This window comes from Vulpes vulpes, chromosome 15, assembly GCF_048418805.1.
Source record: "Vulpes vulpes isolate BD-2025 chromosome 15, VulVul3, whole genome shotgun sequence".
Classification (NCBI taxonomy): Eukaryota; Metazoa; Chordata; class Mammalia; order Carnivora; family Canidae; genus Vulpes; species Vulpes vulpes.
In genome coordinates, this window is record NC_132794.1 from 117,315,751 (window position 1) to 117,441,714 (window position 125,964).

At 54.7% G+C, this 125,964-nt stretch overlaps 2 protein-coding genes across 6 annotated transcripts; one reads left to right on the plus strand and one right to left on the minus strand.

Annotated features, from left to right (window-relative positions):
• Positions 1 to 55,946: 55,946 nt before the first annotated feature.
• On the plus strand, positions 55,947 to 100,985 carry PPP2R2D (protein phosphatase 2 regulatory subunit Bdelta). Of its 5 annotated transcripts, XM_072740435.1 has the most exons (12): positions 56,003 to 56,138; positions 56,223 to 56,315; positions 84,950 to 85,047; positions 85,312 to 85,376; positions 86,914 to 86,983; positions 88,796 to 88,961; positions 89,366 to 89,478; positions 92,679 to 92,856; positions 96,405 to 96,569; positions 97,640 to 97,809; positions 97,880 to 97,971; positions 100,188 to 100,985. In XM_072740435.1, exons 1-12 carry the CDS (start codon positions 56,132 to 56,134, stop codon positions 100,465 to 100,467), a joined length of 1,497 nt encoding a protein of 498 aa, XP_072596536.1. In that variant the 5' UTR covers positions 56,003 to 56,131; the 3' UTR covers positions 100,468 to 100,985. The 5 variants fall into 5 exon arrangements, with proteins under 5 accessions (XP_072596538.1, XP_072596539.1, XP_072596536.1 ...); XM_072740438.1 differs by lacking the exon at positions 85,312 to 85,376 and having other exon boundaries at positions 55,988 to 56,138; XM_072740436.1 differs by lacking the exons at positions 56,003 to 56,138; positions 56,223 to 56,315 and adding an exon at positions 78,269 to 78,395.
• Positions 100,986 to 106,581: 5,596 nt separating this feature from the next.
• BNIP3 (BCL2 interacting protein 3) lies at positions 106,582 to 119,932 on the minus strand. The gene is made up of 6 exons (XM_072740439.1): positions 119,631 to 119,932; positions 112,432 to 112,582; positions 111,893 to 111,977; positions 110,590 to 110,696; positions 110,370 to 110,519; positions 106,582 to 108,812 (listed from the first exon to the last, which is right to left on the minus strand). The coding sequence occupies exons 1-6, from the start codon at positions 119,674 to 119,676 to the stop codon at positions 108,767 to 108,769; spliced, it is 585 nt and encodes a 194-aa protein (XP_072596540.1). The 5' UTR covers positions 119,677 to 119,932; the 3' UTR covers positions 106,582 to 108,766.
• Between the last annotated feature and the right edge of the window lie 6,032 nt (positions 119,933 to 125,964).

The following is a 125,964-nucleotide window of genomic DNA, read 5'->3' on the forward strand; positions in this document are numbered from 1 at the left end:
GAAGCCCCGAGGCGCTCCATCACTCACCCCTCATATGGGCTGCCGCCGTCCTGTGCCCTGCCACGCCAGCCCCCCTCAGCCCCCTGCAGCTCCCCACCCCCAGCTCCCCACCCCCCAGCTCCCCAGCACCTCCCTTCCCCTCTAGCTCCCCAGCCACACGAATTACTCCAGCCCAAGGCCTTCATCATCGGGGTCAGTTTATGACTCCTGAGGACTGAAAGGCAGGTGCAGGGTTGTTCTGGGGACACCTGGGCAGGGGGCCCAGCAGGACCACCAGGCCGAGGAGATGAGGCTGGGGCTGGAGGACCCTCTGGGGACACATGGGCATGGGGGTGATGGGATAGGAAGTGGAGGGAAGGAGTGAGCCCCTCCCTCCACCTGCGGCAGCCCTCCCCACCTCGTGTGACCCCCCACACACACTGGCACAGGGAAAGGTGGCATCTGTGCCCCACCCAGCATCAGGAGCCCTGCTGCAGGATCTAGGCTGAGTGGCCCTAGTGGTTGTTACTCGTGACCTGTCACCTGTGTTGACACAGGAAGGTGGGCGCCCGGGCCTCCCTCACAGCTCAGAGGCCGCTGCCCCCAGGAGCAGGCCTCTCCGTGTGGCTGCAGTGAGCCCTGCGGTGACTCCCAGACCAGGCTCCTGAGCAAGGCCAGCTATGGACACTTGCCCCCGCAGCCTACCAGCCCCCCAGACCTGCCCCCCACGGCCCACCAGTCCCCCGGACCTGCCCCCTGTGGCCCACCAGCCCCCCGGACCTGCCCCCTGTGGCCCACCAGCCCCCCGGACCTGCCCCCTGTGGCCCACCAGACCCCCAGACCTACCCCCTGCAGCCCACCAGCCCTGCGGACCTGCCCTCCATACAGGCCCTGGAAGAGAGGAATCGAGGCCCTGCTGGCTCCTGCCCGTGACCCACCACCACCTGCACCCTGACTGCCCCACGCCACGAGTTTCAGTCAAGAAGTGACTCAGATCCATCTGGAGGATTTAAGCGTTTACCTTTGGAAAAGTTTGAATTATATATGATTTGAGAATGGCCATCTTTCCTAAATAAAATATTAATTTGATTCTTCTAAAACAAACAAAATCCAGGCAGGTGGTTGCTGGGAAAGGCCAGCCGAGGTGCAGACAGAGCTCCCAGGACGCGATCGGCCACGGCCGGAGCAGCCAGCGACCACGGCCATCGGCGTGGATTTCACGCACACAGACCACGCCTTACGCACCAGCTTCACGCCATCGGACGGTGGGAGCCATTGGTTCCCCCCTTTCTGAGATGGTTCCTTGAGCATCAAAACCAAACCATCAAAAGTACATGGAGTCAGTCCACGACTCGGAGCTGGACCCCCCGCGAGGACGGGCCCCCGTGCTGGCCCCTGGACCCCGTGACGGGAGACAGACCCCTGCGAGGACGGGCCCCCCATGCTGGCCCCCTGGGCCCCCGTGATGGGAGCTGGACCCCCCACAAGGACAGGCCCCCGTGCTGGCCCCTGGACCCCCTGACGGGAGACAGACCCCCGCGAGGACGGGCCCCCGTGCTGGCCCCCTGCCCCATGCAGGAGATGAATCAGAGGACATGCCCGAGGGAGAAACAGGAAGGGAGGCCGGGAGGCCGGGCACACGGACGGGGACAGGGCTGGCACTCAGGAGCCGGACCAGGGGAGGAAGGCGGCGGGGGCAGGAGCGTGAGACCCGGGGGTGCAGAGGAGCCCCGTGCCCACTGCGGCCCCCACGCCCTGGAGGGAGGGGAGGCGCCCCCGTGGGGAGGGCGGGGCAGGGAGGGTAGACAGCTCCTTTCCAGGGGCCTGACGGACACCAGCCGCCTCTCGTGCACCGAGCGCACCCCATTCGCACAGTTAACTCCTCAAAGCCCCTTGGGCGGGAGAAAGCACCCGAGGAGCCCGAGTCGCCTGGTCCTCGAGGGCTCTGCAGGCTGCAGCCGTCGGGCGGCCAGCAGGGACCTGCCGGGTCACTGCCGCGTGGGCGGCGGCCTCAGGGGCCCTCGCGGGACCAGCTGTGTGGACGTGGCGCGAGGGTCTCCCCGAGGCCCCGGGCGCCCTGTGAGGCCCACCCGCCTCCCCTCCTGCCCACACGGCCCCCGGGGAAGGCTGAGCAGACGGTGCTTCCAGCACCCCGAACGCCTCCCCCCACCTTTTCCAAAGCAGAGTCCTGAGGTCCACGCAGCGAGGCGGGAATCAGAAAACGGAGAGCAGCGGTGGGGGGGGGGGGGAGACATGCGGCAGCTCTGCCCCCCGCTCCCCGGCACCAGGCGGCCTCTGCACAGACGCATTCACGAGGCACCTCCAGGGCTTTGGGACAAAGACGGCAGAACCACCACGGGCCTCCACTGCCCAGAACCCCCCACCCCGGACGCCTCCGCGCCGGGGCACCACGTAGGGATTACGGGCTCCCGGGGCAGGCCTCTCGCTCAGGCGCTTCTGTCCCCCATTCCCAGCCAGCAGCCACCAGGAGATGACAGAGAAATGTGGGAGGAGGGGGCCGAGGAGCCGCGTCACCTCCCACGTCACCTCCCATGGGCCGTCCACCCCACAGCTGAGCCCCCGCCCCGTGACCCCCACACTCCTGGACCTGCTCAGCCGGGGTCCCTGTGACCTGGGGCGGGGGCGGGGGCCGGGGTGGCTTCTCGGAGCTCAGAAGGAACCGGGACCAGCGGCCTCCAGCGCAGGCGTCCACGCTTCTCTCAGCGGCAGCCGCCGACCTCATCGGCCTCGGCCCCCCGCAAGGGTGTGGACACGCGGGTGCCGTGACCTTGGGCACCCACCTGCACCGCTGAGTCTTGCTCTACAAGCGCGTGACTCGCATCGTACCCCACAAACCACTGAGTTCACGTTTAATGAGCACATCCATGGCACATCCGCGCCCGCGCTCCCCCACGAACCCCGAGCGAGCGTCCCCCTAACTCACTACCGCGGGGCCTCCGGGAACGGCCTCCCCGAGAGTGCAGGGCTGGGGTGTGCCGGGCCGTCCCCTGAGCCACCTGGAGACGGTGCCCGTGCCCTCCCCATGCCAGGTGAACACGCGGCTCCCCAGGGGCACCACAGGCCGGCCACGGCCCAACCTGCCCACCCGCGGAGAGGTGACGCCCAGGCATCGGGGCTCCCGCAGGCGCGGGTGCGGGGATGCCCCACACGTGGACACGCCGTCCACCCCGAGCGCTGCCAGCCCGGGACCAGGGGCGCTAACGGGCAGCTGCACGTTTTCCATGTGGCTCTGGGAGCTCGTCGGCTTCCGTCCTGCTCACTGCTCCCCTCAGAACGGAAGGACCCCAACACTCAGTGGGTGGAGCCCGGCGAACAGGGGCCGCAGCGTCAGCACAGGACACTGAAGAACGTCCATTCTGGAACTCCCTCGGTGGTCTGCGGCTGAACACAGTAAGCTCCGTTGTATTTGGGGCACGATTCTGTAAATTCGACAAACACGTGACAGTACGTCACCGACAGCACAGGATACAGGACGGGTCGACCATCCCCCAGAACGTCAGCCCCCGGGGCCTTCGGTCGACCCCATCTGCACACCAGCCCCCGCGTCACTCACCTGCTCTCCGTCCCTACGGTTTTGTCTTTTCTAGAATATGAAATAAATCAAATTTATTATCACAGATTATGTAGCTGCCACCTAGAGGGGTGCCTGTGGAGCCGTTCACGCGTGCGCCTCGGCGTTTCTCTCCGTGGCCATCGCGAGGAGGATCCCGCTGTCCGTTGTCCACTTGCCGGCCGCGGGATGGACACCTGTGTTGACCCCCGTTTGGAGCAGGTGTGAACCCCGCTGCTACAGACACCCACACGGGTATCTGTGTTCACGTGAGTTCTCCCGCCCTCGGGAAAATGCCCAAGTGGGATCATGGATCGGGTGAGCGTGTTTTGCTGCCCGAGCCCCCCCGCCCCCCGCGGGCTGGTTTCCAGGCGTCCGCCGGCAGGCCCGGGGCTTGTCCACTGGAGGTCGCCATCCCGACGGGAGAGGCGAGGTTCCCCCGGGGTGCACCTCGCGTGCCCCTGCTGCCCAGCGGGGCTGAGCGAGGCTTCCGCGCGGGCGAACGTGCCGTGGTGTCTGTTCTAGTTTCTCGCCCACTTCGTAAACTGGGTTTCCGTGTCCCTTACACATTCCGCCCACGGAGCCTTCGACGCGTGGATATGTGATTTGTATTCTCCTGGCACCCCGTTTGGGAGAGCCGACGCCTCAATTTTGATGAGACTTCGTTTATTAATTCCTGTGCCTCTTCGCTGTAGGATCACGTCGAAGACCCCTCGCCTACCCCAACCTCACAAAAATCCTCCCCGTCGCGCCCCGCCCGCCATCCCGCTGGCAGCGCGCGAGCTGCGGCTTCACATCTGGGTCTGCGGGGCCTTCGAGTAGACTCCGGTTGGTGTGTGTAGACCGAGTAGAGTTGTTGCGGTTTTCTTCCTTCTGGCGCCCACAGTCCCTGTGGGGATATCACTCCTGTCCGCTGTGACGGCCCTTGCCCCTAGAGGCACCGTTATTACCGAGCGACACGTTGTGCGCAAATGTTTTCAGCGCCTGGGACCGGTCAGAGCAAGTGCTCAGTACAACGCCCACCTCCTCGTGGCCCGGAAGTTTCCACGACCGGCGGGATGTGTCCCATCTCACAGGAGCTCGGGAAGCGTCACGCGTTTGCAGGAGGAGGAGGAAGACCTCGTCCACCTGGTCTTGACGCAGGACCAAGTCTGGGGGTACGCGGGGCGCCCCGAAGGGCTGCGGGGGGGTGCAAGGAGAGGTCAGCACGGGGTTTGTGCCCCCAGAGCCCCCTCCCTATGAGCACCCAGGGGGCCCTGCAACCCTCAGACCCCGTGGTTAGGACCCAGACAGCCACGTTTGGAGAATGTTTACTTGGAAAATGTTTATGAATAATTGATGGGGTGATCACTTCTCACTTTGCCCACTCAGGACGTTATTTGCTTGGTGTAGAGCACAATTGGTCTTATAAACAGAGCATATTTAAACATAATTTGACAACCGTGACAGTTTATTTGATGTTATCCTTTAAAATTATATTTATCAAGCCTCTATCTCTGGCGTGTGTAGCAGCCACACCGCACACAGTCACCGCGAGTCAGGCCCCGCGTCGCACCTCCGACGGCGGGGAGTTCAGTACGGGGGACTGTGGGCGGAAGACCGGTCCTGGCCGCGCACTCACCCTGTCCCGTCTGGCCCCGGGGTGGGCCCTGCACACCCGTGGGGGGACGGCCCGCCGCTCCCCAGTCACCCTGCGGCCGCGCAGGGGAGCAGGAGCCAGCAGCCCTGTTCCAGGGAAAGTGCCCGTCCGGACGGATGAGCCAAGCCGCTGTCCACTCCCGCATCCCCCCACCCCCCGGCTCCGAGGATGGGGCCCCAGGCTTCTCACCGCCTGCCCCGGGCTGCCCTGCACCTCATGCTCCCTGAACCCCCCGGCAGAAAGGCAGGGGCTCTCTCTGGTCCCAGTGGGCGCCCTGAGTACCCCCAGACTCCACACAGAACCCCATCACTGCCCTCAAACCCCCGCCTGGGCCACCAGCACTCAGGCCCCAGCTGCCTCTCCCACCACAGTCCACTCTCCACTGAGCGGCCCAAGCAAGTCTCCAAAAGCACAACCGGATTGAGTCCTAAATACGCTCCTCTTGCAACCACTTGCTGCCTGACCTCCACCGGCTCTTCCTCTCGGGCCTTGGCGAGCAGCAGCCTCCGCTGCCTCGGGGCCTTTGCACGAGCCTCCTCTGCCCGAGGATGCGTCCTGCCGTCACTGTGCCCCTGGCGCCTGACTTCAGATCGCGCCTTAAATCTCCCCTCCTGGAAAATTCTTCCCACCGCCTTATCTCATAGAGGAAGACGTTCCCTCTGGTTCCCTCTGGCACTTGTCACATCCTAAAACCATCTCCTGTATTCGTTTACTGGCAGACTGTAAGCTGCACGAGGGCAGGCGCCTGGTGGTGCCAGGTACAGGCTCGTCACCCAGTGGGCTGTCCGCAAACACAGCCAGGCAGCTGGGTGAAGCCCACTGCCCCGGGAGCCACAGCAACGACATTCAGATCTGTGTGTTTGCTTTGAATTCATAAAGCTCTTTCCCTTCCTCTCGCTAACGGATTTCTGTGGCTAAGGGACCTCATCTTCCCAAAAGGGCAGCAGCAGCTGAGCCCGGCTCTTTATGGCAGGACGTCCATCTTCACCCCGCTGGGGCCCTGGGTACAACTGTCCGGTTGCCGAGTGGCCCATGTCGGGCGGTCCCGGGAGCGCGGCTCTGCAGGTGCAGGGAGCGACCCACGAGGGTGCCCCGAGCTCGGGCGGCTGAAGAGGCCGTGCCGTGCAGAGCTTCTCAGGGCCCTGACTGCACGCTGCGGTCTCCTGGAGCGGAGCTGGCCCAGGTCCTCGGTGTGGGGCTCCGTGGGCTGTGAGGCCCACCGTCACTCACGTAACAGCTCGTGGGAAGAGCAGACAACCGCAGTGAGCAGGGCTGCAGGCCATCCGGTGACCCACGGCGTTGCCAGGGAGCTGAGACCCCCGAGCTAAAGCTGGGGACACCCAGGGCCGACCAGCACCCCAGCAGCAGCCCCTACGAGAACGTCGAAGAGCAGGGGGATGGGAGGGGGGCAGAGCTGGAATTTGCAGCATTTCCCAAAGAGGCACCAACCGTTTGAAGAGCACCCACAGGTGCCCACAGCACATTCCTCGGGAACTCAGGACACGCACGTCGGCCCATCCTAGGCCGGACCCAGGCCCCAAGGCCCCCGCCCAGCACGACGCTGACAAGCTTCTCCCTGAGCTCGTCCCGACCCGAGGCTGCTGGGGCCACACACCCTGTCACCTGCCGGGTGAGAGCTTTCCCGTGCGACGAGCCGAGGAGCCCGGGCCCGGGGGCGGCACACGGGGGCACGAGGCCGCACGTGCAGCCGCACAGGGTCCCCTGGCAGGTGCAAGCCTCGCGCCCTCGGGACATCTTCGCCGTCGTTAACCTTCCTGGGAGCCCAGACCGAGCCCGGCGGTCCCGATTGAACCATCCCCATTTTATTGAAAACACAAATCGCTGGGAAATCGGTGTGATGAGTCCGTTTAGCCCTCGTAAGAGATCAAAACTGGGTCGAGGAGAAAACACTCACGTGCATAATATTATGACCCAAGCATGAGGCAAAGTGCGAACATTTGGCCCGTTTTAATAACCGGAATATTTTAACGACTGAACGATCCTGGAGCTTCTGTGGGAAGAGGCCGTCCCATCGTGTCAGGGGACTGGGCTGAAGGCGCGGGCGCTGGGGACACAGAGCCCCAGCTGGGGGAAGGCCAGGCCGCTGCCGCGGGCGGGGAGACAGATGCCCCAAGGACCCGCGGAGTCTAAAATCTACCGGAGGCAAAGGACCTGACACCCGAAGCAATGCCGGAAATGAAGCGCAGAGCTCGAGGCCCGGCACGTTCCGCTTTCGGGACGTGACACCACACACGACCCAGGTGGGGTCACGCGGGCACGAGGGCGGGCACGTAGATCAACGGAACAGAGCAGACTCCCGAAAGAGCCCCACGCGTGTATGGGCCATTGAGCATCAAGAGAAAACCAAAGTCATTTAATGAGGGAAATATGACGTTTGCAATAAATGGCCCCGGCGCCGTGGGAGAGCCCTGGGCCGAAAACACGGTCCTCGCCCCGTATCGCGCGCCACACGCGAGACTCCCCTCTCCACGAGTCTCCATGAACCACAAAGCTCCTAGAAGGAAACACAGGGGATAAAATCCTTGTGCCCTTGGACTGACCAACGATTTCTCAGAAAAGACATAAAAAGCACAAACCGTCTAAGAATTAAGAGGATTTCATCCAAACTGAAACCTTCTGCTCTTTGAAAGATTCTGTTAAGGAAATAAACAGACAAGACAGACGGAGGCGAATATTTCCAAGACACACAACTGATGGAGGACTTACACCCGACACACTTAAAGAATTTTCATCAAAAATTAAAAAAAAAAAAAAAACCTTCCATCGGCTCAGTGTTAAGAAGATAAACAACGGGGTTTTTCCCGTGGGCAAAACCCTTGAACAGATAATTTATGAAAGAAAGACGTTGGAGGCAAACAGGCCCGTGAAAGATGCTGACACGAATCATAAGGGATACGACTCCGAAGCCACGACACGCTCCCGATAAACACGCGGCAACAGCCGAAGCGAAGCAGACTCCCCGCGCCCGCGGGGTGGAGAAGCACGTGTGGCAGCAGGCACCTCACACCTGGCCGGGCGTGCGAGGTGGCAGCCACCCTGGGAACGTCGCTAACTGAAGCCCCGGGAGGACAGGGGACCAGCGCGGCCGCGGTGATACAGCCAAGCGATGAGAACCCTGGAAGCCGTGTAGACGGATGCAGAGTCAGAGCCAAACCAGTTCCAACCCGGATAAGCCTGGCAAAGCTCACACCTAGACACGTGGCCGCGAGCAGACAAGGTCCCCAAGCGGAGAGAGAGAAGACCACGTGCCTCCGTCGGCGTCGGCAGCAGAAACAAAGCCCACGTGCTGTCCCGCCCGCCGGGGTCAAGGCCGAGCCATTCGCGAGGCCTCGTCCCCACCGGCCGTGTCCCCTCTGCTCCCGACGCGGGCACCGCCTCTGTACACCCTGGCCTCCCCCGGCCCCAGCCCTGTACCTGCCAAGCAGACTCCTCCGTGCCCCTCAAAGCCCTCTGAGGCTACAGCCCCCGTGACAAGCGAGTTCCCGCTGCCCCGCTGCCGTCTGCATCGCCGCGGAGCCCCCGTGTGTCCTCCGTTCCGGGCCGGCTTCGCCACCTTGGGCCTCAACACCGTGGGCGACTTCGGATCGAAGCTTATCTGCTCTCAGACAGGAGGGGCCTTGAGAACGGAGTCCTGTCCCCACAGAGTGGCATCTGCACAGCAGGCCCCGCGTGTGAATGCACAGCACTGAGCGGCAGGGCTCCACCAGGATAGGGCCACTCAAGCGTGTGTCCCCCCACCCGACTAAGGGCCAGGTGCTCACCCTCCCTATAGAAAAGGTGGGGCGCATCTCAGTCCCGGGTAGACAGAGGGACCAGCCCCCCGCAGCCCTGAGGACCCTGGGGGGTGACAATGCACAGGGCAGGCGAGCCCTGCAGGTGCACCCAGGGAAGCTGCTCCCCCCGACCTGGGGCCACCTGTGCGATGCCTCCTTGTCGCTCCCAGCAGGTGGGAGCTCCTCAGACCCATGAGATCCAAGCTCACTGGGGACATGTGGGGAGTCCCAGCACCAGCGAGGACCACAGCGTGAGCAACTCAGGTGAGACGGGGGAGCGTGGGGAGGCGTGCGGCTTGAACAGCCACGTTTCATCATTAGCAGCAAATACCGTCCGTCCTCGTGCAAGTGGCGAGGGCCCGCGCCGCGCTCATTCTGGAGGACACCCCCGCCAGAGGGGGAGCCTGAGTCGCTGGGGCTTGTCAGCCGTTCTTTCAAGAATAAAAGGCATCTCATGGAGAGAAAGGCAAGCCCGTGGCTCAGCCCCGCCCTCGCGGCACTGCACGTCCTCGGGCCCTGGTGCCGCATGTCCCACGGTGCCCACCACGCGGCAGAGCAGCTGCACGGTGGCGTGTCCCCAAGGCACAGACTAATCACACTTTCACCGCGTTGTCTGCAGAGAAGCCGCTGTGTCCGTTCTGTGGAGCCGAGGACCGCCACCGTCCCCAGCACGGCGGCCGCTTCGTGGTCCCCGCTGAGCCGCGCGTCCGCCCATCTGCGCAACAGGAACCCCCGAGACCGCAGACGGCACCCCAGGGTGGTTACGAACGGGGTTTTACGGTGCAGACCCGCCCGGGAGGACCTCAGGGCCCCACGGTCTGTGACCACGACCCCGTCCTCCGGGTGCTGGTCCCCAGCTGGCTGATCGAGGAGGCGGGTGTCCCCGGGGGAGGGGGGTCAGCACACACCACCTGCCCCGCGAAGAGGCCCACCTGCTTCGTGACTGCAAAGAAGGATGCTGGCCCCACCGGGCTCTGCGTCCGACCCCAGGGACACGTGCGCCCTGCGGGAAGCCAGAGCCCATGACCCACAGCTGGACCTGGGTGGGGGTCGGCGCTGGCCTCAGGGGCGTCCAGCCTCCCTCAGCCTGGGGCCGCGGGCGCCTCCTCTAGACGACACCTGCAGCCCAAGCAGCCCGCCCGGCCGGTTCGCCGCCCTCTGTCCCCGCTCGGCCGTGTGTGCCTTGCTCCAAACGCCCCCTGCGGCTGCGCTGCCAATCCCAGCTTCCCGCGGCCCCCGGGCACAGGTCCCCCGAGGCCCTCGGACGGCCCCCACGCCTGTGCTGCCTCGGAAGCACCCCGGAATCCCGACTACCCCGCGAGGGGCCCTAGGGTGCCGCTCGGGTGGCGCCAGGTCAGGAAGCAGCACGGCTGTCCCCAAAGAACGGCTCCCGGCCATGGCAGCCCGACGGCAGGAAAGCCCCGCCGGGCGCGGACTCCGTGCCCAAATTTACTCAGACTAACCCTGCATATGTGAAAACAGTAAAGGTCGCGAACGTTACTCCAAGGAAGGATCCGCCTCGTTTAAATGTGTCAGCGTGACAAGTCCGTGCGTCGGCAAGGTGGGGGCTTTGAAATCTGCGCTCCCGGCCCGGGACGCTGGACGGGTGTGGGGGAGAGCTTCACGCCCCATCCTTGGCCTGCCCCGAGGTGGGGGGCCCGTCAGAGCCAGCCTCCAGCCACTTGCTCTGTACCAGCTCAACCCCTTCCCAACTCATGCTGCCCCCAGATGAAAAGTGGGAGAAGTGGTAAGTGTGTGATGGCTCGCGGCTCCTGCAGCCCCCGGGGCGTCTCCTGTCCTCCCCTCTCCCTGGGTGCCCTGCACAGACTCAACCTCCTGCATAGCTGCGGACAGAGCGGCTTTCCTGGGCATTTGAACCACAGTAAAGACTGATTTTCTGAGCAGGATCAGTAAGCCCCTCTCATCCCTGTTTGGGCAAAGTTAGTGACAGGGGAGTTGACAGGTGTGTGAGCCCAGCAGGAGCCTTGCTGTTGGGACAGGAGGGGCCTCACGGGCTGGCCACTGCCCTGCCCCTTCCATCTGCCCATTCTCCCCCACGGCCCCAGCCCATGAAGATTCCACAGCAGCAGGGGTGACTGGGTGGAGAGGGCCCAGAGGGCGTTCCAGAGCAGGTGGGAGCCCTCAGGCCAGGTGACATCGTGTAAACACCTGCGTGGCGCAGGAGTGCTCCTTTGACTGACTCAAAAGGGATCACCATCAATGCCCTTATCATCAGCAAGATCACCGCTGCTGCTGCAAGAGGTTTGTCTGGGAAGACTGGTCATCCAGACACCTTGCAGCTCTGGTTTCCCACAATGGGTGTCCCCCCTGCTAAAGAGGAAGGCGTCCATGTGGCAGCTAGTGTGGGGATGGAGCGTCCTTCTGCAGTCGCACAGATGCACTGGGATCCAAGATCTGCCCCCTGCTAGTTGGGGATCTCCCTGCACCCCCATCACCTTTTCCATAAAATAGAGACAATAGCTATGCCATGGACATTTATGAAGGGCTCAGAGCAGTCCTGGCTCACAGGAGGCACTATTTATCTGCTGCTTAGATAGGTGCATGCTATCCTGGTCCAGCCCCTGGGCAGCTGAGTGCCAGTCTCCAGCCTGAGTCTGTGCCTGCAATCATCCTGACACCACAGCAGAGGACTCCGTCTACTTCCATAGACTGAGGGAGCCTGTGTCTGCTACTTTGGGCTCGTTCTCCCTCCACAGTGGTGGAACAAGCCAGGTCCAGAGCAGCAGGTGTATTCTCTACAGCCACGGCAGGTAAATAAGGGGAAGCCAGAGGTCCCCTCCTTTAGGTTATTTCTACTTCACAAGCGCAGAGATAAGCAAGAGGGGAAAGTCTCCAGCTACGAAGGTAAATAAGCCAACTGAGATTATGAACCAGAAGGCAGAGCCGCCCATAGTACTCTGCTAGACACACATCAGATGCCTGGAGAAACGTGGTCACAGACACAGATGGCCCACATCCATCCTAAAATCCAGGTAGTGCTTCCACTGCCTCATGAATTTCAGTGCAAAATCACCTTCTAGTAAACAGATCTGTGAATGCAAATCAAATGTCTGGCTGCGCCATTGCAAGTCTCTGGATGTATGGGGAGAAACAATGGACTTGTCACCTCCCACTCTGGAACCCTCTGCATCCAGGCCCCCAGCCCACTGTCATACACGGTCCCCAAGCCTGGTCATTAGCTCTGTGATGGGCCGTCCCCAGCAGATGGACAAGGCAGCAGACTGGCCATCTCAGGCGATGGTACGGGGCTTTTAGCCAGGTAGCTTTATTCTTTGCTTCTGTTTGTGCCCATCACACACTCCACCATATCTTCTCTGCCTCTGGGTCTTCTGAGCAGCAGACCCCAAGACAGAGCGGAGAATGTCTTAGAAAAAAATGCCAAGAGAGCAGGGAAGCTGAGTAAACTGTCAGACTGTGTGGGGCCTGACCCTCAAGAAAGAGGGAGAGGAGGAAAGAAGACCAGTGTTCAGATCTAGGAAGTTTGGACAAAGTCACCACCGGAGTCATCCACATCTCCAGGAATGCCCACCCTGCCTGCCTCGGCATCCCTGCCACACTCTGACACTGTTGTAGGAAGTGGAACCCCCATGCAGAGAGATGATGTGAAAATAAATAAGTAAGTTAAAATTAAATATAAATGAATGCTTAACCCAAAAGAAGGCAGAAAAATGGAAACAGACAAAATAAAAGCAGTGGAAAGAAACAACACAAATAATAAAATAGTAGAGCTAAATCCAATCATGTCAATAATTATAGTAAATGCAAATGGTCAAAAAATACAAATTAAAAGGCAGAGATTGTCAGAGTGGATTTCTTAAAAGATCTGAATATATACTATCTAAAAACCCCCTTCAAATATAATGATATGCATGAATTAAAATAGAAGGATGTTTCGATGGACACCGAGGCTCCTTCCACAGTTTGGCTATTGTGGACATTGCTGCTATAAACATCAGGGTGCAGGTGTCCCGGCATTTCATTGCATCTGGATCTTTGGGGTAAATCCCCAACAGTGCAATTGCTGGGTCGTAGGGCAGGTCTAAGACGAATGGATAAAGAAGATGTGGTCTATGTATACAATGGAATATTCCTCAGCCATTAGAAACTACAAAAACCCACCATTTGCTTCGACGTGGATGGAACTGGAGGGTATTATGCTGAGTGAAATAAGTCAATCGGAGAAGGACAAACATTATATGGTCTCATTCATTTGGGGAATATAAATAATAGTGAAAGGGAATAGAAGGGAAGGGAGAAGAAATGGGTAGGAAATATCAGAAAGGGAGACAGAGCATAAAGACTCCTAACTCCGGGAAACAAACTAGGGGTGGTGGAAGGGGAGGAGGGCAGGGGGTGGGGGTGAATGGGTGATGGGCACTGAAGGGGGCACTTGATGGGATGAGCACTGGGTGTTATTCTGTATGTTGGCAAATTGAACACCAATAAAAAATAAATTTATTATTAAAAAATAATAAAAAATAAAATAGAAGGATGGACTACACACACACACACAACTAAGACAAATCCAACAAAGGTTAAAGTGTCTACATCAATGACATACAAAAAAGAATTCAGAACAAGAAAAATTACCAAGCAAATAGGGGACATGACATGATTATAAAAGACTCACCAAGAACACATAACATCATAAACATATATGCGCCTGATAACAGTGTTATAAAAAATATGAGGCAAAAAACTGATTGAACTGAAAAGGAAAAAAAAAAAGACTATTATAGTTGGAGATTTCAACACTTCTCTCTCTGTGACCAATAAAAAATAAGTAAAGTCAGCAAAGATATAGAAAACCTAAGCTCTTCAAACAACTGGACAGAACTGATGTTTATAGAGCACTCCATTCCAAAGCAGCAGAAAGCACATTCTGTTAAAGTGCACAGGTGACATTTGCCAAGGCAAATAAGATCCATATCCTGGGTCATAAAATGAGCCCGCACCCATTTAAAAGAATAGAAAGCATAAAATGTATGTTCCTCGACAGGAATGGAATTAAACTAGAAATTGATATTTGGAAAATCTCTTTATAGTTAGAATTCATACAAAATAATTCTCTCTTTTTTAAAGAGATTATTTATTTATTCATGAGAGACAGAGAGAGAGAGAGAGAGGCAGAGACACAGGCAGAGGGAGAAGCAGGCTCCCTATGGGGAGACCGATGCAGGACTCGATCCCAGGATCCCAGGATCATGCCCTGAGGCAAAGGCAGATGCTCAACCGCTGAGCCACCCAGGTGTCCCATATACAAAATAATCCTAAGTACCCTATGGGTCAAAGAGGAAGTCTCAAAGAACATTAGAAAGCATTATAAAATTAAATGAAGTGAGAGGATGGGGTGACTGGGTGACGGGCACTGTGGGGGGCATTGGACAGGATGAGCACCGGGTGTTATAATATATGTTGGCAAATTGAACTCCAATAAAATAATTTACAAAAAAATAATAAATGAACATTAAAATAGACTAAAATTTATGGGATGGAGCTGAAGCAATGCTTACAGGAAATTTATGCCATTAAATGCATATATTTGAAAAGAAGAAAGCACTCAAATCAAGAATCAATGTTTCCACCTTAAGAAACTAGAAAAACAAAGAGCAAAATAAACACAGAGCAAGAAGACATAAGGAAAAAAATTCAGATAAGAGCAGAAATCAGTTATCTTGAAAACAGAAAAACAATACCAAAAATAACCCAAGGACACCAAAAGCTGCTCCTTTGAAAAGAGTTCAGTAAAATTGATAAATTTCTAGCCAGTATGACCAAGAGGGAAAAAAGACAAATATACAAAATACCATTATTAGGAAGGATGAGGAAATATTGCTATGGGTCTCACGGATATTATAGAATCATAAGGTAATGCTCAGCACAACTTTAAGCACACAAATCCAACAACTTACACGACATGGACCAATTCCTTCAAACACACAAATTACCAAAACTGACCCAAGGAGAAATAGATCATGTGAGTCCTCTTATTAAAGGAATTTGTTTGTAAGAAAGAGAAAGAGGTGGGGAGGGGCTTTCAGAAAAGTAACCTTCAGGACCATTTGACTTCACTGATGAATTGTACCAAACACCCAGAAGAAATAATATTATAATTCACAATCTTTCCAGAAAACAGGACAGTTAACCCTTCCCACCTTATTTTTATGAGACCAGCATTACCTTGATATCAAAACTAGACAAAACAGGGATCCCTGGGTGGCGCAGCGGTTTAGCGCCTGCCTTTGGCCCAGGGCGCGATCCTGGAGACCCAGGATTGAATCCCACGTCGGGCTCCCGGTGCATGGAGCCTGCTTCTCCCTCTGCCTATGTCTCTGCCTCTCTCTCTCTCTCTCTCTCTCTCTCTCTCTCTGTGACTATCATAAATAAATTTAAAAAAAAATTAAAAAAAAACTAGACAAAACAGTACAAGAAAACTACAGGTCAATATTACTCACAAAGACAAACACAAAATGTGCAACATAATATTGGCAAACTGGATCCAGCAATATATTAAAAGAACAACACATTGTAATCAACTGGGGTTTGTACTGCGAATGTCAAGTTGATGCAGAACTTGTAAATCAATTAATGGAACCCACTACACTAACAGACTAAAAAATAAAACCACATAACCCTATAGATTAAAGCAGAAAACACATTTGACAAAATACTCTCAGGAAAGAGAGAAAAGCACTTCCTTATCTTTGTTTTTAAGATTTTATTTATTTATTTGAGAGAGGGAGAGAGATCACAGAGGCAGAGGGGGAGAAGCAGATGCTTAACCAACTAAGCCCCCCAGGCGTCTACCTTATCTTGATAAAGCACATTGACCAAAGAAAAAACTATGCATAGCAGCTTATTTAATGTTGAAAGGCTAAATGCTTTTGCTATAATATTGGTAACAAGGCATCAATGTCTCCTCTTTCTTTTGCCATCTCTATCAACATTGTACTAGCGATAGCCAATGCAATAACACGAGAAAAAAATAAAAACACACACAGATGAAAGAGGAAAAACTAAAACTGTCTCTATACACAAATAATATGATTAGAAAATCCCAAGGAATCTACTCCCCGCAAAAAAGGTCCTAGAACCAATATACAAATTATACATCTTCTCACAAAATATAAGGTGAACATACGAAAATCAACTGTTTTTCTACACACTAGCAATGAATGGTTAGAAAAGAAAAATTTAAAAACAATTCCATTTACTTTAGCTCCAAAAAATGAAATATGTAGGCATGAATCTAACAAAGTAAGTGAAAGATCAACAGGCTAAAAACTACAAACTGCTGGTGAGAGGAATCAAAGAAGGAACGATAAGTGGAAAGACAAACCATGTTTCATGGATTGAAACATTCAGTCTAGTTAGGATGTCAATTTTCCCCAAAATGATCTATACCTTTAACACATTCCCAGACAAATTCTCAGTAGGATTTTTATAGATATGCAGATGCTTATTCTAGAATTCCTATGGAAAGGCAAAGAGATAAGTATTTTTTAAAAGAACAAAGTTGGAAGCCTCATGTCCCCAGGTTTTGACTTACTCTAAAGCCCTGGTGATTACGATAGTATAATATTGGTGAAAGAAGAGGCACATCTATCAGTGGAACAGAATCGAGAGTCCAGAATACACCCACTCAAATATGATCGATTGATCTTTGACAAAACTGTGAAAGTAATTCAATGGGGAAAGGGTTATCTTTTCAACAAATATTTCTGGAGCAATTGGACATCATATGTTAAAAAAATGAGTTTAACATATACCGTACACGTTATACAAAAATTGACACAAAATAGATCATAGGCTCAAATGTAACATGAAAAATTATAATAGTGTCTCTGCCTCTCTCTCTCTCTGTGTGTGTGACTATCATAAATAAATAAATAAAAATTAAAAATAAATAAAAATAAAAAAAATTATAATACTCCTGGGTGCCTGGGTGGCTCAGTCGGTTAAGCGACTGCCTTCATCTTGGGTCATGATCTCAGGTCCTGGGATCGAGCTCCGTGTCGGGCTCCCTGCTCAGTGTGGGGTCTGCTTCTCCCTCTCCCTTTGCCCCTCCCCCTGCTCATGTTCCTCCCTCAAATAAATAAATAATTTTTTAAGGTAAAAAGAAAAATCATAATACTCCTAAAAGTAAACACGGTAGAAAATATAACTCTTTGGATTAGGCAAAGTGTTCTTGAATGGGCGCCAAAGCCATGATCCACACAAAAAGTTAATAAATTGGACTTCATCAAAATTAAGAATAGCTACTCCTTGAAAGACACTGGTATGAGAAGAAAAGATAAGTCACAGAGAGGGGGGAAATATTTCCAATCATAATGTTAATCAAGGACTTGTATCTAGAATATATAAATAATTGTCTAACCATAAGAAATCTAAAAACTCAGGTTTTCTAACGGCAAAAGATTTGAACAGATACTTTTCCAAAGAAGATATGTAGATGACAAGCAGATGGGCAATGACAGTTTTCGTGCTCTCGCGCTGGAAACTGCTGTCCGGAGCCACGTGGCCCGTGGGTACCCGCACCGGTGCAGCCTGTCCGTGCCCTGGGTCCCCCAGCTTCCGTCTCTGCACAGCAGTGCTGGTCACGACGCTCCGGGCAGCGGTCATAAAGGGGGAGAATGACAGTCAAGCGTGTGGCACGCAAGCTAAGCAGACTCACTTAAATGACTGAAATGGCGTTTTCTTCCTTGGCCTTTTCTCAGATGACCTGGATTTATGAGCTTTGGGAAAGTGCATCTGCGAGAAGGCCAAGTTTGTAAAACACGGTCCTCCGGTTGAAGGACGCCGGCTGTCCGAACTCCTAGCTCTCCAGACTACACACTAATGCCTCTTTGCCTGCACACGCTGTAGGGGTCAAGGCACCCCTGGGGAACAGCCCCCCGAGGAGCCCCAGACCCCACACTCCCATCCGGGTGCAGCTTCCCCATGCGCCCCACCCCCCCGATCTCCCAGCTTCCAGCCTGCGGTGGCCTGATGGCCCAGGGACAACCTGCAGCAGACAAGAGGCCTAAATCATATTTGCGCCCAACACGGCATCACCCCGGCTCCAGGAAAGAAAACATCTACATTAGCAGACAGACTTGAGAACAGAGTCCCCCGCCAGGCAGGCGAGAACTACATTTCCCAGAAGCCCCTTCCCCCGTGCAGCTCCTGCGTTTGGCCGCAGGAGAAATACGTGTGAGTTATGGAAGGCACGAGTGGCCCAGGTGACGTCTGTCTTGACCCCTGGAACTCTCAAGCTTCACCTGGAGCCACCTCAGGCCGCCATCGTAAGCCCGGTCAGCCGGAGCAGCCCCGGTTTCCAGCCCTCCCAGGCCAGGCTCCAAGAGTGGGCGACCAGGCCTCTGGATGATTCCAGCGCCCAGCTGTCCCATCACCCCCAGCCTCCGAGCCTTCCCAGCTAAGGTCCCAGACGCTGTGGGTTAGAGACCAGCCATCCCCGCTGTGCCCTGTCCAGTCCGGGAGCATAATAAGATGACAGCTAAGTTCCAGGGCAATTTGTTACGCTGCAGCAGCACCTGGGACGCTGCCTGCGACAGCCCGCTTGACGTCGGCACCATGCGCAAGAGACCCGAAGCCCTGTGCGAGGCCGAGAAGTGCGGAGGAGTGATCCTACAAGGCCCGCTTTGCTTTCCTGTGCTCGTCAGGACATGGTTTGCTAGTCTGAGCCAAATGTTCCGTTTTCCCTTCTGCAAAAGGGAAGCGCCGATGGCACTTGCGGGGCTCCGGTGAGTGGCCATCCTGCTAGCCGAGCAGGCGAGCGGCCCTACGTAACCATCTCAGGTGACGGCTGTCAGGACTGTGATGGGTCGCAGGCTGCTGGGCGACCACGAAGCCCGTCCGTGGGTTTCCTCGCATTTCTGTCTCTGCCACCCTTGTGTCCTGCGGGAGCCTCGGCCGTTGTACAACGGCAGCCTGGGCTGCTCCTGAGCGTCACTCGGAGCTGCTTCGTGGCCGTACATGCTTCTTCCAGGGGTTTGACAGCCAATCTCTGGAGGCCATCGTCCCACATCATTTTTCTAGCAAGAACATGGTATTTATTCTTTGCCCTGGAAGGAGACGTACCTCCCTGGTAACGAGAGTCCTGATCTCGGGGGGCTCCTGCGCGGGAGTCACGGTTGGCGCCCGAAGCACCACCCCTGGGAGGGCGCCTGCACTGCCGGCTTGAGATTCACCGCAGCGAGGCTTCGGAACATCTGCGAAACTTGAGAGCCGCGTGTTTTTACAGCCTTAAGGCTACCAGCAATCCGATAAGCATAAGATATGGATAATTTAGATGTTTAAGCATTTAATTACAGGCAAATGGGAGATGTTTTGTTTTATGTTCTGTAGCTTATTATTTCATATGTTTTCCTGTAAGCATCCGAGAGCAGGAGCCAACTTTCTGTCGGCGAGCACGCACCACGCGGCCTGGGGAGCCCGGTCCACAGCAGGTGCGGCCCCCCGCTGCCGGCACCGCACCCCAGACCCGCTTCCTGGGGCCACAAGTGAGCGCCGGAGCAGCCCCGATGCAGCACGGGGAGCACCGCCAGGGTCCCACGGAGACCCAGGGCAGGGGGAGGACGGGACCCACCGTTCCCCGTCCACCGGGACATGACATTCTGACGGCAGGGAGCGTGTGGGGGACCCTGCGCACACAACCGCAGATGCACCCCCAACGCTGCCTGCAAGGCCGCGCTGCTTCCTCCCCACTCCCGCCCCATCAGCATCGGCTCTCCCGCCCCCCAGGAGCCCCGCGTGCTGAGAGCGTCCTAGGAACGCGTTTGCACTTTTCTCCTCGCACGTGCAGCCACGCAGGCAAGGATGCAGTTTTTCCAGGGGCTTTTGCTTTGTTTGTTCCACAAAAACAAGAACATGATACCCTCTGTGACTCCGCGATCCGCCTTTCTCTCCACACGAACTTGCACAAGGGCTACAGCTGCGCTTCCTTCTTGGTGTCAGCTGGCTCAGTCCTGCGCCCGGGCGTCCTGGGCCGGGGACCCTCGGGACTCAGCCTCCGTGAGCGAGGCTCCAGCCGTATCCCAGATGGCCAGTCCCTCTGGAATCACGGCTTCCTGGCCTGAGGCCGACTCTCCGAGGTGACGAGTATTCTAGAGCAGCTGTGAGGGACGAGCCCGCGTGCAAACCCCATCACCAGGTGGAGGCCGGAGCCCAGAACAGGGGCGGCCGCAGAGCCACTGCCCCGCACCCCGCCGGCCGCGCACTCAGCCTGACACTGATTCTCCGCATGGGCAGGGGGACAACGAAGGTCCCACACTCAGCCCTGGTGACAGGGTACGCGCCCTCGGTTACTCCAGAGCCAGCGTAGACCCACGAGCGCCAGCCAAGCCACCAGCAGCTTCCAATTCGGGCTCTTGCAATGTGTGGTCAGCTTCGCTGCCCCCCACGTGCACGCCAGCCACGTGGCTTCCCTCCCCTGCATCGACACCAAACCGGCTCTCCCAGCCTTGCTGGACAGAGAGGCCCCACGGGGCAGGCTCCCTCCGGCCCTGGCACACCTGGTCTCACTGGTCCCCTGGGGGACATCCCGCTGCACCAGCCACACCAGCCAGATGCTGGGCCTCAGGGAGGTCAGACCCAAACACGTCTGTCACACTCCAAGGGTGGAAAGGGGCCAACGATGGCCCTCGAAGAGAGGGGGACAGGCTGGGGGCAGGCTTCCCAGCGGAGGGCGAGAAGGGAGAGTAGACCATGTCCTGTGATGTCTCCAGATGTGGGGGGCGACCTGCATGTGAGAGGACTGGACAGAAGCAGCCCCGGGTGACTGGAGCTCAGATCAAAGAGACCGGGGCAGCGAACGTGGGGCCAGACCCAGCGAGACAGGGCCCCCGAGACGGCCAGGTGCCCCAGCCCTGAAGCAGGTGGCAAATCGCGGCATGGCCAGTGCACCGTCACGGCGTGGCCGGGCAGCAGCGGGCGGGCCCCAGGCCAGGGGCCACAGCACCTCCGCGGTCCCACCGGCCTGCGGGCTCGTGCAGCTCCCGCTTTATGTGCACGACTTCAAGCGCTGCGCTGACTTTAAATCTGGCCACCTCAGCAGAATGGCGGTGGGGAGGGAGCACGGATACTGAGCACCGAGGCCCCGCAGAGGCAGCGCTGGTGGGGCAGCCACGCCCCACATCTGAGTCCCCCCCCCCCCATCTCTGCGGCTTCATGTCAGAGAGTGGTTTCGGGTTATTTACAGCAACGCATAATCCTCCAAAAAAAAAAAACCCTGGAGAAGCAGCTAAGCAACAGATGATGGAGCAAATCCTCATGATGTAGGCCACGGGGGGAAAGGCTGGTCTTAATTCAGACCCCAGGTAATTGGCGCAGGACACTAACTGGAGGCCGATTCGCGGCACTTAGTAACACGGCCGGCTAAGCTGCTCATTAGCGGCATGAATAGGAAATGTGAAATCCCGCAGTTGTGCATAAATTCTTTTAAACACTGCAGTTTTGCTGGTACTGAACCACGGGAGGGCCTGGCAACGGCAGCGTCCAGAAGGCTCCTCCCAGTATGACCGGGCCCCGGGGGCCCCCCCTTGCCCAGGCCGTGCAAACAGCCCAGGGCGGCCAAGGGGAGCAGCCACCCGCAGCAGTGAGGCCCGGGGTGCAGCCGGCGAGTGCCCCCTGCCCGTGGCACCCCCACGGGTTCCCCATCACCCACCTCGCAGACACCCAGCCGCCTAAGCCACCCTCGCTGCAAGGTGCACACGGGGGCTGCCTGGTTTTTGACGGTTCGGCTTCCGTGCAGCATAAGGCATCGCCTGATCCCGCCCGAAGGTGCGTTCGGTGACTCTTTGGCAGCATCATGAAAACAGTCTTTTTTTCTTTTTTTTTTTTTTTTATGAAAACAGAGTCTTTCTGAATTAAAATCAAGAGTGTGAAGGCAGGAAAACCTGAGGGAAATATTTATCCCATCCAGGTGGCTGGTTCCCGCCAAAGCAGGAAAAACACCAAAGGTGGTATTTAGTTTGGATTGGGGATCGTAAGACAAAATCAATGGCTTCCCCTCATTTTATACCTCGTGCTATTCCCACCGTAACAAACCCCGTGCGAGCTGCAAAAGTAGCCCTAAATAATTAATGCCCAGGCGAGATGCCCGGGCCACCTGTGAAGACATTGCGTCTTTAGACGGGGGGTGTTGCGTGGATCCAACTACAATTCACCAGATCCGGAAACGACTGGGCAGTGGCGGGGGGGAGGGGTCCAGGCCTCTTCCAAAGCCGTCGGCCTCCGCAGGACAGGCAGGAGTGGCCCATTCCCCCCAGGCACCCACTGCAGCGCCAACCACTCCCCCAGATGCGCAGGGAAGCCAGGTGGAGAAAGGGGAACGGGGCAGATGGGAGGCTGCTGGGGCGCCCCAACCCCAGAACCAGCCCCACTGCAGCACGAGCCGGGCCCGCAGCTGTCCCCCCCACCCTGACTGGCCAGTACGGGGTCTGCGGACGATCTCATGAGGCTTGTGTGGTCCCCACAGCACAGGCAGGAAGCAGAGCCCCCAAGCCTGCCTGACCCCATCAGGCCCCTCTCTGTTCCCTAAAACACTCCTAAAAACCAAACACCCTAAAACCGCCGTGTGCCCCCTCCCCGGGGGCCTCTCCAGTCCTCTCTGCTCCCTGAGTTTCCAGGGCCAAGCCCGCGGGATGCATCTCCCCAAGGCCAACGCTCCCCTGGGTGCAAAAGGATGTAAGTCGTTTGCTTTCAAGCACATCCTCAGAAGTCCCAGAGGGCTGGGGAATTAGTCCCGCTGCCTCCTCCCCTGCTTTTAGGAGTGGGGTGCACACTGGTATGTGCGCAGTCGACTCCACGTCCCGCCTCAGGTGCAGGGAGGTAACCGTGGACCAAAGCAAGGTTGTCTTGCTGCACAGGGACTGGGTGGAGTTGAGGCGAGGGGGAGAAGGTCCACCCTCCCTGAGCCCCTGGGGACGGCGCACAGGGCCCCCTGGCCGTGTCCACCCCTCCTGGGGCAGCTGGCACCTTCCTTCCCCAGCTGGTGCCTGAGACGTTTTGGAGGCAGGTCTACTTAAAGCAGAAAATACAAGTCCCAGCATCAGGAGCACATGCTACACACAAATGCATGCATCCCCCAATAGGGCAGGATGGATTAGGGGCGTGCCTGGTGCTGAGAAGACAAGGTGGGGACAGGGGGTCGGGGAGTGTCGCTCTCGTTTCAAGATGAGTGACGGCAGGTACGGGGAAGAGGCGGGAGGCCGAGCCCAGCCGGCGCCCTGGCTCCCTTGTAGGGTCAGGCTGCTCAGCCCTCAGCCCCAGAGGTGGGGCTCGGGGTCAGGGCCCCAGAGCTGGGGCGGCAGGTGGGTCCACGGGAAGTCACACGGAGCCAGCTGCCCCTCTGCTGTGTGCCTGACCAGAGGCAGCGACAGGAGGTCCACCCAAGCCAGCTCACTGGTAAGGCCAAGGTCAAGCCCCTCTGCTGGTGGGGACTGCAGATCCCGAGCGGGTGGCTCCGGATGCAGGCAGCCTCGGGGACCCCAGAGCAGGGGCCTGGCACCCTCACCCCCCAAGAGCTGCCCGGCGGCCTCGGTCCCTTGGTCTCATTCCTACTCAGGTCTCTGCCCCCAGAGCTCCCGGCTAAGCAGCCAGTGCTCCCCGCTTCTGTCCCGTCGAAGCCATGAGATGGACAGTCCGGTTGACCAGCTAGCCTGCTGTCGCTGGGCCAGAGGCCAGACGGCGCTGGTCAGTCTGAGGCTGGCACCCACGTCCGAGCCCGAGGGACCCAGTGTGGCGGCCGTTCCCAGCAGGACCTGGGGGAGACGAGGGGGACCGATGGTTTCCTGAGCTCACCCGAGAAAGTGAAAGGAGAGGAAGTGGTCTTCCTGGGGCCCCTGAGCCGGGTGCCGTCTAGTGGGGCTGCACCCTCGCCGCTGCCCCCACACGGGGTCACGGGAACCATCCAGGGGGACCCTGGGGGCCCAGCAGGTGCCACCATCCACCCCTCCTCCCCTCCTCCTGCGCCGCGCACCCACAAACACCCACTGAGGACCCAGGAGAAGCCCAAGCCGGCTCCCGAAAGCCCGGCTGCTGCCCCCGAGGCCCCTGGGGTCTGGGGCCGGACTTCAGGACCCTCCAGAGTGGTCCGAGGGCCTTGAGGGTCGCACACGGTTCTGCAAGGCCAGAGCACAGAGGAAGATGAGCCCTTGACTCTACCGGCCCGGCTCTGAGCGCGGCGGCCCCTCTGGAGAGCGCAGCTCCGCCAACCCCAGAACAAAGGGAAACCAGAAGAAACGGAGAGGTGCCAAAGTGGAAAAGCTGCACCCCGCTGGGGTTGGGGGCCAGCAGGGCCATGATGGGGAGGTCCCCACACATCAGAACGGGAGCCCCAGCCCCCTGAAAGTGGAAGTCCGGGCGGTTTGTGCTGCCGCAGACCCGCAGAGCCCACACGGCCAGCCCAGCGCAGGACGGGGTGTCCTTCCCGGGAGACGTGCGGGCCCCACACCCCATGTGCTGGGACGCGGCAGCCGGGCTTGTGCCCCAGGCAGGAGGCCTGCAGACCCTCCGTGAGGACCCAGCCGTCCACCCACACACCGTTAGGGCCCTGCTCCCAGCAAGCCCCGGGCACGCGACTTCCGGTCCCTTGACACCTGCCTCATCCCCTGACCCGTGGGAACGGCCAAAGACCCAAGACAGGTGGGGAGAAGCCTCCGTCCTGAGGAGGGGGCGGGGGCTTGGAGAGGCAGATGACGGGGCGGGGGGCGGGGGGGGGGGCGGGGGGTGGAGCAAAAATGCAGGGCTCGGAAGAAACCTCTTAAAAACTATGGTTAATCACCAAATACTGATAAGAGATTTCCTCTATGGAGAAGGAGCAGGTTCCTATTTTTCAAAGTTAGAAAACAACTTAAATGTGAGAGCTGGGTCGGGGGATGAATGAGCAGGAAAGGGAGAAGGTGCCGGGGACAAGCTGTCCCGGACGCAGAGGAAAAGATGGGTACGTGGAGGACGGGAGAAATGGGAATGGGAGCTCGTGGGGAGGTCACGCTTAGGACTAGTGACCGTTCCAGAAATTGGAAGCAGAAAAAGAAAAAAAGAAGAGAGAAAGAGAGAGAGAGAGAGAAGGAGGAGGAGGAGGAGGAGGAGGAGGTCACCAAAGAAATACTGCAAGGAGGTTTCCCAGAGGGGGAGGTTCTAAATGGAATCAATCCACCGAGAGCCCGGCGAAGACCCGGAAACGGGCTTATTTCGAGAAGAACAGGGAGCGAAACCTTCCGGAAACAGCAGAAGGGGTGCAGGGAGCTGGAACGGCGCCGGGTCCTCAGAGCCAGCCGTGGCCTCGGACGGACAAAGAGCGAGCGCCTCCCAGTTCTGAGGGAAACCCCGCACACCTGCCGGGACGCTGTGGGGACACACTTGGTCAGGACCCAGGAGGGCGGCCTCGACCGGGTGGCTGCAGACCCCACCCCGACCTGCGCCCCGAGTGTGGAGCCCGAGCCCAAGCGGGTCGGGGCCGGGTGGGAGGCGCGGGAGGGGGGCCCACAGACGCCGCCCGACAGCCCCGGGGCGCTTGGGGGATGAGGCCGGCCTTGGGGTCGGGGTGTTGGCCGCCGCTTGGAACCGCGCATCTTCGTGCAGCTCTGATTACAACAGAAACTGTAGAAACCGCGGGCGGGTGTTCACGGGGCTCGCCACAGGCCAGGGTCGCGGGCAGCTTTCAAACGCGGCCCAAGTGTCCCGCACAGGGACGCCCCGCAGCCCCGCGGACGCCCCGCAGCCTGGGGCAGAGGAGGGGCCCCCAGAACCCCCGCGTCTGAAATCTCTATGTTGCCTGTGAGGTGGGTTCAGAGCCTTTAGGTCACGTGGGTGGAGGCCGGTCCTCGGAGGCCAGCAGGAGGCGACCCTTCCCGTCCCTCGTCCCCATCAGACCACCGGCTCCGCGCCGTCCCCGGGTGGCTTTCGTCCAGGCTGAGCAGCCGGGGCGGCATCCGTGTCCCTGCCCGTGGCCCGCAGGGAGACACCGGGTCGGGAAGATGCTCCCACAGGGGCCGCACACGGCCCATGAGTTCCAGGCCAGCCCGGGGCCACCTCTGCACACAGGTGCACCCAAGGCCCCCAGGAGGGAATATTGGGGTGGCTTTCCTGGAAGGCAGCTCTCCTGGCTTCTGGGGACCTCAGGGCTCTGGGACCGGCTTCCTGGGAACGGGGGAGGGAGCCATGATTAACACTTTTTTCAATTTTAAAAAAAAATTTTATTTATTAGAGACACAGAGAGAGAGAGATAGAGAGAGAAGCAGAGACCCAGGCAGAGGGAGAAGCAGGCTCCATGCAGGGAGCCCAACGTGGGACTTGATCCCAGGACCCCCGGGGTCACGCCCTGGGTCGGAGGCAGGCGCTAAACTGCTGAGCCCCCCGGGCTGCCCTTTTTTCACTATTTAATAAATGTACGTACAGTGCAGTTCACCCCGCGCACCCTTCTGCAGCCGCAGCACGGGGCCCTCCCGCCGCCCCAGAGTTCCCTCCCGACCCCTTCACCCCCGTCAGCGCCGGTGGGGGAGGCGCTCGCCGCTCCCCTAATCTCGCCTCTTCGGCAGCGTCATCCTGGCTCCGGCACCTGCAGCCTGGTTCTCGGAGCGCTCGGGGCGCCCACGATCCCACGCGCCCGGGCCCAGCCTGCTGCCCCCCAGTCCCCCACCGAAGGCATCGGCCAGTTCCCGCAGTTACGACAGAGCCGCTGCGAACGCTCGTGGGCGGGTTTTTAAGTGAACGATCCGTGGCTCCCGAGGGCGCCCCTGCAGACCCGGGGTTACTGCGTCTGCGTGTAAACGCCGTGGGCCGTGTCCTGGGCTCCCGCATGCCCTCCCCGCCCTCCAGCCCAGCACTGGTGCTCCTGCCCGGGGCGTGGCCCACGCGGCGCATCTTCTGGTTCCTCCTCCTGGTTTCTCGGCGGTTCCGACAGTGGGACCTCCTGGCAGCTCCCCGGGTTCCCGAGGGGGACCCCACACCCTGCCCGCCACCCGGGGTCTGTCCAGACCTCAGGCCCGCGTGTTAAACGGCGTCCTGTGCTCTCCCCCTCGGAATTTGATTCGTTTATATCTTCCCAAGACAAGTCTCTTCAGGAATGTGATTCGCCAGACGCCTGGGGGGCTCAGTGCTTGAGCGTCTGCCTTCAGCTCAGGGCGTGACCCCAGGGTCTCGGGTTCGAGTCCCGAGTCGGGCTCCCTGCATGGAGCCTGCTCCTCCCTCTGCCTGTGTCTCTGCCTCTCTCTCTGTGTGTGTCTCATGAACAAATAAATAAAATCTTAAAAAAAAAAAAAAAAAAAAGGAAAGTGATTTGCCCCGGCCTGTGCGTGGCTTCTCCCTAAACACCGTGTTCCAAGAGCGGCCTTCCGCGTGGGTGAGGCTCGCTTGCTCCGGGGTTGGCGATCTTGGTGTCCTACCTGAGAAGTCTTTACCAGGCCCGACTCACAAAGATCTTCTCCTGTTTTCAACCAGAAATTTCTGAAATTATTCCCACGGGCAATTTAAAGTTAAATTGGAGAGTTCGTCGGGATGAAGGGAGCTGCGACAGCCAGAACCGGGGAAAACCAATATTCACGTCAGATAGGAAACCGCTGCGTCCACAGCGCACCGTCCACAGCGCACCGGGCTTTGGCTTTAGGTACCGGGCGGCCGGGGAAGGCGCAAGAGAACCAAGAGAACCTCCCGCCCACCCGATGCCCACGGAGCCAAGCGGCCATGTAGGCCTGCGGAGCACCTGCCATCCACGTCGGGACACTGCCCTCTGCTGCCCACAGAGCAAATGGCGCTGCTGTCCCCACAGCCCGCAGGGGACATGGTTCCCGGAGCTCAGCACCCACCCCCAGACAGGACCTGCTGCACCCTCGCCCCCCCACCCCCCGCCCCCCGCTCGGCTCCCACATTGCCCCCCCCCACGTGGGAGCCCAGGGGCTGCCTCCCCCGTAAGGCCACACACCTGAGTCTGCAGAGGATGAGAAGTGACGCCCTCGGGGGAGCCCCTCCCCCAGGACCCATCACTGGAGAAGAGTTGAGCTTCACATTCAAACAAGATTTAAGAAACTGGCAACAACAGCCCTTGACCCATTTCTGGCACTTCTCATGGTGAAATCTAAAGAAGCAGCACTAAATATCTGCAACACTTCTGCAGAAAAATACTCCCCGTACTGCTGTGTGATGGGGGCACCGAGACGCAGCTCCAGGGCCCTCCCAAGCTGGGGGGGGGTGATTATTAGGCTGTCACTGGAAACAATGATATAAAAGATTTTTAAATAAGGGGAAAGCAGGATACAATGTTGTATCTATGATTTAATCAAAGTCTATGAAAATTACAGGTGAGCATAAGCTGACCTGATTATTGTAGCAGGTGGCAAGTGGCATCTTTCCTCTGGTCTCCCCACCGCTGTGGCGACCCATGTGTGCAGGCAAGTAATGGGGCTGCTAAGGAAATGCCTGCAAGACGTGTGGGCCCAGCCGGGTCACAGCCTGGACTGAGCCTGGACTGAGCCTGTCACCACAAGCCCAGGGGGCCTCACTTATTCCAGGGAGGGGCGGAGGGACCATCCTCCGTGTCCCCAAGAGACTGAGCCGCCTCTGAGTCCTGGAGGGTAGTGGTCGCTCAATGCACCCACACGAGACAGTCACTGTGACCCTGTGCCCTGAGGCTGGAAAGGACCCGGAGGCCATGCCCTGGCCCCGTGGATGTGGGTCAGGACGGTGCATGCAGCCAGCTCTGTGCCGCTGGCAGGACAAAGCTCTGGAGGCTTCCATGCAGCTGGCCCGGGCGCCCTGCCTGGGACCCCGGGTGGACGGAGAGGGGACCATGCCCCGCCAGCCCCTGCAGGCCACAGCTCACCTGCCAGGTGCAGAGGCCAGAGCAGAGGGAAGGCTCCCGGGCTGCAGGAGCTCCAGCCACATCCCGAGGGACTCGCCTGCAAACGGGCCGATGCGGGCGGGGAGGAGGACCGCGGGCTGCATTGGTCACCCCAACCCCACCCAAAGCACTGATGTGTGCTCATTCCTGCTCAACAGTCACCAGAAGCCGCTGATAAGATCCAGTCTTTTCAAAAATAAACTTCCTGATCGAAGCCGCCCCGTTGGAAAAGCACCCGGAGGTCTGGGCTGCTGTGAGCGCCTTCCGTGGGGACCCCCGCCCACCCCGCGGCTGGAACTGCTCCTGGCCCCCCGTGACTCGAGGGGGCTCCCTTCACCCTTGCTCTCTGGAGGAAAAGGCACCTGTTTTATCCTGGTGGAAATGACTCTACAGGCTTGCGGGGCGCGTGTGCAGGGACGGGAGCCTCCAGCTTGCGTCTTGGTGAGGCGGGCACTTGGTGGGAGGTGTCCAAGACGTCGTCGGAGGGACCCTGCATGGACAGGCAGGAGCAGTGTCCCTCCCTTAATGGCAGCAGCCTCGGGCCCTCCCTGTTGCCTCCTCAGCCACCGCCACTCCGAGGACGGGCAGCACGATCTGCGACGCAGCGAGGAGGGGCAGCCAGCCGAGGCGCCACTGTGGCACCTGCAAACGGGAACAGGGACTAACGTTCCCGGCCTTCGATCATCCCCAGACAACGGATGCAGGGTTTACACGGATGGACCAAGGAGGAGGAGGACAAAGTCGTCTCCACGGACAAGACACTGCTCGTCGTGACCTACGTCGGCTGCATGATGGGAGAAGACGCTGGGCCCAGCTCTCCTTCCCTGGGACTGACCACCCCACAGAATCAGAGGGGAAAAGCCACAAAACTCAGAGGGCGTTACTATGGCCATTCAAGGCAAGGAATAATGACCAATCTCTACATCGCAAATTTCTCTCTTTTTGTTTAAGATTTTATTTATTTATTCATGGGAGACAGAGAGGCAGAGACACAGGCAGAGGGAGAAGCAGGCTCCCTGCAGGGAGACCGATGCAAGACTCGATCCCAGGACCCCGGGGTCACGGCCTGAGCTGAAGGCAGACGCTCAACGGCTGAGCCACCAGGCGTCCCAACATCGCAAACTTCTTAAAACAATGTTTCTGAAGCGTGTGGACTCTGTGCAACAACCCAGGAGGGCTTACGGGAGGCACCACAGCTCTAACGCTGCGTCTGACACGCATGCGGAACCTACAGCTGCTCGGCGGGGCGGCCGTTCCAGGCGGGAGGAGCTGAGCAAGAACTCCAGGCTGCGCGCGGAGGGCCTCATGCACCAGCTGACTCGGGGGGCCGGGGGACCCCCTCAGGGGGGAGGCTGCAGCCGGGCGCTCCCCGGGAGAGCAGACCAGTGGGCCCTAAGGCGTTGGTGCCTTCCCGCCTTGAGACTGTGGGACATACTGGTCCAGGGTTGTCCAGAGAGGCAGAACCAGAAACAGGGCTCGAGGGACGTACATGTGGGTCATGTGCTCACATATATGTGCAGAGACACACAGATTTTAAGGGATTGACCCGTGCGGGACTGGAGGCCGGCAAGTCCAAAATCTATGCAGCGCACGGGCAGGTTGCAGACCCAGGAAGAGCCGGTGCTGCAGCTGGAGCTCAAAGGCCCTTCCTCAGAGGACGTCAGTCTTTTTTTTTTTTTTTAATTTATATATGATAGTCACACAGAGAGAGAGAGAGAGGCAGAGACACAGGCAGAGGGAGAAGCAGGCTCCACATACCGGGAGCCCGACGTGGGATTCGATCCCGGGTCTCCAGGATCGCGCCCTGGGCCAAAGGCAGGCGCCAAACCGCTGCACCACCCAGGGATCCTGACATCAGTCTTTCTTCGAGGCCTTCACCTGATTGGACGAGGCCCACCACGCGAGGGAAGGGAATCTGCTTTCCTCAAAGTCCACTGATTTAAACGTTAATCTCACCCAAGAAGCACCTTCACAGCAGCATCCAGAATAATGTGTCACCAAATGCTGGGTGCTGTGGCCCAGCCACACTGACCCACGACAGTGACCGCTGTGAAGGCCTGGAGAGAGATGGGCCCCCCCCAGAGGACCGAGCCACAGGGGAACGCACAGGGGAACAAACTCTTCCACCCAAAACCTGGGTATGTGCGGCTCCCAGGAAGGAGGAGGAGACAGGGAGGCCCAACTCCCTGCGAAAAAGACCCTCCGGCAGGCGGTGTGCACACGGCGAGCGGGACCTAGGAGGGCGGCACCGCGATCCTTGGGGAATTAGCTCACGTGGCTAAACACACCAACACTTTGAACCAGAGTCCTAAGGAGGCCTTGTCCGTTCTCCTCCCTGACATAAGCAAAACGGTGTCTGACTTCACGTGGAGATTAACCGTCTGTGAATAGTCAAGAACGTTCTTTAAACAGTGAGATGGGGGGACACCTGGGGGGCTCAGCGGTTGAGCATCTGCCTTCAGCCCAGGTCGTAACCCCGGGGTCCCGGGATCGAGTCCCGCATCGGGGTCCCTGCATGGAGCCTGCTTCTCCCTCTGCCTGTGTCTCTGCCTCTCTCTCTCTCTCTGTCTCTCATGGATGAATAAATAAAGTCTTTAAAAAAAAATAAAAACAGTGAGGTGGGGAGGACACCTGCCACATATGAAAGCCCACATCACCAGCAGGATCCTGACCACGTGGCCCCGGGCCCAGCGAGATGCAGGAAGGTCAAGCATCCGCCAGGGCGCCTGGAGCCGGTCACGTCCCGAGGGCACTGTGGGCACGTCGGTGACAGCGCGACATGGGTGGCGTGGGGTGCTGGCGTACTTGGCCGTGAAAAGAGAAATCCAGGACGCCGCGTGCATACGGTGCATAAAAATAAACTCCGCGCGCAGTGACGTGCGGATGGGAAGCATTTTAAAAGGTGCGAAAGCCGTCTGCATCCTTGGGAGGGGAGCGGCTCCCCCGCGGGGTGAGGAGTGCGCAAGCCGCAGGGAAGGAGAGCTGCGAGCCTCCTGTCCCCCAGGACGGCGCATGGCCCCGGGCCGAAGGGTCCCTACCCATTGACAGAGTGTACGACTGACACGGGGTTGTGAGGGGCCTGGGGACGGTCCTCTGCCTGCAGGCAGGCGGTGCCCGGGGCATGGAGGCCGCACACAAAGCCAGCCCAGGTGACCGGGGGGTTTCGGGGACGGGGGGCGGGGGGGGGGTCACTGAACAGAGACGAGACAGGTGGTCAGAGTCGGGGACCCCCAATGGAAGGGCTCCAGCAGCCCCCCGGACGGCACAGGACCTGTGGCCACCCTTGGGCTCTGCCCACTGGAGGGAACAGGCTGGGGACCAAAGGGGAAGTGTCCAGGTATGAGGTGTTCACTGCGAGGGGCCCGGGCCCAGGAGGGGGCTGTTCCTGGAACCCGTCGCCAAGACAGTCACGCCAAGAGAGGAAGAAGTTCCCCTGAAACGCCGGTGCCGAGGAGCCCGGGCCGCCCCGTCAGGCCTGCTGGCGGTGACAGCTGATGGCAGGCGGGCCTCTGCCCCACGACGGTCCCTCGGTCCTCTCCCCACGTGCAATCAGCCGTCCACCGTGGAAACGCTTCTGACCGGCGGTTCCAGCCCAAGAGCCCGGCCCGCTCCCAATATGGGCGGATTTTTTTTTTTTTTTTAAGCTAAACCAGAGGATGGAGCCAACACGGTCGACCCGACGATCTGCGACACGTCGTCTTTCCTGCCGGCAGATTCCTCCTCGTGTCCAATAGTCCCCGAACTCGGAGCAGCAAACTCTCCGTGGCTTCCTTCAAAACAAAGCCGCCTCCGCTTAATTATCAGATGTCCTTGTCAGAATCTTGATAAATGACATTTTACCCAATACCACGCTCACGAGGCCCCCGAGGAACACAGCTCGGCGGAGCGGCAGAGAGGAAGACAGACGGCGTTTGAGCAGCGATTCCTGAGGACGCTGCCTCCGGGCCGGCCCTCGCCCCCACCTGGCGAGCAGGACACGGGTGGCCCCGGGTGACACCTGGGTCGGGGGCCGTGTCGGGGACCAGCGCCCACGGGCACCACGAGCCCCGGCTTGAGTTTCCAAGACATTTTCGTCTCTGCCTTGAGCCCTCCTGTTGCCAACCTAAAAACCACTCATAACACGCTGGGTGCTTAATGTCCAATTAACGCATTTTGGGATAAGCAAACTTGAGGTGAAAATGTGATTTCAAGTCCCTCTTGTCACAAAGCGTCACCCTGTTTCATCCTGAGCACGAGCCTCAAGGACTGTCTCCATCTGGCCTCGCATCCCGCCAATCTGAGGTGGATCCGGGCCGAGCCCCGGGCACCCCCCATCCCAGTGACGCCCTGCGCGGAGGGAGCCTGGGTGGGGGGCTCGCCCGGAAACGGCCATCGCTGTGGAACAGGAGGGGGCCCTGCCCGCCGCAGCGCCAGGCGTCCGTCCTCACCACGGCCACACCTGGGGCGGCTCCGGGGGGCGACGAGGAGGGCAGGACCCCTGAACGCAGCTGACGTCCTCTGGAGCCATGGCCCCGGGTAGGGCTGTTTGCAGCCCAGCTGGGCCTGTGGGAGCCTGTGTCCCCTGCTCTTGTGCCCTGTCTGGAGCCTTCCAAGCCCAGTTGTCTTTTTTTTTTTTTTAAAGATTTATTTATTTGATAGAAAGAGAGAAAGTGCAGGGGGAGGGGCAGAAGGAGAGGGAGAGGAAGAGCAGCAGACTCCTCGCTGAGCAGGGAGCCCGACGCCGGGCTCGATCTCATGACCCTAAGATCATGACCTGAGCCGAAATCAAGAGTCAGGCGCTCACCCGACTTTTCCACCCAGTGGTCTGCTGGGTGTCTCACTGCGCCTCTGCCTTTGCTGCCGGGGTGGGGACGGTGGCCCTCTCCCCCGTCCCCGGTTGTTATTGGGGCTCTGCCTTAAGTACCCGGTTAAACCTCAAATGGCAGAGCCGTTCCCATGGTTCTTCAAGCTGCTTCGCTCAGCTGTGACGTGCCCCAGAAGCTGTCGTCAGGGCCCCTGGGACACGGGGACGGCTGTGCCCCCACGCTGCGCCCAAGTGAGCGGCAGGCTCAGGTGGGGCGGGGGCAGGCCCGTGAGCCCCGCGTGGCCTCCTCCTGCGCCGGCGCCCGGCCCCCCACCCCGGGCTGCACCCGTTGGCACAGGAGCTGTCAGATGCGGGGTTAGCATCCGCAAGTGTACGTCCTTCGGAAGATTTCCTAGAAGGCATTTCTAAGTCCTGTGGCCTGGAGCAGCCTGCAGGTTTCTGGCAGCGCCGTCTCCACGAGACCACACGTCCCCGTGACACGTGCTTGACCTCATCAAGGAGATCTCTGGGGGCCAAGGGCCTCCAGAGGCTGGGGACAGCACAGGAACCCCAAACTGGAGGCCGGGTTCGTGAATAAATGTCTAATATTCCCCAGGTGTGGACAGAGGGAAGCTTATTTAGGTGAGTCGGAGTGAAACATTGAGTGTTCAGCTTCCTCTTGGGGAACGCGGGGCCGCCATGGGGGTGGGAGCAAAGGGCAGGCAGGTCAAGGCACTCGATGCCCCGTCCGAGCTGGGGGTTGCTCCAGGCAAGAGGCGGGGGCCCCGCAGCAGGGCTGGCGTCAGAGCACCTGGACCCAGGCAGCCGGAGCTCAGCGTCGCCTCCACCTGCCTGAGCTCCTGGCTGTCTGCCTGCTGGGCCGGGACCTTCCGGGCCGGGGTCTGTCCCCAGCTGTGAGCACGGACCACCTTTGGGAACAGCTCGGGTCGGCACACACTCGCTGGCTGGGGTGAGGTCATGCCCCGTCCTTGGCTGCAGTTGTAGTTGGGAGCTCGGGACACACTCCAGGCCTACCTCCCGGGCCTTGGCCTGAGGCTGAGACATTGCTGTCCCCAGGCCCTGGGAGGGGACCCACCGTCAGCCCTGGGCTGGAAAGGACATGGCAACATGGCCGAGTAAACCCGACCAGTCCGTTTCAGGAGACCCAGGGACATGGGTGCCGGGGGAGACCCAAGCAGAGCCCGCAGCCCTGTCCCTCACTCTGGGGGTGGCCCGCGTGTCGCACTGGGTCCCGCAAGGCCTGGGGACCTGTGCAGCAGAGAGGGAGTGAGGAGAAGGGAGCCTGACCCCAGTCCTGGGCACCCGCCCCCAGGTGACGGGAAGGATCCTGAGGATCCAACAGGGTGCGCGGATGAGGATTTTGTAAACAGCCAAGAACTAAATAAATGTTGGGGTTATTATTATCATTATTATTATTATTATTATTATTATCAAATAATCACCCATATTCCGTGATTGCAAAGTGCTTCTGAGCAGAGCAGATCGGGACACCAGCGCTCATTAAAAATGCCGAGCGACTCCACCTCATTCTGCTGACCTTTGCATTAATTCTTGCCTTTTCTCTCCTCATTAAATCCTATTCCTGGAGCTGTCATTAGCTCCCGGTCTCTCCCCTGATGAGCTAATGACCCAGGATCACTCACGTCGGTGTTTCCCGTTCCCATTACACCCGCAGCCCGAGGCACCCCCACTTTGGAAGTGTCTGCTTTGCCGCTGGTGCTGACTGATGAGGCCGGCTCCGCTAAGTCGCCCCCTCTGTGTGCGCGGAGTGTGCCCCTCACACCAATTATTTGAAAGCTCGCGATTTTCGGGGCGGGGGGGATTTCACTTTTACAAATAATTAGGTTGGGACTTGATCTTCCCTGCAGTGAAAGGACACTAATGACTCCCGTTCTATCAGCCAAATTCTTATCGTGAGGCCTGAGGGCAGACGGGCAGCGACTCTCTGGCGGCAGATGGGAGGTCCCCCTCCCGGTGGCTCCGGTGACCGGGGAGGCCTCCCCTGAGCCTCTAGTGCAGCCTCAGCCCCGACCCCACACCGGGGCAGGGACCGCAGCGTAGACGGAACGAGACTTTGAAGTCCAAGGTGGGTCAGGAACGAGAAAATAAACAAACCGGTTCAAGCATGAGCCAAGCCAGGCCTCCAGCAGACACCCCTCCGCGACAGACAGACAAGCGGCCACTGAGCCCGTGGAAGGAGGTTCAGCACCACCGACGTCAGGGAAACGCACACCAAACCCGCAGTGAGAGCCCACCCGACGTCCACGAGGTTACTGTTACTAAAACCACACGACAACCAGAAAACCAGAGTTGGTGAGGACATGGGGACCCTGAAGCCGCGCGCCCTGCTGCGGGGGGACAACGGTCCAGCCACGAGCAGGAGCGTGCCGGTTCCTCCCAACACGAAACACAGTACCGTGCACACGCTCCCAGTCCCACGGCCGGCCCCCCGGGACAGGGCAGGGCTGCGTCACATGGGCCCAGGCGCCCAGAGGGGGTGGGGACCCGCGTGTCCCACACGGACAGACAGACAGACAGAGGAGCACGGCGGCTCCGGCCACACGGAGCATCTCAGCCGCGAGAGGAGGTGCGGACGCGCCCCGAGGGCACAAGGCCGAGGGAGAGAAGCCGGACGCGGAAGGACGCGCCGCGTGATGCCACCTGCACGAGGTCCCCGCGGGGTCGCCTTCCCAGAGACGGAGGTGCAGGGGGCACGGGGGCGGGGACAGAGCCTCAGCCTGGGGTGGGGGTGGGGGTGGGGGTGGGGGGCTGCTGCGCAGGGAACGTGCTGGGTGACACGGGGCTGGATGCATGAAATGGTTAACACGGGGGAGCCTGGGTGGCGCAGTGGGCTAAGTGTCCGCCTCCAGGTTCTGGCTCCGGTGGTGACCTCAGCCCCGGGATCAAGCCCCACATTGGACTCCACGCCCAGCGCCGCTTGTGCTTGAGATCTTCCCTCTCCCCCTGCCCTCTCCCTGCTCAGCCCGCACGGTCTCTCTCAAATAAATAAGCAAGTCTTCACAGCGGATAAAAGATCCGCGCGCAGGGGAATCCACTCCGCCATCAGGAAGGGCCAAGTCCTGCCATTCCCGACGGCAGGGGTGGAACTGGAGGGCGCGGCGCCGAGCCAAGTCAGCCAGAGAGAGACAACTCTCGGACGGTTTCCTCATATGTGGAATCGAAGAAACGAAACGGAGGATCATGGGGGGAGGGGAAAGTAAACCAAGATGAAACCAGAGGGAGACAAACATGAGAGACTCTGGATCACAGGAAACAAACGGGGGATTGATGGAGGGGAGGGGGCAGGGGCATGAAGGAGGCGCCTGCTGTCAGGAGCACCGGGTGTGCACACCACTGATGACTCACTGACCCCTCCCTTGAAAACTAGTGATTCGCTATATGTTAATTAACTGATTTTAAATAAAATAAAATGGTTAACAAAGGAGGTTTTTTTTTTTAAGATTTTATTTATTTATTCCTGAGAGACACAGAGAGAGGCAGAGACACAGGCAGAGGGAGAAGCAGGCTCCGTGCAGGGAGCCCGACGTGGGACTCGATCCCGGGACCCCGGGGTCACACCCAAAAAGGCAGGCACTAAACCGCTGAGCCACCCAGGGATCCCCTTATGTATTTTAAATCGAAATGAGTAATTAAAAAGTAAAGTACAAATAAAATGTACCGGAAGAAAGGTCTAGGTGGGTTCCTTGGTCGCCCCAGCAGGACTCGTCGGGGGGGCAAACACGGGCCCAGAAGCCAGGAGGCACCACGGCCCCCCGCCGCCCGCAGCCGCGCCTGAGCATCGCCCTCCCTGCCCAGCCCTCTGCGCCCCGACAGCACTTTGCAGGCTGACGGCAGAGAAGAAGGAGCCCCGGGAAGCTGTCGGCCTATTGGCCTAAGATCTCCAATGTGTTGGGATCATAAATATGGGGCCGCTTCAATTCAATCGACTTAAAATTTTAGTTTATTATTGTCGGAACATAAAGGAACGTTCCTTCTTAGGGGTAAAACTCCGATCCTGGCCTCAGGGCCCCATTCCCCCAGCCTGGGTGCTGAGGTCACTTCAAGGACCAGTGGCTTCACTGGGTGTTACACTATATGCCTGAGGGGCGTGTGCAGGAAGTCCCCGGCGGGCGGCACCGAAAACGCCGTCCCCTTAATGAGCATCGGTCCGTGCAGTCCGTGTGCATGGGGGGCTGAGGGACCCCAGAGTGACGGGGTCCACAGACCCCTGTAGGGCCCGAGGGTCTCCGGGACACGGTGCGCCAGGCTCTTTCCATAGCGCGGCTCATTGTCCGCGATCCTGCTTCCCTCTGCCCCCCACGGGACGGGGGTGACGGGGACACCGTCTTTAAAAGGTGAGAGTGAGCCCTGAGACTAAAATCGAAGTCAGTTCCCCGCACAAAGTTTTAACTCACGCAGACGGCGCGTCCTCGGTAAACACAACTGGGTTTGTTTTTTTTTTTTAATTTTTATTTATTTATGATAGTCACACAGAGAGAGAGGCAGAGACACAGGCAGAGGGAGAAGCAGGCTCCATGCACCGGGAGCCCGATGTGGGATTCGATCCCGGGTCTCCAGGATCGCGCCCTGGGCCAAAGGCAGGCGCCAAACCGCTGCACCACCCAGGGATCCCCACAACTGGGTTTAGATCGGAGGCCCGAGTGGCTCCACTGAGAATGCTCCAGCCTGGGGGGAGGGATGTGGGCAGGAAGGGGGGCCGGCCTGCCCAGGGCGATCCCACATCCATGGGGGCTGGGGTGGGTCACCGCCAGGAGCCTGCCAGGAAAGCTGAGGCTCCCGGACGCTGAGCTACTCACCCTGAAGACCCCGAAGGCCGCGGCGAGGGGTTGGCACCTAACCCAGGCCGGCTGGAGCCTCCTCGGGGTTCAGAGGCACCTGGGGGTGGCCCGGAGCCCTGCCTGCCGACTGCACCCTGCCCGCTCTGTTCACGTTCCTGTGAATCCCAGCACCTCGCTCTACCCGGAGCGCGCCCGTCCGTTCTAACCTAGAAAGTGATGTCCAATGAGTCGCCGGGAAGACGCACGGCCTCCCTGCGGACGCGCCGTGTGCTTCTGGGACACGAGGGAGGGAAGCGTCCCCTGAGAGGGGACCCTGCAGCCCAGACCAGCAGGAGGAGCCTGAGCCCCAGAGCCGCCTGCCTTCCACGGACCCGTGCCAGAGCCCCAGCGGGGCGCAGAGCACGGCGCTGGCTCAGGCTCCCGCCTTCGGAGGCAGAGGTGCGCGGGCAGGTGGCCGGACGGGCCAGGCCCCAGCCTCGCAGCGTGTCCAGCTAAGGACGACGACGGGGCGCCGTTCCGAGCCAGCGCTCAAGCGCTCCGTATTCTGCAAACGCACCCAAATTACTCGGGGATCGTTACTCGTAGAATTCACGGGGGCTCATTTTTCCAAGTCAGTGATTTTCTCCACGACTCTGAGATCCCGGCCTAAAATGACACGCATTCAAATGTTGAGCAGGACGTGAACGTCGAACTAAAGAGACGAGGAGCTTCAGGTCTGCGACACACGTTTCTGGAAACCTACTTGACGTCCGCGCATTTGGGAGATCAAACTATGGGGAGACGTTAGAGGACGGAAGCGAAACTGAGGGCGCGATCACTCACGGCCCCTAAGATAGTGTCCTCCCTGGGAGCCCTGGTGACCTGACGTGTTTACGGGCGGGAGGCTCACTCCGGCGGCGACAGGCCAAAACTCCTCACCTGCCACATGCAAACACCGGCAACCAGGTGGACCGGCCGGCGAGCCGGGAGCGCGGCTAACGCGGGGACCGCTCCCGTCCTGCACACGAGCTCCGACAGCTCCTGTGGGCCCAGCCCCGGGGAGACCTGGGCCCCAGGGTTCACGGGGTCCCCCTCACGACGTGGGACGGGGAAACCAGGACCTACCTGGCCCTCAGGCTGTTCACGATCTGGAGGGAAACAGCACTGTGTGCTCGTCCTGGGACACGGTGTCTTAGCTGTCCTGAAGCCCAGCATCCACCTGGGGGCCTCTGACCCCGCCCTCAGTGACCGCTGGCGAACCTCAGAGGCCATCTGCCCCGGTGGCCTCCCCGGCTGGTGCCCCATGTCACCGTGGGGATAAGTCCCGGAGGCCCTGTCTCGCCCTCTGTGGCCCTGGCGGCCAGAAGCCCAGGGCCCTGCAAGTTCATGGGGTCCCTGGCCCCCACTCTCCGGGGCACTGACCGCCAGCTGTTCCTCCAGGGCACCCCGTGCCACCAGTGTGCCCAGAACAGCTGTTCCCCTGCCAGAGGCCAGGCACCTTCCATCTTCCCGCCTGGTGATGTAATCGGGGACCCTCCCGGTCCATCAGAGAGGCTCCCCAATGCTCAGCGTCACGACGGAGGGGCTCCAGCCTGACCCCGTCCTCCCAACAGGCTCCCAGCCTCTAGGCGCAGGTGGCTGTGCTGCCACGGGACCCAGGGTCAGCTTGCTCAGCCTGGGGGTGCAGGGGCTACCCCACCCCATACTTCATTTGTGAGGAGGGGGGCTGGTAGTGGGACCCCTCCCAGAGTGTGACGCTGGATGTCATCAACCAGGACGGGGCGAGCGAGCCCCTGGCCTCATGCCGCTCCGTGGCGGGAAGCCAGCCCACGCAGGACAGACCAAGCAGGTGCAGTCCCGGGCGCCTGGCTACTGGGACATCTGCTGGGGACTGTGTCCTGAGCAAAGACTGACCCGCACCTGCCCGGAGGGTCCTCCGACCCGGCGACAGAACAATCCTAGAGACCAGCCTTGGACACAGGTGCATGGCCTCCAGGGGTGCCCATGACGCCCTCAGGCCAGGTCCTCGGCTGTACCCAGAAGAGGCCCAGAGGGTCAGGCCCAACCATCCTCCCCCCTGCCCCTGACCACCTGCCCCCTGCTCTCTGTCTGCCCAGGCAGGCCCAGGGTGGGGTCAGGGAGATCTCAGAGGCCCTGGCCCCGTCCTCCAGGTGAGGGCAGAGGAGCGTGGGGCCCTAACCCCCAGCCACCCCCTCTGCAGAGGGGAGCACCTCACCAGCTCCCTATCTTCTTCCGTGTGTGTGCTCTGCCCTAGGAAGTGGCTCTGCTCCCCTCGGGTGCTGGAAATCTAACTAAACTCAACCAAATGCAATTTTCCCTAGAACACGGGGGTCCAGGCCGGAGGGTTCACAGCCCCTCCCCAGGGCTCCTAGTTCACGGGGACGTGCCCGCCCCTCCGGCACTGCTGCGAAGCTGGGAGTCCCACGAGGGCTTGGGGGTGGTGCCCGGCCTCCCGGGGCAGCGTCATCGGTGATGTGACAAACCTTCCTGTCCTGTTTCCCAAGACCGTCCTGAACACGGAGACGAAGATGCCCCGAACCTGCTGTCACAGACCTTCAAGGCTCACCAAGTGTGTGTCCCTGGGGCTCTGCGGGTAAATTAAGGCAGCCGAGGGTGCTTGAGAGCGTGTCCTCCAGGGACCGAGCACTGTGCCCGGTGGCCGCCCCGCAGGAATAGCGCTGCCCACCGCACTCCTGAGAGATGGGCGCCGTCCTCGTTCTCCTCCCAGGGAGGACGGCGCAGCCCTGAGAAGGCACTGGGCACTCCCAAGACAATGCTGGCGGGTGACGGGACCCCGGGAAACGGAGCTGAGGGTCGGGATGGACGTCGGCACTGCGGCTCCTTCCACGGCTCCTTCCACGTGCTGTTGTTCCTCCAACGGGCCGACGGAAGGCCGCAGAGCGGGGTTGCCATGGCCAGGGCCCGAGCCAGCACCCGACTCTGGACAGGAGCGCCGCCCCAGGGCGCGTCCCACCCCAGGTGTCCGCACTCACTCCGCACTGATCGTTCCGCGTGGATGACGTGCCCCTCGCATCTTCTGTATCATCATCTATTTGAAGGCCCAGGAGGCGCACACCCCCCTCCTTTGGGGGGCAGCCCCCGGCCCAACAACAGATGCAAGGCTCTGCGTCCAATCCCGGGCCGTGGGCATGACCCGAACCCCGGGCCTCCAGACCTGCATGGTCACCTCCAGGCCCCGCAGCCCCTTCATCCTGCGGGGACAGCCTTGGCATGAAGCCTTGAGCAGAAGTTCTGCGTGTGGCTCCTGCTGGGCCTCGGTCCACGACGCTGTCCCTCCCCCCAGCCCCAGGGTCAGCGGTGGGGGACTCCCTCCTGGCTGGCTTTGAGGACCCAGGAAAGGAGGCAGAGCCTTCAGAGAGGGGTTCTGGGTGAAGATCTGGGTCCCAGTCCAGAGGGTGGGGCTGAAGGAGGTGAGAAGCGGGTCCCTGCCAGCAGTGGCAGGCAGGGCACTCCCCGACCCCTCTTTCTTCTCTGCTGTCCCAGAGGCTTTGAGAAGGTGCAGTCTGCACACCCGGCCCCACCGTCTCTTCCCACTGACCAGTGTCCTCCCCTGGAGGGGCAGAGAGGGAAGGGGTTCAGCTTGGAGGGGAGAGCAGGGCTGCAGGCCTCAGGCTCAGAGTGGGAGGCATCCTGTTCGCCCTGTGACCTGCTGAAGCCAGAAAGAGGGCGTGAGATCTCACGGGTGGACTGCGTGCACAGGTGTCCCCGTCCTGCCAGGAGCCCAGCTCAGCACCCGGGTCAGCACCCTGGGCCCAGCCATCCCTGCCTTCTGCGCTTCGGCCGTACGAGCCCAGCAGCTCTTCCTTTCTCAGCCCACTGGCAGAGGGGCTCCACTCCAGAGGGTCCTGGCCAGGGCGCACCTGTGTCCTCATTCATTATTTTGCAAATGGACGTCCAGCTGCTCCAGCACCACCTGCCGAAGAGAGCGTCTTGCTCCTCTGTCCAACATCCGCTGACTGTATTTACGTGGGCCTGCTGCTCTGATCCATGGACGTTGGTCTACTTTGTCACCAACACCACACCGTCTGGACGCCGCAGCTCCACAGAGAGTCGGGCAGTGCCTGGCGTCCAAACTTGTCCTTCTTCAGTAGTTGTGGGCAATTCTGGGCCTGTGCCTTCTCCCCATCTGAATTTTGGCATCAGGCTGTCCACACCCACAGAACAACTTGCTGGGATTGGGATGGGGATCGTGCTGACTCTCTAGACCAAGCTGGAAAGGACGGACGTCTTGACCGTAGGAGTCTTCCTATCCATGAACATGGGATTCCTCTCCTGCATTTAGGTCTTGTTTGATTTCGCTCGTCACAGTTTGGTTTTTCTCTTATAAATCCTGTACGTATTGTGTTAGGTGTGTACCTAAGTATTTATTTTCTTTTTCTTTTTTGGTGCTAATGTAAATAGTGTTTTGTCTTTAACCTCAAATCCTATTTGTTCTTGGATAAGACAGCAACTGCCCTTTGTACATTAACCTCGTATCCTGCAATGTTGCCAAAATTGCGTATCAGTTCCAGGAGTTTTTGTGTCAATTTTTTGGATTATTTACTTGGATGATCTTGCTGTCTGTGAACAAAGACCATTTTGTTTTCTTCCTTACTGATCTGTATGCCTTTGTCTCCTTTCCTTGGCTTATTGCATCCACTAGGTCTCCCAGCACGATGTTGAAAGGTGGAGGTCAGAAGGGACGTCCTTCTAGTTCCTGACTCAGGGAGAGCATCCCGTTTCTCACAATTGAGCATGATGCAGCCACAGGGTCTCTGGAGTCCTTCATCAAGTGGGGGAAGTTCCACTCATTAAACATTTACTAATAATAGCTACTATCAAAAGTTCCTCTCTTTTAAGTCAATTTAAAAGATATTTTCTAGAGTTAGTGGTGGAGGCGATTTTCGGGGAGCATCTCTCCCCAGTTACTGCCCTGAAGATGTCCCTGTTCTGACCTCTCTTCTCCAAACTCCTCATTCCAGACAGACCCCCTTCAGCTCTGGCCCATAGGACCCTCCCCAACCCCTCCGTCCACCCAGGCCCTTACCTGCTCCTTCATCACCACCCCCCACCCTCACTGCCCCCTCATCATTAGTCCCCTCCTCATCCTCTGTCCCCCCTCCCTCTGTCCCCCTCCCACCCTTTCTCATCCTGTCTGCCTCTTGAGCCTTTCCTTTATTTTTTCTTGATTTTTTGTTTAAATTAATTAACATATACTATTGGTTTCAGAGGTAGAAGTCAGTGATTCATCAATCTTACATAACACCCGGTGCTCACCCCATCACGTGCCCTCCTTCATGCAGCCCCCAGTGACCCCTGCCCCCATTTCCTCCCCTCCAGCAACTCTCAGTTTCCTATGATTAAGAGTCTCTTATAGTTTGACTCTCTCTCTGATTTCACCTTGTTTTATTTTTTCCTCCCTTCTCCTATGATCCTGTTTTCTTTCTTAAATTCCACATATGATTGAAATCATATGATATTTGTCTTTCTCTGACTGATTTACTTCACTTAGCATGATCCCCTCCAGTTCCATCCACGTAGAAGCAAATGGTGAGTATTCATCCTTCCAGATGGCTCAGGATAGCCCACCGCGTGTATGGACCACATCTCCTTTATCCATCATCTGTCGATGGACACCGAAGCTCCTTCCACAGTTTGGCTACTGTGGACGTTGCTGCTATGAACATCGGGGTGCAGGTGTCCCGGCGTTTCCCTGCATCTGTATCTTTGGGGTAAATCCCCAGCAGTGCCATTGCCGGGTCATAGGGCAGGTCTATTTTTACCTCTTTGAGGAACCTCCCCCCAGTTTCCCAGCGTGGCCGCACCAGGTCACATTCCCACCAGCAGTGCAGGAGGCTCCCCTTTCCCCGCATCCTCGCCAACATGTGTGGTTTCCCGCCTTGTTAATTGTCCCCGTTCTCACTGGGGTGAGGTGGGATCTCAGTGTGGTTTGGATCTGTATTTCCCTGGTGGCCAGGGATGCGGGGCACGTTCCCATGTGCTTGGTGGCCGTGTCTGTGCCTTCCTCGGTGAAATGTCTGTTCGTGTCTTCTGCCCGTTTCATGACTGGACTGTTTGTTTCTTGGCTGTTGAGTTTGATAAGTTCTTTATGGATCTTGGATCCTAGCCCTTGATCTGATGTGTCATTTGCAAATCTCTTCTCCCATCCACAGGTTGCCTTCTGTCCACTGTTTCCTTTGCTGTGCAGAAGCTGTTTAACCCAATGAAGTCCCAAGAGTTCACTTTTGCCTTTGTTTCCCTTGCCTTTGGAGACATGTCTAGCAAGAAGTTGCTGTGGACAAGGTCACAGAGGTCGCTGCCTGTGTTCTCCTCTAGGATTTTGATGGACCCCTGTCTCACATTTAGGTCTTCCATCTATTTTGAGTTTATCTTTGTGTGCGGTGTAAGAGAGTGGTCCAGGGACGCCTGGGTGACTCCATGGTTGAGCGACTGCCTTTGGCTCAGGTCATGATCCCAGGGTCCTGGGATGGAGTCCCATGTCGGGTTCCCTGCAGGGAGCCTGCTTCTCCCTCTGCCTGTGTCTCTGCCTCTTTCTTTGTGTCTCTCATGAATAAATAAATATAATCTTTTTGAAAGAAAGAAAGAAGAAAGAAAGAAAGAAAGAAAGAAAGAAAGAAAGAAAGAAAGAAAGAAGAAAGAAAGAAAAAACGGTCCAGTTTCATCCTCCTGCCCCTGGCTGGCCAGTGTTCCCAGCACCATTTGTTGAAGAGACTGTCCTTCTTCCAGGGGAGAGTCTTTCCTGCTTTGTTGAAGACGAGTTGACCACAGAGTTGAGGGTCCACGTCTGGGTTCTCTGTTCTGTCCCATTGATCCGTGTGTCTGTTCTTGTGCCAGGACCACACTGTCTTGATGACCACGGCTTCGTGGTACAGCCTGAAGTCCGGCGCTGTGATGCCCCCGGCTCTGGCTTTCTTTTTCAACATTCCTTTGTGAGCCTTTCCTTCAATCTGGAAAAGTCACCAGGCCATTGTGAAAGCAAGTTGGATTTACAAACCATTGTTTTCTAAAGGGAGAATGGGCTTTCTAGGTTACATTTTTAAAATAAATCCTACAAACAAGGCAGTGCTATTTGTGGGGCTCCTTCAAGTGCCCCTAAGGACCTGTCTCTGGCCAGGACTCAGGGACACCCCTGCCCCAAGGGAGCCCCATGCCCACCTGGGGTCTTGAGGCAATGCAAGGTGGGCCTCCTGGCTGCCCCTGCAACAACTCTATGGGGTCCTCAGGACACCCCTACTTCAGACTCCCCCGACCTGCTTCCTTCCAGGGAACTTCTGGGTGGTTAGCACCCACGTGGATGGCAGATTGGCACCAGACTCCATCCCGGGCAGGGGATGTGGTGTTCTCAGGACACTCAACCTCTGTCTTCATTGTTTTATAGGCTCCCTCATACTTTCTCTGTCTTGGATCTGGGGCATCCTGCTTCCTTTGGCGTGTGGGGGCTGTTATTTGGAAACTAAAATTCAGGCACAGAGATGCTCAAGCCACCCAGGAGTCACTGCTTCTGGGTGGTTCTGTGGACAGTCAGGAAGTGTGTGTGTGTGTGTGTGTGTGTGTGTGTGTGTGTGTGTTTAAGGCCACAGGCATATTGACATGACTTACGGGTTCCCATTTAACTTCTATGGCTTATATTTGTATCTCTTGTGTCAAAAACCATTGTTATTAACACCCCCACGTGGCTCATTCTCTTTGTCCCACGAGGAGGCGCGGAGTTCCGGCTGTGCTCCCTGCAGGGTGACCAGGAGTGGCCTGGAGTGTCTTCCCAGAGGGCCACTGGGGAAGGCCCTGCCCCCAACCCCCTGGAAGCCAGTAATGCCGGCTGTTCCCTTGCCCAGAAGGCCGTTCCTGGCGCTATGTCCAGGGGTCTCTCGGCAGAGGCTGTATTTCAAGAGCCACACCCCTGAAACCAGTGACCAGAGGACATGCTATGCCTCCCAAAGGCAGCCACGAGCACTGTCCACAGAGACCCGTGACGAAAGAGGTCCTGTGTCTGCTTTGCTACGATGGTTGGGCACAGGGCACAGGGCACAGGGCACAGGGCAGCTGTTAGGGACACACAGAGGAGCTCTTCGCCTCCTCGCCAGGCCCGGTCCTCCAAGGCCTGCGGGTTCTAGAGCAACTCTGGCTAACACGTAGGCTGATGGTCATCTCTCCTCCGTTTCAGATGCAGGGACAAAGTGCTCTGAATTTGAAGGTGTCCCACGCAGCCTCGTCGCCCCAAGGGTCCCGTAAACACCCGCGCACCGGGGCGGGAGCTGGGGACACTGACCGCCGGGCTTCCGTTCCAGGCCTGGGCCTCCGGGGCTCCCCTCGCGGTGCCCAGCGCGGCCAGCAGAGGGCAGCAGCTGCCAGGGAACGCACCAGGCCCCGCTCCGCAGCCCCCATGGCACCTGCCACCGCCACCGAGGGGAAGGGCTGGGCCCAGACCGGGATTCCCGCCCCTGCAAAGCTCAAGGACTGAAACGAGTCACATGTGTTCAGACTCATGTGACAGTTTTCCGAGCTGTGTCCCTCTCGTGGCCTCCTAAGCCCTGGTCCAGGCACAGCCAGGACGGCGGTTCCCATCTTTCGGGGAAGAAGAGCCAACCTGGGGCTGGGGACGCCGGGAGGTCCTCAGGCTGGGCGGGCAGTGGGGGCTGGGACCCTGCAATGAGTGCCCCCCCGGTGCCCCGGCCGCAGCACCCGCGCAGGCTGAGCACAGCCACCACCAAGTCCCGACGCGGGCATCGCCTGGGACACCGTGCGGCCAGCAGTGGGTGCCCAGAAACTGCCACCACGGGCTGCAGCCGTGCAGGACTCCCGCTGCCACCTGTTCTGTCGGCTCAGGCCTGAGCTGCCCTCCCGGGGACTTAGCACCGGCCAGCCTGGGCGGGGGGGACGGGGAAGGCCCCTCGTGCACTTTGTGCTTCGGCTGATTCTGGAACCGCGCTGTGTGACTGTCGCCGTGAGGCCCCCGCATGGCCCCGAAGCGGAGTGCTGGTGTAGTGGGGGCTTCGCGCGGGGGTCGCGTCTCCGCAGCCGCGCTGGTAACACAGGAGCTCGTCAGGACAGACCCGGTGGGAGACACACGACACACACAGAGGTGCGCGGCCTGGGCGAGGCCCGTGGATCCATCGGGATGACACCCTCTCCCAGGAGGCGGTGGGAGGACTCACACTGTCAAGGAGCCTTTGAAGCACAAAGACTGTTTTTCAAGAGGCAGAATCCCTACGCTGCTGAGACAAATGGGGGAAGATTCAACATTTATTGTGCATTATTTAAATTCAAATTGGCTCCCCGTGAAGGAGAATTAGCAGATATTCTGAACTGTGGGCCTTTGGTTCAGATCCTTTCGCTGACATGAGAGGACCAAACTGCTCCAGAGCTGCCTTGATTTTTATGACTTAGAGGGAGAAAAAAAACATATTGTGGAATATCGTGAAGTTAACATTTTTATTTTTGAAATGAAGTTATGCCCATCTGTGAATTATTTCTTTTAAAAAAAGAACACTTAAATCGGGCGAGTGTTTTCCCACTTTTAAATACCTGACTTAAAAATAAACACCAAGTGGTTGACAGTGATTAAAACCACAGAGAAATACACAGGAGCGGGGGAATGTGACTTGGAGAGGAAGAGCCCACGGGCATGCGCGGATTTCTTGCCGTCCCGCTGCTCAGGGGCACGCGGATATGGGGTCTGGGCCCAGAGCCCTCGGCCTCACTCTGCTGCTTCAGGATGCACAGGAGCCCCGAGGATTTCTGCTCAGGGTCGCGGTGGGAGGTCCCTCTGCCAACCCTGAGCCGGGGCGTGGACGTGGAGGGGCCACGCAGGCCTGTGGGGAGTGCCAGGCACAGCCCGCTTCCCGCTCTGCCCCTCCCTCTCCCGCAGCAGGAACAGGAGAGGGAAGCGTGATCCTCCCCAGGCTCACGGGAGCTCAGGAGGACGTGGTGGGCGGCAAATCCTACCCCGGCTGATCCTACCCCAGGGCTCATCCTACCCCAGGGCTCATCCTACCCCAGAGCTCATCCTACCCCAGAGCTCATCCTACCCCAGTGCTGATCCTACCCAGGTGATCCTACCCCAGTGCTGATTCTACCTCAGGGCTGATCCTATCCAGGTGACCTACCCAGGTGATCCTACCCAGACTGATCCTACCCAGGTTGATCCTACCCAGACTGATCCTACCCCGGCTGATCCTACCCCGGCTGATCCTACCCCAGGGCTCATCCTACCCCAGGGCTCATCCTACCCCAGGGCTCATCCTACCCAGGTGATCCTACCCCAGTGCTGATTCTACCTCAGGGCTGATCCTATCCAGGTGACCTACCCAGGTGATCCTACCCAGACTGATCCTACCCAGGTTGATCCTACCCAGACTGATCCTACCCCGGCTGATCCTACCCCAGGGCTCATCCTACCCCAGGGCTCATCCTACCCCAGGGCTCATCCTACCCAGGTGATCCTACCCCAGTGCTGATTCTACCTCAGGGCTGATCCTATCCAGGTGACCTACCCAGGTGATCCTACCCAGACTGATCCTACCCAGGCTGATCCTACCCCAAGGCTGATCCTACCCAGGTGATCCTACCCCAGGGCTCATCCTACCCCAGGGCTCATCCTACCCCAGAGCTTATCTGACCCAGTTCCCTGCCTTTGCTCATTGGAGTGCCCCAAACCCACCTGACATGAGAGGCACTGAGGCCGTGAGAGTTAGTGACCACATAGGGAGGCAGGTGGGGTTGGGGAGACAAAGATTCCAGATGAGCTGCTCAGATGCCCCCAGTAAGGGCCCATAGTTGGTAGCTCCCTCGGGTCAGCCGAATTTCCAGAAGAGAGGCACTGACTGAGGTGGGCGAGCAGGGCCCCACAGGTCATCCCAACGAGGACTCCTCCACCCCTGGGCCCAACCAGGGCTGGACACACACCCGTCCAGCTTCCCACCGTCTCTCCCCAAGGGCCACAGCTCCAGAAACTCCTGCACTCCACCTCAGGGCCTCGGCCTTGGCTTTGCAGGGACCACGACCAGGCCCATCGGTTTCCTGTTGCTCATCATATTCAAGTCCAAATGTCTCAGCCTCACAGCAAAAGGGGTGGGTGTAAGCAGCACAGGCTCTCGGTGCAGCTGGAAGGGAGAAATGAGCAGACTGGACTGCTCAGAGACGTGTCTCCTGGAGCACGAGAGGACAGCCCAGGGAGTCACCAGAGACTGCTCTGGCTCTGCTGTCCACCCTCAGCCCCCATTAGAGCTTAGGGCCTGGAGGGGGCCCCTGGGACTGGGGTGCCTTTCACAGCGACCCACGGCCCTAGTTTGGTGACAGGGACCGTGTGCCTGCGGCTCTGTCGCAGCCTGAGACCACTCAGAAGCAGGGGACTTGGCCGTGAGCCCTCGGGAGGACGCTCCTGACCTCTGACAGCCCTCCCTGCTCACAACACTCACAGCCAGAGGGCGAGTGGAGAGAAGTTCCTTTTTGCTACCATAACAAATTGCCACGAATGTGATGGCTTAGAACCTCACCGACGGGGCGCCTGGGGGGCTCAGTCGTGAAGCGTCTGCCTTCAGCTCAGGTCGTGACCCGGGGTCCCGGGATCGAGTCCCGCATCGGGCTCCCTGCTCAGCGGAGAACCGGCTTCTCCCTCCCCTTCTCCTGCTGTCTCTTGCTATCTCTGTGCTGTCTCTCTCAAATAAATAAACAAAACCCTTAAAATAAAAAATAAAAGCCACACCCATGAGATCTCCCACCTCTGGAGGCCGAAAGTCAGCCCTGGGCGGGTCAGCGGGCTCTGGGCTGAGGCCCTTGTGGCTGAGCGGCGCTGCCTGCCGGAGCGTCTGGGGAGGCAGCGACTCCCAAGCCCCTTCAAGCAGCTGCCTGAATTCAGTTCCCGGGGCTACTGCTAGGACCAGGGTCCCACCTGCCTGTGGGCTCTCAGCCGGGACTGCTCTTTGCTCTGGCAGGCTGCTTGCATTCCTTCTAGCATCTTCCATGTGGCCCCTGCCGGCAAGGGCCAATCACGTCCCTCACATGCTCTGTCTCTGACTCCAGCTGGAGAACGCTCCCTGCTCTTTTAAGGGCTCGTGTGATTAGATTGAGCTTGCACAGATAATTTCGGGTAATCTCCCCACGGTGAAGTCTGGAACATCAGCTACTCCTGCAGAGGCCTTTTCCCCCTGTAATGTATGCGTCCTTTGTTTATTCCTCCCTTCCCTTCATCATTTGGAGAACAATTCTGGGAGGAGTAAGGAAAAAGAATGGGATGTAGCTTAATGCCTGGCCGAGCTCCAGCAGGAAGGAAGCAGCAGGTTACGGAGGCAGGGATGTTTACAGCAGCTTTATTCATAGTTTCCAAAACTTGGAAGTGACCAAAACATCTTTCAGTAGGTGAATGGATAAATACACTGAGGTCCCTCCAGACCATGGAATATTATTAATGATAGGAAGATGTGGAGAACCCTAACTGCATGCTACTAAGTGAAAAAAACATTCTGGAAAGGGTAAAATTATGTAGACAGTAAACAGATCGATGTTTGCAGGGGTGAGTGGGGGAGAGGCCGAGGCCGAGCACAGAGGATGTTTAGGGCAGAGAAACTACCCCGTGGGATACCATCATGATAGACACGTATCACATACATTTGTCCAAACCCATGGAATGTACATGAAGAGTGAATCCTTACGGGCTTCGGGGGTTAATGACGCGCCAATGCAGGTTCATTGTTGGTAAAACACACACCATTCTGACGAGTGACGTCGACAGTGGGGGTGCTGCGCAGGTGCTGGGGCAGGGGGCATGTGGAAATCTCTGTACCTTCCTTCCCATTTTAGTGGTAAAACTGAAAAACCTAGGGGTGCCTGGGTGGCTCAGTCAGTTAAGGGTCTGCCTGGATCCCGCACCAGGCCCCACGTCAGCTGGTGGGGAGGGCTCCCGCTCGGTGGGGAGTCTGCTTCTCCCTCCCCCTCTGACCCTCCTCTCTGCTCATGTTCTCTCTCTCTCTCTCAAATACATAATAAAATCTTTTTTTTTTACATAAATAAAATCTTTAAAAAAAAATCGAAGCTACTTTAGGTTAAAAAAAAAAAAAGGAGGAAAAGCCTGCCCTAAAAAAGGTAGAACTTTAAAAAAAAAGAATCAGAGATGCAATTGCAGCCCTTGCGCTGTCAACACAGCTGGGCATCGAATGAGGAGGGTGAGCGGCTGTGGGACATACTCACTGTGGCTTCCTCTGGCCACTCCCTCCAGCTCACTGGCCACCCCAGCAGCCCAGAGGGTGTGGACCGGGACTCCCTGCACTGAACAAGTCTCTAAATTCAGGTCTCTAAATCCAGCGCGTTGTAGAACAGAAGACTGTCCGCTCTGCTACTAGGGCACATCTGCGATGCCTCTGAGCTACCTACTGAATGTGAACTGGGAAACAATCCATTCAGTACCCGAAATGGTAGGTGGTCACCGAAATCCAAATAAATCAAAGACATTTTAAAAAATAAAGATATTCAGGGGACACCTGGATGGGTCAGTGGTTGAGCATCTGCCTTTGGCTCAGGGCGTGACCCCGGGGCCCTGGGATCGAGTCCCGCATCGGGCTCCCTGCAGGGAGCCTGCTTCTCCCTCTGCCTGTGTCTCTGCCTCTCTGTCTCTCATGAATAAATAAATAAAATCTTTAAAAAAAAATAAATGAAGGTATTCAGGAAAGAACAATGAACAGGGTACCTTCCTCTGTGATTTCTTTCAAACTATTAAGATATATAGTCCTCGTTAGGCTTGGTGGAGAATTAGGGGTATGTTAAGTTAGATTTAAACATCAATTTATTGAGACATAACTCACGTAAAATAAAACATATCAACTTTCAGAGTTAAGTTCGATGGCTCGTCCGGCAGCCGTATACACCTGTGTAGCCGTCCCTCTAACGAGATATGGAACATTTCCATCACCCCAGAAAGCTCCCTGGCTTTCTCCCACTCGATTCCTTCCCTATCCCACAGCCACGCTTGCCCCCACCACTGCAGAGCCAGCTGGCCTCGCCTAGAACTTCGGAGTTCCCCAGAGAAATCAGACTCAATTGAATACATGAGAATATATTAGGAGACTCATTTTGAGGAATGGGCTCACGTGATTGTGGGTGCTGGCAAGTGTGATATCTGCGTGGGAGGCCGAACGTTCAGGCAACAGTTGATGTCGCAGACTTGAGGCAGGATTTCTTCCCCAGGAAACCTCAGTTATGTGTCTGTGCTGCCTTCAACTGACTGGACAAGGCCCACCCGTACTAGGAAGGGTAATCTCTTAACCAAAGTCAACGGACTGTAGGTGTTAATCGCATCTACAAAGTATTTTCATGGCAACATCTAGACTCACATTTCTTTTTTTTTTATTTTATTTATGATAGTCACACACACAGAGAGAGGGGGGCAGAGACATAGGCAGAGGGAGAAGCAGGCTCCATGCACCGGGAGCCCGATGTGGGATTCGATCCCGGGTCTCCAGGATCACGCCCTGGGCCAAAGGCAGGCGCCAAACCGCTGCGCCACCCAGGGATCCCCTAGACTCACATTTCATTACATAACCGGGTACTCTACCCCGGTCAAGCTGACGTAAGACTATCAACCATGATAATAAAAGCAGAATTACACATCACGCATGACGTTGTCTGGCTCCTTTCATCCGGCGTGACATTTCTGAGGTCACCCCTGTTTGGATCAGTACCTCATTCCTTTACTGAATCGCATCTCTTGCATGAATACTAGAGTCTGATACGCACCAGGCATTTCACAACGTGGCCACGAGATCTAAAAATAATAAAACAAGAAAACTGCCGGATGCCAAGCAGAACCCAGAGTAACTCACTGAGATAGTTAAACTTCTTCAGATCACAGAAAGGCGTAGCTGCAAACCCCCTGCCGCTCAGCTGGCGCATAGTGGGACACAAGGCAGCGCACCACTGGTGGGACTATGGTACCGCTGCGTGGCTTCGGAGGCTTTTTAATTCTAACCTAATGCTAGCCAGTTAATCAAAGAACACAGCCGGACCTGCGGCCAGTCGTCGTGCTATCACCTGGAAGACACGTCCGTCACACACATCAGAGCACCCGCACGTGAGGCAGCCCGATGGTTAACGGGCCTTCCGACGGCTCAGAGGCAGATGGGCTAAATCTGTAGGATGGGAGATGATGACCCCGTGTCTCCGCTCCTCGTCACAGCCGTGCCGTTACTGCCTGCAACCGTTCCCTCTCACTGTCTCCGAAACTCTCCCACGACAGGCTGGCACCGTGCGCTCCAGAGCAGCTGCTCTCGCGCAGCTGTCCAGGGCCACCGAGACGCAGCAATGCCACGACCATGCGGCCCACGCTCAGTTCACCACGCAGCGTTTGGGAGCCAGCCGCTCCCGTCCTGGCTTCCCCAGGCTTGGGACTCCGTGTGCTTCCGAGCTCAGGGTTACTCCTCCCGAGCCTCCCTCCGGGGTCTGCCGGGGTCCTCTTCTCCACCCGCCCTCCCTTCCGGGCTGGGCTCGCCCAGTCTCTCCAAATGCTCTCATCCTCTGTACCTCCAGGCCCCAACTTCCCTGTATGTGCCAGACTTTTCTATACAACTGCCTTTGCAACCGCTCTGCAAGTTCACAACCAACCTCTGCCCCTGCTCGGCTGCTCCTCCTGCAGCCCTTCCCACCTGTGTGCCGGGAACCTCTCCTACCAGGTGCTCAGCCCTCGGGGCACAGCCCCCCCCATTCCCTCCTTTCTCTCCCACGGCAGCTACCTCATCTGTAAACCCCAGGGGCTCTGCTCTCCAGATGCTCACCCCCGAAATCTGACCTGGTCTCACCCCCACCAGCACCTCCATGACCACCCGACCCTCATCCCTTTGCCTGGGTGACCCAACGACCTCTCAGCAGGCTCCCTGACCTCAACCTTGGGCCCCCACTGAGCCTAATCTCAGCAAAGCAGCCACAGTGGCCCTAAGGCCCGAGTCATCACCAGGGTCCTCCACCCACAGCCCCGTGGCCTCCTGTTCTGCAGGGAGCCCAGCCCTCTGCACATGCCCCTCGGCTTGCTCCCTCATCTCCGCCGCCTTCTCCCACCACCTACGGCTGCGCTCCCTTCCCTCCTTCCTGCTTATTTTTCTATCCAGCCCCTTCTGACTTGCTACATATTTGGGGGCTTTCCTCCATTATCGTCAGTACCCGAGGTGTATACTTTGTTCGCTCTGCGCACGGACAGACCCTGGAGACGGAGCTGACCGGTGAGAGGTCTTTGCGGAGAGGACGAATGTCCCTACTTGGCAACGATCATCTAGGGGTGTGATGCGGTCAGGCCGGATTCACCGTCACTGAACCAGTTATGAGCTCAGGGGTGCCCAGGTGCGGCGGGGGGGCCAGGTGCGGCGGGGGGCCAGGTGCGGCGGGGGGGCCAGGTGCGGCGGGAAGCCAGGTGCGGCGGGGGGCCAGGTGCGGCGGGGGTGCCCAGGTGCGGCGGGGGGCCAGGTGCGGCGGGGGGCCAGGTGCGGCGGGGGTGCCCAGGTGCGGCGGGGGTGCCCAGGTGCGGCGGGGGCCCAGGTGCGGCGGGGGGCCCAGGTGCGGCGGGGGGACCAGGTGCGGCGGGGTGCCCAGGTGCGGCGGGGGTGCCCAGGTGCGGTGGGGGGGCCAGGTGCGGCGGGGGGGCCAGGTGCGGCGGGGGGGCCCAGGTGCGGCGGGGTGCCCAGGTGCGGCAGGGGGCCAGGTGCGGCGGGGGTGCCCAGGTGCGGCGGGGGGGCCAGGTGCGGCGGGGGGTCAGGTGCGGCGGGGGGGGGCCAGGTGCGGCGGGGGGCCCAGGTGCGGCGGGGGTGCCCAGGTGCGGCGGGGGCCCAGGTGCGGCGGGGGGGCCAGGTGCGGCGGGGGTGCCCAGGTGCGGCGGGGGGTCAGGTGCGGCGGGGGGGGGCCAGGTGCGGCGGGGGGCCCAGGTGCGGCGGGGGTGCCCAGGTGCGGCGGGGGGTCAGGTGCGGCGGGGGGGGTCAGGTGCGGCGGGGGGCCCAGGTGCGGCGGGGGGCCAGGTGCGGCGGGGGGGCCAGGTGCGGCGGGGGGGCCAGGTGCGGCGGAGGCGCCCAGGGCGGAGCCGACGAGCGCCCCCATTGGCTGCTCTGCCCGTGGATCGCGCTGCCATTGGCCGCGGCCGTCTGGGGGCGGGCCCCGCTCGCGCGGGGGACCGCGGCCGCCTCAAGCCCTCCGCGGACCCGGAGAGAGGCGGGCTGAGAGCCGCAGCTTCGCCGCGGGGGGCCAAGGGCGCGCCCACCCGGGACCCTGCAGCCGCGCGCCCTGGACGCCCCCTTCCGGCTCGGGCCCGGGGGGCGGGGCTCGGGCCTGGGGGCGGGGCTCGGGCCCGGGAGGCGGGGCTCGGCCGCAGGAGGCTCGCGCAGGCGCGGTCGGCGCTCCCCAGCCCCCGGCAGCCCCCGCGGCCGCGCCCCGCCCCGCCCACGCAGGGGAGCCTCCCGGCGGCCCCGCCCCGTCCGGGCCTGCGGAGGAGGCGGAGGGGGATGACGTCATCGAGCGGGGCGACGGGCATTGGGCGCCATTTTGAAAAGGGAAAAAAAAATCCCTCCCCGGCAGCCGCGGCGGCGGCGGCGGCGGCGCGGCGGCGGCCGGGCTGAGGTGCTCGGGCGGCAGCAGCGCGGCGGCCGCCTCCTTCGTGCGCCGCCGCCTCTGCACCCGTCCGTCCGCCCGCCCGCCCGCCGGCCATGGCAGGTGAGGGGCCCGCGCGGGGCGGGGCGGGGCGGGGGTCCGGGGCGGGGGCGGCGCGGGGCCCTGACGCGCCCGGTGTGTTCGCAGGGGCCGGAGGCGGCGGCTGCCCCGCGGGCGGCAACGACTTGCAGTGGTGCTTCTCGCAGGTCAAGGGGGCCGTGGACGAGGACGTGGCCGAAGGTGAGGCCGCGCACCTGGCGGGGGGCGGGGCGGGGCGGGGCTCCCGGGGCGGGGCGGGGGCGGGGTCACGACCTCGGGGCGGGGCGGGGTCGCGGCCTCCGGGGGGCGGGGCGGGGCGGGGTCACGACCTCCCGGGTCCCCCTGCCCGGCGGGCGCGGGGAGGGCGCGGGGCTGGGGCCCTGCACGGGAGGCGGCGCCGCGCGGTGCTCGGGAGCCAAGGTCACTGGGGTCCTCGGGCGGCTGCGGCTCCCGGGGGCGGGGACCTTGGGCGGGCTCGGGGCGCCGGGCCTGCGGGGGGGGCGGGGGCCGCGGGCGCCCGGAGACTCCCGCCGCCCGGGGACCGCCGCGACCTGCCCGCGGTGCGGTCACCCGCCGGCCCGGGACGCAGGGGCCGCCCTGCCCGCGCGCACCTGCCGCCGCTCCCGCCTCCCATCCCGGCCCGGCTCTGCGGGCGGACGGCGCCCGGAGCAGGAACAGGCCGGACTGCACCTCGGGGGGTGTAAAGATGTGTACACGGTTTGAGCTTGGAAAGTAGGTGGTTTTATGTAACTGGAAAAAAAAAAATTTATACCCATTTTAAGCACGTTACTTTTTTGTGTCTTCCCCGTGCACAGGGGTGACGGTTCAACTGTAGCTCAACATTTTTTTTTTACCAGGAGTAAAGCGACCCTCGTTCGTTCGTTTCGGCCCAAGGCCCATCTCCGAGGCCGATTTCCCTTTTTCTAAAAAACTGGTTGACAAACTGAATCAACAGTGAAATGTAACCGACCTGGCGTGTCTTCCGCGTGATGTTGCACTTTGAAAACGGTCTAGGACAATCTTCACTGAACTAAGCCGAGCGGAACTTTGTGCCAGTGTTGAACCCGAGCTTCCAGGACACTCAGGAGTGGCTCTGGAGGTTTGCGGTTGCAGCTTAGCCTTTAACTGTAAGATTTCTTTGTGGCAATTCCGCGGGTGTCCTTTGCCCTGTGTGTTCTGAGTTTCCCTTGTCACCCACGTGGGCCTCGGTCATCATTCAGGGGAACAGATCCAGGGCGTCGTTCTGAGAGTCGTGGCAGCGTCTGTTGTATGGTTGCTGCGGAAGTCAGTGTCCACGCAGACAAGGCTGTGGACCGGGAGAGTGAAGGAGCTGGGGCACACTCGGCAGCGACGGAGACACGTTGACAGGAGACGAGGAAGGTTGGGTCATTGCAAGGAGGTTGCGGTGCCCCAATACCTGGCCGCAGGACCCTGTAGTACCCTGTATTTGTTGAGATTCACAGCATGTGCGGTGTTTGTCCTGGCCTGAGCTCTACTTGGAAGAGCCCTTGTAACCCGGCGCTTCCCATGACAACAGCTGGGGCCAGGCTGCATCAGGCAGTTCAGGGCTCAGGGCTGGAGGGGTGCAGTGCACAGAGACATCTCGTCTCCTTGTTGTTTCTGGGGACTCGAATCATAACTCCTGAAGGAAGTATGTACTGTGTACAATTTGATGGCTTTTTTTTTTTTAAGATTTTACTCATTTATTCATGAGAGACACAGAGAGAGAGAGATAGGCAGAGACATAGGCAGAGGGAGAAGCAGGCTCCATGCAGGGAGCCCAACATGGGACTCAATCCCAGGTCTCCAGGATCACGCCCTGGGCCGAAGGTGGCGCTATACCGCTGAGCCACCCAGGGATCTCCAATTTGATGGCTGTCATTTAAAACAGCAGGGTTTTGCTTCGGCATGGGCCACGTCAGCGGAGCGCCATCAGGGATTTCTCACCTGCTGCCAGTAGGAGTAGAGCTGGGCTCAGCGGGAAACTGGTGCTTTTCCTGCTGATGGCAGGATGCGGGAGTGACAGTCACTACTTCCCCTGCAGTTAGCTGCCTGTGTGTGTAGTCATTCCACCCAGCAGGTGGAATAGGTGAGTACAAACCACGGGGAGGCTTCCAAAAGGAAGTGAGAAGAGAAGTGGTTTGTTAGCATGTGTCTCCGGACCTTGTGCTCTAGGCAGTGAGTGCTGTGCAGAAGCGGTTAGGTGTTTGTGCAGATTTCCAGGTGTGGTACCGGGCCCCAGGCCCTACAACCTTGGGCCACATCCACTGGACAGACGCCTTTTGCAGATGTCACACGATGCTGCAGCCCTCTGCCAGTCTGTCCCCACACATACCTTGTAGAGGACCTGGCCATCGGACGTTGAGTGCTCCACACATGGCTCCGAGGTACAGCCCCAGGAGGGGGGGGACTGTTCTTCCCAGTTCTGGAAGCAGAAGCCAAGGCACAGAGGGCGGTTAACTTGGTCAGCAGCCTCTGTCCCAGCAGAGCCATGGTTTGAAGCCAGGCCGGCTGGCCCTAAAGCCCGTGCTTGCTGGACTGCTTCATGACCGGCTGTGGCCAGTGCTGCTGCAGCCCTCACTGGGACGTGGATGGCCGCCTTGGGACGGCTCTCTCAAAAGCTCAGAAGAGCACTCACCAGCTGGAATTGTAGGAAATGGCTTCTGAAAGCAAATGAAAATGAGATGCCTTGAGAGGAAGTGCCTGTCCCAGTGTTGGAAGGTGAGAATGAGGGTTAAAACCTGGCCTCCAGAGAGCAGGTGTCTCGGAGACGATCTGATGGGAAGAGCCTGAAACTTCACCCTGTGTACCCGGCAGACGATGCAGTAGTTTTTCCTTCGAGTTACTTTAGCACGATTGTAGACACCTTCTTGCAGGGAGCTCTGGGTCCTGCTGCCTTTGCACATTGATTGCTTTTCCAGAGAAGCAGTGGGGAAGGCTGGAGGAGGGCTTTGTAACCAGCCATGACCTGGTTTTCTATAGCTTTCTGTATAGCTTGATGGCAGCTGGTTCATCTTTGGTAATTGTACCTGTCTTGACTTTTTACTTGATGGTTTTGTTTTAATCCATTTCTTAATCCATGATTTGGTCTATGGTTGAATTGGATGTTAATCTTTTTCTAAAGATATAGTACTAAACACCAAAGGTTCGTCTGTGACTGAAGCTTAAGTCTGGAGAGTCGTATAAATCCTGTGGGTATCTCCATGATGTGATATGGCCTTTCTAAAGGGGATTATGTAGATATATTATGAGAGGAAAACATTTAAGTTGGGGAAGGGAAACAAAAATTAAGGGCACTTGGGTATCAATACCAGGACGGTGCTGTGTTTCATGGAATGTGAGCTACATCTGATTTCACGATATTAACATGCGGGAACCTGTGCTCCCGAGAATCCATGAAATCCAGTATTTATGAATGTAAAACTTTTCATAGTTATTATTTTAGAATATTGTGATTTTTTTTTCTGAATATAGAAAATGAGCATTCAGTATTTATCGTTTGTTTTTTAAGTTGTGATGGGACATGGTGTCTGGTTATTTGAAGTATTCCCAATCTGATAAGTTGTCTGCATTCCATGGTAGGATTCCCATTTAATATTTATATCTATGCCATTGAAAAAGTCCTTCAGGAAAGCATCTCATGGGGGGAAACCATCAAACAAGAAAATGGTCTAGTAACATTCTTGCTGTTTAACTTAAGGGAGAGCTTCATGGGGGGATTGTGCCAGTAGGAAATCAGATGTGTATGGTTCTCTTAAGATTAAGGCATTTAACACACTTAGGAGCACGGCTACATTGTGATGCTTCTGAAATCAGGCTGGATGTTCAAGAAGCTGGACTGATCTTAGTTATGTCATCAGATGTAAGTGTAAGATACATGGTGATACTAAGTCATACTCCTCAATTTTTTTTTATTCCTTGATTTTGAGAGTCTTGTTTTGACGGGAAGTTCTGGTTTTAGGTCCTGTCTGCCATCTATCAGGTGTGAAGGCCCGTTCTGAACCTCAGCTCACTTATCTAGAAATTACATCAGAAGATTTTCATCAAGATTAAATAGTCTTTAGTGCTTTTGTTACTTATAAAGTGTTGAGTGTCAGGTACAACTGTTAATTAATTCTTATGTGTTTTAAGGTGTTTGGGTTTGATTGTAACTATATTATAGACCTAAAAAAAAAAGCAGCTTCTTGGTTTTTCCTGATTTCTCCCCAGTCCCTTTACTCCCAGTCCCTTCGATTAGGCCTGACCTCTTGGCTTTTCCATTATTACTCAGTGCTCCTTTCTTGCTCATGTTTATTGTCCATACTCCTTGATCTTTGCTCATGTTTCTTTCCCAACTGAGAACATCCTTTGTGTTTCCTGCCTGCCTTCCCCACCTTACCAGTCCTTCTCACGGTCCACTTTCTTTATGATTCACTGCTCAGCCACTCTTAACACCTTAGGTTCTTAGCGTGTGACCTTTCCCTTTACATAGCTATCCTGATGTTTAGCCCTAGGCCCTCTCATTGTTTCTCAGGTTCAGACACGGGTTACACTTGTCTCAGCTTGGTACTCAGATACGGAAAGGCATTTGGTGCAGATCCCATTTCAACCCTCTTACTAGCTTTGTGGTAACCTGACAGGTTGCTTGTCTTCTGGATTTTCATCTGTATGGCCAGTGTACTAGGCCCTGTGGCCATTACGAGTTCTTGGAAGATTGCACAGAAATGCGGGGAAAGCTCTGGCAAACAGGCACACAGTAACTGAAAACTGTGGAAATGTTATCCTGAGACAGTCCACAAAGAACTTACCCTGTGTTGTCGCTCCCAGGAGCCAAGTTAAGAAAATGAAGGGTGTTACAGGGGCCAGCTCTCAGCTTAGTTCATCTGAAAATTCACAACAGTGTCCTGCAGGGCTGCTGGTGTGGATGTTGGAAGAGAGAAACCTGGTTCCTGCCTCAAGAAGCCCTTTGTTGAGGCAGACAGGTCATTGCACCATCCTGAGAGCAGAGCAAGTAGAGGGAACATGCCTGAAGTGCCCAGTACACACACGTGGGTGGAGAGTGAAGGGGAGGGGATCAGGATGTGGGAAGGGAAGAAAGGGAAGAGGAAAAGAATGTTCCAGATGGAGAAGGCTCAGCGAGAGGAGATTGGAGAGAATGTTGTGCATCCTGGGAAACCAGAGTGCTGGTCAGGTCTGTGCAGAGAGGGGAGTGGCTGTGCAGAGGGGCAGAAACGAGGGCCTGGCCTAGGAGTGCTGAGGAACAACCTTGAGCACCATGCTGAGGACTTGCAGTTGTATCTGGAAGTGATCGTGATTGCAGCCTTTAAGCTAACAGAAGCGTGACATCAGCTTTACCTTCTTTAGGGAGGTCACTCTGGCTGTGGGAGAATGGTTGGTAATGGGGTAAGAATGGAGGCCAGTGAGAAATTCCTGCAGTAATAAAAGCTAGAAATGTGAGCTTACTCTAAATTAGAGTCTGCAGATTTTTTTTTTTTTTTTTTTTTGGAAAGGGCTAAATAGTAAATATTTTAGACTGCAGGCCAGGCTGTTTCTGTTGCAACTACTGAGTTTGCCTGTGTAGCGGGAAAGCAGCCACAGACCCCACAGAATGAAGGGAAATGGCAGTGGGCCCACGTTGCTGGTAAAACAGCAGAGGCAGGATTTCACCCTCAAGTTGTCCTTTGCCAGCCCCTGTGCTGAACCAGTGGTTCTCCAAGCCTTTGGTTCCAAGACAATCAGAGTTTGTGTGGGTTCTGACAATATTTGCTACATTTGAATTGAGTTCAGAAGAACTGAAAATATTTATTTCACTTTAAAATAATAATGGGTCGGGACGCCTGAGTGGCCCAGCAGTTGAGCATCTGCCTTCTGCTCAAGGCGTGATCTTGGGATCTGGGATCAAGGATCCCACATCTGGCTCCTTGTGGGGAGTCTGCTTCTCTCTCTGCCTGTGTCCTGTCTCTGTGTCTCTCATGAATAAATACATAAAATCTTTAACAAAAATAATAATGGGTCTATTATATGTGACTGTAACATCTTTAATGAAAAACAACTTTCCCAAAACAAAAGATTTCGTGAGAAGGCATTGTTTTATACTTTGTAAACCCTAAGTATAGGATTTAGTAGAAGACATAGGAAGTATATGGGACTTTCAGATACTCTGCTTCTGTATTCAGTCTGTTGAAATTGTTTTTATCGAAATATAAATGTGATGTCAAATTTTCTTCATGTATGTAGTTAGAAAATGGAAGAATGAATTAATAGCCTTTTCACGTAATTCTCGATATTCCTTAATACTACAACAGAACTATGCACATCATGGTTTCTTCAAGTTCACTTATGCTTTAGAACCTATCATTGAACTTTTATTCCTTGTTATATTAAAATCCATTATTTCTACCTTGTACTTTTTTTTTTAAGATTTTATTTATTTATTCATGAGAGACACAGAGAGAGGCAGAAACACAGGCAGAAGCAGAAGCAGGCTCCCTGCGGGGAGCCTGATGTGGGACTCGATCCCGGGACCCCAGGATCACACCCTGAGCTGCAGGCGGTGCTAAACCGCTGAGCCCCCCCACCCCCGGCTGCCCTCTACGTTGTACTTTGAATGGATCTCTTGCTCATGTGCATAATTTGGTCATTTGGAGGAAGTATGCCAAATATTGGTACACGAGGTTGTTCAGATCTTTGAAATGTTGGTACATTTCATTATAGAAAATAAAATCATATTTGTCAATGTCACAACTGATCTCAGAAAAGTCATCAAGCAGAGAAGCTGTCAAAGTACCGGAAATAGATACAAGTTACAAGTTTTCTGAAATTCAAATTTCCTCTTGAAAGTGTGGATATTAACATTGGCAACAAATGCCTTGTATTTTGTGAAGTGAGAGGCTCCCTTTGTTCATTTTCAGGAAACTTCCCTACCAGATACCCAGGTCTAAATAACCATAGTTGGTGAGTTGTTCTTTCAAGTGAAAATGGCATCTGTGAGAAGCACAACTAGTTCAGCTTGTGGCACAGAAAATCATGCATGTGCTTTTCCTTGAGACACCGCTCGCTATATTGGAACTGGAGCAGATTGATTTATGCAAAGTGTCCATTTCACTACAAAGAATATTAAAGAAACTCCTACCAAAGGGTTGGGATTGAGTAAAATTAAGGAGTTTGACTGTGTATCAAGGCCATTCGTAGGTAAGACTGGCTTGCTTGCTTTTGCTCCCCTGCGTGTGTGCGCAGTCCGCCTCCCACCGCAGCGAGCGCAGGTGCCAGCAGCTTCCGTCGCCCTTGTTTTTGGTCATCTGTGCAGATGGCAACACATTTTATTTTGATCTCAGGGACCTCTGGAAGGTTCCTGGGGATGTCCCCCCTCCAGGGATCCACAGAGCAACATTTTGAAAACTGCTGCTTTAAAGCGAGCTATAAGCATTAGGAATATCAAGGCAGATTTCAAGATTAACTGTCCTCTCTCATCTTTACTGGATTTTATTGTTTTTGCATCAGTATAAAAGCAGAGCATTCAATATTTAAGGAAAATCTAATGATACGGATGTGTAAAGAGTAAAAGTGGAATTTCCTCTTCACTGCTGTCCAGGAATCCTCCCCAGAGGTAACTACTCTTAATGGTGTGTGTGTATTTTTAGACCATTTCCTACACATTTATTTGTTTCTATTTTAAAACTCTGTACATAAGGGATCCCTGGGTGGCGCAGCGGTTTGGCGCCTGCCTTTGGCCCAGGGCGCGATCCTGGAGACCCGGGATCGAATCCCACGTCGGGCTCCCGGTGCATGGAGCCTGCTTCTCCCTCTGCCTGTGTCTCTGGCTCTGTCTCTCCTTCTATCTCTCAAGAATAAATAAAATTAAAAAAAAAAAAAAAAAAAAACTCTGTACATAAGCAGTTTTTAAAATTTTTCACAAAATGCGAATTCTGATAAAAATATTGTTTTTGTGACTTCTTTGCATTCCTAGTATGTAATTTAAGATCTTACAGTGATCCAGGCTTTCTGCCGAGCCATGTATATACTTCATTTGTCTGTTGCAGCAACCCCTTGAGATAGAAGTGCTACTATTGCCTTTGTTTTATAAATGAGAAAACTGACTCTTGGGAATATTAAGTCCCTTTGCCCACTTTGCTTACAGAGCTAGTGGGTGCTAGAGTTAGGATCCATCGAGTCCAGGTGTTCTGTGTCCAAAGCCCATACTTAAATATTTTTAACCATGCTGTCCTGTTGCATAGCTCTATTTGGTCCCTTTTGATGGCTGCATATTGTTTCATTGTACAGATTATCTCATCTGTTTATTCTCAGTGGTTTCCAGTTTTTGCTGTTACTAAAGATGCCGCAGTAAATAGTCTGGCTCCTCACGTGCCCATGCAGGCATTTTCTGTGGCTAGATTCCTAGGAATGGACACATTGGCAAAGCCCATCGTTTATGTCTTGATGCTGCCAAATTGCCCTCCCAAAGATGATGCCAACTTATACTTTCCCCAGAACTTCTTATCCCATTCACTGACTTGGGGATGTCATTCTTTTTCATGTTAGCTGCCTTCATTGCAAATCTAATGCTGCAGTAATTCATGTTTCTTTATAAGTTAGCAATGAAGATTTTTTAGATGATTTGTTTCTTCTGTGAATTGTTAGATCATATTGTTTATCCATTTTTCTGCTGAGCCTTTTAAAAATCAATTTTTAAAAGCTCTTTATACATTATAAATATTAATCTATAAATATTTTTATTATAAACCTAGAATTTTAATTCTTTTGCCCTCCCCCCCCCCCCCCCCCCCCCCCCCGTTCATACACTCTCCTACCCAGAGTTCAGTTATGGCTGCTAAACATGTGTCTTTTACATGGGGATTTTTTGTTGCTATTGCTGCTGTTGGAAATTAATGGAAGTCAGATCCATGTGTGGGTCAGTGATGGTTTAGAAGGGGAACGATAGGTGGGGCAGAAAGGGTGGAGTTCAGAGCTCCACGGCAGGGACCAACCCTGAAAACAGAAATCCTGGTCAGGGCTTTGGGCTCAGAGTGTGGAATGAACTGTGGCCTGTGTGATCTCCATCAGAAAACTATACCTAAAATAGGGATGCAGTTGTATGAATGTACATTTATCTTTTTCTATACTTTGCACAATACCATGTACAACTTTGTCCCCTTGGACGTGTTTTAATGAATTATGAGTTCTCAGTGAGTCCTCATACTTGCCCCAAAGGTAGCAAGTTCCAGACAAGAATTAGGAAATTTGGGGTGAAAAAAGCAAATGAAAGCTCTTCTTCTTTAATCTTATCTATAGGTGTGTAATTCATTTTTTTAAAACGGATAATAAGTAAAAGTTAATATAAATCACCAAAGAAATGTCATTAATCAGCAAGGAAATTTTAATTAAGGTAGTAACGAAGTTTTACTTTTGTTTCACATTTCTGGAAGGAGTATCTCTATGCTCCTTTTCTGGAGGGCAGTTTAGCGTGTATCTGTTAAACGGAAAGCCAGGCTACAACCCCGTGATTCCACTTGCACAAGTGTCTGAACACTGCAGGAGCGTGTGTTTACAGAGCTGTGCACTGCAGCGATCAAACATCTGGAAAAACTTCAATGCCTGAAGTAGTAAAGTGATTAAAAGCATTATGGTACACCCATGTTGTGCATTAAAGGGGTCGGAAAGCAGCATGTGACGCAGGGAGTTAAAAACAGCAGCCGCTGGCAGAGCAGCACTCGGTGTAAAACGGATTGTCGTGAATGCGTAGGTGTGGAGGTGACCTACCCGGCGGTGCTTGGTGGGTGCCTGTGGAGAGCGAGGGCTCCCATGTACACCCACAAACGGCGTCAGCCTTTACGCCGTACACTTCCGTATTATGACACTTTTCACACCAGCGGTGCATCGTGTTCCGTGATGGTAAGGAGAAAAGGGCCATTAAGAAAAGGAAAAGACTAGCTTTCTGAGAACTGAATGCAGGAGAGTTCCCTCGCTGCTGCTCCGGAGCACCTGCCGTCTGGGCGGCCTGTCACTCCCTAAACACAGTCACTGGCTTCTCATAGTTCTGCTCCTGGCATCTCCCATGACAAAACAGGTATCTGTAAAAGCTTACCTACTCAGAAGCACTAGTATCATTAACTAGATTTCAAACAAAGCAAAACAATAACCCAGCTAATAATTATTGGAAGGGGGGGGTGGGGCTTCGGTGCCTCTTGTGCGTCACTGCGCTCTTCACACCTGACTTCATAAAACGGCCGGGGCTGCGTCTAGCTTTGCTTCTGCCCTTTGCAGTAAACGGTCTGCCTGCATGTTTTTCTTTGTTTTGTTTTAAGAGTTTGTTTATTCATGAGAGACACACAGAGACCTCGGCAGAGGGAGAAGCAGGCTCCCTGCAAGGAGCCCGATATGGGACTCCATCCTGGGATCACGCCCTGAGCCGGAGGCAGGCGCTCAACTGCTGAGCCACCCATGCATCCATGCCTGCAGAGAAAGTTTTTTGGTTTTTTTTTTTGAGATTTTATTTATTCATGAGAGACAGAGAGAGAGGCAGAGACACAGGCAGAGGGAGAAGCAGGCTCTGTGCAGGGAGCCCGACGCAGGACTCGATCCCCAGACTGGATCATGCCCTGAGCTGAAAGCAGATGCTCAACTGCTGAGCCACTCGGGTGTCCCTGTAGGAGAAATATATCAAATCTTCAGATTAAACTGTTTGCCACTTCATGTTTTGATAAACTCTGTAAGTTTCCTTTAAACAAAGTAATAATCTACATATTACTGACATGATAATGATAATAATAAACAGTCATGTTCTCAATATCTGGTCTTATATGCTTCAGATTTTTTTAAGAAGTAAAAGTTACAGTTCACGTTGAAGTTCTTTTCATTAATTCCCAGTTCCGGTGCTAGCACCTCTCTTGCCCGATGAGCTGGGGAGACCCCAGGCCATGGGACCTCGTCCCAGCCTGCCCCAAAGGACTTGCCAGAGGTTCCTGGTCTTGTCCTGAGAAGTTTAAGGATGGACGCAGCAGGGCAGCCAAGCGGGAGAGCCACCAGGGCAGGAAAGTCCACTAAAGGGAGAGCCCGCTCTGGAGATGGGAGCTCCCTGCGAGAGCCCGGAGCTATGGGAGACAGGGTGCTGTGTGACTTGACGGTTGGCTTTCTGTCTTTTATGGACAGTTGTTACCTAGGGGGAGAAGTGTTCGTCACTTAGGGGTGCAGATTCCTTGGAAAGGGGTTTGTACCTTTTCTTCCTAGTTCGGTCACAGGACCCGTCCTGACACCCACTGTCTTGGGCCCGTCTGGCTTGATCCAGCTTCGAGAAGTGCGGTCTCCCACGACAGGGTACCCCGTTAGAACCTGACAGCCTGCCTGCGTCCCCTTCCCTCGCCAGCTGCAGCTCGGCCATGAAATGGCATCTGGACTACCCTCACCTGGGAACTGGTACCAGAGCAGACGCACCGTTCCCCTTTCACAGCTTTCCTTCAGGCAAAGGCTGCCCGCCTCCGCCCCGCTGCTCCTGCTGCTCGTCCAGCTCTCCTCAGACTGGGGGATCCGATGGAGCGTTAGAGGGCACGTTTCTTAGGTTTTGACTTTATGGTACCAGAAAGGATGTGTGTGTCCCGTATTGAAGGCATTGGAAACGTCTGAGAGCCCTGGGAGGAGTGGGAGTTACCAAGTATTCTTGCCCTGCTTTGCACAGAGCCGGGGGAAGCTGAGGTGTGCAGCCGTGATCACAGCTGGGAATTTGTGAGGCCGAGAGAGTTGAACCATTCTCAGTTAATGTTCACTGAGGAATAGTGGAATTCAGTAGTCAAAGGAAGGATTGACTTTGAATTATGAAATAACCGCTTAGGGACTTTCGGTGTACTCTTTAAAATAGCTTCAGGGAAAAGTGTGCGTCGGTAGGTAAAATAGTAACGTAAATTGTTGCTTTAGAAATCCCCTATTAGCTGTGGGGTTGCTGGCCATGAGGGCCTTGGTGTCCTGGTGGAGGGCCTGCTGGCTTGCCGCTGCCTCGAGACTGGCTCCTGGGGTAGCATCTTTTCATTTCATTTGACCAGAGAAAAATACAGAACGCTCAGGCTAATGTGGCTTTGGACTTTGCTTTTGTGGACTGGGATTTTTTTTTTTTTTTTTTTTTTAAGATTTTATCTGAGAGCGTGAGCATGAACAGGGGAGGGGGAGAGGCAGAAGGAGAGGAAGAAGTAGACTCCCTGCTGACCAGGGAGCCCGAAAGCAGGGCTGGATTCCAGGAGCAGAAGGCAGACGCTTCACCAACCGAGCCCCCCAGGCACCCCGAGGACTGGGACTTTGTTTTTCAGTGAAAGCTCTATCTGATTGCTGTGTTAATATTCTAAGCTTGCTTGCTTGCTTGCTTATTTATTTATTTATTTATTTGTTTGTTTATTTATTTATTTTTGTAGTTGAGGGTTAGGGGCAGAGGGAGAGGGAATCTTAAGCAGGCTCCATGCCCAGTGCAGAGCCCAACTCGGAGTTTGATCTCACCCACCCTGACACCATGACCCAGGTGGAAATCAAGAGTCAGACACTTAACCAACTGAGCTACCCAGGCTCCCCCTGAGTTTATTTTTTTTAATCCCCATCACCTGTTTTCACTCATTTTCCCCCATCTACCCTCCTCCCCTCTGGTAACCATCAATTCTCTCTAGTTAAGAGTCTGTTTCTTTGGTTTGCCTCTATTTTTCCTTTGCTGGCTTGTTTTGTTTCTTAAATTCTATATATGAATGAGATTATATGATAGTATTTGTCTTTTTCTGACTGACTTATTTTGCTTAGCGTAATACTCTCTAGCTCCATCCATGCTATTGTCAATGGCAAGATTTTATTCTTTTTGATGGCTGAGTAACACTCCATTGTATACATACCATACCTTCTTTATCCATTCATTTATCTGTGGACACTTTGGCTATTGTAGATAATACTAATATAAACATCAGGGTGCATGTATCCCTTCGAATTGGTGTTTTTGTATTTTGGGTATAAATACCCAGTAGTGCGATTACTGGATAATAGGGTGGTCTATTTTTAACTTGTTGAGGATCCTCCATACTGCTGTCCACTGTTACTGCACCAGTTTGCATTCCTACCAACAGTGCATAAGGGTTCCTTTTTCTCCACATCCTTCTTGATGTTGTTTCTCATGTTTTATATTCTAGCCATTCAGACAGGTGTGAGGTGATGTCTCATTGTGGTTTTGATTTGTGTTTGCTTGATGAGGAGGATGTAGAGCATCTTTTCATGTCAGTTGGCATCTGGATGTCTTGTTTAGAGAAATACCTGCTCATGTCTTATGCCCATTTTTTAACTAGATTGTTTTGTGGGTGTTGTATAACTTCTCTCTCTTTAAAAAAAAAAAAAGATTTTATTTATTTATTTATTCATGAGAGACAGAAAGAGAGAGAGGCAGAGACACAGGCAGAGAGAAAAGCAGGCTCCATGCAGGGAGCCCAATGTGAGACTCGATCCCAGGACACCCCCCCCCCCGCCCAGGAATCACATCCCAGGCTGAAGACAGGCACTCAGCCGCTGAGCCACCCTGGTGTCCCTGTAAGTTCTTTATAGATTTTGAATATTAAACCTTTATCAGATATGTCATTTGCAGATATCTTCTCCAGTTCCATAGAATGACTTTTATTTTTGTTGGTTATTTCCTTTGCTGTGCAGAAGTGGTTGTTTTGTTTTGTTTTGGTGAAGTTCTAAATAGTTCATTTTGCTTTTGTTTCTCTTGCCTCAGGAGACATGTCTAGGAGGAAGTTGCTGTGGCTGAGGTCAGAGACATCACTGCCTGTGCTCGCTTCCAGGATTTTTACGGTTTCCAATCTCACATTTAGGCCTTTAATCCTTTTTGAGTTTATTACTGTGGGTGGTATAAGGAGGTGGTCCAGGTTCATTCTTCAGGATGTGAGCAGCTTTCCCAATACCATCTGTTGAAGAGACTGTCTTTTCCATTGGCTATTTTTACCTGCTTTGTGGAAGATCAATTGGCCATGTAGTTGTGGGTTTATTTCTGGGTTTTCTATTCTGTTCATTGATCCCTGTGTCTGCTTTTATGCTAGTACCATGCTGTCTTGATGACTGCCTCTCTGTGATTTAACTTGAAATCTGGGATTGTGATACCTCCAGTTTTGTTTTTCAAGATTGTTTTGGCTATTCAAGGTCTTTCATCGCCCTGTACAAATTTTAGGATTGTTTGTTCCAGCTCTGTGAAAAATGCTGGTGTTATTTTGATAGAGATTACATTAAATGTGTAGATTGCCTTGGGGTGTATAGACATTTTGCCAATATTCTTTCAACCCATGAGCATGGAATTGGAATGTCTTTTCATTTCTTTGCATCATCTCATTTCTTTCATCGGTGTTTAATAGTTTTCAGAGAACAGGTTATTCACCTCTTTGTCAGTTTATTCCTGGTATTTTATTGGTTTTGGTACAGTTGTAAATGGGATTGTTTTCTTAATTTCACTTTCTGCCACTTCTTTGTTAGTATATAGGAACGCCACAGATTTCTTCTGTTGATTTTTGTACCCTGTGACTTTACTGAACTCATTTATCAGGTCTAGTATTTTTTTTTTAGTGGATTCTTTAGGACTTTCTATATATAGTATCATGTCATCTCTATCACTTCTTACCATTTGAATGCCGCCTTTTTCTTTATGTTGTCTAATTGCTGTGGCTAAGACTTCCAGTACTGTGTTGAATAAAAGTGGTGAGAATGGACATTCTTGTGAGGTCTGGGAATTTTTTTTTAATTGTAATAAACTATTCAGAGTTTAATATTGGTCATTTTAACCAATATTTGTAAGCATGTAATTCAGTGATATTAATTACAGTCACAGTGTTGTGTGACCATCAGCACTCTGTGTACCTAAAACTTCTTCGTCCGAAGAAAAACTCTGTCCCCATTAAATAACAGCTCCCCATTTTCCCCTTCCCTAGGCCCCAATAATCTCTATTCTGCTTTCTGTTTCTATGGAAATCCCTGTCTATAGTAGGGGCCTCATATAAGTAGAGTTATACAACATTTGTCCATCTGTATCTAGCTTATCTCACTGTGCATAATGTTTTTAAGGTCTGTCTGTGTTGTAGTATATAGCAAAATTTAAAATTTTATTAGAGCAGTTTTAGGTTCACTATAAACTTAAGAGGAAACTACAAAGATTTGCCTCATACCCCCGTCCTCCCCCTCAGCCTCCTCCACTATCAGCATCCCCCCACCAGATGGTACATTTGGTACAACCAGAGAGCCAACACTGATACATCATTATTGCCCAGAGTCGTTATCAACCTGTTTACAGTATGGTTCACTCTGGGTGGTAAACATTCCATGGGCTGGGCAAATGTCTAATGGCTCGTGTCCGTCTTACAATATCCTGCAGAGCAGTTTCTCTGCCCTGAAAGTCCTCCCTGCTCTGACTGTTCCTCTCCTCCACTCACCCCTACAACCACCCATGTATTCACGGTCTGCAAAGTTTTACCTTTGCCAGGGTGTCATGTTGTCAGGGTCACACAGCCTTTTCATTCTGGTTTCTTTCGCTTCATTATATGCATTTAAGGTTCTTTCATATCTTTTCATGGCTTGATGGCTCATTTCTTTTTAGTTCTGAATAATAATATTCCAATGTCTGAATGGACCCACAGTTCACATGCTGGAGAATGAACATCTTGGTTGCTTCCAAATTTTAAAAATTATTATGAATAAAATTGCTATAGACATTTGTGTGCAGGTTTTCATGTAGACATAAATTTTCAGCTCCTTTGGGTAAATGCCAAGGAGCACAATTGCTGAATCGTATGGCAAGAGAATGTTTAGTTTCAGAAATGACCAAACTTTCTTGCAAAGTTCCTGCACCACTTTGCATTCCCACCAGCAGTGAATGAGAGTTTCTGTTGCTCCACATCTTTACCAGCATTTGGTGATGTCAGTGATTTGGATTTTTGCCATTCTAATAAGTGTATAGTGGTATCTTGTTTTCATTTGCATCTCCGAGGATGTAATGTGAAGTATCTTTTCTTTCATATGCTGATTTGTCTTTTGTATATCTTGTTTGATGAAAGGTCTATTAAGGTTTTTGCCCATTGTGTAATTGGGCTGTTTTCTTATTGTTGATTTTTTTTTTTAAGATTTTATTTATTCATGAGAGACTCAGAGAGGCAGAGACACAGGCAGAGGGAGAAGCAGGCTCCACGCAGGGAGCCTGATGCAGGACTTAATCCCTGGACTCTGGGATCACACCCTGAGCCGAAGGCAGATGCTCAACCGCCAAGCCACCCAGGCGTCCCTTTATTGTTGATTTTAAGAGTTCTTTGTATATTTTGGATAACAGTCCTTTATCAGCTGTATCTTTTGCAAATATTCTCTCCTGGTATGTAGTTTATCCTTTCATTCTCTTGAATGGATCAGGATTTCATTCCATTTTATGGCAGAATTAAATGTGGGTTTGTTGAAGTAGGAAATTGTACATTTCTAATTTTTTTTGTTTAATTTTAGTCATTGAACTTTTAAATATTTAATTCTCAGAGAATATATTCTTAAAAAGCTATTTGGAAATGGAATTATTTATATGCACTGAATGAACTTACTGGTCAGAAATAACTTGCTACAATTTTCCAAAAATTACAATGGTAAGTAACCATTGTTTGCTTAAAATGTGATAAAACTTTGACTTCTTGTATCATTTACTTCGTAAATATGTCACTTACTTGATAATCTTACCTATTTTAACATTTCTTTAATTTAGAAATATTTGTGAGTTCTTCTACATGTGTTGAAATATACAGAAATGTTGATTTAGTTTTATAAGGAAGCATCTCAGGGCTATGCCTGTGCCTAATAGATACTAATAAAAGATGGCACATAAGGGGGCATCTGGTTGGCTCCATGGGTGGAACATTGGCTTTTGATCTTAGAGTTGTGAGTTCAGGCCCCATGTGGGACGCATAGAGCTTACTAAAAATTTAAAAAAAAAAAAAAAAAAAGATGACTGATAAGGAGAGAAATGATAGCAGCCTTGTTTTTCTAATATGATAGGCTAGCTTTAAAGATCATTTCCCAAACTCAGGGATTCTTCCCCTTTTGGTACCAATTTCTCAAAATAATGCCCTTTTTTACATAAACGACAAAAATGCTAGTCATTGTCTTCTTGCTAGTTTGAGTGTGAAATACCAAGGAATGGTTTTGTGGTACCTGGCTGGGTTTGCAACGGGAGGAGTTCTGCTGACAGCCGGTGAGCGAGCAGGGTTAACAAATGAACTCCGAGCCCCTCATTCTTTTGTTATTTGGTGCGTCCAGTTCTGTGGGTGTGCGACCATGTGTGCGTCCATGCTACTAGCATACCGTGAGCAGAAGCACCAAGACACACATGGTCCAGAGACATAAGCAACTAAGTTGCCATTGTGATGAGGGTTCCAGAAAGAGTCAGCAGGCTTCCCTAGACAGTGGAACCTTGGGCTGTGGTGTGAAGGACGGACAAATATGGACAAATATGGACAGGGCTGAGGGGTAGGAGGAGCTGTCCTGGCAGAGTATAGAGTGTGGATGAGGGCTTGAAACAGGAAGGATTATGACCAGTTTGAGGAACTAAGGCCTGGGTGATCAGACTATAGAAAGCAAAGAGGAGAATAGAGTGAAGATTTTGATCTTTATCCTAAGGCCAGTTGGGAGTTCACCTGATGCATATGAAGTAGGAAAATCACACAATCATGATTGTGCATAAAAAATCAAAGTTACCCTAGCTGCAATGCATGGAGGTGGGCTGGAATCATTTTGGGGGCAAGATGTTCATTTGGAAAGTACGTATTTTTAGTTTTCTTCGAAAAAATCCAGTAAGTACTTTGATGATTGTGTTACTGTGTTACAAAGACACTGGCCTGTCTTTGGTAGTCCTGGAGTGCTTTGACTTGCCTTGGCTCAGACTTGTGCGTGGTCCCTGGGGTGGCTGTTTCCTGAAGGAGTCACCGTGCTGAGAGTAAGCAGTCTCCTCCTGATGACCCTTCCCGGTACTCAACTTTATCTGCAGGAGAGGGGAGCATGTTCTGTGATGGCCTTTAGGGACAAGAACTTCACATTTTCTAGGGTAGGGTAGGGAAGAGAGCATGGAACATTCTGTATGAATCAGATTTTCCTTGAAGAGTGGTTAAATCTCTGATGGGCTTTAACAACAGAAGTGAAACATGGTTTCCTAAGTTTTGAAGTCCACCGATGTTGGTCTGACAAAGGCTTGTAGTTGGAGAATGGTGCAGACACTGATTTTCCTGGTCCTCTGTGGTCTTCCCTACCTTATGCGCATACCCTTAAGAGAAGTAGGCAAGAGAAATAAAGGCTCTTTTGCTTTAAGTGAAATGGGATTAAAAATAGTGTTTTGTTGAACAGTTCTTAGGTTTTTGTGTGCTTAGAAAAAAAACCTGAAATAATCTGGTCTACTTTCAGAATACAGTTGAGAAATGTTACAAATTGAGGGCCCTTCCGGTGACTTGGTCCAGGTCTGCCTTTGGCTCAGGGCATGAACCCGGAGTCCCGGGATCGAGTCCCATATCGGGCTCCTTGCATGGAGCCTGCTTCTCCTGTCTCTGCCTCTCTCTCTCTCTCTGTCTCTCTGTGTCTCTCATGAATAAGTAAATAAAATCTTTAAAAAAAAAAAAAAAATCCCACCAGCAAAGTATGAGGTTCCAGGTTCCTTCTCTATGACCTTGCCAGCAGTTGTGGGTTCTGTTTTGTTTTGTTTTAGCCATTGTAATACAGACACACAGTGCTATCCCGTTGTGCTTTTGATTTGCATTTCCCTAGAGACTAATGATATCTCATCTTTACCTGTGCTCATTCAACATTCACATAATCTCTTTGGAAGAAATGTCTATTTAAGTCCTTTGCCCATTTTTTAGTTGGCCCTTTTTAAAAAAAATTATTGAGTTCTTTATATATTCTGGATGCTAGACCCTTACTTGGTACACGATTTGCAAATATTTCTTCTCACTCTGCATTGTTTTTTCACTCTCAGTGAGTGTCCTTAGATGCACAAGAATTTTCAGTTTAGATGATATTCAGTTTATCTGTTTTTTTCTTCTGTCTGCAGTGCTTTTGGGTGTCATATCTAAGAAACCATTGCCTAATCCAAGATCATAAAGATTTGCTCCTGTGTTCTTCTGAGAGTCTTATATATTTAACTCATATATAGGTCTTAGACCCATTTTGAGTTAATTTGGTGTGTGGCATTAGGTAAGGGTCCAGTGACTTTCTTTTGCATGTAGATATTTAGTTGTCTTACGTACCATTTGTTTAAAATGCTGTTTTCCCCCCTTGAGTTGTCTTGGCACTCTTGTTGAAAATGAATTGGCCATAGGTGCAAAGATATCTGTGTGGACTGTGAATTCCTTCCCCTTCTTCTGTATGTCTGTCTTTATGCCAGTACCACACTGTCTTAATTATTGTAGCTTTGCAGTAAATTTTGAGAGCAAGAAGTGTGGCTCTTCCAACTTTGTGGTACTTTTTTTCTTGAAGGAGAAGCTTTTTTTTTTTTTTTTTTTTTTTTAAGATTTTATTTGTTTGACAGAGCGCATAAACAGGGGGAGTGGCAAGCACAGGGAGAGAGAAGCAGGCTCCCCGCTGAGCAGGGACGCCCCAGTGTCCATCCCAGGATCTGAACTGAAGGCAGACACTTAACTCTAGGTGAGCTACCTAGGTGCCCCAATTTTGCTCTTTTTAAAAATTCTTTTGGCTATTCTGGGTCCTTTATAATCCCACATGCATTTTAAGATTTAGCTTGTCAGTCTGCTGGGGGGTGGGAGAGTAGGTGATACTGCTGGAGTTTTCTAGGGGGTGTTGCCTATACTCTGTACTTCCATCTTCACATGAAGTCTTCTAGTCCATGAATGTAGTGTCTTTCCATTTATTTAGGTTTTCTTTAATTTCTTTAAACAATGTTTTTGCGATTCTTCATTTATAAATCTTGCAATCCTTTGGTTCAACTTACTTCTAAGCACTTTAGGATGATACTGTAAATGGAATCATTTTCTTAATTTCATTTCTGGATTATTCATTGCTGGTGTATAGAAATACAGTTGATCTTTGTGTTTGTTCTTGTGTCCTGTGTCCTCACAACACTTACTAGCTCCGATAGTTGTATGTAGGACTTTCTACATACAAAGTCATGCCATCTGCAAACAGAGAAAGTTTTGCTTATCCCTTTTCAATCTGGATGCCATTCATTTTCCTTGCCTAAGTACTCTGGCTGGAACCTTCGGGAGAAAGCTTCCCAGAAATGTTCAGGGTAAACATCCTTGTCTTCCTGATCTTATGGGGAAAGCATCCACATTTTCACCATTAAGTGTGATATTAGGGGATCCCTGGATGGCTCAGCGGTTTAGTGGGCGTGATCAGCCCAGGGCGTGATCCTGGGGTCCCAGGATCAAGTCCTGCATCAGGCTCCCTGCATGGAGCCTGCTTATCCCTCTGCCTGTCTCTGCCTCTCTCTCAAAGTGTGATGTTAGCTGTGGATTTTTTTTTTTTTGTAGGTGCTCTTTATCAAGTTGAAGAAGGTCCCTTCTGTTCTTAGTGTATGAGCACTTTTATCATGATCGGGTGCTGGATTTTGTCAAGTGCTTTGTCTACAGATGAGATAACCATGTGATTTTTTTTTTTTTTTTGTCTTTTAATTCTATTAACATGGTATATTATTGTGTTGGTTTATTCTGAGATGTTAAACCATCCTTGTATTCATTCCTAAGATACAGTTGTTCTTCCTTTTACTAAAATACTATTTATTCTGGTAGCAGAGAAAATGACTTTCAGTTGTCCTTTCTGATTTTTCCAGTTTATTTAGATAATCTGCCACAAACTATTTTTTTTTTTTAGTGATTGACTAGAAAATGATATTCAGATCCTTCTGTTTTGTCATTTTATCCAGTCTACTCATAATTTGGAGAAACTGTTTTAGTTGCTTTTGAGATTATAGTGTGTCTGGTTTAGAACCCTGCTAATCTCTTACAGGTTTTCCATTTTTTATGTTTGGTGAAGGCTTAATTCACTTCTGTTAGTTCTTGTCTGGTTTCTGAAAGAGAACTCTTGCCTTTGATGATCTGCTTTGAACATATAGTTAAAAATGCAATATCTGTGTGTGTTTATATATGTAAAAATATACATTCATATATATACATGCACATTTATTTGTGTCTGCTAGTAGAAAATTTTTTATATAAATGTGTAATTTACATTTCAGAGTGCTCTATCATTGTATTCACCATAATAAGTAGAAATTCTCTATTTATCTGACATTCTCAGTAGACTTTTTGTCCTTGGAGAGTAGATAGTACTCATAAATCTGAATATAGTCAGTATCTTTTAGTGTGGTTTTCCCAAAGCCTTGTGTCACTGGATTAATTATCGGTGTTATAGTTGGGAGTTCCTATAATATATACGCATGCCACTCTAACAGGTACTATGGAGCATAAGGTAAATAGTGTGGTCAATGCCCTTGATACATCTCTTACAGAGTTCAGAGATAGGGGAGAGAATGGGTTTGGTGACAGTAAGAAAGGACCTGGGTGGGTTGAAGCAGGTGATCTTGCTGAATGGTGGAGGCAGACACGCCTTAGAGTGAGCTCCAGAAAGGGTGGGAAGAAAGGAGGTGGAGACTGTGAGACCATAGCACTGTCCAGAGGATGAAGTGGAGGTCAGCTTTTTTTTTTCTTTAAGATGAGAGATTACAGCATGTCTATGTGAAATTAGGACTAATCTCTCTGTTAGAGGGCGAAAATGGATGGTGTCATAGCATGAAGGTTGTCTTCCAAGCCGAATCCTCGAAGAGCCCAGGTCGGGCAGGACCCTCCTGGTGGCACAACTATGTGAAGGATCTGTTCTGGGTGCTTCTGTTTTTGAGTGAAATAGGCAGAATCACTAACAGTGAGGCAGGGGACTGGTGCACAGGAAGTGTAGGCAAGGACGAGGGGCGAAGAGGTGGTTGCCAGGGGGTCTGGGAGCACCTGTGGAGGGCCATGGAGGCAGGAGAGCGAGAGCAGACCCCTCTTCTAGGGAAGGCTGCAGGACAGCTCCGTGATTGGAGGCCCAGGCGCGGGGGAGGGCGGGCTTTTGAGTCAGCCCCTGGGAAGCCCAGGATGAGAGCCTGGGAGAAGGTGGACACCAGTAAACAGGATGTAGGGGAGGTACGATGAGGTTGGCTGCCGATGAAAACACACAAGCATGGAGTGCACACTCCCGGGTGCCTGGGAGCCAGATCGGAAAAGCACCCACCTACCCTTGGCCGTACTTGCACTGTGGATTCAGTTCCCCTGCTTTTGGACTTGATATAAATGGGATCACACTGTAAGTGCTCTGTAGTATTTTCTTTGTGAGACTAATCTGTTTTGCTTGGTGTGGCCAAAATCTGTCCGCTTTCATTGCTGTGTGGCGTCACCCTATGAATGCTCCACCGTGTGTGCCTCTTTCTACTGGACATTCTGGTTGGTGGTTGTGTGAATGTGCCTCTGTAGGTGCTGTCGCACTAAGCGCCTGTGTTGCTGGCGGCTGTGTGTCTGGTGTGGGGTTTCTGGGTCCTTGATGTGTGGCTGCTGAGCCTTGGCAGACGCTGCCAAACAGTCTTCAAGGGCTTGTGCAGTTTTTCTGCCACAAGCAGTGTGTGAGTTCCTGTTGTTCCCCATCCTGTGACACTTGGAACAGCAATTTGGGCGGGTGTGTGGTGGTTTTCACTTGCCTTGGCTGACGGCTGAAGAGGATGAGCACTGTTCGAGATCCTTACTAGCCTAGGATGGGGTGTTGATGAGGCCTTAAGGGGGAAGAGAGGATTGGCTTTCATCGTGACCACTTTCTGGGACTTTTTCACGCAGTGCCGGCAGTGAGGTGAGAAGGTCAGGAAGGGGCCGGTGGTCTCAGGAAGAGCGTGCACAAGTCTGGGTCTCCCCCACGTCCTGCTGCTGCTGTTGGGGTCAGCGGAGCTGCATTCCTTACCCAGGACAGACAGGTCTCTGGCCAGGAGGTTGCGTTTAAGTAATCCTCCACAACTTGAACTACCTGAAGAGAGGAGAGAAAAAACGAAATAGCTGGAAACTGTATCTTCCCTTTCATTGTTGTGGTTTCATTTTGTTTTGACAATGACTCAACAATTTGGGTAGTAAGTTCTGATTCTGTGTACTATTTGGTAAGCGGAGGAGTGCTGACACTTGTGTACTGCTAGGCCGTTAAGCAGGGTGATGGTCCGATTCATGCCTTTGAGAAGGTTCCTTCTCTGCCTTGGGCAGCTGGAGCTCCCACGGGCGTGGGAGGGAGTGGAGCAAGCTAGGCGGGAGCTGCCGGGTAATTCAGCCTGAGATGACGGTCACTTTGGACACAGGGCAGTGGCAATACAGATTGACGGACATGGAGGAAATGAAATGTTCACACTTGCATGTTTTGTTTTGAAAAGCTTAGAAGTTTGGGAAAGTGCAAGACTAATCCAGCAAGCACCTGTGTACGCAGGCACACACCCGGACCCGCGGCTAGTGCTGGCCGCCTCCCCCGGCCCCGAGGCCTGACTCCGTGCCACCCCTTGCTCAGTCTGTGTCTCGGCCCCCGTCGTCCTGCTCCTGGCAGGACCCAAACCTGGTCTCCCCATCTGCCTGCCCGAGCGTTCCAGAAGCTCTGCTGAAGGGGCTCATTCATAGTGACTCCACTCACTGAGATGTCCGCCCGGGCGCCAGGACTCCGCGCTCTGTTCCCCAGGGCCCCGGGCAGCCGCCCGCTTACAGCGGTCACGGAGTCTGTCGCTGCACGTTGAGAATCAGCTGCTGCCCTCGGATCTCACCCGGGCACCGATACTGTGGCCTGCGTTTTCCTTGATGAAGTGAAGAGCTGCCATCTGATGAGACCACCTGTGAACCCGGTGCTCACCCGCCTCTCGTGCGCCCCGCCCTCCCCGACTGCCCACGCCGCCCCCCGCCACGCACCTTCCCAGGGTGGGGGCCCCGCTCCCCCATGTCGCCAGCCCCCCTAGGCCCCGCCAGGCTGCGGGCACGTGAACGTGGCTTCATGATCTCCGCCTTGTTGACGACAGTCTCCCTCTGGGCCCCTTCCCCTCCACATGTCCTGTTCCTGCTCTTTCTGCCCTCCCGCGCCTCTCCCCACCTGCCCACCCAGCCCAGAAGCTTCCTCGGGGCCCCTGACCAGGCCCCCTCCTGCTAACGGCTCTTTCCTGGGTTTATTTTGAACAGTAAGTACTGACTTCCTGTTATGGCAACTGATGACTTAGCTTTTTTGCTCACATCACCTTCTACCCACGTGCACCCCTGCCTTCCCTGCAAAAAAAAAAGGAAAGAGACAGTTGAGAGCATCCTGTGGCCGTCTCCTGCTGACCGTGCGTGCGGATAGTGTCGGTCACTAACTGAAGAGGACGTTTTCTTTTCCACGCGGGCTTCATTTCCCAGAGCTAATGATTGCCTCGCGGGGCCACAGCTCGGTCTGTGTCCAGTGCGGTGTCCCCGCCCTGTGGGTCCCTCTAGCCCTCCTCTCCCCCAGTGACGACGTGGCTCTGCGGGGCCCCTGGCTCCAGTCCTGGGACTGTCCTCGCCAGTGTTGGGCTGTCACGTCCCCCATCTTCCTTTGCCTTGGTTTATTCTCATTTGCCAACTTGCATCTTCCAGTGGTTTCCTGAGAAGGGGGGTTTGGTTGTGGTTTTTGATGTTCCAGAACATCTTTACTCCTCTTAAACGCAATTGAAAATTTGGCTTTGTGTAGAATCATAGGTTGAAAATTATTTTCCTCAGAATTATTTTTTTAAAGATTGTATTTATGCATGACACAGAGAGAGGCAGAGACACAGGCAGAGGGAGAAGCGGGCTGGACGCAAAGAGCCTGACGTGGGACTCGGGCCCGGGACTCCGGGAGCCGGAGCCGGAGCCGGAGCCGGACGCTCAACCGCTGAGCCACCCGGGAGCCCCTTTTCCTCAGAATCTCGAGGATGGCTGGATTCCAGCCGCCCTTTTCCTGCATCCCGTCTGATGCGCTCCGAGCCCTGTGGTGTGGGACCTGTTGGTTCTCCGTGGAGGACTTGAGAGCCTCCCTCTTGTCCGCGTGTCGCGGTCGTCCCGGGAGGCCGCCTGGGCAGGTCCCGCCCTGGGTCAGGCCCGGCGCTCAGCGGCCGCGTCGGCCGGGGCTCCCGTGCTCCTGCGCCGGACGCACGCCTCGTGGTCCTCGGATGTTTGCGCCGTTTCCTTGTCTCTCGCCTTTCTGGAGCTCGTGACCTGGATGACGCGCCACCTAACCTGACCCTCTGATTATCTTCTCTTTCTTCTCGTCCACCTCTTTGTGTTTTTGCTCTAAGAGGCGTTGAGTTTTAAATTTATTGCCACCGTCTGAATTTCAAAGCACACTTGCCTGTTTTCCCTTTCTCGGTAGTGGGTAGTGGGTAGAGGGTAGAGGTAGTGGGTAGAGGGTAGTGGGTAGAGGGTAGTGGGTAGAGGTAGTGGGTAGAGGGTAGTGGGTAGTGGGTAGAGGGTAGAGGGTAGTGGGTAGAGGGTAGTGGGTAGAGGGTAGTGGGTAGAGGGTAGTGGGTAGTGGGTAGTGGGTAGAGGGTGTGGGTAGAGGGTAGAGGGTAGTGGGTAGTGGGTAGAGGGTAGAGGTAGTGGGTAGAGGGTAGTGGGTAGAGGTAGTGGGTAGAGGGTAGTGGGTAGTGGGTAGAGGGTAGAGGGTAGTGGGTAGAGGGTAGTGGGTAGAGGGTAGTGGGTAGAGGGTAGTGGGTAGTGGGTAGTGGGTAGAGGGTGTGGGTAGAGGGTAGAGGGTAGTGGGTAGTGGGTAGAGGGTAGAGGTAGTGGGTAGAGGGTAGTGGGTAGAGGGTAGAGGTAGTGGGTAGAGGGTAGTGGGTAGTGGGTAGAGGGTAGAGGGTAGTGGGTAGAGGGTAGTGGGTAGAGGGTAGTGGGTAGAGGGTAGAGGTAGTGGGTAGAGGGTAGTGGGTAGTGGGTAGAGGGTAGAGGTAGTGGGTAGAGGGTAGTGGGTAGTGGGTAGAGGGTAGAGGTAGTGGGTAGAAGGTAGTGGGTAGTGGGTAGAGGGTAGTGGCATGCCGCTCCCCCCGAAGCCCGCTGCACGTGACGGCACGCTGCACCCCAGCACGGGCCGGGGCTGCCAGGAGGCTCACCGGCTTCACGCGGGGCCGTGCTCGCTTAGAACAACAGTAGCTCCCTGAGGACATGAACTGTTGTGTCTTTGACGTTTTGGCGATGCGCTGTGCCTCTTCCCTCCAGCTTCCTTGTTCTGGTATTTTCTTTTCACCATCTGCAGAGCCTGAGCTGCTGGTTCATGTCTAAGATGCAGCCACTTTGGTGCCAACAGGCAGTTCCGTGAGCAGGTGGGCTTTTCACCTGGAGGGCTTCCCTGTGCTTGGTCATTTCTTTAGGGACCCCAAGGGTTTGAACCTTGAAGCCTCTTCTACCCAGATTTATCATTTTGGAGAGGAGGCCTGGACGTGGTGGGAACTCGTCCGTCCTGGCAGCTGGCATTTGGGCAGCAGGAAGGGGAGGAGCTGCATGCTCTCACTTGACGGGATGGGGACAAGCTTAGGGACTCAGCAGTTCAGTAAATGGCCTCCTGCCATCTCCATGCCCAGCACCTGGTGTGGAGCGTGGCTGAGGCCCCCAGCAGATTTGAGACTTCGGCCCCCTGTGTGCACTGAGACTGTCACCTGCCATGCCCCCCGCCCCTTGCCGTCATCTGTGGGTCGCAGCCTGCCCACCACTGTCGCTTTGTAAATGGACACCTTTCCGGTTCTCTCCGGCACCTTTGTGGTGGTGGGAGGGAAAGGCCCGCGCCCACAGTGGGCCACACCGGACAGAAAGTCAGAGCTGGGTTCTTAGGGCTGCCACACGTGCATCATGGTTTCTGAGTCCGACCTGAACGTTTCCTGAGGAAGTTCTGCATCAGCCAGACGATGCCCTCCCAGCAGAGTGCCTCGGCCCCGGGAGCCTCGCTGCCCCTGTGCAGAAGCGCAGTGCCGTCACCCGTGGCCAGCGGCGCCCGAGCGGGCCCTGCACAGGGGCCTCTAGCTGCCCAGAGCCACCATGCGGTGCGCGGCAGGTGTCAAGCCCCCTCGGCGCCCTCAGGCCATATTTACACTTTTAGCATCACACTAGTTTTGTAAAGTAATGGCCATCATATTGAATTCATGTTGGTAATACACATTCTGTTTTGTAATGTTGTTAGTATTTAGTTTGTATATTTATTTTGACTTTAGAGCTCTTCTAAACTCTGCGGACAGCATTTTCTAATTTTAGATTCATACATATTTACATAGCTTAATGAAAATAATTTCTCACCAGTGGCAGTCATGGAAGTTTCTCTTTTAAAAGATTTAGTCCATTTTAATTAAGTTTAAAAATCACTGACAGAGCTAGAATGCCATTAATTATATAATATCGTACACCCCCTGGGTATGAATGACAGATTTAGTCCCATTTAGTCCAATACAGAATGTTTTAATTTCATTTAAGCAAATTGGGTTATTTTGAGGAAATTAATTTTAAAAGTGGCACTTCTAACAAGAAGCCTAGTCTCCTAGTCCTGTTTTTTGTTTCTTTAAAAAAAAGGAAGGAAAGACATCCCAGGCAAAAGGATTCAGTGTGTGTTTAAAGGTCATGCACAGCGCAGGTGAGCTGAGAGCTTGTTTCTCAGGAAGTCCTGTATGAACCATTTGGCTAAAATGTTTGTGCACACCTTTAAGATTTGTAGGACGTACGGCAGCTTTGGGGCGGGGGGGGGGGGGAGTTCTTCAAGCACTTTCAGTCGTGGGGTCCGTTTCTTAGTATTGGACACACTGGTCACAGTCGCTGTGCAGCAGTGTTGGTCTCTGAACGCTCCCGCTGCCTCCGTGGGGCCCTGCATGTGCAGAGCACTCACAGCTGCCCGGGCCCTTTGCCCTGGTGTCCCAGCAGCAGGGGTGGGTTGGTGCTGACCCAGCTCATCCTTGTCCTCTCAGCAGCCAGAGAGGAGATTGTCCAGGGCAGGTGATGAAGGTGACAGGTCCCTGGGGTGGAGGAGCCTGCCGACAGCAGGACAGCAGCCTAGACAGCAGCCTGTGCGGGACCAAGCCCAGGTCCTTGTCCTGAATCAGTCCACGCGCAGCGCCCCCGTGTGGGAGGAAACTGTCTTTTTTATTTTTCTTGATCCAGGAGTGCATTTCATGAATTCATGAAGTCGAATCTATCCCTCTAGGCCTTAGCCTTAGGACACCTAAGAACTTTTCTTTCCCCCCTTGCCTGTCTGTACCCTGTGGCCTTTACCCTTAATGAGCTGATGGCCAGGATCTTTGTGTGGATAATGTCAGAAATGTCAGGTGTCCAACGAGCAGTGTGACTAGGTAATGGTGTCATTCTCAATGGTAATGACTGTATCCAGCCAATGAAGGAGGTTTGTACTGTGTATAATATTATTTTGTACAGAATCTAGCAAAAGTTATTGCAAAGGATATTAAAATATCGGTTAATGTCATGTAAGAATCAGATTTATAAGTTAATATTAGGCATGCCTGCATGCATCATAAAATGAGACAGCAGTCTTCTAGGACCAATATTTTTGGGTTTTTTTTTTTCAATTGACTTTCTAAATTTTATTCTGTATTCTTATATAAAGATAGTGCCGTCTAGATCAATCCTGGTGTCCTAGGGACCAAGCATTCAATCCACCCAGCAAAACCCATAAGACCATATGTGCTCTTGGGCTCTGGGTGCCAGAACCACAATGGGCTGCTTGGGAATTACACATTTCCCATGAAAATGTTGCTTTATCCAGGGAGAAAGTTTTATATGTGTCTTTCTTTTGAATCTTTTTTATTGACCTTTGATATTATTATTCCTTTCAAAATTCTAATCTGGTGAATTATTTCTGTATTTTATTGACAGCTGACATCATCTCAACTGTTGAATTTAATTACTCTGGAGACCTTCTTGCAACAGGAGACAAGGGCGGCAGAGTTGTTATTTTTCAGCGGGAACAAGAGGTCAGTGATTCACAGTCCACAAGCCAAATGAAATCCAGCCTTTCTCGTGTCACTTGGAAGGAAGGAAAGGAGCACAAGCACTTTATCTCAGTCTCTGACTTCACTTAGATTCAGTTACATCACATTAACTGTTGAGAAGCTTATCGTGGGGGTGAGCAAGGTTGTGTTTCAGCTCCCTGACATCCAACCACTGGGCCCCAACTGAGTCCCTTGTGCCCGTGTCTTCGGGGGGCAGCGAGCAGGGACTCCTTGCCCTACCCACAGGCTGTCGTGAGGACCAAATGCAGGATTTGGCGTGATGGAGTTCTGCCTCTATTTGCTTGCATCCTGTAAGTAATTAAAGTGGCTGTTGGTGAAAATCACTTCGGCCTGTGAAGGTGCTGGCTCCCAGTCCTTGTCCAGCTGTGCAGTGTGCTCCGAATGGCTCCTGCCGCACTAGCTGCAGGGAAGATTCTGTGTGTCCTGGGGGGCCATGAATTCTCTCTCCCTCCTCAGTCAGAGGTGAGCGACCCTGCTGCTGCCCTGCCCCCTGAGGGCCCCACCGTCCTTGCTGGGAGGAAGGGAGGACCCCAAAGATGAATTGCCCTCATGAGCAGTTTTTTTAGGTCACTCCCCCTTTTGGGGGGGAAAGGGCAGAGAAGTCCTCTTTTTCAGAATGGGGCGGAGAACCAGGTCTTGCCGGCACCGCCTCCCCTTTCTGGGGATCCTCATCAGAGTTCGTGATGAGTGCTGATGAAGGAAGCAAGATCACTTGCTGCTCCGCTGGGCTGCTGTGCACAGGTTTCCAGGCGAGGACCACGGTGCAGCCAGGCCTGGGTTTCTGTCACGATCTGTCTCTTTCCCTCACAGCTTCACACATGAGTCCCTTGTCTGTGTCCAGGCAGGTCATGGGCAGTTACTTTCTCATCTCCAGATTCTAGTCTCTTATTTTTGTGGTAAAACTGATATGGCAGCTGGTGGGCCTCTGCTTCCTTCCAGTAGATGTGCAAGGCAGCGAATGCCGGCCCTGCCACCAGAGAGGGGGTGCCTAGGGGCATCTGCGGGAGAGTGAGCCCTGGGTGCCCCCGCAGTAGGAGTGGAGGGTTGCTCTGGTAAATGGGAAGAGATTTATAGGATGCCAGCATCATTATTAAAATAGACCTGTTGCAGCTCTAATTTGGATACATCCATGTAGATTTAAAAACCTTTTTAATCCTATTTTTTCTGGTTTGCGATGGTGGAATTCTTTTATGGAGATAGTCTCTCTAGATCTTCATAGATGGTTTGATAAGTTTATAATTTTGCATTCTTTCCCCAGAGGTAGATTATTAGATGGTGCTGTTTTAAAAGAACTATGTATTTTATCCCTTTCAGCATCAGTGGAGTTTATTACTTTTAGCAGAAGGATTATTTAACAGATTACTGAGTCATAGCTGTCGTAAATTTAAGAGTTCACTTTTAGCTCCTTAAAGTTCACCGTTTTAATGATATCCTTATAGAAAATGAAATTTTTCTCATTTTTGTGAGTCACTAAACCTAAAAGATACTACCTTCAAATGTGAAATAGATTATAATTAAACTTAAGCATCTTGTTACAAAATATGTTGAGCGTTACAATTTTGAGAACCTGTAGCATGACGTGTTTTGTTCAGATGTATTAAATCATGATTAATAATGTGAGAGAGCACAATTATACAGCAGGGGGTTGTTAACATTGTTTAAATGTGATAATCCTGGCCATCTGCAACTTCATGAACCCTGGGCAACTGTTTTCCCCCATGTTTTTCTTCATGTTTTGGTTAACATAGAGCCTTCATGTTCCATCTATTTTGAAACTATTCCAGTGGTTGTCATACGTAACCCTCACTGTGACTTGGATTTTTCCAGTGCCGTCAGGTACGCGGCCACCGCCCTCCCTGCAGAGCGCTGGGGCTCAGGCCTGCGCGAGGCACACAGGGTGAGGATGCCGCAGGGCTGCACTTGACGGCCGACGGGGGCCTGGGTGTCAAGCCTGGGGGTTGGGGCCAGAGGGAGCTGTCGGGAGTTCAGTATGTGCACCAACGTGCCGTAGGGAACAAAGGCAGCGGGGTGATTTTTGAGCTTTTTTTCTTTTTAGAGCAGCGCCATCCATTTCAAGAAACCCAACGTGTCAGTGAAAGGTGAGCAGTTTAGGGAGGGGGCTCAGCTCTGCAGCTCACTCTGCAAACTATTCTATTTGAGTAGTTCCTCTAGTGACACCAGCACTCCGTGTGTCTGAAAACCAGATGCACCTTCCATCATCTTCCTGTCCTGCTTGTCAATCCTGTTCCCAGCAACTCAGGCTGGCAGCCTCATGGCTCTGGCTCTGCCCTCCCCGGGACCCACCTGCCGCAGGCAGGCACGTCTGTCTCGAGGCTCCTCCTCTTGCCTTTTCTGTACCTAACTCCTCCCTGGACAGAGCATGGACACCAGTCCCTGTCAGTGGGTCCTCGAAGGCTGATGTGGGGTCTCACCTATTAGAGGCTTTAGGTGTGGGGGTCGGTGTGGCTCCTAACAGGAAGATGGGCCTGCAGTGCGAGAAGCGTCTGCCCCGGGCTCCAGTTCCTGGAGAGCGTGCCTGGGAGGATGGGCAGCACGTGCATGTGGGCACCTCATAGAGCTGTTCCTATTCTGTTTCTCAGAGTTCATTATAGTCTTGAGGTGTGGGACTAAGTGATTCCACAGATTTTTTTTTTTTTTTTTAAGATTTCCATTTCCTTTTTCTCATTGGCAAATTAGAAGCATCTGCTGGTATTCTCCTTACTTGTAGAGAGGGGTGCGGGCCTGAAGAGTTTATGCACCTCACACACCCGCTCATGGAAACCATGTCCTAGATCCTGGAGTCCATGCATGGTTTCCAGGAGAGTCCAGCACACAAAAAAGCCATGCAGATTCATAATATGCGATCCTAATTCAGAAATATAAAGAAACCTAGACATAAGGGTTCCTCCGTTTCACTTGATTTCTTTGACACACAGCCTAAAGTGTTAAAATATGTGATTTTAGGTGCTGACTATATACCAAGAATTAAAATCTTGGTATCCTTGGTTTTTAATTATGTAGTATTTTTACTGTTTCATAGAAAATGTCATTCTGGATAACAGATGATTTCAAATTAATACAATTACATTTATGAACCCACCACCCAGGTATTATTCTTTCCTAAAAGAAAAGCAAGCCCTCGGCTCCTGTTGTGCTCTCCCCATCTTGTCCAGCTTTGTTCCCAGATCTTACCTCCTCCTTACTCTGCCTTCCCAGAGTGGGTTATTATTGAAGACAATATGCATCTCCCCAAGGGTGTTCTACTTTTACTGTAATGTGTAGAAAAGTTTTATGTATGTGAAAAAGTGCCATCACAGATGTCCTCTGCTGGGCTGGTCACCGCATGGGTGACTGTACCCCGGGGCGGGGGGTGGGTACAAGTGTGTTGGCTGGCTGTTCCCCGGCTGTGCGCCACACTGCACAGTGCTGCCCCCTGTGGGCCCACCAGCCTCTCCAGAAAAAGTGTAAACGTGCAGGAGCCTCAACTGGCTCCTGCGCAGGCCCTGCTCCGGAGCGCGTGCAGGGCAGCAGGACAGAAGGTCTGGGAACGCCTCTGTTATGGAGTGTCGGAGTGTCGCCTGTCAGTTCTTGACCAGGGTTTTCTTGAACTTTAAAAACTGTGTGTGATCATTTTATATTCAGATCGATGGGACTGAACTTTTCTCCGCACTGTGCTTTGTTCATTAACACAGCTCATGTTTCCTTGCAGAATAAAAGCCGCCCTCACTCTAGGGGAGAATACAATGTTTACAGTACCTTTCAAAGTCATGAACCAGAGTTTGACTATTTGAAAAGTCTAGAAATTGAGGAAAAGATTAATAAAATTAGGTGGTTACCACAACAGAATGCTGCTCATTTTCTACTCTCTACAAATGGTAAGAGCTTTTTTTTTTTTAAGTGGTTGTTTGACTTAGGATTTTATTTTTAATTTGCTGAGTGTAGCAAATTTTTACATTACTTTTTATTTTCTGCTTTAAACTCTGGGGAGAAGGTAAATTATTAGCTAGATAGCAGGTGATAGGCTAAAAACTTAAAGTATATGGAAGTGAGCACGTGCATACACTCCCCGTGTGGCATTGCTCTACGGCACATGCTTCCACGTCTTTACTTAATACGCTGACAAAATCCAGGTTTATCTCTAACTAGAAATTAATGTTCAAAGTCTCATAGCTTATAAATCAACGTAGAACCACGTAGTTTTTCTGCTGTAATACTGGACTAATAGTGGTGCGTGAATCAGTTTTTCTTTTAATATGGAAACTAAGGTTTTTATTTTCAGATAAAACTATTAAATTATGGAAAATAAGTGAACGGGACAAAAGAGCAGAAGGTTATAACTTGAAAGATGAAGATGGACGGCTTCGAGACCCATTTCGAATTACAGCACTGCGGGTACACACTGCCTTTCCTCAAACTACCCAGTTCTCTTCCTAGTGTGTCGGGGACAGCGCCTAATCAGCTGGTAGAGAAGGCGGCCAGTAGGACTGCTGCGACACTGCCTTCTCGTTCGTGGAAGCTGCTTGTAATCCTAGTCGTCAGTTTATGTGTGTGTTAAAATTGGGATTCCTCGTATTTCACATAAGCTGGAAGTCACACGGTATCTTCAGAAAATCTAGTGATCCTAAAGACTCCGATCTAATCCTACAGCAGAAATCTCTCTCTGTGTGAGCTGCCTCACACTGCAGAGGTTGTAAGTAGCACATAGGTGGCGGTGCAGTGCACATGGGACTCAGAGCGGTGTCCTGAAGGAAGCCTTGTGGGCTGTGGATGCAAGACGAGGCGTGCACGGCCAGGGTTCCCATTAGCTGGTGTACTGTTAGCTGAGGCACACACTGAGCTTTCAGAATTCTTTGCCTGACCATAGTATCATCACTTCTTATTCTAATTGTTAAATTTTTTTAATGTTTTTTTTTAAGGTTTTTATTTATTTGAGAGGGAGCATGAGTGGGGGGAGGGAGATCAAGATAGAAGAGCACAAGCAGGGAGGAAAGGGAGAAGTAGACTCCCTGCTTAGCTGGGAGCCCAGCGTGGGGCTTGATCCCAGGACCCTGGATTCACCACCCAAGCCAAAGGCAGTCACTCAACCAGCAGAGCCACTTAGGTCCCCCTGATTGTTAAATTTTTAAGTATCCTTCACTCCCTTTTTGGTATCGCTGGGCACCCTTCGAAATGACCATTTTCATAAGTTCTGATACCTAGATTTTGTCCACATTTTAACATCTGTGAAATTGAGTAAAAGGAATTGAGTCAGGTCCATTGTCTTGTGATTGTCCCAGTGGTGTGCACCCTGGAGGGTGTGTGACATTGGATGGGCTCTGGGGAAAGAGGTGGGGCACCAGGACGCACAGTGCGCACAGGCAGTAGCGGGGGGACCAACGCTGGAAGTAGTTCGACATGGTCCCTAAAACCATCACCTGCTACATTTGAAGTCTGTTGGTTGGCCTGTTTGTTTTTTAACAAAGTTTACATTGTTGAATATTGTTTATCAAGTGAAGACCTATCAAGTGCAGAGTAGTGGTGAGGTGCCACAGGGAGGGACACCACATTGCAGGGACGCTTCCCTGCTCCATACCTCACCGTAGCGACACTGGGGGCAGAGTGCATGTGGCCTGTCTCAGGTCTGTCCCTCAGGCTCTCGGTGCTCGGTGCACCACGGTGCTGGGTGGTAGGCGCAGAGGACAGAGCCACAGCCCAGCAGTGGAGGCAGTGCTACCCATGGTTGGGAAGGCAGCAGCGTGGCCAAGAAGAGCAGGATGGCTCATAGACTTAGGTCCAGAGGGTTGACACGGAGAAGCAATGTAATTGACTCAGGTCGAGTTTATAAAACCCTGATGTGAACCAAGATGTTTTGATGTAATCGTGGGCGGGTTTTGTGCCCCCGTGCCCCTGCTTTCACATCCATGTGGCTGTAATAAAGCACTGTGAGTGACAGCACTGGGGTGACAGCTGCCAACATGTGAAACTCTGAGTGTGACAGAACAGAAAAGGCACTGGGTGCCCTGGGGGCTGTCCTTCCTCTGCCCTGGTCTCCTGTCTGTCACAGCCTCCCGCCGAGCACCCTCTCCCTGAGCTCAGCCCACTTTGCCACACCAGACGCTTGCATGCCTCTGCTAGAAGAACCAGGGGTCTTACTGGGCCCAGTGCTGGTTTTCTTCAGAAGCACTTTTATACATTCACCCGGACACACTTGGTCTAATTGGCCAAAGTGTCATTTCATCAGAAATGGCTGTTATTAACACATTGTGGTTTCAGAGTCACAGGCTGTAAATTGACCTTTGTGACTTTAGGCCCATATTTGATTTAATTGCCTCTCTGAAAGCTAAAAAAAGGACTGCTTGTCTAAACTTAGTTCGGTAGGAGTCAACTATTGCTCTTTTGAAATTTTTCTCTTAAATTTTTAGTGCCAGAAAAGGGACTTGGTTAGAAGGAGCAGCCTTTCTGTCCTAGCATGAGAGTTGCCATGTGCTTTGATCACTTAGGGACTCGTCAGAGGGTGGTGGCAGCCTGCCCTGTGCCTGCAGAACAGACCTGTCCTGCTCCAGAAAATGCCACTATGGTGTCAACCTAGCTGGTTGAAAGTGAAGGAAATATTAATGCAGGTTTCCCCAAGCTCACTTTTGCAGACTTTTGGGCAGAGCAGATGATGTGAGAGCTTTCCTCTAGACTTTCCAGGTGCTCCCTTTGGCTTTTAATTAGAAAAATAAGTTACTACTGTTAATTTTTTTATTTTGCTTTTAAACTTCTGCCTTCTTTCCCACTAGATGTCAGTGACATTGGGACTTTTTTCCTTTCCTCACATGTGGGCACGATCACCCATAATGGCGCCCTGCCTCTTGTGTTGGCATTTGTGCGCTCACACCAACCCCTTCCTCTCATCTGTTGCCTGGCTAACTCCACTCTTTACCTGTTGGTGTAGGTGTCCTATTCCCTGACCACAGCACACAGCACAGAGATGGGTTTTTGTGCCCCTTAAAAAAAAAAACTTTTATTAGAGTATGTTATACATACGAGAAACTGTATCTGCCATAGAGGCAAACTGCTCCATGAGTGTTCACAGGCTGACCTGCCCAGGTAGCCAGCACCAGGTCAAGCATGGCACCTCCTCAGCTCTCTGAGGGCCCTTCTGTGCGCTCTCCCATCCCTGCACCCCTCCCCGGCACAGGGTGTGTGCGCCGAGCAGCAGGGCACCAGGGCAGTGAAGAGGCCCAGGCACCTGGCTGCCACTCTTCAGGGCAGCGAGTGCAAGGACAGAGGGGTTGGTCCTTGACTGGGTCTCTCCACCTACACTTTACTACAGCTCACTGTGGCTCCAGGGACGGGCAGGCAAGCGAAGCCACGCCGTTAGGCACCCATGCCCTGCAGGCAGTTTGTTTGGGAGCCAGTTTAATCTGCCGTGGTGCTGGCCGCAGGAGGGACAAGACCCTGCCCACAGCCTGTCTCCATAGCTCTGTCCGCTGGTCACTTAGGGTGACCTACAAAACTCTCAGCTCGCAGGGAAAATAGATGTGTTCCTTTTTGTTTCCTACTGTAAGTATTGTAATATTATGCTGCGGTGATCTTTGTTTTGAATTCCTATTTCCTTCCATTTCTAGGTCCCAATATTGAAGCCTATGGATCTTATGGTAGAAGCAAGTCCACGACGAATTTTTGCAAATGCTCACACATATCATATAAATTCCATTTCAGTAAATAGTGATCATGAAACATATCTTTCTGCAGATGACCTGAGAATTAATCTATGGCATTTAGAAATCACAGATAGAAGTTTTAGTATCCTTCCTCAGATGGCCATCTTGGCATTTGTCATAGGTTTGTTTTTCAGGGAAGTTCTCTGTGCGTGTCTGCTCCTGCATTACAGTCTGCTCTCATAAATGTGGCCTGCTGCCTGTGGTGTAAGGTCTCTGATTTAACATGTCCCTAAAAATGGGAACTGCTTTCTACCTTTCGGGAAGGTTCTCTACAGAATGAGAATGACCTCAAGTCCATTGCCCTTCTGGGCTCCTGAAAGGTGATTTAAATAGTGTGTATGGAGGTTCCGTTAGCCTGGTCCCTCCCGCCCCACCCCGATCTGCTAGTGGAGAATAGAAGACACTGGCTTTGGGTAGGCTGGTGGCTAGTCATCAGGCCGAGGAGTGACCGACCGCGTAAGCATTCTGGTTCAGAAGACAAGCTGTTGAAGGAATAGACATTCAGGTCTTTTGGGAAGGCTGCAGTGATGCTGTTACTGTTCCAGTGAAAATCTACATACTACTGGTAGTCACCCATCTTAAAAGTTGTGGATTTCTCCAGAAATGAGAGTCCTGTCATTTGTGCACATCAAGGGGCCTCATCGGAATTTCTCATGTTTGGGAGCATTGTCAGGCTGTCCAGACGGGCTGCAGTCGAGATGGGGTTTGGCATGTGTGTGCTCCCTTGCACTTGAGGAAATCCATGCAAGTTCTACGTTTCACACTTGATTTTTATTATCTGTTGTCCTTTTACTTGATTTGGTTATGAATTTCATTAGTTTGCGAAGAAAGTGCACAACAGTACAGTCATTTGTGTGGTGCCGGCAGCTAGCGGAAGCCGGACCCCGCACGCTGGCGGCCAGGGTGCTGGGGAGCTGACGCCTGCTGTGTCTCTTCTTTCTGCAACTTTGCAGGACTTCTTGTCTTTCAGGGTTCATGCGTGTGGGCCCTGCTTTCTCTTTATTCTCCTTAAATTCTTATATTTTAAATCATTCTTCTCTTAATACATGACCATTTTGAACAGAATTCAGATAATTCAAGGGAAGTTCTTCCCCCTTAATCCCCCCCTTCAAAGGTTTAACTGTTGTAGGCAGTTGATGTGTACCTTTCTGACATTTTTATGTCTTTGAAAGGAAGTTTTTGTTTAAGAATGACAGGGCTCATCCTCTACTCAGTGGTAATGAAGTTCCAAGCGCTCGGGAGTGTCAGAGGCCCCCGAGTTCAGCTTGATTGTTGTGCCCAAGATTGCGAATCCAAGAAACCACCGAGGAGCCCACACCGATGCAAGCGCACCAGGGTTTGTTAGCAAGCTGGAGCTTGCATCCAAGTGTGCCCGACACAGCAGAGCAGGGACTTGGACCTCGAAGTGAGTTACAGCTGGGTTTTTTATAAGCTGGTCTAGGGGATTTTCAGAAGGGGGGGAGGAATTTCTCCAAGTTCTGTTTACATTCTGATGTGGGGCTTTCAAGGGCATTGAGCTCTGTTCTCATTCTAATATGAGACTTTCTACCACGGGCGTGGGCTCTGTTGTCTTTCTGATAAGGGATTACCGAGGACATTGAGGACATTCTGCAGTTTTTCCCATAAAGTTCAGCTCTTACTCACAGGGGCCTAAGATGGCTGTGCTTGTGCTAATGCTAAACTTTAGGTGGGATGGTCTTAATTTTTCTCGGCCTCCACGTGACGACCTTAATTAGCATTAGGTCACTCTGTCTGCCCAGGCCTTTCTCCTCCTCTGTTAACCCGCGCTCCTGGGGTGCTGCCTGCAGGTGTGTGGAACCCGAGAGCCCATGGGTGCAGAGCTGTCAGCACAGGGCCCGTGCATGGCAGGAAGCCCCTGCCGTCAGCCTCATCTTTGTCGTGATGCATCAGAGCTCTCTTTCCCTGTCGGTGATGCAGGTTTGCGCTGCGGGATGTGTTGTAAACGCTGCGAGCTGTAGACTGTTTCCGGTTCCTCAGCGTTGTGGCAAGTGGCTCTGCTCCCACGCCTGTGCGCTCACACCTGCGAGCCTCGGTCCGTAGGACAGGAGCTGCCTAGCAGGGCTGCGAGTTGGACACTTTGTGCGGGCTTGGAGACAGGGCTGCTCCACCACCCCTGAGTGTTTGTTTTAGGTCCACAACACTGGGTCTTTTGGAAACAACTTTGCACATCAGTAAAGCCAAAATAAGACCATTTTTAATTTCTTTGATAATAGGTAAGTCAGAGTATTCTGTTAATTTACTGCCCATTAATGTGAATCTTTTTCCTGTCCTTCGTGATTTTTCTCCTGTGGGAAGCTCATCTTTTTCCCTTCATGATTTGTGAGGACTCTAATTCATAAGTGATTTGTGTACGCAGTCCTATTTTTCATTGCTTTTATAAAAGTTTGCCCCACGATCATGTTTCAGATGACCTTCCTTGTGACCTAGGTTATGAAACACATATACTTTCATATACTTACTTATATCCATTCATGCTGTTACTTTAAAAATCCTTCTGATCTGCTCACATGAGAGCCCTGGTCTTGCCGTGCCCCATACCTCTGCACCTGTCTGCATACCGACAGCCATCTCCTCCGCGCACTTGGGGCTTCTTGCCTCCTGGTTAACCTTGCACATCATGCCCTGTGTGAGCAGGGCACTCTCGGGCTATCGAGGTGTGTCCCCAGCAGCCTGTGTGGCTTCTCCACAGGGCTGGTGCTGACCGCTTCTCCCTGAACCTGCTGGGAGCGCTGCTCTGGCGCTGAAGGTCCCATAAGCTTCTCTGGACTCCCAGCAGTCCCCCAGGGCCACTGCCTGTGCTCCGATGTCCAGGGACGAGCTGTGGCGTCAGCTTTCTTACTTGTGTCAGTTGGTTCCATCGTGGCCCAAAGCCAAACTCTATCCTTTCCTTGTTTTTCTTTAGCTGAGCAATTTCTACATTTGGGAAGCTACAACATTAACACTGTTCTTTCTTTCTTTCTTTTTTTTTTTTCTTTTTAAAGATTTTATTTATTCATTCATGGGAGACAGAGAGAGAGAAGCAGAGACACAGGCAGAGAGAGAGGCAGGTTCCATGCAGGGAGCCCGATATGGGACTTGATCCTGGATCTTCAGGATCACGCCCCAGGCCAAAGGCAGGTTCCAAACTGCTGAGCCACCCAGGGATCCCCGTTAACACTGTTCTAACTGCTTAGAATGAGCTCTTGATGGCAGATCCAGAAAAGATTCTTGAAAAAGCAGCATCTTGGAATTTGGCAGTTCTCTTCTGTGTAATTTATGGATAGAAGTATGGAATTTTTGTGCAAATGTGGATGCTTGCTTCTTTTTCTTATTCACATCATTAAGCATGTCTGATCTTGCTGTGAACGTCTTCCCATGGAAGGTTAGTGCTAGCAGCAGGATGCAGGCAGTGCTGGTGTGTGCGTGGGTCCGGGCCCGGTGAGGCACATGGCAGGAGTTGGAGCGGTGACCCGGGTGCTCTGACTGGCATGCTCCTCTGCATACGGTCTGGAGGATCACCTCCTGTACGTGTCTGCCCTTCACCCTCACCGTGGGCTGTTTCTCACCTGCTGTTTGCTTGAATGTGGACCAACGCCCTCCCAGCGCTCTGCCTTAACTGTGCGCCTCCAGACATCGTAGACATCAAGCCTGTGAACATGGAGGAGCTGACGGAGGTGATCACGGCGGCCGAGTTCCACCCGCACCAGTGCAACGTGTTTGTCTACAGCAGCAGCAAAGGGACCATCAGACTGTGTGACATGCGCTCCTCGGCCCTGTGTGACAGACACGCGAAGTGTAAGTGCCCGGAAGGTTCAAAATATCGGTGTTAATCCTCCGTTTTCCAGGCACAAGACCATTTCCCGAGACTTACCGTGTCCTTTGGTCTCCTTAGCCCTGTGCAAGTGTAGGACCTGCTTTTGATCATAAGTCCCAGGGTGGCTCTTTGGTGGGCCTTGGTGGCACCACGCGGACTCCCCAGTAGGTGTCCTGTGGCGGGGCAGCCCGTAGTGTTACTCTGCCCAGAATCTCAGGGCTTCGTCAGAGGGCTCCCCGGCGGCGTCCGGCCGAGAACCATCTGTTGCCTCTACCTCTGTGCATTAGGACCTCGGCTGAGGCTGCCAGGACGCATCTCACTCGTGACGGTTCTCAGCTGTCGGGATGGGCTCTGTTCACAGTGAGCTTTTGCTGGACTTGAAGCCAGTTCCCCCAGGCGAAGCTCTAGCGCTTTAATCCTCTGAGCCTTGAAGTTTCTTCTAGGTGAGGAAAGTTTTGTTTTTATGTTTAGCCATAAAGAGTAGGCCCAGCCTTCTAGGAAACCGGAAGTGTGTGTGTCGTGCTGAGGACTGTTGTGTACTGGAGACTGCTCGTGTCCCCAGGGCACGGACAGGTGAAACCGTCCTGTCAGGAATGTGCGTGGGATCTTCCCGTCCTGTGACACTTTCTCCCTTGGCACAGGCCACTCCCTGATCGTCGGTTGTGTCTGGAGTGTCTCCCCCTATGAAGTGCAGGGACGCCAGCAGTGCCCGACGTTAGGCGTGCTTGCTCTAACTGGCTCTCAATAACCTTCTTGCCTTATTCTCATTTTTCTATGACTAAATGTGTTTTAAAGAACTCCTGTAGGGCTCCTGCAATGAAGAGTGAGCCTCCTGCAACGTGGGCCTAGGTCTTTCACGAGCAGGGGAGGGGCAGGGAGAGAGAATCTCAGTCAGACTCGGTGCTGAGCCCAGAGCCTGACGGGGGCTTGAGCCCATGACCCCGAGATTACAACCTGAGCCAAAAACCGAGACTTGGTCATGTACCTGACTGCACCCCCACACACACATGTCTGGTTTTTAAACAGAAGCTGAAAACTTTGTGTTTTTCAGTTTTTGAAGAACCCGAAGATCCCAGCAGTAGGTCCTTCTTCTCAGAAATAATCTCCTCCATCTCCGATGTGAAATTCAGTCACAGTGGTCGGTACATGATGACCCGAGACTACCTGTCGGTGAAGGTGTGGGACCTCAACATGGAGAGCCGGCCCGTGGAGACCCACCAGGTGAGGCTGCCACACAGGGATGGCGCCAGACGCGCTCAACACTGTCTAACCTGCCTGTGGTTTCATTAAGGTCCACGAGTACCTGCGAAGCAAGCTTTGTTCTCTGTACGAAAACGACTGCATCTTTGACAAGTTCGAGTGCTGCTGGAGCGGTTCGGACAGGTAGGGCCTGCAGCGCCACAGGCCTCCTCGGGGCCCAGGGGCTGCCCAGCCGGCTCCCCTGCACTTGTGGTCCCGTCCGTATTCACACAGTACACGTGCTAATGAGGTTCCTTTTGACAAAGTTTAAAATGCATTTTAAATATCTTAAAAGTAACTGATTTTGTATCATTTCCAAGATGAGCGAGAAGGCCAAGCATGGTGATGGCCGCATTCTAGTTTGCCTTTTCTTCTGGCGGGGAGAAGAAAGTGCCCTCTGAGTTCACTGGTGGTTGTGCTTGAGCAGCAAGAGGGGTGTGTGGCTGACGGGAAGTCCTGGCGGACTTTACAGGGGGGCAGCTGTGGTGTCTCGGTGGGTGGTTTTGTGCACATTCTTGGAAGAGAGTAACGGCGGGAGGGCGGGCCTGCTAGGGGTTGCGTCTTCGGTGTCAGACAACTCCGCGCATTTCTGGGTCTGGAAAGACACTGTCCTGCGTCATCTCTAGTAGAATTGTGCGTCATGTGGGGCCTCCCCGGATGCTGTGACAGAGGGCCTGTGCTGCTGGCCATAAGGGACCAAGTGGACATTCTGAAAACCCTTTGGTCCCCACACCTGGCCCTGCTGCCTGTGAAATACTGAAAAATGCCTTTAAATTACCCATCTGCAGGAACATTCAGATGCTTTCCAGCAACGCTTAGCTGTCCTTTCACCCTTGCAAACTCTGCCCTGCCTTCTTGCCCAGAAGCACCTGTTGAGGGACAGCATGACCTGGGAGGTGACCTGCACTCTGCCCCCAGGGAATGGGATGGCTCCTGGCCGGCCGCTCGGGAAGCTGGCCCGTGATGTGGTTTGGGGCCCTGGGCAAGTGCCCGGGAGCGCCCCCCACCCCCACCCCCAGCCCCACATAGGCGCGTTGGTCAGGAGAGCCAAAGAGAGAGTCTGTATTGGAGCTGTTTGATCTCTGCCAGGCACCAGCAGTTCTGATGCGTGCCGCTGATGAGATAGCTTCCTCCTGAAAGAATCTCTTAGCAGTCTGTTCCGAGGGGCTGTGGCCGACGCAGTGGAGTGGGAGGAGCGTGGACGTAAGCCGCACATGGGTGCGCTCCCTGCTCGGCCTTCCGTGTCCGTGGCCTCACACGTGAGGCTGAGCCGGGGAGGGCCCCGGGCTGGGTGGTGCTGTGCGCTCTGGAGCTTCAGGAGTGGAACGGGGATGGTTAGCAGTAGACTTTTCTGAATTTATCCTGTTTTCTGGGTGCAGTTTTAGGTGCACTCAGACCCTGAGGGATTTGCTCAGGTGGTCAGGGTCTGCCCCGAGCTGGGCCGCTGTGAGACGGGAGGCCCGGGGCTCCTCAGGGGAGATGACAGGGAGCCGCAGGGATGGGCTGTGCTGCCAGCAGGGTCTGTGGGGCGAGGTCTGAACCGCTTCCTCATCTGCAGTGAGGCTCACTCTAAAGCCACGGGCCAAATCATGGCAACACTGTGAGCCAGGATCCTCCTGGTTTTCTTGAAAAAGACCAGAAGTTTGTACCAATGTAACAGACGTTTTCGACTGCAGACATCGTGGAAGCCGTTAGAATTAATCCTGGACCAGTAAGGTCGTGGGCAGCAGGGCAGCGACTGAGTCCACACTAAGGTCTAGGACGTCCCTTAATGCTCCTGTAGCTTCCTGTGAAAGAACTGTTTGACGTCAGAATACACTAGGACAAGTGTGACTAATGTTCACTGAACACAAACCAGCTTTGAGTCATTGACAGAGTTGCAGGTGTTCAAGACCCGAAAATAAATCACACTGTACTACTGATGGCTGGGACAGATGACTGCGTCCTTTTTTCTTTTTAAAAATGCACTAATGGGCACTGGGCTGGCTCACTCAGGAGAACACCCGACTCTTGATCTCAAGGTCATGAGTTCGAGCCCCACTTTGGGTGTAGGTATCACTAAAAAAAAAAAAAAAAAAAAAATGCTCGTAATTAAAAGTATGGTTGTGCCTTTTTTCCTCTTTTATTCTGTACTATTTAATTTTTGCCGAAGTGATTGGATAGATGCAGTTCAGTAGAAAATTTTCACTGCATTTCTCTCCCGACCATTCTTACTGTCCTTTCATAATTCTACAAATGGTCTTGTTGAGTGAGGGTGGGGGGACCCGCGCTAGGTGTCCAGGGCGCTAGGCCCACCTGCGGTGGGGGTGTTGAGCGCCCTGTCCTTGACGAGCGTTACTCTGTCTTCTTGTCTTGAGCAGCGCGATCATGACCGGCTCCTACAACAACTTCTTCAGGATGTTTGACCGGACCACACGGAGGGACGTCACGCTGGAAGCTTCCCGGGAGAACAGCAAGCCTCGGGCCAGCTTAAAGCCTCGGAAAGTGTGTACAGGCGGTAAGAGAAAGAAGGACGAGATTAGTGTGGACAGTCTGGACTTCAATAAGAAGATCCTGCACACGGCCTGGCACCCGGCGGAGAACATTATCGCCGTGGCTGCCACCAACAACCTGTACATATTCCAGGACAAAGTCAACTAAGGAAGCCAGCGCAGGGACTGAGCCCGGCCGTCTTCTCGGAGGAGGGGCGTCATCCTCCCTGTGAGAAGTCACGGGCCGCTGCCTCCTCCCCTGGGCGGTTGGGGGGCCCGGCCTTCCCCCTGCGGCGAGGCGGCCCGGGCCGCTGCCCGCAGAACACCCGTTCAGCGCGGACGTGGTGGACAGTGCCCAGTAAAGGCCATCACTCAAAATAAATGTATTTATTTCAGTCTGAGCCTTCCTTTCCAATTTGTAGACCAAAAAGTTCCCACCCAGGAGAAAAGCCGTCTGATGGAACGTCTCTCTCTGCAGCCTCCCCCGCCCCATCACACTCGCGCCTTCCGCCGCGGCCGCCGTGCCCCCCGCTCCGCCTCCCTCCGAGCCCGGGCAGCCCCGTGGAGGGCACGGGGTCCCCAGCAGGCTCAGGCAGCTTTACTCCCCCTACACCTGTATCTGCCATCACACCTTCTGGTGTGACCACTGAATAAAAGCAACACACTATAAAGTGTTTTTAAATCCAAGTTAAGTATCCGCTTTTTATTTGCCTTCGTTGCACATCATGAAATCATGCAAAATCGTGCTTTGGAACAATCTGAAAACCTCTTGTCCTCGGTCGGCAGAACGGTAGCTCTGACGCCCGTCCCGGGTTCTGCGGCCGTTTGCTTCTGTGGCGTTAGCGCAGGTTATGTGCCAGGTGGGGTCTGCTCGGAGCCTCACCTGGGACCACCTGTGAGGAGACTTGGAGCCGCAGAACCGCTGCTGCCCGAGCCAGCGTGTGTCCCGTACACCTCCGGGTCACAGGAACGCACATGCTTGCTTTTTAAACTGCTCTGAAGAGTACTTGTGGGAGGGATATTCTTTTTAAAAACTGCAGAAATTCCACGCGTGCTGAATTTCATAGCGCATTTCAAGGCAGCACAGTTAGCCCGTTGTAATTCCTGCATGACGCCACCACTGCCTGGGGTGTATTGTAACGCAGGGTCTTTGATATCAGAAATCAGGTTTTCCCAAGACAAAACCCAGAGGCTGACGATGCTCTGTGACTAGAAGTCACTGGGATTTCACACACCGTGTCCTCCAGGGGACCGGAGCGCCGCGCACACGCCCTGCTCTTGAAATCGAGGTGTGTTTTGATTATTCACGATCCCCACCTGCAAGGACCAGTGTCTTGATAATGAACTTTCTGTTCATTACCCTGAATAAATGTTAATGGGAGCCGCTTTAATTCACATTAAGGTAGAATTGGAGGATTTAAAAGTACAGTTAATTTAAAGCTGATTGTCAGATGGGGGGCTCCATCGTGGCACAATCTCTGAATCTGGCGCAGAGTTCTCCAAGTACTAGGCCTCCCTGGCCCGTCGAAGAGTTCTAATGGGATCATACGTGCGTGTTCAACTGTTTTGACCAAAAGGTTAATAAATTTTAAATGTTTAACAGGATCCGCACTGTGTTGGGACGGCTTTTCCCACCGAGTAGCACGTGAGCTCCAGGGAGGGGACCCAGCGGAAGGGCCGCTGTCCCCGTGGCTGCCGCGTGGTCCGGGTGCGGGCCCCTGGGCGCAGCTGCAGCTCCTGCGAGACACGCGCTCCCGGGACGTGGCCAGCCCCCTCCTCTGCCTGCGACGCTTCCAGCTTGTTACGCCTTGTGTCCTGCTAGTGAGGTGACCGTCCTGTGGTTTGCAGACTTCATTTATATTTCTTTCTTGTTTATATCCTTTGTGAAATACCTATTTTCTTAGTCTAAAACTTCCCTCTCTTGTTTACAATTACAGACATTGTCTCTGTTCCAGAAAGTTAGTTGTGTGAATTGTTTGCATTCTTAGAATTCTGTTTCCTTGAAGCTCTCGTGCTCTCGAGGCCGGTGACCTGGATTGGGATGAACACGCTTTATTATGTGTGGGTTTAGACACGCTTTTTTTAAAGAAAAATCGAGCGTCTGAAGCCCGCTGAGACTCCAGAGTCGGTCAGCTGTCCACAGGGCGGCGGCGGCGTGACAGCAGCACGTGCCACATCTCGGCCCGTGCCCCTCCGGGGAGGGGGGGCGGCCCTGTGTTCGCAGCCAGGGGACGGTCCCTGCAGGCCGGGGGCCCGGGACCGTGCGGCCTCATTGCTTCCTTAGGAGGAACTGTGTGCAGCCCTTCCTTGAGGGTGTGAGAAGAAGGTCACAACTGGCGCTTTGACTTTCTGTCCAGCGCGCGCCGTGTGCTGGGCGGAGCCGGCGCCTGACTCGGGCCTGGGCGATGGCCTGTCCCCGGCGCTGCGATGAAGGCACAGCAGGTGCTTGTCGTCCAGAGGATGTGGCGCTGCGCACAGAGCCCCGGCCTGGGGGGCTTGCCCTGGGACCCTGGCGGGGTGCCAGGGGAGGAGCCCTCACTTCTTAGGACCCAGCTCAGGACCCAGCTCGGGTGCTCAGGCAGGTGCAGGAGGTGGAGGACGGTCTGCCTCGGGCCGGTGAGGTGACTGAGCAGACGCCGGGCCCGGGGCTTCACGGAGACGGGCGCCCTGCTGCCCTGGCTCCCCCGCTCGGCGCCCAGGGGCTCCTGCATGCTCACGGCTGGGCGCCCCCCCGGAAGCTGGGCATGTTGCCCCACGAGGGTCTCCGCACAGGCTGGAGGCGGAGGTCGGGACCCTGTGGGTAAAGGCGGCCCACACACACACACACAGGGCTGTCTGGGAGGGTGGGGGACCGCTGGCCTGGGCGCTCATCCTGACGGTGACGACCCCCCTTCCTGGGGGCTGCGCAGGCCCTGCACAGGCCAGCGCCGCGAGTCCCGGGCCCCACGCTGTGCCCCCATGGAGCGGGTGAGGGGCGAGCGTGTGGGACGAGGGAGCACTTGCCCGAGGAGCTGCGGCCCCGAAGCCCTGCGCACAGTCGCCCGCTGAGGAAGCAGGGTCATGGGTGCCGCACCCGCCAGCACAACCTCTACCTGGAGCGTGAGACGGGTCCCAGTGCCCTGCGTTCACCTCCAGCCCATGCAGTGGCAGACGAGGTGGCCCAGTGACACCTGCGGCTCCTCCAGTAAGCACGGTACCGGGATGTCCGCAGAGGAGACTGGCTCCCGCCGTGGCCTGCAGCCGTGTTGGGACGAGAGGCGCCGCATGTCTCTAGTAGGAGGGCCGGATGCCGGGTGCTTGCAGGCTGGCACAGGACGGAGGCCGGTATGGGGCCCTGTGCCCGGGAGCTCCCTGGCACCCATCTGTCATCAGGCCGTGCTGTTCCCTTGGGGTGCAGCATAGCTCCCAACGCGGCTGCGCCCCAACCCCGTCCCTGCGTGCCCCCAGGCCCGTTCATGTCCTCGGAGATATCAAGACGTCTCTGAAAAGGCGTGTCCCATGAGCATAAGGAGCGTTGATCTGTTCCAAGAACGGACTTGCAGAGGGCACTCTGGTCCCGGAGACCAGCATCGTCCCGCGGTGCCATTGCGCGCTTCTCGCTGGGGCTGCTGTCCTCCCGTAGGCGACCCAGACGGGCAGGACTCGGGGTTTGCACACGTTGGGGGGAGCCCTGCACCTCTCGTCGCATCCGTCACCACACAGGACACCGGGTGGGCTTTCCTGTGCTGAGAACTTTTAAGATCTTCCCCCAGCCACTGGGTCCCCTGCTGTGGTCCCCACGCTGGGCCTCACACGTCCCCCGCTGGCCTTTTCTACTAGACACCTGTGCTTCCGACCCCTTCCTCCCGTCCCTTGTCCCCCCCCCCCCCCCGCAACCACCGTCTACTCCGGGAGCGGGAGCGCGGGAGCTGCAGTTCTGGCTTTCGCTTTGTGCTGGTTTGTTTTTAGATTCCACGTCGAAGCGGGATCATGATTTGACTTGGGCCCCTCAGCATCACGGCTTCACAGTCCATCGTGCTGGAAATGAAGGAAATGGTAAGATTTTCTTCTTTTTTTCTTTTTCTCTTTTTTTTTCTTTTCTATTTTTTTTTTTTTTTTTTTTTTTGCCTGAATACTGTTGCTGTGAGGGACCGAGAGACGCAGCACACTTCACCAGCAAGGGACACCTTGGTGCTTCCGAACCGTGGCCGCGTCAGTAGCCCTGTACGTGCTGAGGCGCGAGGATCTTCAGGCGAGTGTTTTCGTGTCTTCAGATGTGTACGTGGCAGTGCAGTTGCTGGGTCTCAGGAGGTTCTGTTCTTAACTTTTTAAAAGATTTTGAGCGAGCGAGTGAGAGGGCACGGGGGTGAGGGGCAGAAGGAGACGCAGACGTGCCCCCCCCCGCCCCCCAGCAGGGAGCCGCTGCGGGGCTCCACCCCAGGACTCTGGGGTCATGACCTGAGCCAAAGGCAGAGGCTTCTCCCACGGCGCCCCCAGGCGCCTCCACACCCGCCGTGCACTGTGGCCGCACCCGTTTGTGTGCCCACCAGCAGGGCACGAGGTGCCTTTTTCTCCACATCGTCCCCCACCCCTGTTGTTTCTCAGGTTCCTGAGTAGCCGTCCTGGCAGGCGTGAGGGGACATCTCATTGCAGGTTGGATTTGCATTTGCCTGGGGAGGATGTGGAGCGTCTCCTGTGTGCCGGCCGTTGGCATCTGGACGTTGTCTGTGGAGAAATGTCCGCTCGTGTCTCCTGCCCACTTTTAATCCAATTCCAGTTGGAGGAATTATGTTGAATATCAGCCTCTAATCAGATAAATGATTTACAGATGTTTTCTCCTATTTAGTAGTTTCCGTGTCATCGCCTTCCTTTGGCGAGCCTGAGAGTTTTAGCGGGCGCAAGCCCCTGGTTTATTTCTGCTTGTGTTGCTTTTGCGTGTGGGGTCAAATCCACAAAACTGTCACCAGGAAGTGTCCGGGAGCTCACTGCCTATTTCTCTCTGGTTTATGGTTTCAGGTCCATTGTTGTTTAACAATTTTGGGGAGGAGGGGCACCCGGGTGGCTCCGTGGTTTAGCACCGCCTTCGGCCCAGGGCCTGATCCTGGGGACCCGGGATCAAGTCCCATGTCGGGCTCCCTGCGTGGGGCCTGCTTCTCCCTCTGCCTGTGTCTCTGCCTCTCTCTCTGTGTCTTTCATGAATAAATAAGAATCTTAAAAAAAAAAAAGTCAAGATTTTGGGGAGCATGCGAGCAGAGGCAGCGGGAGCAGGAGAGAACGTCGAGCACACTCCCCGTGGAGCACAGGGCCTGACACGGGGCTCCATCTCGTGGCCCCGAGATCACAACCTGAGCTGAAGTCAGGAGGCAACTGCTTGACCCCAGGCCAGGCGGCTGCCCCATGGGGGCTGTGGCTCACACCCTGAGACAGGACCTCGTGCTCCACCCTCGGGGCCAGCCAGGCGCCTGCGTCGCTGTGAAGCCAAAGAACAGGGGCCCGGGTCCCCCAGCGCCTCCACTGGGGACGTGGGCTGCCCCCCACATGCCTGGGCCAGTTCTCGTGGGGCCACGACCGTGCGTGTGGGTCTCCGCGCTATCAAGCTTGGAGTTTCCCTCCGTGGGCAGGCTGATCCCTCTGTGGGCAGGCTGAGCCCCCTTTGTACCTGTACCTCGTCACCAGAGCTCCTGGGGACTCGGCGGCCATGCGGCCAGAGGCTGCCGCGCCATCAGCCCTCCTGTGTTTACGGGGAACTCCGAGGGAGAGCCTTGCCTCCCCACTTGCTACCCACCCACGTGGGCCCAGGGGCAGCGCCATCGCCGCGGTGGCACCCTGGCGTCTGCGCCCTTCTGGACTCCGCAGCACGCAGGCCCGGCCCTTGGCCCTGGAACCAACTGAAGGGCGACGGGAGGAGCCAGATCCGGAACCTGCCAACTCGCTGCAGTCGTTGCTCATCCGGCCCCAGGGACCAAGCTGGGGGCCTGCCCATCCTGGGGTGCACACACATGATCGCCACGGTTCTGAGAGCTCAGCACCCCAAACGGACAGACACCCCCAGGTAGTAGCCACCTGCCCCCCCCCCCCCATGCTGTACCGTGGGTCAGGATTCGGGATTTCAGCTCGATGAGGTACTGCTGGGGGGAGTCAGAAGAAAGGCACAGGCCCTCCTTCGGCCGCTCCCGCTACCCGAGCCCCCTCGCTCCCCTGGAGGCAGCCAGCCTCCTCCATTTCTATATATAATTGGGATCTTTTTCCAGAAGCGAGTAGTTCTGTGTTCTTAGGCTTCTTGTACAAACGATGGCACACCACGTACATTTTTTGAGAGACTTTATTTTGTTCATCGGCCTGCAATGTGGGCTCAGCGGGTTCAGCTTGGCTCAATGGTACCCACAGGGGCAGCTCCCCTGGTGCCCGAAGGCCTGCGTCCAGGCTGGCCCGCCCCCTCCACGTCCTGCCCCACTGCCCGGCGCCAGCTCCAGTTCCCGTTCGTCAGGAAACCATACGTCCCAGGAATCCCCATCAGTTTGTTGACCCCCCGCGGTTGTCCTGAGAAGCTGTACTGGGCTCCAGCCAGGAAGCCCCGCGGCCCACTCCCCCCTTGCCTGCACGCAGGGCCCGCGCTTCCTTCAGGCGTCTCCTACTGGACACGGACCCTTAGATCTCCAGGCCTGGAGGGTTTAGCTTCGGGGCAGATGCCTACGCTGGGTCACAGGGAATGGGCAGGTGGCTGCCCATCCCCTCCAGAGCCGTACCCACTGTGCTCCGGGTGTCCCAGGGCCCCACCGAGTCTGCAGACTCAGACTCTGCGACAGCAGGTGCCAGGACCAGGAAGCTGCATTCAGAAGTGGCAGCTACGTGTTTCATCTGGTTAAGATCCGCAACTGTTTGAATTATTTAACATAATCCAAACGCGTAAACTTGCCATTTGGTGAATACAGTGAAGAGCACACGGGCTATTCGCAGAAGCTCCAGGACTAAGTGCATCCTGCCCTGAAGGAAGAACCAAATACAGATCCATGCAAATACAGCACTGTCAGGAGTAAAATGTCCAGCCCCAGGCTGAGTGTGAGGGGCCCTGGTCTCGACCCCGTGTCACTAACAGCCCTTGGGCACTTGCAGCCAGTTCTGCTCAGTGCTCAGCTAATGCCACCCAGAGGGGGACAGAAGTGACTGCCTGGAGGGCCCCCCCGTCACCCGAGCGATGGCTCAGGAAGCCACAGGGGGGTCCCTGTGCACGAGGGGGTTAATTCTGAAGACGCTGGGCCTCGCTCGGCCCCGACGCTCCAGGCACAAGTAGCAGAGGAATGAGCCCCTTCGGTTCTGACGAAAGGCAAATACAACATCTGCTGTGAGTCACAAGGGCATTTCGCTTGGCCAGAGCATCCACGGGACTTGAATCTTTCTCTTTTCTAGAGAAGTTACATGAAGAACTCCGACGCCATTCATCCAGCTTTCTCCCAATGAGGTGGCTGTCAGCTGCTAGGTCCAAGGTAATCATTTAAAAATGAACAGAAATTTTAAAAACTTAAATGTTATTTATTTTAACACAACTGAATTGAGTGTGGAAATGAACAAATACACAACGGGATACACAGTACGCCCAAGAGGCAGCCTTTAAGAGGTCATGCTGTCAGAAAGGTAACGGGGACACCGGGGCGGATGCCTGGTTTAATCAAAAAGCTTTTTGACATTTCATTTAAACCATGTGACTACAGTCATCTCTGAAGGATTTGGCAAAGATTTATTTTTTTCTATTTCCAGTCTTTTGAAGTAGACACAGGTTTGCTTAGAACGAAGCTGATTCTAAGAGCACACAAAAACCAAACACAAAGAGTAGACTAAATTCAGCAATCCAGAGTGATGAGTTAGGATCCTCAGCAGGCGCCCGGGACAGGAGACAGACTGCCCAGGACGGCTGCTAAGTGTCCGAACCGTACAGTGGGGTCTGTATCTGCTCCTCGGATTCCGCTGCATAACCAGGAACAGCAGAGTTCAGTGTTGTCTTTAGTAAAGACAACCTGCACCCACTTAAATGTAGTGTTTCCTATAACAGTGTGAATATAAGGCCACAATATTCATTTGGGATAAACCCCTTATGTAGTCATTTTAATAAACATTATTCATTCTTTTCAAATATAAAGTATTTTAACTGAATAACTGGTGACAGGTAATTTCTGTTAAAATACTACATGTGTTGTACCTAGTGTGTTAAAATTATTTATACTTCGATATTTATAATAGCCGAACAAAATTTACTACCAAATTATTAGATGTTAATCAGTATGACATGCTTAGTAATTGATCCCATTGTATGATTACAGGTTAGCGTGGTTTTTGTCTTTTCTTTCTACTAAATTAGCAACGCAGCATTTAAGAACAAACAGACCAAACAAGTGGCGCAGCTACCCACGGACCGAGACCGCTCTCCGTTGGTGCTGCCGCCGCCTCCAACCGAAATCCCCGCTATAGGAAAAAAGCCAGGTTCCGACTCTTCATCAGAAGGTGCTGGTGGAAGTTGTTAGACGCCTTCCAATGTAGATCCTTCACAGAGAAAGCAGCGGTTAGCAGGGCACTCGTGCTGGTTACGGCCAGCGCGGTCGGGACCCGCCACCTTCTACCTGTCTTTAAAGCCTCTGGTACAGCATCCGCAGTCTTGTATCACGTGCCTCCTAGTCTGGCACTGTGTATTTCATAATCTAATTTAGAAAAAATCCAACTGCTCCGACACGCGGTGTGCTCAGGACCAGTAGAGGCAGCCACTAACCAACCGGACGTGCCCTCAGGACAGAGCGGCGCTGCCGGTCCCCTTACTTCTAAACTGACCCAGCAGACACTCATGGGGCATCGCTGTAAGCTCACCGCCACCCACCCCTCAGGCATCTACCCCAGCCAGAGAGGGACCCAGAAGGTAAGGGGCGCAAGTGCCAGGCTCCCAGGAAGGAGGGGGCGGAAACGAGAGCAGGCTGGCTGGGAGCGCGCAGGAACCAGCCCACGATCCTGCCGGGGGGGCCTGCTGGGGAGCCTGCTGGGGAGCCACCGCCCATGAGCGAGGGGGTGGACGCAACAGGCACGGGGCAGCAGCAAGCTCCGCAGCCGGGCAGCAACGGGGAGAGGCAGGGACACCAGCTGGGGGTGCTGCCCAGGCCCGGCTCCCACAGAACCTGACTTGCTGGTTCTAGAGGCAACGTGGACCCGCTCAGAGGGGCACGGGCAGAATGAAGCTGCGCGTGGGCAGCGAGGGGGTCAGGGGCTGGCCCAGGCTCCTGGAGGGCTCTCCCTCTGGCCACTGCCATCAGGAGGCCCTGGCCCATGGCAAGCTGTCCCGGGCAGTTCCCAGGACGAGGGTCTGAGGCCCAGAAGGGGGGCAGGCGAGGCAGCCCAGCCCCGTGCTCCCTTCCCACGGGGCTGGTGGGCGAGGCAGCCCCTGGCAGGACCGGTGAGCCCTGGAACAGCCTGGGCCTCATCTGCCCCGTTTGCGGGATCTGGGAGATGGGGGTGACCGTGCTTCAGGGGCTTCCTCCTCCTGCTTCCCTCCGGGCCCCAGACGCCTGCCTCCATCAGGTGCCCATTGTGACAACCCGGTCGGCCCAGCCAGCTGCAGGCATGCAACACCGTGTGCACTGGGGCTTGCAGGCCACCACCTGCCTTGCCAGGCCGGGCTGAGCCGACGCCGGGGACAAGGGGGTCCGCGTCCTGGTACTGCCGAGCACGACCAGAGCGGGGCTGTGCTGGGGGACGTGTGGCAGGTCCCCAAGGCCCCAGCTGCTGCCATGGGAGGGAACAGCTTCGAGCACCCAGCCACACAGTGCAAGCAGCTGAGGACTGAGTGACACAGGACGGTCTGGACTGAGAAGCCGGGTGTCAAGGAAGCGCCAGGGAGACACGGTGCCCGGAGTCTCTGCCATGAGGGCCATCAGGGCGGCCCCCACAGTGGGGCCGGGGACTGGGAGGGGGTCCTCCAGGGTCTGGGCTCAGCACCTGGGCCTTGTTCGCCTGCCTGCGTTACGTAACCGACGGACGGTCTGTACTTGAGCAAGAGGCCTACGAATTCCCTGGACCCAGACTTATCTGGACGCAGGCCCGCCCAGCCTCACTCACCCCAACCCGATGGCCAGCAGGTGAGACAGCAGCAGGGATGGGAGGAAGACCTTCAGGAACTCCGCCGAGAAGATGCCCCCCTTCTTCATCACGCTCGTGTTCCGCATGCTGAGCGTGGCCGTGCGCTTCGGGTGCTTGAACAGGAGCTCCCTGGGGAGAAGGAGGCCAGTGAGCCGCCGCGCGGAGTCCGCGCACACCCCACGCCACTGGAGACACTCACTTGGGGGGGATGTTTTCTGGCCGACTTGACCAATCCCAAATCCAGTCTGAGTTCTTCTTCAAGATGCTCTCAACTTCTTTCCTTCTCTCGATATAATCTTCCTCAGACTACGACAGAAGCAAGGTGAACACCGCTCAGCGCGCAGTGGGTCCCACGGGGCAGGGCAGGCAGGTGGGGCCTGCCTCCCACCCCACCCCCCCCGACCGCACAGACACCCAGCCTGCAAACACGGTCTGGAGGAAGCCGTGCAAGGTGAGGGCAAAGGCGTCCCCACAGAGACGCTGACCACAGGGCCGGGGAGGAGGAGAAAGTGAAAGCCATCTGCAGGCCCGGCGCGGCCGTGGACACGACGGCAGCAAGTGCTGCCAGCTCTGAAGGGCCAATGTGTTTGGTGGGAGGGACAGAACCAAAAGCACATTTACACATACCTGCTGTCTCAAGCTACATCTAAAATATGTAAGACAAGACACAAATGATAAGGGACTTTAGAAAGGAGGAGCACAGGTGCTTTTCTCCCTTTTTGCATTTAAAAAACTCTGAACCTGAGTATAATTCCTCTTGAAAATCAGAAAAAGCACTGCTTCCGTTTTTGGAAATACTCTGGAATGCAGCAGGCAAACCAAGCGGCAGCCCCGGAGGCACCCCGAGGGCACCCAGGGGACCAGGGAGGGTGCTAGGAGGGCCCAGGTGAGCGGGAGGCCCAGAGGGGAGACCCCAGGGATCAAGGGCCTCAGTGGTACCAACTGCAAGACCCTGCTTCCTCAGAAATTTCGAAATAAATACGGAAAAAGACATCAACTGTTCATGTTCTCATCATCACTGAAAACAGCCAAAGGAAACATTTCCTTCGCAGGTGCAGCAGTCCTGGGGGCCAGGGCCCAGGGGGGCGCAGTCGCAGCCCAGCACTGGGGGCCCCGTTCTCAGGGGCCGCGCGGCCTCCACTCCTAGCGCGGAGGTGCGCCAGCCCCAGTCAGCACGGCCAGAGGCGGGGTCTGAGCAACGACGGCGTCCCAGCGCATCAGCAGAGCCCGAGTGTGCAGGTCACGCCAGGCTCCCCCGAGCAGCCGACACACGAAAGCCCACCCCCCACCAGGACAGACACCCACCGAGGGGCACCCGGGTGCCCTTCCCACTGGCCGCATGGCCCTGTCCGGGCTGCGGAAGCCACCCACCATCCTCGGGTGTCGGGAGGCCCCCACCTCATGGCTTTCAAAAAGGCAAGAGCCTTCGCCTACAGCACACGCTGGTCTCCTCAGTCACTGGAAACCCGCAGCGTGCCGCGCGCACGAGCACCCCGGCCCACCTGGGAGCTGTTTTTCTCTCCGATGCTGTGGGTGTCTACTTCCGACGCTCGGGTCGTATCCTGCGGGGTCTGTGAGCGCGGAGGGCTGCGCAGAGACAGGAGAACGGGAGAAGGCGCAGAACGTGAACATTGTCCGTTGTGACCGGCAAAGCCTCCGAGAGGAGGAGCACCGGCCCCCGGCCCCGACCAGGCCCCAGCCCCCGCCCTCCCCAGCTGGGCTAGGCCGGCATCGGGCAGCCAGAGTGGGGGGTGCGGGGCTCCCCACGGCCGCCTTCCCGCACTGGCTCTGTGCCCCGCTGCACAGCCGAGAGCAGCTGACCTTTGATTTCTGACTCAGCCCTGCCGCCGGGAGTCACTGGCAGCGCTGACGCACGGCAGCTCATGGTGGCCAGGGGGCCAGGCAGGACACGCAGGGGCAGGGCCCCTCAGCTCTGCCGCGGTCCGCCCACAGACCAGGAGGGCGGAGGCCACTCCTGGACCCGGCCCTGCTCGTCCCCCGTGACGTCAGCACCGGAACAGACGTGCGTGTGTATGCCCACCTGTCACAGTGAGAACTCTTGGAGCTACTCCGTCCAGATTCATGCTGGGCATCCAGCAGTATTTTTTCCAGGTCACCGTTATAAATAGAAGCGGAGGCTGGAACGCTGCTCCCGTTCCCGTTGTTGCTGAAGTGCAGCTCTACCCAGGAGCCTGAGGGGACAGGAAGGCCATGCTGGGGGTTTTCCGCCCACCGCGGAGCCTCGGCTGGCACAGGAGCAGCCCGCCTGCCACCCGGGGTGCGGGGACACACGCCCAGCCAGCCCCGGCGCCGGGTCCCCAGCCGGTGGCCAAAAGCGCTAACCCGGGAAGCCACGGGCCGCTGCAGGCCGGATGACCACGGTGCGGTCTTGCCCTCACGTCCACAAGAGCCGAAGAGACTGACATCTGTAAGGTTCACGTCATCTCTTTCCCCACCAGAAACACACTGATCCCGAGGCCCCACAGAACCCCGCCCCGACTGGATTCTGGGTCCCCTCCACCAGAAGCCGGACATGCGAGCTCCGCAGAGCCAGGGGGGCTGCTCACCGACCGTCCCCCAGTGAGTCCAGCCGGAGCCGGAGCCCCCCGAGCTGCTGCTGCCCACGTTCTGCAGATTCCGATCACCCACTTACTGAGACAGAGGCTCACACCCACCACCCCCGCGAGCGAGGCTGTCGCTTCGGCAGCCTGGGTCCTCACAAGCGCACCCCTGGACGTCATGCTGACATTAACACGGCCCAGGGCACCCTCACTGCTGCAGGGCCCTGGGACAGGGCGGGGGGGGGGGGGGCTGCATAGGTGCCATGCTGGGGGGCGCAGGAGCGGGCCTGGCCACCCCCCGGGAGGCTCAGATGACCCCGACTGCTAGGAGCCCAGCAGAGCCCAGGACCTCGGGGCCGGCAGCGCTCGTGGGGACCTGCATGAGAACAGGCACACCCTCTGGCTCCGCCACGACTGTCCACTCAGGACGGGGCCTGCTCCACGACTGCTAGGGTCTAAGATTTGAGAGACGCACAGCGCGTGTGTGCAGGAGGGGCGGGGCAGGGGGAGAATGCCAGGCGGACGCCCCGGACCTGGGGCGCGACCTCATGACCTGAGCGGAATCCAGGAGTCGGACCCTCACTGCCAGAGCCCCCGGAGGCCCGTAACTGCTGGTGTTTCCCGGTGTCCACACGCCCGTGTCAGCCCAGGAGCGGGGCGCTGGGCTCAAGGAGCACGTGCACACCCGTGTTACCGGGAAACGCCGGCCCTGCCCACTGAACCCAGGTGAGCCCCCCCAACGACACCAGACACCAGACCTGCAGCCTCACACTCGGTACAACCAGTCTCTGTGACCGTGTCCTGTGTGCTTCCTTTTACATCTCTCTGATCTCCCATGAAACCGGCCACCGTGTCATGTTTACGGGCCATTTGCACGCAGCTTTTACATCAGCTGTTCAGGGGGCTCCCGGGCGGCTCGGCTGGCCAAGCGTCCGACTCCTGGTTCCGGCTCCGATCATGCTCTCGGGGCCCTTGGGTGGAGCCCTGCATCGGGCTCCTGCTCAGAGGGAGGCGCCCTCGCGCCCTCTGCCCCTCTACACTCTCTCTCTGAAAAGAAGAAAAAGACATACAGAAGCTGTTCAAAAATCCCGCGCTCTGTAGAGGCTCAACGTGCAAGACGCAAGCCGCTCTTCATCTGCACAGGCCGCAGGGGACTTCCCTGGGCCCGGCCTCTTCCGAGCTAATGCCGTGTTCTGAGCAACAACAGTCTTTGATTTTAATCCGAAGCTTCAGTCTCTTCCTGCTGAGGCCACGGAGATCGGTGCTGCGGGGACCCCCCCCCCCAGGCCTGGGTTCACCGAGCCCGGCTTCCCGCTGGGCGTGTGGCCTCTGGGAGGCTGCTCCCGCGCCCCGAGCCGCCTGCCCCTGCACCCTCTGCTGTGCTGCTTCCTGGCGACGTGCGCACGTCTGTCCCGGAGCCCGACCGTCTGTCTGTGGCTCCAGTCTGTGGGGCTCGGCGCCGTGTACCTGTCAGACGAAGGCGGGCCGCGGAGACCGCAGCCGGGTACCCGAGAGCCCAGCAGCCGCGTCCCTAGTCTCTCTGTCTCGCGACAGTCACGGCCGAGCTGCCTCGCTCCCAAACCAACACGGAAGCACACGGCTCCGCGGCACGGCGGCGCCCAGCCCGAGCCCCACGCAGGGCCGCCCCCTCCGCCCCGGGAGCCTCCCTGCTCGCCGACTGCACGTCTCTGCAGAGAATCCTCACCTGCCCTCTGTACCTTATTCTCACGTCGCGTTAATCAGAAAAAAAGCAAAGCCCAGGCCCCACCAGCCAGCTCGCGTCCCCCAGTCAGCCAACAAACGTCACGCAGGCTTCCCAGCCGCGCGGCTGCCTCTTCAACCTCCCAAGTGCTTCACGCGGGCCCGGGCGCACGGGCCAGGGCCTCCGCGGAGCTGCGGGGACCCCGGGGCCCCCCGCCCGGCACCCCGAGCCCATGCGTCTGCCGGCTTCCCTCCAGGCTGCCGCCCCTAGCCCCGAGCCCTCACTGTCAAAGCTCCAGAGTGGGGGTCCTTCCCCGGGACGCCCGGGCAGCTCGGAAACCAGCTCCTGGCAGCCCCCGCCCCGGCCCGGCCCGTGGCTTCTCCAGACGCCGGGCCCGCCTCCAGCACTCGACGCTGAGGTGCGCCGTCCACTCCGCGGGCTGCCGGCCATCAGTGGGCCCTCCATGACGTCATGGACCTGACGTGACACGGGGGTGGCTCTCACTGGCTGGCCAATGACTCGATCCCACCGGCCCACAAGACGGCGCCTCCAGCAGGCAGCAGCTGTGCACGGATGCCCGGCTCCTCCCACCCACCCAGGCCCAGTCGTTCCCAGGAACCTCGCAGAGCTCAGGAGGACGCTCTCCTCACATTTGCCCACTCATCAGGAAGCACAGCACCCGAGGCACCTGGGGCTCCGTCGGCGAAGCCTCTGCCTTCAGCTCAGGGCCCGGGGATCCAGCCCCGCACCGGGCTCCGGGCTCCGAGGGGGTCTGCTTCTCCCTCTCCCTCTGCCTCTCCCTCGCTTGCTCTCTCATTTTTTTTTAAAAAGATACAACTCGGAGGAGCCAACTCTTGAAAAGACACCCGGGGCAGGTATGAGGAAGGGAGGCCAAGCTCCAAGCACACCGGCACGTTCACCGGCGCACGTCTCTGCACCTCCTCCTGTGAAGTTCTGCCAACCAACCTCCCGCCCCTGGAGGGGGTGTCCGCCCTCTGCTCCCACCCACGTGGGGTGGCCCCAGGGCCCCACCAAGTCACCTCACTAGCAGACTCCGTGTGTTCCTAAGGGGCTCCTTATCAATAAGCCACTAGTATTACTCAAGAAATTCCGAGGATTTTTGGCGCTCTGGGCCAGGAAGCAGGGAACAGACCACAAGCATTTCTTCAAGCAGATATACTTGGAGCGCCCGGCTGGCTCCGTCGGGGGCCTGCAGCTCCCGATCTCCGGGTTGTGAGTTCACATTTCATGTTAGGGTGTAGAGGTTACTTACAAATAAAATCTTTAAAAAGATAAGGAATACACCGAGATATAACTGCCACGTAACACCATCAGGTACAGACACGTATGTATTTTTTTGTTACGTGACAAGGGCCAACTCAAGACTCAAATAAGACACACTCATGTTTTAAAGAATCGTGTCCTAATAAGCCCCAAGCATCCTGGGATAACAAAAATATCCCATTCTAGACTACGGTCTATAGCAAAGGCTTTGGGTCCAAAAGCTGTATTCCAAGAATGATTTACTAGGATGAGAGTTTTATTATTAACCTGCAACAACGGGGCAGGAAGCACACTTCCTGGCGAGGGGACACCGGGCTCGCTGTTAGTCTGCCCACATCACGCCACTGTTAGGATCACTCATCTTTTTAAGCAAGAAAGAGAATTAAGGTTGCTTCGACACCTCAGAAAGCTCCCTCAGAATCACAAATAACTATTAAGGAACTCGGTGTAATCAAAGCAACAGGCAGCGGTTCAAGGAAGCCCCCCCTGCCTTCAGCCCCCCACATCCGCCTCCCAGCGCTAACGAGACGCGCGGCAGCCACAGCGAGCCCACGTCACACCTCTGAGCAAGCTGGAGATGAGGTGCCCACCGGCCTCCACCGCGACAGGCCCAGACCCAGGGCACCCCGGCCCCGGCCAGCTCCACCTCCCGGGGCAGCGTCCGCCCGGCTGTGCCGTGTCCTGCCGGCTCTCCCGCTGCTCCGAAGCCGGGCCCAGCACTCCGGATTCTGGTTTGGAACGCTGGAGCGGCGGCTGTGAAAAGTCGCAACGGCGACGTCGGGCAGCCAGGGTTGGAAAGCACAGGGCACGGGGTGGCAGGCATCCCAATAACCTACAGGGCAGTGGGATGAAAGAACACGGGGCCGTGGGTGAAGCTGGGGCACCCCGGGGGGAACACACTGCGAAGCCCTGGCACCCTATTCTGAGGGCCTCTTCTCTGGGAGGGGGGGCTTGATTTACCAAACGGCGGGTTCTAAAACCTTTCTGTAAATATAACCATTATTTACAAGTGAATGAATAAAACTTTTAGAAAATATATAGTAAATAAAAGCTTCTCAAGTGGGGGCACCTGGGTGACTCCATGGTTTAGCGCCGCCTTCAGCCCAGGTGTGATCCTGGAGACCCGCGATCGAGTCCGGCGTCGGGCTCCCTGCATGGAGCCTGGGTCTCTGCCTCTTTCATGGATGAATAAATAAAGTCTTTTAAAATTTTTTAAAAAGCTCCTCAAGTTAACTGGGAGAGGAACAAGAGACTCGTGACTCCCAACTCTGAACTCAAGAGTCCACAGGGTGACTCAGGATCCTGGTTGCGAACAAGGCCTGGTTAAGCCTGCGTCTCCTCTGGCCAGGTGGTGGCCGAGGAGCCTGGTGACAGGATGCGGACCCAGGCTCCCAGCATCCCACTGGCCCTTCGTGGCGAGCCCGACGCGTCCTTTACTTGCGGTCGCCTGCCCTATGTCCCACTTAGCCTCTGGGCCTCCGAGGCCATCTGTGAGATGTGGGTGTTGGGCTCGGATCTAAGCGTGTAGAACACCTTCAGTGGTACACTCCACAACACCATCATTTCCCTTGAAAAGAAATTCACTTTTTCTCTTCAGACCCCTCTGCCCACGGTGGGCTGCCTGTGACAACCGAACCGCGGGACTGTGCAGGCAAGGCGCTGGGCGCGGGGTGGCGGGCTCCCCCCTGAAGCCATGTGCTCAGGAGCAACTCGGCTTGGTGTTCCGGGGTCCCGTGGGCGTCAGTGATGCAACCCCTCCCCTCGATTCGGTCTCCTGGCAGCACCCTGGCAGCCGCGGGCCTAAGGGGAAAGGCACTTGCGTTATCTTGCCAGACAACAGCTTAGACCAGAACGGACCAGGGGTAGGAAGGAACGATTTTGCCCTTAACTCCGCAGGGAGGAGGTCTGCTGTAGTCTGCAGGCTCACCAGGGCTCGCTCAGGACCTGGTTCAAACATCAACAAGAGGTGATCAAATCAGAGCAGAGGGGACAGGCGCTGCCTCAGCCAGGAACCAGGCCTGGATTCACATTTCTTAGGGCAGCTGTGCGGTGGCCCCACGTGATGTGACGCAAGTGACTCCACCCACCCGGGGCTGATGCGGAGCCAGTGCCCTGCAGCACGTACACTCAAGAGAACGGCCCAAGAAGCCTTAAACGTGAATTTCCACTCAGTGTGTAACCGTCTTTTTATAGAATAAGCAAAACAGAAAAACAAATCTTTTTAACTCCTAAGCTGGCAGTTTTGCATTGCCAGTGACTCAGCAGTTTGGGGTCAGTCAAGGAAAGGAGATCTGGGCCCCCCCAGGGACGCTCAACATTCCAGACACCAAATCCCAGCCTGCGAGCAAAATATACAATGTTGGAAAATAAGGAGCTTGATACCTAGAAAGAGGATGATCCTAAGGCAGAGTCTACACAACACCCTTGGATCTTACAGGGGACGGAGAAAATTTAAACCCTTAATCCATGTATTTGTTTCAAAGAAGAGAATAGTCAATGTTGCATTTTACAGATCGTGGAACTTGTAAAAAGTGGTCGCAGACACGTTAAAGACACGTTACGCGCTGCACGAGGCAACATCCTGCTCGGTAAAACTATGCTGAGGAACAAAAAAAATAATTGGCAGCTCGCTAGGTCTACCTGAAATCGGGATTTTAACAGCCCTGAAACACTCAGCGGTCCGTGTGGCCCTCTCCAAGCTTATTTACACGCTCATTTTGTTTAGTGAACTCTTGCTTCAGAGAATACAAAGGTCATGGGCCACTGGGCTCCTCCTGGGGCCCTGGGGACTCCAGGGGGCCAGGTGGCGGCCCTACGGGGACAAGACCTGGGAGGCAGGGCTGCCACCGCGCCGCTGGTGCCAGGAGCCAGCAGAGCCCCTGCCCTGAGCCCCAGCTCCCCAGACAGGGCAGCGCAGGTGTCCGAGGGCAGGTGTCGGGGGTGGGTGTCAGGGCAGGTGTCAGGGATGCAGGTGTCGGGGGTGCAGGTGTCGGGGGTGCAGGTGTCAGGAGGGCAGGTGTTGGGGGTGCAGGTGTCGGGGATGCAGGTGTCGGGGCAGGTGTTGAGGATGCAGGTGTCGGGGGTGCAGGTGTTGGGGCGGGTGTCAGGGCAGGTGTTGGGGGCAGGTGTCAGGGGTGCAGGTGTCAGGGTGCAGGTGTCAGGGCAGGTGTTGGGGGCGGGTGTCAGGGGTGCAGGTGTCAGGAGGGCGGGTGTCGGGGTGCAGGTGTCGGGGCGGGTGTCGGGGTGCAGTGTGGGGGGACGGTGTCGCGGGCCCCCCGCGGCCTGCAGCCCCACCTTCTGCTGTTTCTCCCACCCGCAGATCCATCTCAGGCTCCGATTTGGAACGACGGCCCCGGCACAAGCGGACCCCGGTACCTGCGACTCCCCTGTGCGCTGTTCGTCTCACACCGCGGGGCGGCGGCGGACCGGGCGGCGGGGACCCCCGCGCCCCCCCCCCAGGCCGTCCCAACAGCCGCCACCGGAACCAGCGGAGGCTTCGTCGGACCCGCACGGCTCGGCAGGAGCCTCCCGGCCTCGCTCCCGAGCCAGCACCAGGGACGGCGGGACGCGGCGGCCCCGGCTCGGGGCGCGGGGGACCCCGACCTCGGTCCAAGCTGCGCCCCGCGCCCCCGGCCCCCCCGACCCCCGAGTCCCCCCCGACCCCCGCGCCCCCCCGCGCCCCCCCGCCCGTACCCTGCAAGTTCTCCTCCTGCAGCCCGGGGGTCCCGCTGTGCGACATGGCGTCGGAGGGACGGCGCTGCGGCGGGCCGGGGCCGGGGGCCGGGCGAGGGCGCGGGCGGGGGCGCGGGCGCGGGGCAGCTCAGCCCGAGGCCGGACCGACTGACACGCGCCGCCGGACGCGCGACGGATAAACAGCGGAGCAGCCGCGGCGGCGCCTATTGGCCGCGGGGCGGGGCCTGCGCGTGCGCGACGACGAGGGGCGCGCGGGGCGCGTGCGGCGCGTGCGACGCGTGCGCGGGCCGAGGCCAGGACTCGTCTAAGGAGCGCAGCGCGCGTGCGCGGAACGGGCGCTGACGGGCGAGGCGCGCGTGCGCAGAACGGGCTCTGAGGACCAGGTCGCGCGTGCGTGAGGCGGGGCCCTGAGGAGCGAGGCGCGCGTGCGCAGGCGCGGCGAGGGGCGGGGACTGGACGCGGTGGTGGTCGCGCTTCGCGGGGCGGGGCCGCGGGCGGGGAGCGTCGGGGGCAGCGCGGCCCCGGCGCGCCGGGCGGACCAGGCGCATGCGCACCCCGGGTGCCCGCCCCGCCCCCCCCGTGCCCGCCCCTGCCCACCCCCGAGCCCGCCCCCACCCGGACGGCCCCGGGGTCTGCGCACCCGCGGTCCCGGCTCGGAGCCGCCTCCTCGGGCCCAGCCGCCCCCGCCCGCGCCCTGACCCGAGGCCCTCCGCGGCTCCCGGCCCGGATGTTCGTGGGTCTGATGCTGCTTTAATTGGCTCGAATTTCATTTGATCGCTTGTTCCCGCGGGTGGCGCATCCCGCGGCCTCGGCCTCGCCAGACCTACACGTTCTAAAGGAGCCTCCGCGTCGGGCCCCGCGTGGACCCTGCCCCCCCCCCCGCCTGGGGCTGTGCCTCTGCCTCTGCCTCTGTGTCTCATGAATGAATAAAACCTATAAATAATAATAATAATAATAATGAATAAATAATAAGCCACCCAGGCAGCCTCGTGAACTCTCTGTGGACAGTTCCTGGGAAGGCGCAAGGACAACAGGTGTTTCTTCCCCAAGCGGGTTTTCTCTCTCACCTGGGGCCCTCGGGCAGGTGCCACGCGGGGCTTGGTGGACCCCGACCAGGGCCTTCCAGGGAGGCGCCCGCAGAGGGGGGGCGGCAGCCGGGGAGGCCGAGCAGCCCCCAAGTGCGTTGGGTCCCGGGAAAGCGCAGTGGGAGGGGAAAGAGTCGTGGTGGTGGTGGTGGGGGTGATGGTGATGAGGATGGTGATGGTGGTGGTGGTGGTGGTGGTGGTGATGATGGTGATGGTGATGGGGGTGGTGATGATGGTGATGGTGGTGGAGGTGGTGGTGGTGGTGGTGGTGCTGATGGTGGTGGTGGTGGTAGTGGAGGTGATGGTGATGATAGTGATGGTGATGGGGGTGGTGGTGGTGGTGATGGTGATGATGGTGATGGTGATGGGGGTGGTGGTGGTGGTGGTGGTGGTGGTGGTAGTGGAGGTGATGGTGATGATAGTGATGGTGATGGGGGTGGTGGTGGTGGTGGTGGTGGTGGTGGTAGTGGAGGTGATGGTGATGATAGTGATGAGGATGGTGATGGTGGTGGTGGTGATGGTGCTGACGATGATGGTCACAGTCACGGTGACAGGGACACCTGCACAACTGACCCTGTGCAGACGCTCACCTTCCCCACCCCGGAAACAGGCCTGTTTTGTTTTTGTTTTTTAAGATTTTATTTATTTATTCACGAGAGACACAGAGAGAGGCAGAGACACGGGCAGAGGGAGAAGCAGGCCCCCCGCGGGGAAAGCAGGGCTGTTTCTAGGACAGTGGTCGTCAGACTTTTCTGAAGCTCCTGCGTTCCCTGAAGGAATTTTGAAAAATTCACCATCCACACTTGGAGCAGCTTACCCTGTACATGCTACATGCAAAGGGCAGCAAAGGGTGTTATTTGGGGCATGCGGGGATCAGCACTGCTTTAACCCGAGGGGCTCGCCCTGGGTTGGCGGGGCTCCCGGGTCATTGCTTAATCTGCAATGACCCGAAGTGGGAAACGTGAGGGAACAGCGTTCGGCTGCAGAACTGCGGCTACACAGCGACCGCGAGGCATCGGCGCAGTCCTGTTTAGTATTTTTTTCTTTTTTTTTTTTTATTTATTTATGATAGTCACAGAGAGAGAGAGAGGCAGAGACACAGGCAGAGGGAGAAAGAAGCAGGCTCCATGCACCGGGAGCCCGACGTGGGATTCGATCCCGGGTCTCCAGGATCACACCCTGGGCCAAAGGCAGGCACCAAACCACTGTGCCACCCAGGGATCCCCGCAGTCCTGTTTAGGACGATCCCTCCTAGAAGCAAATGTCTACAGTCTACAGTCACCCTCATTTTTACCAGAGATATTCCCATTAACGTTAATTTGTAGACCAAGTCTGTCTAGTTGTCAGAAAACCTGGCCTGATTATTGATTAATGCAGCAAAAATAGCGATTCCCACCTGTGTCCTGTTTACAGGGAACAGATTCTTGTCGGGCCTGTGCACATAAATTCACTCGCCAATTCATGCACCCCGGGGGATGCACGTACAGACGGAAGATAAATGTCTCCATTTGTTCACAAAGGAAGATGTTGTCAATTTGCTGTGAGTCCGCTGAAGATAAAGAGTGGTCTTAAAATCTGCAAAAACAAAACACTTTTTTAAAAGTCAACAGAAAGTCATAAAAATTAGAATAGTCCTCCTTAGTTCATTTATTCCCGTGTAACCAACCGATTCTTGTTCTGCTTGGATACAGCTTTTTCACTAGTTCTGGACATTTTTACCCAGCCCAGTCTTATGATCCTAACATTATTAGAGACCTGGCCTCAGATCATTTTTCCCCGTAGTATCACAGAAGGCGAGCCACAGTTGCAGAGCTCCCCGCGGCGTCTCTGCCTCTCTCTCTGTGTCTCTCATGAATAAATAAACAAAATCTTTAAAATAAAAATAAATAAAGCATCTGAGTAGAGTAGGACTGTACAAACCTCATTCTAGATCTGAGGAGAGCTCACTTCGAGGCAATGAAGGAAATTTGGTCATTTCTGTGACACACAACATCTCAAGGTAATAGCATCATCGCATTTCTGGGAGTTTCATATGATCTTTAAAACTCTTGTTTTAGGGATCCCTGGGTGGCACAGTGATTTGGCGCCTGCCTTTGGCCCAGGGTGTGATCCTGGGGACGCGGGATCGAATCCCATGTCGGGCTCCCAGGGCATGGAGCCTGCTTCTCCCTCTGCCTGTGTCTCTGCCTCTCTCTCTCACTGTGTGCCTATCATAAATAAAAATAAATAAATAAAAACTCTTGTTTTAAGGGCGCCTGGGGGGCTCAGTGGGTGAGCATCTGCCTTCGGCTCAGGTCATGATCCCTGGTCCCGGGGGGCATCCAGTCCCCCATCGGGCTCCCTGCATGGAGCCTGCTTCTCCCTCTGCCTGTGTCTCTGCCTCTCTCTGTGTCTCACATGAATAAATACATAAAATCTTTAAAAATAAATAAATAAAAAATGAAACCCTTGTCTTTTTTTCTTTCTTTTAAAGATTTTATTCATTTATTCATGAGAGACACATAGAAAAGCCCTTGTCTATTTTTTTTTTTTAAGATTATTTATTCATGAGAGACACAGAGAGAGAGAGAGAAAAGCACAGACACAGGCAGAGGGAGAAGCAGGCTCCATGCAGGGAGCCTAATGTGGGACTCGATCCCAGGACCCCAGGATCACACCCTGAGCTGAAGGCAGATGCTCAACCGCTGAGCCACCCAGGTGTCCCTGCCATGTGTTTTATATATCAATACGTCTAATTAGTTTAATTCCTAAAAAAAAAAAAAAAAAAAAAAAATTCCAGGAGTTCTCTGGTAGATTTCCATTAGGTTGTGATCAAAATAGTTTATTTTCTTTTTTAAAGAAACTATATTGGGTTGTGACTTTATTTACATTTTTAAAGATTTTTATTTATTTATTTATTTGAGAGAGAGCGAGCACAGGCAGGGGGAGTGGCAGACAGAGGGTGGGGGAGAAGCAGGCTCCTCACTGAGCAGGGAGCCACACCTGGGGCTCCATCATGACCTGGCCCCAAGGCAGACGCTCAATGGACTGAGCCACCCAGACGCCCCCATATAGATCTTTTAGGTTCTGCTTTGCTGGAACTTTTATAAGGAATCCCTACGTTGAACTCTTAGTAGCCTCTCCAGGCCAGGAGCCAAACCAAGTACTTGCCATCGGACGTGCCTGCAATATCCGTAGTAGTGAAGGGATTTGTCTTCACAAGGTCCCCAAGGTATCCTGAGGTTCCTGCACCTGCCAGGAAGCGACATTCTCTACTCACCTGGTGAGGCTGCTGGGACTCCGTAACCAGGCATCAGGCCAATAGTTCCAAGGGGATTTATGGTTCCAAGTTTCATAAAGTCGACCTTAGTTCCTGGAAGCTGTTTGATGCCATCTGAGTCTATGCGTGTCTCCCTCAGCTATGACATTCCAGTCAAGCCTTGGTAAATAAACAAGGTTTGCAACGATGTCCCGATGTCCCGTTACAAGGAGAACAAGTTCTTAGAGAACTTACGCAAATGACCATTGTTGCCACGGAAGGGAGAATACTCACTGAGACCTGTTGACTATCAGAGTGCTCAGGTAGGGAGAAAAGCTAAATGCTTCGATTTGCTCTCAAATGCATACTTTATCACGTTTCTGTAAGTCACAGATATCTTAAGAGCAATTTCCTTAATCTGGAAGAGCAAACATTAGAGAACCAGCAGTGTTTCAAGCAAGAGTCACAAAACTATAATCATCTCTTTTAGTTCATCTCGTCCCATATGTTGCTCATTCTTGTTCAGTTTGAATGCAGCTTTAGTGAGTTCTGGAAATTCTCACCCATTTCCTGTTTTAGGATTTAAAATCTATCAAATACCTATATTTGTCCTAAATCCTTTATATGAATCTCCTTGAAGATGAAACTCATTTTGCAAGAGAATAATTATAAGTGACAAAAACTCAGAATGGATGTGGTTAAAAATCTGATGAGAGGTCACAATATGGCTGGCAAGGAAAACGGGTTATTTCTGTGACACACGACACTTTAATAATCGAAATATCAAGTGATGACCTTATGTTGAAGCAATGCAACCTAAGGCTTATTATTTAACAGTGCGTCCAGAGTAACTGAACCTACCAAACAAAAAGGCCGAATGAGTCAGAGGCCTCATTTACAATTTAAATCTTGGGAAGTTTGTTAAAAAGTTATCCCACTTTTATGGCACACAGAAAGTTATAGTGTGTACCTCAACAGGATTGCAGATCATTATGAAACTCAAATTTTATTTAACCAAGGTGACAATAAGAGCTTCCAAAGGCAAATACTCAGGGTTCTGTCGTTGTTAGCAAAACTTAGCTCCTGTAATATTGAGAAGTTTTAACCCAATCATCAAAGACCTGATAAGGACAAAGCAGGGGAACCGGTTTCCTGGGCAGACAAAAGAGGAAAAAAAACCTTTGTTTACATTTGCTTATCAAGAGCGGACCAACAATTCTAGACAACTTTGTTTTTTGGATGGAGAGAGGAGTATTCCAATCTCCTAACACTCTACTTTTAAAATCCATTCATTTTGATTTTAGTCGTCCTGACCACACCTAAAATTTCTTTCCAAAGATAGCCCCTCGCAGATCTACAGCTTTCCTTTGCATTCAGATTTTGAACCAAGTCATTTCTTTCCAATCAGTCTCTTTTAGGATAAAATCACCTTTTTTTTTTTTTTACCTTCGACAAAAATGCATTCCCATTCTTAGATCTTTCTTACACGTCTCCTACCTTTCTACACAGAGTTGCGTCCCTTGTTCTCATCGATCTTAATTACACTGAGCAGAGTTTTGCACTCTTAGAAACCTTAGTCTCCAGGGAAGACTAAGGAGTAACTCGGTGTGAAGCTGTCACACCGGAACTCTTTAGACGGCAAATTTATGAACCGGTTAAGCACAAAGCGTGTTTACCAACAGCCCCAAATATCCTCAGTTTCTCTGCAGTAAGCACGAACCTACGCCCAGTAACCCAGGCTGTAGCGCTGCTTGTAAGACCTAGATGCCCAATGGATCCAGCCCCATTTGTCATCCAAGCAGAATTTTAAAGTTCGGGGTCTCCGAAGACTTTGGAAGCTCCCTTAACAATTACCCATGAGAATTTGAGACACACAAGGTTAACCATCCTAACTCAATTTTTTGCTAACAAATGACAACAGATAACAGCAGCTTATTTGACCTTCAGCAAACCTCGAGAGAATAAAAGTTCCGTATTCAATGCTGACACCTCTAAAGGCGCGTCTATCTCA

Excerpts from the sequence above, each read along its gene's own strand:
- PPP2R2D (XM_072740435.1), top strand. Across the intron at positions 86,984-88,795 it reads GCCTGCGCGAGGCACACAGG|AATAAAAGCCGCCCTCACTC; the intron begins GTGAGGATGCCG and ends GTTTCCTTGCAG. Across the intron at positions 88,962-89,365 it reads TTTTCTACTCTCTACAAATG|ATAAAACTATTAAATTATGG; the intron begins GTAAGAGCTTTT and ends TTTTATTTTCAG.
- BNIP3 (XM_072740439.1), bottom strand. The coding sequence starts at position 119,676 with ATGTCGCACAGCGGGACCCCCGGGCTGCAGGAGGAGAACTTGCAGG. Across the intron at positions 112,583-119,630 it reads GCAGGAGGAGAACTTGCAGG|GCTCCTGGGTAGAGCTGCAC; the intron begins GTACGGGCGGGG and ends CTGTCCCCTCAG. Across the intron at positions 111,978-112,431 it reads AAGAGTTCTCACTGTGACAG|CCCTCCGCGCTCACAGACCC; the intron begins GTGGGCATACAC and ends GTCTCTGCGCAG.